The sequence below is a fragment of the Alexandromys fortis genome, unplaced genomic scaffold, assembly GCF_014885135.2.
Source record: "Alexandromys fortis isolate MF-2015 unplaced genomic scaffold, M_Fortis_MF-2015_v1.1 scaffold_87, whole genome shotgun sequence".
Lineage (NCBI taxonomy): Eukaryota > Metazoa > Chordata > Mammalia > Rodentia > Cricetidae > Alexandromys > Alexandromys fortis.
This window is the reverse complement of record NW_026067971.1, coordinates 5,211,066-5,355,244: the sequence shown is the minus strand read 5'-3', so window position 1 is coordinate 5,355,244 and position 144,179 is coordinate 5,211,066. Positions and strand designations below refer to the sequence as shown.

Here is a 144,179-nt window from a genome sequence, read left to right as displayed (position 1 = left end):
GAGAATCAGATGTTAGGGGAAGTGTGAGCAGCACACATATTTGAAGGAGGCTTGAGAGACGACCCCTTCGTCTGCTTCTCTGATCTTTATGCTAATTCTAACCCGAAGGGTTTATCTGAGCTGGGAGAGCTCTTGGGAGATGTGTGGTAACCAGTGTTTCATGTCTTCCAGAGAGGACAAGATCTAAAGTCCTGCAATCCAGGTGTGGTGACGGGCACCTGTAACCCTAACACTGGACAGGTGGAGGGAAGGGGATTGGGCATGCAAGTGCAGTCGTGAGTTAGCACAACCTGGGCTACACGCGATTGTCTCAAAACCAAAAGTCTCAACAAGACAAAACATAAAACCAACTAAATATGCGATTGCCTGGGAATAAAGGTGTGGAAATAAATGTGTCCAGCCTTCATGACTGGGATTTGTTTTATAACTGGAAACTGGAACAGATTCAGACAGATGTTTAAGAATTTCTTACCACAACAAACTCTGCTTAGGTGATTTTGTTTTTGAGGTAGTGTCTAAGTAGCTAAGGCTGGACTCTAGCTAGCTATACAGTCAAGGGTGACCTTGAACTTCTGACCTTCCTGTGCCCACCACCAGAGTACTGATACTTCAGGTGCGCGGGCTGCATCCAGTTTACGCTTACGCAGGGCTGGGGACTGATCTAAGCGCTTGTCCACCTGAGGCTGCACTCTCTCAGCTGAGCTACACCCCAGCCCTTGGGAAACTCCTGCAACTCGCTATCCAAGTCCTGAGAACTAGACAGACGTGGAGGAGAGATGCCTCGATATGCTTCTGAATATTCAATACTTCTTTCCATCGTTACTTAAACTTGCATTTTTTCTGATGAGAAGGTCTTTCTTCTAGTTAGCAATGAGATGTGTACTACCCTAAATATTTAACCACTATACCAGCAGGGACCCACCTGATGGCGGCAGGAAGGGAAGCAGAAGGGTAGGAGCTGCAGGAGTTGAACTAGAACAACACCCCCCCCCCCCGTGAGTGAAGGGAGTCAGCACGGGGTGCAGCAGCCCACAGGCCTCAACTTCAAAGAGAAAATGAAGTCATTTTGGTTGCCCCGGTAACACCAAGATAAAATGTGGAAATGAAAATGCAGGCTATAACGTTAACAAAATCTTCCTCGGCAGGAAGGTCTCTGACACGCGGAATGAGGTTTACCATAGCAACATGCAAAAACCCCACATAAACCGATCAAACAGAGAATTCCCAAGGGGGAGAAGCCTGGCAATGAAGACCAGACGGATCCACTGCCAATTCCGTCCCTCACAAGGGCTTGCTGGGATCAAGGGAGACTTCCTTTAAAACCTTAACCAGTTTTAAATGCTAAGTGTTGTTTCTACCAACTCCTGTTTCTTCAAATCTTCACTCTTTCTAAAGCACTGGTTTATTGGGGGGGGGGGGGAACGTAAGTAAACAAACATAAAGGCCAGAACCCCAGTGATGGTTTAAATAAGAAATGTCCTGCATGGTCTCGGTATCTGAACACTTGATCTCCTGTTAGTGGCGTTGTGTGGGAAGGTTCTGGAGGTGTAGCGTTTCAGGAGGAAGTATGTCACTGTCACCAGGGCTGGGCACCCTGCTTGCAGTTTGCTTTCTCTGTGGCCACATTACCCACCATCCATAACACGTCCCTCAAAAACCTTTTCCCCCTAAGTTGCCTTGGCCGTGGTGTCTTACCCCAGCAACAGAAAGACCGATACTGCCGCCATTCTGGGTTCTATTTTCCACGTCTCATCTATACCAAGGTCCTCAGCTACTAAGGCCGTAGGTAGACCTCCCTGGCAATCAGTTGTAGTGGGAATTCTAATTGATTTAATGATAAAAACCTGGAGTCAGATATTAGGGCGTGAAAGCAAAAGATCAGAGAAGCTGAGCAGCCACACTAGAGTTCTTACCTCTACGAAATCCTCAGAACCAGGGGGCGAGATCCTGTCTCTACGAATCTTCAGACTGAATGCCAAGAGCTTCTGTCTTCTCCAGTTTATATTCCTCTCTCTGCCCAGCCATATCCCTTCCTGTCTCCACCTCTAGTGCGTGACTCCCAAGTACTGGGGTTAATGGTGTGAGCACCGCTGCCTGGTTCTGTTTCTCTATTAGACTGGATCAATCTCAAGTAAATCAGGGTGGCCTTGAACTCTGCTACCTGAGTGCTGGGATTAAAGGTGTGTGCCACCTCTGCCTGGCCTCTAAGGTTAACTGGTGGATCATTCACACTCTGATCCTCAGGCAAGCTTTATTTGTTAGAGCACAAAGTATCACCACAGTCCGTGTAGTTCCGCAGTATTACTATCGTTATTAACTTTCCTTTGGGTTCTGGCAAAAGAACTCAGGGACTTGGACATGCAGAGAACTTACTCTGACAGAGCAATGCTCTCAGCGCCACTGAGTCAGGTGAGACTCTAGAATTACAGTGGCTTGGCATGATGGCCCTCGTGTGGAAGTACCTGGGTCAGAATCCTGACTCTGCCACGTGTGAACCGGGTGAGTAGACCAATAATCCTTTGGCTTCTTCGCCCTCACAAGGCTGACTGGAACAGTTCTTTTCCTCTGTAAGAGTTAGGAAGTGTGTGAGGGACGATTACGGTAAGCACTAATTGCAGCGAGGCAGGTACTTAGTGCTCAATATTTGGCAGCAGAGGCAACGATTAGATTTGGCAGGTATGTTAGGGAGTTCACAACTGAAAAACTTGTATGTCGTTTAAGTAAGAAAACTTCAGAATAAGATCTACCTTCTCAGCAAGAAATACCACCTATATATACAGTGTGATTTTCGCTAACCACAGTTGTAAAATTCGCAACAGGTTCCAAAATGTGTGTATCTTTCTACTTAAAATGTTATATCTGTTTGTGGTGGTTTTAATGAGAATGGCTCCCATAGGCTCCTATGTCTGAAGCTTCATCCCCAGTTGGTGAGAGTGTTTGGAAAGGGTTAGGCCGTGTAGCTTGTTTTAAGAGGTGTCATGGGGGTGGCCTTTGAGACTTCAGAAGACAGCCATTCCCAGCATGCCTCTTCTTCCTGTGAGCTCGCAACTGTATCTCCAGCATATTGTCCCTGGACTTCCCTTCTGAAACTGTAACCACCAAATACACGGGCTTCTGTCAGTTGCCTTGGTCACGGTGTCCTACCACAACAACAGAAAAGGAACTAAGACACTAAGATCAGTAGCCGCCACTTATCCTTTCTGCTCGAAACCCTCTGATTAGTGTAGATGTGCCAAGCAGGTGGAGAACATAGCATGTCACTGTGTGATTGACCTGTTTCTCTTAACATGGCATTTTCAGGGCTTATCGGGGCCATCACATACTGAAGAACTAACTTTTGGAAGCTGAAAAGCAGTCCATTGCTGGTGGACACTTTTTTTTTTTTAAAAAACAAAAACAAAAACAAAAACAAAAACGATTCTTCAGAGAGAGCTCACAGGGCCCCACCCTTCCCTGAGGATCTAACTGTTTCTGGAGGAGAGAAAGACATTTTCTTCAATGGTGTGGCCACTGGTAAGCTGTCCCTGCTCCCGTAAATTCTGTTTCTCTCAGCCCCATAAGCAGCCTCAATTAAACTAACAGGTTCACACACACACACACACACACACGATATATTCATCTCTCTTTTTTTTTGAGAATAGAGAGTTATTTATATTCATCTCTTGATAGATTATTTCCATATTGTGGCTATTGTAAGAAAGGTTAGTATTAATATAAAGAGGTTATCTAAGAATAAATACAAACAAAACCCTTCGAATAAAATTTCTCGTTTTTGTTAAACAAGAAAAGCAGATCTGACAACTGGTAATGTGCCAGGCACGAACACAGTATCTGCCGAGCATTGTCTTTTTTACTCTACATTAAGTCTGTCAGAGAGCACTGGCTTGCTCTACAGAAGATAAAACCTACACACAAGTTAGTTTCCCCAACGTTAGAAAAGTCTGTGAACGGCAGAGCAAAACCCCCAACTCCAATCTGTCGGAGTCCAACATTCAAGTTCATCACACATCACAAGTAGAATTGTTTCATTCGGGAAGCGAGCTCTCTCGGGATTGTATTCATGGTAATCATGTTTGTGAGCTGAACACAAGGCCCTCGGCTCTGTACACAGAGAGATGCAATCTAAGGGAAGAGCTTGGTGGAGGTTCTGAGGACCCAGCTTCTGTCCACACAGCCACTCATGTGGAACCGACCTGTCAGTCACTGGGAGCTAGAAAAGCGGAGATTTACAGACAGTGCCACAGGACCACTTCCATTAATACATTACACTAAGTTACACTGCTTCTGTTTGAAGCTAAACCCTTGGGTGGAGAATGCGGTTCCCAGACACAGCCTCCTAATAGGGGGATCTGGATGTGACTTCCAGGAACTCGGTGTGGCAAAACAGCAAGAACCTTCCGTACCGAGAACTGAATACTGGGAAACAATAGAAAGACACCAACTACTACTTCCCCTTCATTGTTCTGGTGCAAATTAATTTGCTTTGGCTACTTGTTAACCATCTCTCGCCCCAAGAAAATTACCAGGATCTCGCTTCCTTCATGTTTCTGCTAAGTTTCTGCTTTATTGCAGATACGCTCACAAAAAATGGTTGGTTTTCAAAGACTAGTTTGAAGGTTCAATCTTAAAACAAAATGTAGTGACTATTTTGGCCCCTTTCTGCTCTTCTTAAAATATTTCGAAAGGCAGGAAACACTTTAGGTATATTTTATGTATAATATTCCATGAGTACTAGAAACACTTTAGGTATATTTTATGTACAATATTCCATGAGTACTGAAAACACTTTAGGTATATTTTATGTATAATATTCCATGAGTACTGGAAACACTTTAGGTATATTTTATGTATAATATTCCATGAGTACTGGAAACCTCTTCCTAATGCATGGCCTCCATCCTGCCCTTAATAATGGTGGAGATGCCATAGCAACGCACAGAGCCGACCTCTCTGAGGGTGATGTCACACTCGTAGGAGTCCCAGGCCCACACACCCTTGGCTTTGGCTTCCATTATTTTATTAAACATTTATTTCCCTGCAGGTGCCTCTATCATTGCTCAGATTTCTATCTGAACTCAATTTTTAGATCTAGGTGCTCCAAGTTTCCCTCTTAATTTTGTCCCAATATACAGAACCCGGGCTCTAGTTGAAGGGTTTGACACGGTGTTTGGCAAAGTCAAGACAAGTCCAAGGTTTTTACTCAATTTTGTAAAATTGAAGGGAATAAAGAAGCCTTAGTCTATAGGAAGAGCTCGTGTGCAGAGGAGCACATGGGGACTTGGTTAAGGCAATGCAAGTTAGGTGTCCAAGTGGAGGGGCTTCGTAAACAGTGGATACACCAGACCAGAGTCCAAAAGTCTTGGCTAGCAGAACAAACTCAGGAGTGATTAGGACATATGAACTGTTACCAGGGGACAGGATAAAACCACTTAGGGCATATACAGACAGGAAAGCTGTCTAAGGACTTCCTGAAACAACATTTTGCTCCAGATATGGGTACGAATATTTTCTTTAACTTCCTTCTTGTCTTTGCATGAATGCCACTTTTGGAGATTTTTTTTTTTTAGCCGGCCCTCTTGAAAATATGAACGCTAGAGGCTGGAAGATGGCTCATGCTACACAAGCGTGAGGACCTAAGTTTCAATCCCGAGCAACCACGTGAAAGCCAGGCATAGCTGTACAGGCTGACAACTCCAGCCTGGGGATCTGGGAAACAGACAGACTTTCTGGGGTTTGTGGGCCAGCCAGGGTCGCAGCCTCGGTGAGCTCCATGTTCAGTGAGAGACCCTTTCTCAAAGAAGAAAGAACAGCCGAGAAAGACACCCAAAATCAACCTGTGGTTTCTACGTGCACATGCATGCATACTTCTACATACATATGTACAAACCATAAAAACATATGCCACACATGTGTGCACATTGCATACACACACACTAGTGCTGACCCTTGGACAGCAACATGTGATTCCAATCTTCCAAACCCCCATAAGAACATATGCCACACGTGTGCACACGCACACACACACACACACACACACACACACGCTGACCCTTGGACAGCAGCACATGATTCCGACCCTCCAAACCCTCCCATCGTCACGCTCACTTCACAGCATGATCGTCCCCACCGGTGTTGTGTGTTTGGTCTGTCTCCTCCATGCGAGGTAAACTCCTTAGGGATCAGGGGCCTCCCTCCCTTCTAATGCCCAGCACGGCCTCTGGCACATGCATGCCCTCAGCAGACAACTGCTGAAAGAATTTCAGCTGCTGAAAAATCAGTTTACACACGACTGGAAATTCTCTCGGTGGTCAGAAATGCAGAGCAGAAGAGCTGCAGAGAAGGTCAGTCCTCAGCACCTTGCTGCTCTTGCAGAGGACCCCCCCCCCAACAGTCTCACAACCACCTGCATGTGCGTCCAGATCCAGAGGATCTGATGTCCTCTGTGGACACCAGGAAGTCAAACATAAAATGAAAACAAGTAAATCTCCACAAAACACGAGAAACATTCATTTGACTCCAGAATTTAGTTAGGTGGACCTGGTTTTGAGAAGAGAACCATGAGCTCCTCCGCACTGATCAGCGTTTCTCAGGACGCTGCGCTCTGCCAAGGCGTTGAACGACAGCTCAGGTGTGTAAGAGGCCATCAAGATGTGTGCGTGTGGGTGGAAATCTAAAAACACAAAACCTTTTGTCTTCAAGGAGCCGGGTGGGGGGGAAGGAAGGGGAGGGATAAGGCAAGAGGCGCTCTTGGACTGGGTTATCCTAGGCCACAAGTTCCTAAAGGCACATGGCCAGCAATGAACAGGGACAGCAGAACAGAGTGCGACAGCTTCATGGGGGTGACACAGGAGCAGGCTCACACTGATGATGCTCTTTCAGGAGACAGGTGACACAAAGGCAGCTACTTCTGTAACTAGCAATGGGTGGGTTCCTCACCGGAGTGTGGAAGGCTGCTATCTTAAAGAGGAATGTGCTAAAATAATATATATACACTAACCATTTACATACTACCTTCCCCATCTCCACCTTTGGGAATACATTCCACAGAAGCCCTGAACCCCTGGTCCACACCCTAAGTCTCTGTTTCTGACCAATCTCCACTCATGACAACAGTGTGACTGGATGACCGCAGGAGCCCCTTAATCGATTTCCCTGATTCTACCATAGATTGCTCTCCCCTGAGCAGCCTGAAGGAAACTTTCTGAGTCAGGGTTTCTATTGCTGTGAAGAGACACGGTGACCACGGCAGCTCTTACAAGGGAAACATTTAACTGAGGAAGCAGCTTACAGTTCAGAGGTTCAGTCCATTATGATCATGGTGGGACATGGCAGTGTGCAGGCAGACATGGAGCTGGAGAGGTAGCTGAAAGTTCTACATCTTGCAGGCAACAGGAAGTGGTCTGTCTCATTGGGTGTGGCTTGGGCATATACGAGACCTCGAAGCCTGCCTACCCAGCGACACACTTCTTCCAACAAGACCGCATCCACTTCAGCACAGCCACACCTAATAATGCCACGCCCTTTAGGGACCATTTTCTTTCAAACCACCACACTCTTAAAATACCGGGTTTTTCCTGTGAGCCAAGCCCTCCAACAACTCTCCATCTCTCTCAGGAGAAAGGCCAAAAGCTGCACAAAAATCCTACACTCCTGTCTTCTGCTAGCGAGCTCTGGCCTGCTCATTTTATCTGCTCTAGCCACACTGGCCTTTCTAGACGCCCCTAAACATTCCATACCCGTCCCTGTCTCTGGACCTTCGTACCTGACACACCCCTGCCCAGAATTCCTCTTTCTGGAGTCTGTAATGTTCTGCCTCTCACCTTCTTCAGGGCTTGTTGAATCTGACTCAGATCTCAACCACCTTTTAGGCCGCCCTGTCAGCACCATGGTGGTGTCTGCCATCACTACCTCTTGTTTGGACAATAACACTGCAAAGCTGATTTAACACTAAACCTCACAGTCCACACTTCCTCTCCCCTTCCACAACAGTTATCAAAGCTGAATGCATGTGTGTCATATGTGTGTGTGTGTGTGTGTGTGTGAATATATGTGTTTCCTTTTCTGTCTTCTCTAACTTGAATTCCCACTAAATTAGGGATTTTTTTTAATGCTTAATTTGGAAGTTATTTTTGCGCCAACCATTCAGAACAGCCTCTACCTGAGTCACATGTTGATCAAACAGTTCAAGAAGCAGAAATAGAGTATAGAAATGCCACGGAAGAGAAAGCAAGTAAGGGGATACGGATGGCTAACAGACACATCAAAGGCCTAGTAGTGCGTATGTACACTCCAGCACATGCAAATACAAAGCTTCGGAGCGGTGCATGGCACCAGGATCCCGTCTGTCAAAGGAGAAATTTAGGAAGGACTGGTGGTTAAGCGGCATGCATGACAGATTCTAGAACAAAACTCAGAGACTGTTAGAGGAAAAGTCAGAAAAACACTGCAAGTTACAGGCATAGGCAAGGGCCTCTCAATCGGACTCCAGGTAAATGGGACCTCATCAAACTAAAAGAAACAGTCAATTGAAGAAGTCTATAGAATGAGAGAAAAATCTTTGCTTATACATCTGACAGATTAGTATCTAGAATATACAAAGAACACAAAAAAGCTAAGCAAAAAAATCAAACAACCAGACCAATAAATGGACTAATGAAATGATGAACAGTTTCCAAAAGACAGAACGAACAATAAACCTATGGAAAATGCTCAGTTACTCGGCATCAGAACTGCAGGTCAATACAACAGTGAGAATACACCCTGCCCCAGTTAGAACGGCATCCAGGCGCGGTAGTCCTCCTTTAATCCCAGCACTCAGGAGGTTGAGAGCAGACAAGACTACATTCCAGGACCAAGTACAAATGCTTTCTGAGTTTGAGCCAGGCCAGCCAGGGCTACATAATGAAACACTTTCTCAAGACAAACAATAAAAAGGAATCTACCAAAAGCCTATGGGTTGGCTATCCCATGATAACATGAAAGATGGGTGCTGTATAGAAAGGCCTCTGGTGCCCTGCTAGGGAGTTCGGATCCTTTGGGAGTCACTTCTGAAACACGAACAGTGTTTTATGATTGTGTACATCTGTGTAAGTGTGTGCTGGGCACTGCCCGGGGGAGAACCTATTGCTAATCCTAGCTGCGCTAGCATTTGTAGGATTTACTGCAAAATCCTGGGGGAAATAAAACCCAAACAGGTGTGGGGATCCCTCCACTTTGGCCACACAGCAGGGCCATTCAGAAAGCCTTTAAGACCTCAATTCCTGAACGAGTCAAGACTAGAGTCCCAGGTGTGGGACCCAGGCATGAGACATTTTTATGCGGCCTTAGATTGGGACCTATTTTCCTAGAAACATCTTAAAAAGTAAAGAAACACATCCGATAAGGTCTGGAGACAGAGCTACAGCTGCCCTCACAAAGGTAGTTTTCTTGCTTTAGTACTCGTGATTGATCGATTGCTAGGGAACTGAAGAAGTCCTTGAACATGCTAAACACATGCTATACCTCAGAGTTACAGCCTTAGTCCCTGTATTTTATTCATTTATTTTGAGATAGGTCTCACTGTGTAGCTCTGGTTAGTCTGGAACTTGCCAGGTAAACCAGGTTGGCCTTGAACAAAAGACCCCTTACCTCAGCCTTCCAAGTGCTGGGATTAAAGGCAAATGCCACTATGCCTGGCCAGTTCTTGTGTTTTAATATCCTGTCTTTAGCTCATATTTTCCTTCACACTACATCAGGATGGACAGACTCCCCCACGCACTCAGCCTTGGGGAAAAGCAGGCTGCCTAAGTAATACTGAAGGGAGTTTGGGACAGAGCTTGGGCTATAACCCTACTTTGAAAGTCCACGGCTGAGTGTTTCCGCATACAACCCAAGACCAAGACTTTCCTACCTGCTCTGGTCTCTCCTTCAGTGCTTGGGTTTTTATATCCACATCTACCTCTCCTCCCACACTGTGAACACTAAGGGCAGAGACCGAGTGCTCACTCGGGTACTCCCCGCTAGTTGTCTGGGAATAACGGTTTATATGACAGAACTGTATGTGTGCACCCATGGATTGGCCTTCTCAAATACCTTCTGAATGTGGACAGAGCTCTGAACATAAAAGCTCTAGTACTGATGGGATCTCTGTTTCCTTGATAATTGGAAACTAACAATACTGGTCTTAACAAAGCTCCCTCTATGCATATCGGAGAACTCTGGGACACAAACTACGGCTTCCAGTGCACCATAAAGGAGCAGGCATTTCATGTGGGCTGCATGTTTAACTCCTCACTATCCCAAGGCTCGAGGTCCTACAAGCCTATGTGTTTGGGAGAAATGAAGATTTTAGAGAGTTACCCATTTTGCCTGGATGTGACAGCTAAGTAGGGTCCTGAACGTCACCCAGGGAGCCTGTTTATGGTACCGTGAACGTTATACTCTAAAGATAACACTGTTTTTCTTCCTGATCTCTGGCAGGAATTCATCAACAAGAAAGGCTGTTCTTTCTTCTCCCACTTGTTAATTCTGCCCCACTTCAAAAGGGATGATAAATGAACATTTATTAATTGTACCAAATGAGTTTCACTGTGACATTTTCATATAAGCACAGAGCATAATTTTATCCTATTCACCCGTCATGGTCTTCTATTAGCTCATTGGGTACTGTCTACTAAGATGGATGCTGTAGCTACCTTGCATTTCCTAGGAGCCGACAATGTCAGAGATACTTTGTTTCCCCCCTCACTGGTTTCTCAATCTTGTAGCTCTCTAGCCTCTTGGGTGGTTAATAACATCACAGAATTACAGGTAGACTCCGCTCCACTCAGCAAGTCCATTCTGTGAACAGACAGCCCATATGCATATTTATATTAAATATTTGTCATAACATGTAACACAAGAAGTAGCGACACACAGGTTTAGTTTTCAAATCAACTGTTTCATTTTAGGGAGAAAAATGAGGATTTCCTCGGTGTTGCCCATGGGTGAGCTCAATATTAAACTAGAAGGCACTTGGAAGAATCTTTCTTAGAATAAGGTCATGGATGTATGTTTTTAAGTCATGGTGACCCTGCCACCCTTGCCGCTCCTAAATAAAATGCCACAGAGATTGACACATTGAAAAAGCAGAAAGACTATTTGAAAACCTTCACAAGACAAAGAACTCACTGGTTCTTTTCAGATGACATTCTAAAAACAAAAACGTATTTTAAAACAGGCTCCCTTCCAGGTTTCCAAGCAAACACACCCAAATAGACTAATTAATATATCAGAGCCGTAGAGTGGCCTCAGATACTGTACTTAATCTTCTTATGATTCCACACAAGCGACTCTGATTCAGTGAGAATGTCAACAGGAAGAGGTCTGGCGGAAACATAAAACCTCAGAGCAAACGAATCCCGAGACTCAAAACAAGTCCCTTACCAGAAATGCTGGTTAAGCCAAACGACAGGGTAGCCAAGGCCATCAAGGAAAACCTGTGTTCTCAGGCTTCATGCTCTCCTCATACAAGGTGTCTATTATAGTTCTGCCTGGATGCGGGGTTTTTATGGAAGCATGGTATATTTCAGTTAAAAACCTCTAGCTGAGGGAATATAAAGACAATCACAGATATACACTACATTCCTGAGGGGCCGGCCCTAAAGAGATACTTGCTCCTCGGCACCACTGATATACCTTACTGCCTCCCTCAAAATATTGTTTTGATTTAAAAATATTCTTGAGGGTGTGTCTCAGCTAGTAGAGTGCTTGCCTAGCACGTAGGAAACTCTGGGATCCAGACTAGCACTCCAATCCCAGAGTGTGGGAAGGTGGAGGTAGGAAGATCATAATTTCAAGGTCATCCTTAGCTACACGCTGTGTTCGAGGCCAATACAACTCACTACCACCAAAACCCAAAAAGCTAATAATGGCTTACAATATTACAATATACATTAATAAGCATTGCTCCATTTAGGTCTAATTTTCTTTTCTGATTTTAAAATGGAAACCCATCAGCAAATTTTGAAGAAGCAAACTATGATCATATAAGTACCTTCCCAGACACAATGGTGGTTGATTACTGAAGATATACCTTAAAAGACATGACAGGCTTTAGGGTACCAACCACTACATGAACAACATTGAATCCAGAGGCTCAAAGGCAATGTGTGAAAATTCTGCTCTCTCTGAACTAAGTACAGTTGTTTTGTACATGAAGACTTGTAAGAAGCCCTTCATTTAAACAATCTATGTCAACAGTGAAACTGATAAAAAATATACTCCTGGTATTACCTTATATGTATATGTTACTCCACTGAGCATCCGCAGTTCCAGAATACTAAGTTTAGTCACTAGCAGCCACATTCATCTAAAGAAATAAAAACAAATGTATGTCATCTCTACTCCATTTTGCTCAACACGCTCTGTTCTGTATAGCAGTTACAATGTAAGCCTTATTCAGGAAGATTTAGGCTTGCAGTAGGGCTTTAGTGGGTAGTTTTCAACCTCTTCAAATTGTGCACCACTAGGAAAAAAAAGTGTCCGCAATAAATGTAACAAGTGTCTTTAAATGTAACAGTTACCAATATTGACTTAAGAAAAGCGAAGCCTCTATCTTAGAATCTTCTGGAACACTTACTGTTTGTGCCCCTTTACCAGCTGCTCACGGAAAGTACCTGTAAGAACCACCAATTGGTGGGGTCTTCTTTGAAACATTTACACTGTGGAATTTCCCTCTGCCTCAAGTTGAGTCAAAGTGTTCAAATTATCCACCTCTAATCCATATGTGCCAATCAAACCCCTATGAACATCAGTCTGCCCCCATCCAGAGGCAGCAAATGAGCAGTCTGGGGTCTCTAGTTTCTGTGTCTCCTGGTGCTTACTCAGCATGGGGTACCTCTGGAACATGCCAGGCCCAAAGTTTCCAAGAAGCTTCCATAGCCCAAACCAACAATAATATCAACTGAAGAGTTCCTTAGGAATGAGGTTCCATGCATAGAGAACATATTACCGCCATTTCCCTAAAAGGCCATGCTGTTAAACCGCCTCCTAAATACGTTACATCTATCCCCATAAAGTAACTCATGTGCCCCCTTTTACAGAGGGCGACAGCTAAGGCAGATTGTCTGGGCAAAGTGCTGTTAATTAGAGACTGATGAGTGTTCCTAATAGGACATCTATAGTACTGCCCCTCAAGGCCTAAGAAACATGACAGATGATGGGACAACAGAAGGAATTTAAAAAGTGGAGATGAGCCAGGGTCATGACATGCCGCCTTCTGCATATGACATTGTCACTGCAACCACACACACAGCAGCTACGGACACCTGCATAAGACTATGCCCTCTCTTGTCATCATGGAGGAATGATCCATCCCTTTCCAAGGAGCTGCAGGCAAGACTGTCGTTTTCTCTAGTGGTGAGGCCAATAGAGGAACAGGTAGAAGGAGTTCACAGGCAAAAGAAGGGGGACACAAGCAGGTAGTGGTGTGAACATGTCACACATAATACACTACGCATGTCTGAAACTGTCAGGCAGACAACAAGGGCCAACCCCACTCCATATTTTTCGGGTGGTTAGACCACTTTGAGAACACAATTGGAGAGCGGAGCTGCACCTTTGGGGTCTACGAGGTGTCAGCAGAGCCGGATGGACTCAGCTAACTTTATAGGATTGGTATGTCCCCTGAAGACCACTTTTCTGGAAGCTAAGTCTGTGCTCCCCAGGAGTAGTTGAAGCTGTGGGCTTTCACTCTGCGGATCAGTTCCCAGGGTCCACCCTCTCCTTTCTCTCCGATTGAAGTTAAGGCATGAGGCTCGGTAGCAAGTGCCTTTACCCACTGAGCCATCAGACCGGCTCTACATGCTCCTGAGAGTTAGAATATAAAAGACAGTATATGACATTTGGTCCCTCCAGCTGAATGCTTGGAGCTCTGCTCACAGACTTCCGGAACATGCAGAGTATTTTTCCCATAACAAAGGGGGCACTGATGGACAGAAGCCTGAGGATATTCATTAAAAACTTGACAAGACACCCAAGGCCTAATCCCATCCCACTGATAAAATAGAGCCACGTATGAAAACATCTTAGCGGTATTCTTTCTCCCCTCCCCCCACTCACCCTTTCCAGCTGTGTGAGGATAAGGGTGACTCAGGAGCAGCTTTGGAAGGTGACGCAAGGCGAGGAGTCAGACCCCTCTAGCAATGACATCAAACCGGAGGTCAAATAAGAGAAGGCTGCTTGTGACCCGAGCATGGACTGTGAAGGCCTCCGGTGGACTGCTCCTGCCGTTCACACAGACCTCTCAAACAGCTTCCTCATGCTTGTGTGGCCTGAAGGTGTGTCTGTCTGGCCTTGTGTTGAAATTCAATTGCTCTCAGGGCATTGGTCACAATTTAAAATGGTTTCTGTCATAGGGTTCCTTCTCATAAGCGAAGGGATATCATGTCTGGGGCGAGCCTATGGTCATTTGTATGGGTTCTCCCTCCTACCCCGCCTCGCAGCATGGCCCAGCAAAGAGATCCTTCCGGGATAGCAGTGTCCCGAAAGACTTCACACTCCATACTGTGAGTCAGGGAATTTCTGCTCATTATGAATTCCCCAGATTCTGGTATTTTCTTATAATTGCACCAAATGAAATGAGACCCATTCGAGCATGACTAGATGAAACACAAATATCATAATAATGAGTGCACAGAAAAATGAAGTGTTGGGGAAACATATGAAAGTGGAGAGCAGGGGTAGGGATGTGGCTCAGTTAGTAGCGTGTTTGCTTAGCGTGCACAAAGCACCAGGTTCAATCCCCAGCACCACGTAAACTCACTGTGGGAGCACATGCCTGCAATCCCAGCACCAAGAGGCAGAATGAGGAGGACTGTGTTGGTTTTTGTCAACTTGACAGAAACTAGAGTCTCCTGGGAAGAGGGTGCCTCAATTGAAAGATTGTCTCCATAAGACTGAACTGTGGGCATGTCTTTGGGAGATTTCCTGATGAACAATTGATGGGGGAGGGCTCCAACCTGTAAGTGGTACCAGCCCTGGGTTCTACAGGAAGGCAGCTGATCAAGTCGGGGGCAGCAAGCCAACAGGGAGCACTCCTCACGGCTTCTGCTTTAGTTTCTGATTCCCTCAATACCGGACTACCACCTATAAACTGTCCTTAAGCCCTTCCCTCCCCAAGTTGGTTTTGGCCAGTGTTTTACCACAGCAATGGAGAAGTATGTTGATATACAGATCAATGCAAGTTCAAGGCCAGTATGATTAAGCTACAGTGTAAAACCCTGCCTCAAAACAGTAAGTAGACTATTATACTGCATTGTAGAAGAAAAACCGCCTAAACCTGTGTGCATGATGCTACTTCCAGCCTCCTCCCAGAAGAACTCAGTATCCCTAGCGAAATGCTTCAGTGTTTGATGCTTATGAATATCAACCACGCAAAGACATATTCTGCGCAGGTAGTTACACTCAGAGTTGACCAGCTGACAAGCGAGCTAGTAAGCTTTCTTTCTCTTTCAATGTCAAAGCTAACGGTCTTTCACAACTGTCATTTTCCACAAAATATTCTTACCCAGTCAGACGTCACTCAGGAGGCAGAGGCAGGTGGATCTCTCTGAGTTCGAGGCCAGCCTGGTCTATGGAGTGAGTTCCCGGGCAGCCAAAGATACACAGAGAAACCCTCTCTCGAAAAAACTATATATAGTCTTACCCAAAGCAAGTCTTTGGAGTTGAAATGTTGCTCAGTCAGTGGTTCATTTCTCCAAAGCAATAAATAAATAATAAATAAGCCAACTTTTGAATTCTGAGAGAGCTTTCTCTTTGTAGCAAGTAATAACATTTTGAAAAATATTGCAAAAAAGTTATCCATTTACTTTCTTAAACTCAGAGAACAGGCACTTTTTTCTATAAAGGCAGAGATGGACAGCAAATACTGTGGCCATATGTTCCATTGGTATATACTGCTTTGGAAAATACAAAGCCAGGTCTGAGGTGGACTGTGCAAAAGCAGGCCGCAGACCCAGACCACGTGAGTGTGTGAGCTTTGTCACTGCATCTTGTGGGGTTGCGAGAAGCTCCAGGTGGTCTCGCCTTGACTTAAGTGGAGCCGTGGTTATTAGCCTCAAGGCTGGGATGTTACAGTTTGAACACTGCAGTGTGGAGTCTAAAGGCCATTTGAAAAGTCTCTCATCTACAGGGCTTAAGATGACTTAGTGTGTCAACTGGGAGCAGGCTTAGGAACTGGCTGAGCCCGGGGTTGGGTGGGAGCACTTCCTCATACTGGAATTGCTATAGGATTGTGCCGTGCGAGCAATGTCAGTGTAGAAATGAAGTGACGGACCTTAAATTTCTCTCCCAGGGTTTAAGCCTGAGGACTGCCAAGGCCAGTGTCTCATTTTGACCCAGCATAAATGTCTTTTATATTACAGAGACAACTCTGAATAAAGCATAAGATGAGTAAGTGTGTGCTTTTGAAAATATCAAAATTCAGAATGAAGCAAAGCGTGAACAGAAGAGATCCTTTTAGTGAGCTACCAAAGGGTGATTTAACCGGCCTACTCAGGGTGACTTAAGAAAGTGTGGCTCGTTTTGATTTTCTGATTAGTTCTAGCTAAACTTTACAGGGATACTTGTGTCCAGAAGAAAAACACATAGTAACATTTGTTTCTTTGAAACACACTTCCTAGTCAAAGATCTAACTGGGCAATGTTATTTTAACATTCTTTTTAAACATGATTTGCATATATTTTACTTGTGTTACGTGCGTAAGCTGCCCTCAGAGGGGAGACAAGAGATGTCAGATCCCCTGGAACTGGAGCTACGGGGTTGTAAGCCAACTAATACGGGTGCCGAGAATCAAACTCCAAACCCCTGCAAGAGCAGCGAGTGTTCTTAACAGCTGAGCCATCTCTCCACTCTTAAAAAGAAACTCCTTGAGTCCTCTGGGAAGCAGCTTTGCCATCCTCCTGGCTCCCTCCCACTCAGTAGTTAGGCAAATTGATGGCATGATCACCTCGCAGAAAAGTTTCGTGTTTTGCTTGCTATGGTGCATTGTCATGTGGATTAGCATCTATCAAACAGTTCAGGCTTCACTCAGGAACCTGCTCAGAGGTTGCCCGCACATCCACCTGTTGTTGGTCAGAGGTTCTATCTGGCCAATTAACTCCTGAGACACTCAACAGGTCTACCGCTTCTGATCTGCCCCAACACTAAGAAGGAAGGCTCCGTGCCCACAGGAGTTTGTTTGAGAACACTGACCTGGCTGTACACGCTGGTTACTTTGAAATTTGCAAAGACAGGGAAACCGGAATACCCGCTTTCCCTGGGTGAGAAGACAAAGGGGAAGAGAGATTTCTGCACCTGACAGGGGAATGAAACAGTAACTCCCCAAAGACCCGGACGGAACCTGTGTTTGTAAAGTCAATCCCAGTACAGAAAAGCACGGGGGTCCAGACACACAGCAAGATTAGAAGAGGCTCTGTTGTTCACAGGCTCTGTGTCCTCCTTCCAGACAGAACCTGAACTCTGAGGTCACCTCTCCTAGACAGACACCGACAAGCACTTTATACATGTGGAGCGAGGAATTTGAGAACTTCCACTTTCTTACATGTGACACTAACTGGAGCAGGAACTAGCGGGTAACCTGCAGGTTGTTAAGGACAAGGTACGAGAAATTTGCATGCAACCACCTGGTGAGAATCTTTCAGAACAACCTCTCTGTCTTCCTGTGGTGCAGAGTGAACGTGAGACCAGTGACCTCTGGCTTCGGGTTTGTGAAGCAGGGTCTCACTGTCCAACCGAGGTTGTCTTCCAAACCCTTCTCACTTCTGGATTTCTAAATCAGAATTTGCACCCCAAATGTAGATCCCATGGTGCTTCCGCAATACTTTGCAAACAACAGTGAAAGAGATAAGAAAGCTGGTGTGTATGTATGTATGTGTGTGTGTATGTATGTATGTATGTGTGTATGTGTGTGTACACATATATTATTGAGCTCTACATTTTTCTCTGCTCCCCTCCCTGCCTCTCCCCTCCCCTTCAACCCTCTCCCAAAATCCCCATGCTCCCAATTTACTCAGGAGATCTTGTCTTTTTCTACTTTCCATGTACATTAGATCCATGTATGTCTCTCTTAGGGTCCTCATTGTTGTCTAGGTTCTCTGGGATTGTGAATTACAGGCTGGTTTTCTTTGCTTTGTGTCTAAAAGCCACTTATGAGTGAGTACATGTGATATTTGTCTTTCTGGACCTGGGTTACCTCACTCAATATGATGTTTTCTAGATCTATCCATTTGCCTGCAAATTTCAAAATGTCATTATTTTTTTCCGCTGTGTAGTACTCCACTGTGTAAAAATGTACATTTTCCTTATCCATTTTTTGGTTGAGGGGCATTTAGGTTGTTTCCAGGTTCTGGCTGTGACAAACAAAGCTACTATGAACATAGTTGAGCACATGTCCTTGTGGCACAGTTGAGCATCCTTTGGATATATACCCAAAAGTGGTATTGCTGGGTCTTGAGGAAGGTTGTTTCCTAATTTTCTGAGAAATCACCACACTGACATCCAAAGGGGCTGTACCAGCTTGCATTCCTACCAGCAATGCAGAAGTGTTCCCTTTACCCCACAACCTCTCCAGCATAAGTTGTCATCAGTGTTTTTGATCTTGGCCATTCTTATAGGTGTAAGATGAAATCTCAGAGTTGTTTTGATTTGCATTTCTCTGATGACTAAGGATGCTGAGCACTTCCTTAGGTGTTATGTTATTAGGCTGTAACTCCCATCCTGCTGGTACGTTCCCAGTCCCAGAGGTGCTCTGTGTCTGCTGGAGGAGTAGGAGGCTTACCAATTTGTGAATTACCAGACCAACCTTCCAAGCAAGATGCTCCCACTTGTATAAAGCACTATTATTATGGTTGGATTTGAAGCCTGCTCCACAGGGACAATCCATACCTGCTACAATAAAAATCCTGGCCCAAAACTCATGCCTGCTATGACCTGAAGCTCTGGATATAAGTAAATATCAGCGCCAGCTAAGCTGACACAGCACCAAAATGTCTTTTAATGTATATTTATCTTCATGCATAAATGCTACTCAGTCTCAGTGGAAGAGGCCTCTCATGCCAGTGAGCGGTGGTGAGTGCAGAGACTGGGGGCTACAGCAGGTGCTGAGAATGAATGCCCAGGGAAAACAAGATGTGCACACCCATACCTTCTAATGCTCAGGGGACAGGTAAGAAGAGGGGGTGGATGTTACATCTGTTTACAGTGTGAAGATGTGTCTTTGTCAAGGAGCCTGCCGATGGGTTTAATAAAGAGCTGAATGGCCAACCGCTAGGCAGGAAGGGGTTAGGTGTGACTTTCAGGGACACAGAGAAGACACCGGGAAGAAGAAAGATGGAGATGCTAATGAGGCACAGAGGAAGTAGGACATACAGAATAAAAATGTAAAACACTACATGATAAAACATCGATTAATAGAAGCAGGCTGATTTAAGGCATAAGAGTTAGTGGGACGAGCCTAAGCTAAGGCAAAACTTTCATAATTAATAAGAAGTCTCCACATTGTTATTTGGGGCTGGCGGTAGGAAAAAAGGTCCATCTTCAGATAGAAAGGTTGCAAGAGCCAGAAGATAACCACAAAATGCCATCTGTGGGGAAGACAGTAATTTGTAATCACAGCTAAGGCTGCTTATCCATCGTATCTGCATAAGAACTTGAGGCATGCGGCGTGTGGTAGCATGTAGATTAATAGAAATGGATTAATTTAAGTTATAAAAGGTAGTTAGAAACAAGCCTAGGCTAAGATCACGTTTTCATGATTAAGAAGCAGTCTTGGAATGGCTATTTGGGATAGAGAAAGACTTCCCTCTGTATGCTGTGAATACCATTAATGAATAAAGAAACTGCCCTGGCCTGTTGATATGGCAGAACTTAGTTAGGCGGGGAAAACTGGACTGAATGCTGGGAGAAAGAAGGACGGAGTTAAGAGATGTCATGGATCTGCTACAGGAGATAGACATGCTAAAATTTTGCCGGTAAGCCACTGAAACGTGGCGATACACAGATTAATAGAAATCGGTTAAAATAAGATGTAAGAGTTAGCCAATAAGATGCTAGGGCTAATGGGCCAAACAGTGATTTAATTAATACAGTTTCTATGTGATTATTTCGGGTGTAAGCTAGCGGGGCAGCTGGGAAGAACAAGCAGTCCCTCCCTTCCAACAGATGCACATCCCTCGTAGTGGAACCATAGGCCACGGATAGATCAGGGACAGGGAGGGAATGTTAGCTCCCGCTGTGAGCCCACTGGCGACTCCAATGGAGTCTCAATCCAATGGCCGCATGGACGGCCCTGGATAAACAGAAAAACAAAACTAAAAGTCACAAATCTTGGAAAGGACCAGGTCATGTATGAGCTTGCCAAAGAACAAAATTTATTAATAGAATTTTGACATTCAATTAATATTTCTGATAAGAAATAACTGATCAGAATTATTTTTAATTCCATCAAAATGACAACTAATATTTTAACACCGATTCAGAGAACAAACATTTGACCTACTTATTTTTAAACCATATTTTAAAAATTTAAACTTAATTTTAAATCTGTTTTTCAAGTCACTGATTCTGTTATTATTTTTATTATTTCCTTCTTTAGTTGGGGGACTAACTTACTTTCTCATATGTAAACTAGATAAAACTGAATTTGTGTGCTTTTTTTTATTGTTATTTTGGTTGTTGTTTTTTACTCGTGACAGAATAAACACAGGGCTCATACATAACAGGCAAGCACTGTGCCGCTGAGGTTATCCCCAACCCGAGGATTCTCCTAATATAAACACATTGAGTCCTATAAAGTTTCTTTGCCCACCTGTCCACCTATCTCTCATTTGTTCATCCACCAACCTACCTATGCCTCACCCGAGCTGTATTTCATCATGTTTTCCTAGTAATTTTGACGTTGTATCTTTATCATTCAGTGCTGAGAATGTTTTAACATTTTCTTGAATTTGCTTTTGAAATAAAAGTATATAAAAGTTAACTCATTTTACTTACAAGCATGGATCTTCTTGTACATGTCTTTACAAAAACTGTGTGTGCATGTGTGTGTTCATGCAGAGGCCAGAAGGGGCGTTGGTCTCTGGAACTGGAGATAAGATTGCTGATGTGGGTGCTGGGAAATAAACTTGAGTTCTCTGGAAGAGCATCAAGTGCTCTTACTGATCCATTTCTCCAGCCCCTCCTCTAAGTATCTTATTCTTTCAAAGTGGTCAAAAAATACAAATAAGATTACCCTGTTCTTTCTTGAAATCGCTTATTGGGACTGGACAGATGACCCAACAGTTAAGAGCACTGGCTGTTCTTCCAGAGGACCCACTCAGATTGGGTCTCCGCATGCACAAAGTGGCTAATAATCATAACCCCAGTACTAGGAGATAAGACTCCCTCTTCTGGTGTCTGTGAACACTGCATGCACAATGTGCACAGACACACAGGCAGGTAAAACATTCATACGTGAAAAATAAAAATAAACCAATCTATAAAAATTATGTATCGTGTCTGTGAGTATGGGCTCCCATACACTACAGAGGCAGGCATGTAGAGGGTTGTAGACACCAAATCCAGGCCGTGAGGCTTGCACACAAGCAGCTTTTGCTCCCAGCAACCTTCCCAGCCCCTATTTTTCTGGAGGAAAACTTATCCTTTATTCTGACTGTTTCGGCCTGCAGGGAACATGCTTTGCTTTCTCTGCACACTTTCATAGCTTTCTCTGTCTTTCTTTCCAGACGTCAGTCTACTGTGATGATCAAGGGTTGCCTTCGCTGTGCTGAACCTGCCTGCAGTGTGATGTGAAGATTATGTTTTACTTTTGTCAAATGTGGGCAACTGATAGTCTTTATCTGAAACCGTTTTTTTTTTCTTTCTTATTTTCCCTATTTTTTATCCTTCTTGAACATTTTTTTTCATTATTTCATTATTTCTTTGTGCTAAATTTAGTCCCTTGCCGTAAGTTTTTGTTTGTTTCCTCACTTCTGGGATACTCCTTCTTCTGTGGAATCTGCTCTTCTGTGTTCCTTTCTGTGACCATCATCTCAGTGTGTCAATCTCAGCCAGTCTAATCTGACCACGAGCTCACTGTGTGCCGTGGTGCATCCTGGGAGCTCAGCCATGTCTAATCTGACCACAAGCCACTGTGTGCCGTGGTGCATCCTGGGAGCTCAGCCATGTCTAATCTGACCACAAGCCACTGTGTGCCATGGTGCATCTTGGGAGCTTTGCTCACGTGACTGAGTCCAGTGGTCAGAAAAGTTGCACTGGAACCATTAGGCGCTCCACACTCTCTACACTTTGAAATGTACACAGCAAAATGTAGTGCGGATTCTAATTGGTCTTAATAAGAAGAACCTGGAGTCAGATAAAGGGGTTAATGCTGAAGATCAGAGAAGCAGAGCAGTAAGTGACTAGTTCTTATCTCTACTGAATCCTCAGACCAAAGGGGTGATCCTGTTTCTATGAAACCTCACACTGAGTCCTGCCTGAGCTTCCCCTGCCTTAATTCCTCTTTCTGCCCAGCCCTATCACTTCCTGTCTCTACCTCCTTAGTGCTGGAATTAAAGGTGTGAGCCATTACCACTAGGCTCTGATTCTCTTTTAAAATGATTCGACCTCTTGTAGCCCAGGGTGGCCTCGACCTCACAGAGATTTGACTACCTCTATGAGGGAATAAAAATATGTGCCACCACTGCTTAGCCTCTATGGCTAACAAGTGTGGCTATGTCTGTACTCTGTCTGATCTTTAGGCAAGCTTTATTTGTTAAAGCACAAACAAAATATCACCACAGCAAAAGGTTACCAGCACTTTAGACCACAGACCCTGTGCCCAGTCTATCCACTCCACCATCGTAATGGCAAGATGCTGCAGGCTGCTCCTTTCAACCAACGCTTTTCAGCTACTGGGCTCTGGGGATGCCACGCTTCGATGGCCCGGGCAGCTTCACAAAAGAAGTAAACACAAAGATTTGGACCTCTAGACTGGCAGGATTTTGTGTAGTTTTCTGGGTTAAGAATACCAAACTGCTTTATAAGTCACCCCAGGCTGCTCACAGAGAGATGGCTGCAGTATTGATATTGTCCCATGTGTCACTGTGTGTCAGTTACTTCAGATCTTTACTCTACCCTTTATACTACAAAACTGTGTGTGTGTGTGTGTGTGTGTGTGTGTGTGTGTGTGTTCTCTCCAATGAGTTCTAAAGCTATCTAGGGGCTTTTTCGTTTTAGACTGCATTTTGTTCCAGTTTCTGTTTCTTTGCTGAGTTGCTATCTGCGGAGCCGTCAGGATCACTTTTTCTTCCACACTGCTAACAACAGCAGTTGGAACTTGTTATTGCCTAATTCTATCACTTGGCTCATTCCGAAGTTCATTTCTGATGATAGTCTTTGTCTTATTACGGGTTGTGTTCCTTCCCCTGTGTGTTTCCCTGTCTAATTACTGATGTTTACCCTGGATGCCTCTGGAAAGCGCTGGTTTTAGTTGCAGCAGATCAGCGGTGTGGTCCTCCTCAAACTGTGAACTCTGTGCCGCACAGTGGCAGGGGCTCAAGTGTGGACGGAGGCCAGGAATCTGCCCAGCTATCGATGTCTCTCCTTTGAGATCAGGCAAACATTTGGGAGGAATTTATATGAGGATTTGGGGGTTTCCCTCCACTGCGCTGCCACTGGCAGGCTCTGACTTGACCCTCCGCTTTTCCAAGTCAGCAGGACTGCTGGGCTGCAGCGTTTGGTTTAGGATGGAGCAGCTCCCTGCGGCAGGAAGCACCCAGAGGTTCCAAAAGAGAAGCCCAGCACGACCTCACCCAGTGCAGTTCCCTCTCTTAGGAAGCCCTGCACACCGTACTGGTGTTGACTGCGTGCTCATGCCTTCCTTGTCTAACTTGTTTTCTGAAAGATGTTTGCTAAAGCAAGCCCCTCTTTTTAAAAAAAGTTATTTCTAACCCTTAATCTACAAGTTATTTCAGTGTAGAGTACCTTTGAAAACAAAACAACAGCAAAACCAAACCAAACCCAGAGGAGTTCTATGTAAGCGTCTAAGATAACTGGTGATTCCTGATGCTTCCATCAAAATCCAAATCTCTGTCTCACTGGTACATCACCAATGAATGCCGGGAGAGCCAGAAGCTCTATTTTAGGGGTTGAAGGGTTACCATCCTGGGTCACACCCCACTGCGAGCATTCTAACACCGTGAGAGAAAACACACGGCAAGGAACAGTAACCAGGGAGCCGCCAGCATCACCTGGTGAAGGCGGAGGAGAGCACAGGGGAATCCTGTGAATAACTGCAGTTTCTGAAAGTGAACTGGGAAAAGCACAGGCAGGTTCTGTAAAGGACCATCTGCACAAACTTGATTCTAAGGAGGACAGCAATAGAAGAAAAGCTCACTTGCTGAAAAGCGCATTATTAAGAATGCTACGTCCCCCTGGAAAATAAGACGCAAGTTTCTTCCATTCATAGCGCTGCACGTCATTCCTGTGTGCCCTGAGCCCTTTACTGCTCCTGTCAATGTATCAATATGCAAGTATTTGTTACAATCTGTCCTTCCCAGCAGCTAGTAACTGAGCAAAGCTACTGTGACGTGCTGAGCTGAGAACGTCACGTTTGGAGATGAATTTCTTTAGCATGTTAATCCCACTCCGAAGGCTCTAGGGTTATACTTTCATAAGAGGGACAAGGCCCGCAATAACCTTCCTGAACACACTGCATTATCCTGAGAATGCCAACTGTGTGCCCATGCACAAGTGTGTATGTGGGTGCACAGGTGTTTGCAGGCCAAAGATCAACACTGTCTTCCTCGGTCTCCCTCCACACTGCTTTTTGAGACAGGGTCTCTTGCTGAACCTAGAGGTCATCAACTTGGCGAGGCTGGCTGACCAGTGAACCCCAGGGGTCTGCCTGGATCTGCTCAAAGTGCTGGGGCTACGGATGTGCACTGCCGAGCCTAGTTTTCACATGGTACTGCGGATCCGAATCCAGGTTCTCGATGCATACATGGCAGGAACTTATCAACTGATCTCTTTCCCTCAGCCTCAGAATCTCAACTTTTTAGGAAAGAATATAATTTTTGCTGAGTGTGGTGGTGCCTGTCTTTAATTCCAGTACTGGGAGGCAGAGGCAGGTGTGTGTTCAAGACCAGCCTGGTCTACAAATGGAGTTCAGGAAGCCAGGGCTATCCTGCCTCAAAAAAGATTAAAGTCGTTTTGAAAGACTCAAATATATTTTTTTAAAAAGAATATAACTTATCAGAATAAGTCTTAGGGGCCTCTCAAAAAATAGGGGTCCCACGGGGATTAATAATATAGGCAAAATCATTTCTAGCTTGAAAATGGCACCAAGTGGCCATATGTACTTCTTGATGTTACCTTTTAAAAGACTACATGCTAAATATACAGGACAAACACACAGAGGCCAGGTGCACACACTGTATTAATCAGATCATAGTGAAACAGTATTCATTTAGATTATGTTTTGAAAATATTAAAAATACCAGTGTGTTATCAGTGCTGGCCATTAGAACTCTAAAAACACAATATAGACAAAGAAATCCAGAGTGACAAACTCAAATATCTTAACACAAGAACAGAATGCAATGGATGATATTTCCTTGGCCAAGACAGTCTGTAGAGACTGTCAGGAGTGACATGTTTCATTGTACTGTCTTTGAATAAACAAACACACGTATGCACACACACCAGGACGTAACCCATGACTTTGTATTCCAACTTAAAAATTAATTCAAAATGAAACAAAAGTGATCCGGAAAGTTTCAAACTTGATTTGGGACAGCATCTATTTGCAAGGCATTGCCACGGTCTCCCTCAGCGAGGAAATTAAGACTCTGATAAAAAGAAAATTTAAGCTGGGCGTTGGTGGCGCACACCTTTAATCCCAGCACTCGGGAGGCAGAGGCTGGTGGATCTCTGTGAGTTCGAGACCAGCCTGGTCTACAGAGCGAGTTCCAGGACAGGCTCCAAAGCCACAGAGAAACCCTGTCTTGAAAAAAACAAAACAAAAAAAAATTTAAATGAACATTAATAGAGAGCAGACATGTTCATGCAAAATTGTTTCCTGGACACCTAATTAATGACTAGCTGTCAGTCAAGGGTCTAGTTAGTAACGTAGGCCACTCTTTAGTGTCAGCATTCTTGAGATAGAGGCAGGTGGATCTCCAGAAGGTCAAGTCAGGGCTACACAGCGAGACCTGTCTCAAAACAATAGTTTAGTAATACTCTTCAATCCACGTTTTAAAAACAAGTCCACCACCCACTTCTCACATCAAGTGACGCTCAGAATTCACTTTTAGATGAATCCCTCCATTCCACCCCAACACCACTTTTTTATAAATTATTTATCCAGCAAGTTTTTGTAGCAGCTTGCTAGCTGGCCAGCACCATCTACCTAGGAAGACCTACCTTTATGCTAATGGCGCACAGCCTTTCTCTGTCTTGCATTTCACTCACTCATTCAGTCCTTCTTTTAGCAACAACCAAATCGTGGACAACAACCAAATCGCCACCACGTGTGCTTACACGGCTTCGTTTTCTTCACGAGGCCACCCTGCACGCTCATCCAAACAGTTCCCTTATCACTTGCCTGCTTTTTTTTCTTCATTTCATTCTACCAACCTCGTTCTAAATCCTTGCTTTAGCACTCTGTCATCATGGGCTCACGTGAATGTCAGATGCATGTTTTCTTGCCTGCAGACCGCAGCCTTCACAAAACACCGAAGTTCCTAACTCTTCCTAACTCATGGCCAAACCCCACCCTCTGCAGCAGCCCCCCCACTTCCTCCGATGGCTGGAGGAATGCTCTGCAGAGCTACGCAATCACCAGAAGGTCGAGTGCAATCTGAACAGCATTTCCCAACATCACGGATACACACACTGTACTGGGCTTTGCTGAAGTCCAGGGAGGCAGAGTGATTTATCTTTACAATGCTTTCCCAGTGAAGTCATTCTGTAAGGCTTCAAAACAGAAATGACTGACCAAGCAATCATCTGCCTGTTGTTCCAGGAGGTAGGTACAAGTTACATCTTTCCCATTTACCAAATGCACGGAGATATTTCAAAATGTTTCTAATTTTCATAAACTCGAAGATATTTAAAAGTGAATACTAAGTGATTTTTGACAAGTGCTTAAAATACACAGAAAAAAAGGAAAGCGGAAGGGGACCAGTCGGGAAGAGGAAAGGAACAGGGGATGGGTGGGAGGGGATCAAAAGAGGGTGATGAGGTGAATATTTCCAAAATGTATTATATACATGAATGAAATGTCATAATGCAACACATTATTTTCAATAACTACAGACGCTAGTGAGCCGAGATCCAGGGCAGCCAGGACTACACAGTGAGCCCTTGTCTCAAAACAAAACAAACGGCTGGTGGTGGCACATGCCTTTAATCCCAGCACTTGGGAGGCAGAGGTGATCTCTGTGAATTCAAGGCCACCCTGGTCTACAGAGTGAGTTCCAGGACAGGCTCCAGAGTTACACAGAAACCCTGTCTTGAAAAGAAAATTATTGGGGCTGGTTGAGAACACTGGCTGCTCTTCCAGAGGTCCTGAGTTCAATCCCCAGTAACCACATGGTGACTCAACCATCTGCCCTCTTCTGGCCTGCAGGCACACATGCAGACAGATCACTGTATACATAATAAATAAACATTTGTAAAAAAAATCAGAAGGAAATGATATGCTCCCAGCTAGAAGGTAAGAAGTCTCGCCACTAACATCTATAATATCAATAGTTCTTGAGCAGCTGTGTCCCAGGGACTCCTTGAGCACTGAGGAAAGAACAGGGAAGGAGGCTCTTGCTGTCCTGGGTACTTTCCTGTCACCAAACACCTTTCTGAAGGTTGAGGTGAAAGTTGAAAAGGAAAATATAGTTAAAATGAAAGCTGGGGAATAGGAGGATGCCCTGCTTGTGAAGATGGAGCGTGCCAAAGCATGCCAGTCTCCAGATGTGGCCAACAGCTGGGGAAACAGACCCCTCACAGCTCCAGAAGATGCACCAGAAGCCCAGGCTTTTGTTCCCCAGGGAACTTGTGCAAGAAACCAGGAAGCCAAGAAAGCCCCGGGAGCCCCACCCTCCCGAAATATCTGCACACTAAAATCTTTTTAATAAGGAAGTGTTGTAATTATGAAGAAGTATAAATTCTTTGAGACAGACAAACTCATACTTGATGAATAACGGAGCAGTCCCAAAGAAGCTTGGCTTGTATCAGAGCATCCGCAGGAACAGATGAGGGGTGATGGATATGAGAACTGAGGGGGGCTGCCCATCAAGAGACAAAGGGATGCCTGGTCAAGGAGGCTTTGGGAGACAAATTTAAGGGTATAAGAATTTTGTCAATGTAAAATTTACCTAGGTAGTCAGTTTAATTCTTTACAAATGAATTTCAGCTTAAGACAACAGGGGCTGGAGAAATAGCTGTCAATCATGAGCATCCATTACATCCCCAGCATCCAAGTTCTTCTTAAAAGCCAGTCATTTGTTTTCCTAGCAGTGGAGAGGCAGAAACAAGCAGATCCCTGGGGCTTGCTGGTGAGCCAGCCTAGCTTTATCAGAGAACCGGTCCTAGTGAGACACCTTATCTCAAAAACAAAGTGGATGGCTCATGAGAATGACACAGACCTCACACGCTGCCCCACTGCACAGAGCAAACTGTTTCTTTTTTATTTGTTTGTTCAAACAGAATCTCTCTATGTAGCCGGGGCTATCCTAGAGCTCACTATGTAGACCAGGCTGACTTCCAACTCAAAGAGATTCACCTGTCTCTGCCTCCTCAGTGCTGGGATTAAAGGCTTGTGCTACCACATCCAGCTAAGTGTGTTTCTTATAAATACAAATAAAAAGATAATTGTAGAGGGTTTTAAAAATTAAGACATCATATATATTCACAAAAAATAGTTTGTTATATTGGCTATTCTGTCTGCCTTCAGTTGTATATGGCTCCTCTGTGATTTCTAAATGTAGCATAGAACCCTGTAACCATGTGTTCAACAGGGGTCATCTTGCTGGGAAGCCCTGTAACCATGAGTTCAACAGAGGTCATCTTGCCCTGGCAAAAGGTAAGGCTGGGCAGAAAGTGAGAGATGGGGGAGGCACAAACAACTCTTACTGACTGTGGTCCACCCAAGGCCACAGTCCACAGAAACACAATGGACCTTCGGTATTAAGCTTTCTCACGCTCTGTCCTGTGTTCTGGGGCCTTGCTGCTTTTTTCTGGATTGCTCTAGCTCAAACACTTCATCTGAGACACTTTCTGTGACTTTCTCAAGTTATAAAACATCTTTCTGAGCTGGGCACAGTGGCTGAGTTCAAGGCCAGCCAGGACTACAAAAGAGATCCCATCTTTGCCAGCGATGGTGGTTCACACCTTTAATCCCAGCACTTCTGAGGCAGGGGCAGGCAGACCTTTGGTCTACAGGACGATTTCCAGGACAGTCAGGGCTACACAGAGAAACCCTGTCTTACAAAAACCAAACTAAAACAGAAAAGAAACCCTCTCTCAAACCCCACCCCCAAAATATCTTTCCTGATATTTGATAGCTGATTTCCGAATTTTGCTAAACTTTCCTAAGCCCGCATTGCAATTTTTTAAAATCAACAGCTCTTTGGTAATATACATCACTAACTACAGAATAATATTAAAACAAACAAACAAACAAACAAACAAACAAAAACACCCAAGAGCTGGCACAGACAAAGGGTACAGAGATGGGACTCAGTAGGAGCATGTGATGTATGAAGCCTGTGCAAAGGCCTGAATTGACTCCTGAGTTCATGTTTGCCTGTTTACACACACACACACACACACACACACACACACACACACACACACATGCACACACACACGCACACTGCTTCTACATCAGAAAGTGTTCCTAAATTTCCTTCTACAGTTTGTGATGGGAAAGGACTCCTCTAAGTAAACGGTCCAGCATGTCTCATGACTGACTGCCATTCTCCACCTCAACACTCGGGTCAGTTCCCACAGAGTCCCACCCAACTATCTAAAGAAACCCTCCGGCACTATTGTGCTGGCCAGGGGGCGGTGGTAAGGGGGCCGAGCATTTCCATTTCCGTGTTAGCTGTTCAAGGCCAGGTTAGCTTCTCTGCACTCCTGTTCCACTCAATCCCACAGACTCATTTTCCCAGCCCAGGAACGCCCAGCAGGTAGCAGGCCTCCAGCACACAGCCAAGCCTCCTTTTTCCATTCCTTGCATCAGCAGTAAAATGGACTGGGCTTTACATCTGGGCTAATTCTCTCTTGAAAGTGACTCCTGGCCACAGCCTCCAGCAGTGTCGTGGCCAGTTCTATATCCCACACAAAGGTTTTGCAATCTTCCTTGCTCACTATCTCACACTTCTGAGGCTCGCTTGCCTTGCTCTCCAGTAAAGGCATTACATACACACACACACACACACACACACACACACACACACACACACACCCTGGTTCCTTGCTCCAGGCAATCTGATTCCAATGTGCTCAACAGATTTATAATGCAATGATGTTTATTACATGACTCTAGGAGCAATTTATAAATGAAGCATGGTCTTTCTTTCATGGTGTCTAAAGTTCTTTAAGAACTGTGACCTTCCAGTAAATGTAATACTAGTGAAACACAGTAAGTGAAGAAAGGGGCTGGGGAGGTGTGAGTTTGCCCTGCAAGTGTGAGCCTGGGTTCAGATCCTCGGAATTTATGTGAATGTCAGGTGGAATCAGGGTTCAGAGAGAGGGGAGCTCAGATGAAAACTGGCTAGCTAGACTAGCTATATGGTGCGCTCCTGGATCAAGTAAACAACCCTGCTTCAATAAATAAGACAAAGTGCTCAGGAAAGACTGGTTGATAACCATAAACCTCCATACAAACTCATACACATGTGCAGCTTCATACACATAGAGCCCACATGTGAACACAGACAGCACACACCCTACATACATCCACGTAAAAGAACAAGCACGGAGGTTGAGATGAGTAAGTCTTAAAGGTAAGCAAGGAATGTGGACATCTTTCCTAGATGCCGTGGAAGGATCGCTTACAAATACATGACTTGTCTTTCTTTCAGGACATAAAAAACATCAAGATGCTACCCTCGACAAAGAAAAATAAATAGGAAAAGGTCTACTACGTTCAACGACTTACTGTTGTTTGTAGAATACCTGGGAAAAAACAACGTGAAAAAAAGTGGAAGCATTAGAGCTCCTGTTGGAAGTGCAACTGGACTGAGGGAAGATGCAGAGGGAGGTCAGGGGCTGGAGAGGAGGGAGCATTTAGCTGCACAGTGTTGCAGAGGGGAGTGATGTGGTGGAGGCTGAGGTGTGTGGTGGGGAGATACTGGCATCCTCACGGCGTTTGAGAGATAAGCAAGGCTGCGAGACCCTGAGCGGCAAAAAACAGGAACACTTGTTTGCCAAAGCATACACATTCCAATCCACTGATAACAGTTCTAGTAAGTTCTTTAAAATATGCGGCGCAGAACAAAAGAAACACTAAAAAAGGTGAGATAGCTTCTAACTCAAGACTTCAAGAACGGATGTGATTCAAAGTTAGATATGCTAAAAACGGATTTAGACCAAGCCCGGATAGCTGGAGGTAGAGTGAGTCTATGGCAGATTGACTAATCACCACCTGCAGGTAAAAACACAGAAAGTGATAGCAGAGACCTCCGTGGGCTCTAGACATCTAGACGGTTACAGAGATGGAGTCCTTACTGCTCCTCTGCTAGACAAGGGCGCTGTCTTCACGGGTACTGCTTCATCTAATTCATACACGACACAGTCTCTACACTCCACTACACAGGGAAACGGGGGCTCGGCATGGCTCAATCCCGCCGGCCCTTTGAATACCTATTTTGCACTGCATCCAGAAGTTGACAGCGACTATGCCTACCTGGGGCTAAGCTCTGTACACCGCTCCAATTTAAAATGATGCAGATATTCTACTATGACATATGTTAATGTGTTATTTACTTATTTATTTTTGAGAAAGGGCTTCCCCCTGTAGCCCAGACCAGCCTGGAACTCACAATGCCGAGACCAAGCTCACCTTAAACTTGTAGCAATCCTCATGCCTCTGCCTCCTGAGCGCTGGGATTACAGAATGTCTCACCAGGCGCTGCCATCATTTATATTTTAAAAGAAGTGGCGTCAAAGACACACCCACAGGAATGTCATCCTCATGGGTTGTAACATGCCATCAGGGATAAACTAAAACTAGAGACACAGCCAGCATTCCAGAGAAGAAGTAGGAAACCCTGGCAATGTGTTACAGTCCAGGAGACACTGTTGCCATGTGGACAAGCCCAGCCAATGGGCAGGACAGAATGGTCCACTGGGGTGTTTCAAATTATTCACTTAGTTACAATCAGTCAAAAGAACATAGGCTTTGGAAGTAATTGTCCTCATTCAAAATTCAAATTGTGTTGCATAGCAGAGGCCTCGCAAACCCTAGAGAGGTCACTGTATGTTCTTAATTTCAGTTTTCAAGTGAAGGTGTTACTGTTAGTTAAAAGCATATTTAGGTCGGAGGAAAAAGAGGAGGCCTTAGATAGTGGGGAGAAAGTGTGACATTAAAAATTCAAGAGAACCAGGTATGGAGATTACATCTGCAACCCTATCAATCAAGAGGCTGAGGCAGTAGGATTACCAGGACTGTGAGGCAAGCCTGAGCTGCAGAGTGACGCAGTGCCTAAACTCAAACACTGTCTGCATTCAGCTAGCATTTATTCCAGCTGCACAGCCTTTGGCAAGTCATACACTCTGAGCTCCATTCTATAAAATGGATCCAGCACCATCTCTCTCAGGGTGGACAGAGAGACATCAGGACAGCCAGTTTACATTAAGGAGATGCCGCACACTACTAAATCAGTAAGACAAGTCTCGCCAGGTTAAGTAGAAATTTCACCTCATTTCTCTTTAAACTTGGGTTATATTATAACGACACCAATGACTATAGATTAAAATACTACAAAAGGTTTAAAAGCCATCGATGGGTCTGATGCCTATAATCCCAGCACTCGGGAGACAGAGGCAGGCAGCCCTCTGAGTTTGAGGCCAGCCTGATACAGGGCAAGTTCCAGGAGAGCCAGGAAACACAAAGAAATCCTGTCTCAATCAATAAAACAGCCATAATAATTTTATAAAAACTGGGCCTTCGGAGTTAAGAATATTTCTGGCTCTGTGTTGTTTGAAAAGATAAATTTTACAGTGGGCGGTGGTGGTGCACACCTTTAATCCTAGCACTCAGGAGGCAGAGGCAAGTGGATCCCATGAGTTTGAGGCCAGCCTGGGCTACAGAGTAAGTACCAGGACAGGTTCCAAAGCCACACAGAGAAACCTTATCTCAAAAAAAAAAAAAAAAAAAAGCTCTTCTTTGGTATGTAACTAATTGATAAGATTGGCTAGTACCCATAAAGGCCCAGATTCAGTCACCAGCACAGAATAAACTGGACATGGTAGCATACTCCCCCTAAAGCCAGCGCTTGCGAGATCAAAGCCATCCTCTGGTAAATAGGAAATCTGAGGCCAGTCTGGGCTACGTGAGACCAATAAAACAAAAACTCACAAGATTTGGTTAAATTAAGTACACAATCAGTCTGAGAAACAGATTAATGTCATTAGCAAAGGCTTCCGGTGATTTTATCCATCAAAGAACAGTAAATCATGCTTACTGCCTTTCACAGCCATGGAGATGGTGGCCCTACTTGCTGTCAGTCTAGAATGTTAAAAAAGGGAAATATTTGTGCTTGCAAAACTGCCCTCTACCTCCCAGCTGGCCTTAAGTCATAAGAAATTCTATTATCATACTACTACTACAGAGTTGTGTACTTCTAACCCGATAGCTTTGTCCACAGGTCCAGCATAGATTGCAAATCTGGGTAAGAGTCTAAGAAGTTCCGATTACAGCCAGGTTTCGTAGCTTTGTACAAGTCGTTAGAGAATAAGAGAGGCTTGGCGGTTTGCAGACTGGTGTGAACCAAGAGGTTTAAAATCACTTGTATTCCTCTGTCACCTAGATGGCATCTCAATGTCTGGTCCACTCTGAAGTCCTGTTCCAGCTTCTGAAAGCCACTGCATACCTGGCAGAAACGCGAGCGACCCTCAGTTGGGGCCACACTTCTTAGACTACTGCAGGCTCTAACGGGTCCTGCAAGCCTCCGAGCCAAACTCTCACAATGATCACTTAAGTCTTATTTTTTTCCAGTTTAAGGATAGGATCCCGAAAATGTTTAGCCGATTTGTCGTGAGGGTAAAATGCTTAAGGACTTGGAAACCCAGTGAAGTTTTGCCCTAGCCCTCTAATAAAACATCCGCATAAACTAGGGACCAGGGGTGGGCTGAGCCATTGAAAAGCCAGGTAAACTCGGAGGATTTGAAAATAACTGAAATCTGAAGAACACAGCCGAGTGTGTGGGGTGTGAGAGAGAGAAGAATTGGCTATTGGACAAGAGAAAGGCATTTACAGAGCACACTCTAAGGCTCCTGGGGGACTGGCTCCATCTCGAACACCTCTATTCTGGGAACCACGGAAAACGACGGATCAGCAAGGCTCAGTCTGGGATGAAGGCAGATGTCCTGGCCGCAACTGCGGGCCTAGACACCTGACCTCCGGGCCTTGGGATGCGCAGCCCCCTCCCGCCCCCCGGTCCTGCAGGTGAGCGGGCTGGCGCTCACTCTATCCCCACGGAGACCACGGGTTTCCCCCTCCTTCCTCAAAAAAGTGTAACTTCAGGCATTCCTGGGAGGCGAGAGGGTTGGGGAAAAGAGCAGAAAAAAACAGGCCCCAGCATCTCCGGGATTTTGAAGGTATGGAAAAAGGAGACTCGCCCAGGCCATCCCTGCCGCGACCGCGTTTTCTCCTCGTGCGCCCCTCCCCCAGTCCCCAGAACCTGGTGCGGTGGAGCTGCGCTAGGCGCCAGGCTGTGGGGGTCCCTGACACGTATCCCAGGACCCTTGTGGGTTGGGTGGGGTTGGGATTGGCGGGCTCCCGGGACCGCACGCTGGGCAGACGACCACATTGTGCCTGTCCCAGAGCCCGGTGGGGCCAGGGACACGAATGAGGCGGGGTGGGCGCATCCGGGCTGGGGCGCGCCGGGAGGACTGAGTCGAGTGGCCGTGTGTCGGCCGTCCCTCTCCATCCCTCCGTGAGTCCCCTGTCCTTACCTCTGGGGGCGAGGGTGTTGGCAGGAGAGGGTGCCGGGGCTCGGCGAGCTGTGTCCGGATTGGGCTCAGCGGCGGCCAGCGACCTCTGGGTCGCTGTTCATGGCTTGTCGCGCCCAGAGTGCTGCGGCCGCGGCCACGGCAGCGCCTTGGTCCTCGTCCTCTTCGCGGGCTCCGAGCCGGGACGCAGCTAACGCCCCAGCTCCGCAGCCCCGTTTCTCCTCCCCGGTGCCTCCCCGGCCGCGAGCGGTGCCGCCTCCAGCGCCGCCCCGCGCACAGCCTGGCCCGCGGCAGTCAGCGCCGCCCAGCGCCCGGCCCCGGGGTCGCTGCCGCCTGCCGAGCCGCCGCTGCGGTGCCAGCCCCGCTGTGACGCAGGCAGCGGTGCCCGGGAACTTCCTCCTCTGTAGAGACCACCCGGCGCCCGAGGCGGGCGGGCCTGCGCTGCAGCTGGCTGCTGAGCACGGCGTTTCGCACCGGGAAAGCAAGCCTCTCTGCCGCTGGATGAATGCGCTGCTCGGAACCGCCTACCTGGCGGGCACTGCAGAGGAAACCAGCTGCATCCCCAGCCTCCCATGCGCATCCCTAACAATGCCAGAAAGCGGGTGGCTTCTGTGCGGGCGGCGTCGACTCCCACACCGCAGCTCCTCCTGGAGCTTAGTTGGAGCGAGTGGCCGTTGCTAAAAATAGCCCTCCCGGGAACTGCTGGAGGGTCAGAATGGAGATAACCCTTCCCCGGAGAACCGAAGGTTGAGGAAGTGGGTAGAGAGGGCGGTGGGATACGCTGAGAGGGACAGAGGAGAAAGAAAAAGCCCAATGTCCTTAGTACACGAAGCCTCAAGCCTGGTGTCCCACTGGCAGGAGTCCCCATCTGCCCGACCCTGCCAGATGGGCTTCTGGGCTCTGACCAGCAGGTGCCACTCAGTATGAAAGCTCCGCCTACGATATTGTGTGCGCCAGGGTGGTGTGTGTGTAAGAGTTAACAGCGTACACCAAACCACCTGTTGTTTGTACGATTGTGAGGGAGGGGTGCTATTCTACCCATTGATTTGAACCGTGGGTTTCTCCTTCCAGGCCTCTGCCCAATTATAGGTCGAAAGTGCAAACCGACATCCTGAAAGCTTGTAGCTCCGTACATAGAAAAATTTCCCGATGTGTGTGTGGGGGGGGGGGGGTGCAGACAAGATAACGGTAGCGGAGTCTGCTGGGAGTGAGAGCTTTGTCAGGCCCAGCTGGCTGTCCTCAGTGCACTGATGATGAGGATTACTCTGTCCTGGCAGCCTGGAGGAGACAGGGGAGAGGAAAGAAATGGGCAGCCAACAGCCATTAGTTTGTGTGCTTTTGCACAGTTACGTCTTTAGAGGGCAATCACTTCCAAGGAATGATAAAAAAGAAAGAAAAGCCCCCCCCCCCAGGCTCTTAACTGTTCTTAGGGATCACGAAATAAAATACTACACTGTCTGTAATCCCACTTCCGTTGTTGACTGCGAAGATAGCCTTATACCCCTTCAGGCCTTAGGGGAATCGCTCTAGCATGAGCATCCTTAACCTCGGACAGCCAACAACCTGGGGTGGGGTGTTCTGCGGTGGAAACAGGGGGGTCTCAGGGTCTCTGGGGGAAGGACAGTTTGTTGGAAAGGGGAGGGAGAGAAAGAAGAAAGAAAAAAGGAAGGAAGGGGAGGAGGGAGATAGAGAAAAAGAAAGGAAAGAAGGAAGGAATGAAGGAAGGAAGGGAAGAAGGAAAAAGAAACCCGATTACCCTGTAACCAGGTAGTGTAGGCCCATATTTCTATATGGTGTGGCAGCCAGGCTCTGAAGCCATAGGCCCCACCTGCAGTGGTCACATAGCCTTGCAGACAGGCTGTCACTGCCCTAACAAAAGGTCGGGATGTTGCTCCTTTCTTTGTAATTTGGAGGATGCCTGATAGAGATGCTGATTCAAGCCTACGTGACAGCTAGCACACACAGCAGACAGGTAGTTGTGGACAGATGGAAAGCCATTCACCTGGTTACCTAGGAGACAGAATGCTAAGGTATTTCCCTGAAATTAAGTTTGAAAGGCTGTTTGGAGAATAAATGAGAGGAATTCTTCAGGATGTGAACTCAGCATATCATGAGGGATCTCTGAGAATCTCCCTCCCGATAAAACCATGTGAATCGTGTCTTTATTCCCGTGTGCTCCACGCCGGTCCAGAGAGAGATAGTTTATGTTGGGGTTTGGTAGAGAAATAATTGAGGGTCGTGGCTAGCACCGGACCCCGACAAGGTAGATGCAGAACTGTTCCATGAGGTAGCTCCCAATTCAAACGATTTACTGCAGGGACTGGGATGGGGATGCCGCTCAGTGCTAGTGTCTCCGGTGGCCTTGAGTTTGGATCACAAACACCAAACATGAATCTCAGAAAAGCAATTCCTGAAGCTGAAAACCTCCTGTGCAGTATCTTAGTCTCCAGAAGCTTCCCCAGGTCACACCAGCATGCTGTTGTCCTCAGCATCCCAACTAAGCTGAGGCATGCTAACCCATTACTAAGACACCACCAACCCCTAGCCCAGTAGTCCTCAACTTTCCTGACAGGCAATCCTCTAACACAGCTCCTCATGCTGTGGTGGCCTCCTCCCAACCATAAAATTATTTTCATTGCTACCTCATAACTGTATTTTTTGCTACTGTTATCAATCATAATGTAAATATCTGATATGCAGGATAGCTGGTTGACAACCTCTGTGAAAGGGTTGTTCATACCCCCCCCCCCCGCAAAGGGTCATGACCCACAGGTTGAGAACTGCTACCCTAGATTGTTGGTGAAGGTGAAGTGAATTTGTCTCTGCTCTTTCCTCTTAGAACTGCTCTTTTCCACACACCAATCAGTGATCTAGTTATAGACCACAGGGAGCTGGGAGGATTCCATATAAGCGTAAAGCACCAAGAGAGTGAACCAAGCACTTCCCACTGTAAGCACTCAGTACATTTATTGAGAACAGTTATTGAAATCGTTCCTCTTAGCAGTCTTGAAAAGCACAAGAAGAGGTACGATGTTAATTTTTGGAATGAAGTATGCATCCCTTTGTCAAGACTTCTGTAGAGCTGCTTTCTGCCTGTACCCAAGACCTCATTTGTGATGACCTACCAGACTCCCAGTGTGACCAGGACAGTTCTGCATCTATAGACAGGTGGTTGACAGTGCACATTAAATATGGAGTCTAAAGGCCATGGCGCTATACTGTTTTGGTCATCTTTTCTTATTTGCTAGCTTATGAACATTAAGTCTAGTCTTTTCAGTTAATCCACATGCTTAGCAAGCTCTCTGTAAAAACCCTGGATGAATCAGCAGTCAGTCGGCGTATGTGAGTGCTTGGTCCTCAAGGTCTCGGCAAAGTCCAAAGGCTCATCTGTTGACTTAGGGCTGTTAATGGAGAGGGAATCCGGCAAATGTATGAAATTGTAAGTCTTCATCATCAAACTGTGGTTCAACTTCAGTGAGAGAAGTGATTGTTGTTGGCTGTTTAAACTGGAATTCCATCTTGACTTTGTACGCACGTCTCCAGTCCCTTTCTCCCACTCTGAACTGGGGACAAACTCGCGGCCTCTTTCTGGGCAAGCCCTCTACCCTAGAGCAAGTTGTCTTTCTGTCTGAGCTCCCAGACTCTCAGGTTCCACATCCAGACTCTGCAGATGCCAGGTAAACAGCTAAACACAGACAGTTTGGATAGGGAGCTCAAGTAGGCTCTTCTGGACTGGGCCAGGCTAAAGAGTCGGGGTGAGAACTGTGCACATCTGGGCTCAGATTCCGAACCACCAGCTCTGTCTTTTTTAGCTTCTCCCTTTAAACTTCAGCTCCCTCATCTCCTTCCTAGACCTTCTTTAGGGCTGTGGTGAGCTGGGGCTATCTTGTAAGTGGTGTGGAAATGGTGAGGTGGTTGCTTTGTTTTATTGTTAGCTTCAGGGAGAAAAATTCCCCAAACTGTCACCTCATACTTTGAAGGCACAATTAAAGAATCGGTTTGTCAGGTGCTTGCATCTGGAAAATTTTTTTTTTCTTCTTTGTGTTCTCACAGCGTTTAGTTACATGTCTGCTTCACCATCAAGTCTGGGCGCTTCCCCAGAGCGGCAGCTGTAAAATTATACATCTTCACACCTGCTATCAGTACCTAGCCTAGAGCCTTCTCTTAAATTTTAATATTTTAAAATTTGGCTTATACTGATTCCTTCAGTATAATTCATACTGTAGGCTCTGAAATCTGAATACTCTCGCTAGTAAATAATTTGTACTTAATAATGAACATGTATGAAAGTGCCAGATATTTTGTATGCTAATTTAGTACATTTCAAAACTCTTAATCTCACTTTGAAAGTTATACTAAAATTATGCATTTTATACAGGCATGGGCCATAACACCTGATTTTTCAATGTTGGAGTTATTCTTTAGGGTGAGCGTGCTGTTTTCGTTTTGTCTGGCTTTTTAATGTCAGTTGATCTGTTTGCTAAGAACGAAAGTCAAGTTTAAGTTCTCAGTCAAAACCACCCCCAGGGTTTTACTCTCGAATCCTCTATGCCATCAAGGCATCCACTAACCAGACCTTTTCTGGTGTTGTGGGAAGGAACTGAACGAACAGAAAACATCCTGTTTTAAGTTTCAGCTTTTAACATTGTTGCAACAATTTGAGACAACTTGAGTTACAGCTTTGAAATCCCCACTTGACACCATCACAACCCCTAAAACAGTGCAAAGAATGCCTTTGCCTGGTAACGGCCTCTGCTCAGGCAGTTGGCTGGGTAACGTGGTGATGGCAGCCAAACGGGCACCAGACAAATGACCTAATAATGGGCCCAGTGACCTAAACATAGGAGACTTTAAGTCTTTGGATACAGGGCAGGTGAGAACTCAGCTGGTAAAGGTGCTACCAAGCTTGACAACCTGGGTTTGTGCCCTGGAGCCCACAGTGGAAATAGGAACACACACACACACACACACACACACACACACACACACGGGATGGGGGGTGTAAAAATTAAGAAAAATGCTTCTAGATTAAATTCTTTTAAAGAAGAGAGAAGACTTTGGTTCAGTCTGTTTGTGAAATTTTCTGTGGAAACAGTTTTGAACCAGTGTGTGTGGCGTACATGTTACAGACCAATAGAAGCTTCCTCTGCACGGGCTTATTTACAATCACCATAGCCCCATGAAATGGGCAGCATCAGTGTGCAGATCTGTGGATCTGCTGAGCCAGGCAAATCCCGATACTATTCTGTGTTTTACTGTCTTATTATTTTTTTGTCTTGGTATTCTTTACTAACATTTCTAAAATCCAACGCCCCTACCCTGGCAAGAGGTATTTTTGTCGAGGCTGGCCCCCGACATTCCTCCTGAGTGGCTGGGCAGTGGCAGGGTAACTTGGTATTCCCGTCTTTCCCCTCCTTGGCCATTCCTGTCTATGAATACCCTCTGCTATAAATGCTTTTCTAGGCCAACTACTGCTGCATTTATAGCCCTCCATCCTGTATATATCTAAAAAAATTCTAAATAAAAGTTCTCTTTATTGAGGGCCAATGACAATCTCGGGCTGGTGAACACAGACTCTGTGCTGCTAGGGATACATAAGAACAAGCCACCTTTCCCAGGGTGCATGCAGTGTAGTGAGTACCGGTCAACACTGTTTAATCATTAGTGATGAGCTGCTACTTTAAACAGTCTCTCTTCCTTTATTTCCCCTTGCACATTAGCTAAGATTTTGGGGATGGGTGCTTGGGCTTACTTGCTCATACCTACCAGACTCCTCTTTGTAACTGGAGGTTTCTCTCCCGCCCGTCAGTTCCCAAATCACCACTCCAAAGCTTAATATTAATTGCAAACTGTTTGACCTATTAGTTCAGGTTTATTATTAACTAGCTCTTACAGCTTAAATTAACCCATTTCTAGGAGTCTACATGTTACCACGAGGCTCTCCTTGTCTGTCTCTATTGCTAGTAGAGTGGAATGGAAGTCACATGACTTCCACAGAGGCGGTGGAAGCTATGGCAAAGGAAACTTCAGTGAATTAGCTTTCCTGCTGCTCTGCCTCCCAGAGACTTGATTGACAGTTCTGCTAATGACTACCAGCTAACATTACTGGTAGCTAGTATCACTAGCATTATCGATAGCTCGTATTCTCCGTGTCTTGTTTCCACCCCAACTCTCTCCTGACACAAACTACCCAGAGCTAATACCCACTCTTTGCTGGGATTTGTGTGTATCTTTTCATCATGGGTGGGTGTTGCTCCCCGAGACCCCTGGGGAGACCCCTGGGGTGACGTATGGAGTTTGCTGTCCTCTTGCCTTATATGTCTGTTTGGTTCCTCTTGAAGCGTGTCCTTTAAAAAAGCTTTGGATTGGGTGAATCACCCCAGTGAGTTGCTGAATACAAAGGGGTCATGGTAACCTTGCCAATCCCAGTTGGGCTGAAGTGTGGGTGGCCTGGGGGCCTCAGGCGACTTCCTGTGGTTTTCTTGTGAGAGGAGGACAATCTAATGGTGCTGTTGTCTCTTCATCCCCGGAGGCAGGGGCGTTTGTGCCAACTCCGGGAAGCTAAGTGTCTGAGTCAACTGGAAACGGGACAGAGTCAAGCCTAAGCTCTAATTGCTGGGATCCCTAGAAGGTGACTCTCAGGGACCATGGCGGTGCAACACAGCGGTGACAAAACAACAAAGGGACCTGACTACCCAAGGCCTCTCTGGGACCACAGAATGACGCTGCTGTCTCCTCTAACATGATCACACTGACTCTGTTGCTGTGGCCTCCTGTGAAGACATCCTGCTCGTGAGTCACTGCAGACTAGAGGAGTCAGAATGTTTGGACTAGGCCAGAGCATGGCCTTTCAGTTGCATTGCAATCTATGTTCTCATTTCCATGGAGTCACAGCCATGGTTGATTTTGGCAAAAGACCACACGGGTGACCTTTGCCACACTGTTATCTGAGCATTCTTTCTAGGACAGGCAATGGGCACACTGTGGAGATTTGGAATTGTGGGTTCTGTTTGCAGTGTGTGTGTATGTGTGTGTGTGTGTGTGTGTGTGGCGTGTTTGTAGGTGTGTATGTGTCATGTGCATGTAGGTGTGTGTATGTTATATGGGTAGGTGTGTGTGAGTTGTGTATGTGTGTTTATTTCTTGCTCACTATACTTACTAGACTGCTTCTCATTTGGGTACCAACACACACATACACACACGAGAGAAAGAGAGAGAGCGAGAGAGCCATTTAAGTGCTGGCATTACTCTCTCTTTGCTTCCTAAGCTATGGAGAAATGAGTTCTATCCAGCCCTACCCTGCTGCCTGATGAGCTCTGTCATCATGGACTCTTCTATAATAAACTTCCCCATGAGTAACTTTCCCACCATGATGCGCTCTGCCATCAGCTCCCCTCTGTGATGACAGGCGGCAACCTCTTGAATCTTCACCCTCTTCCCTTAAGTTGCTTCTTGTAGAATTAGGAGTAGCTGGGCTGCGTCCCCGACACCCGGCCGCCCTTATGGCTAGCTTATGCCCGAAATAATTACACGGAAACTGTATTCTTTTAAACACTGCCTGGCCCAGCTAGTTCCAGCCTCTTATTGGTTAGCTCTTACATATTGTTCTAACCCATTTCTAATATTCTGTGTAGCCCACGAGGTGGCTTACCAGGGAGGATCTTAACCTGCGTCTGTCTGGAGTGGGAGAATCATGGCGACTCACTGACTCAGCTTCTTTCTCCCAGCATTCTCTTCTGTTTACTCCACCCACTTATGTTCTAACCAATAAAATGGGCCAAGGCAGTTTCTTTATTATAATTAATCAATGTCCTTCCTCCATCAGCTTCTGTCAGGCATTTGATCATAACAAGAAGAAAAGTAACCATACATTCAACTAAAGCCAGCCCAGAAACAGTCTTCCAGTAGTCCAGCTTTCCACCACCACCACACTGACACCTCTAGCCCTCCTCCTCCCACTATCTCTTCAGGCCTCTTGGTGCTAGTCCTGGGCAGGTGTTAGCAGCCTCACCAGTGCCCTAGAAGCATCCTGGGTACAGTCACCCAGGTCAGATGCCACTGGGTTTTATTAAATGGTCTCCCCACCCCAAACTTAGCTCTGTCTAGTTGCAGATAGCCCAACAAGACACAGAAAGAATCCTAGGGGCATGTCCCGACCCTCCAGATGACGGGTACCATGGCTCGAGCCTGTTGAAGCACACTGGCCAATGAAGGTGCGTTCTGCATCAGTGTGTGTCTTCTAGTTGCTAGGCAGGAACCCCGAACTAGTGTGGTTGGCCAGGGACTTAAAGTGGGGACCCTGGAGTACAGTACTCAGTGTCCTGGGCAGGGGGGCCTACTGACCTCTGAGGTCTCACCTGGCCACCAGCAAGGTGCTATTTCACTTGAGTTGAAACGTTGAGCAGCTGTGGGACCTGCCTGCAGACAGAGTGAAGGCGTTAACCAGAGAACACACTTTCCCTTCGTTTCCCGAGGGTTCGTGGCAGTTGTTCTCCCATGAAAACAAGCAGAAATCTGTTGCAATCATCTGGCGTTTTGGTTTCCTGGTTTGTATGGGAACCTAGAGAGATAGACAGATGGTACTTTCATTATCCAGAAAATTACAGCTGAAAACAAACATGCAAGCCGGTCTTAGGAGGAACGCTCGGGTATATGTCTTCAGACTATGGTCCCTGATCTCAGGACCTGCCAGCAACCCTGCTGGGCTGGCTGTTTCTGCTCCAGCTCAGCACACTCTAGCAGGGTTTTCATCTGGATCATGGAAGGTGATGCCCTGTGACAGACTAGCCTGCCACCTCCTGTCAGATCTCAACTGTCCCTTCCTCCAGCAGTCGGAGATTGGAATGACCAGGACAAAGAAGTCCACAGGTCCATGTTCTAATCCATGGGATTTCTGCATGAACATGGTGCACAGACACACATGCAGGAAAAACCCATGCAGATAAAATAAAAGCAAAAATAAATCCAAGTGGATGAAATGAAATGTTTCCACGCGGGAAGCAGAGGAGGCAAATCCTCTCCTGGTCACCCTGGGACCTGGGGTGTGCGGCATAGAGAGCTGGAACTGTCCTGGAATGAAGGTCCTCTGCAGAGGCCCTGTGGCCTCTCTCTGCCCAGCAGACTATTGCGACAGTGGACCCCTGAAACTGGAATTTCCCTCGAAATCTCATGCTGGGCAAGGAGAAGTCTGGTGCCTGGTGTCAGCCAGGAGGGGAAGCTTGGAAAGAAATTTTATACACTCCTGTCAACTTGTCAGGCCGTGGTACAGGAGGGACTGGGTCTGGGACAGTTCTCAGTCACTGATGAGTGCGACCAAATCTAGACTGGACTGTTAAATTATACACACACCACTTTCCCCCTATTTAAGCCTATTCTGAGGACCCCCAAAGAGGGAGCTATGATGTCACCAAACTCCTTGTCCCTCTCTTCAGCATGGCCGCATTGAATACATCTCTTTCTTCTGATTGTCACTATTATTTATCTCTTGAGTTCTCTTACTGAGGTTGGGGTGGCTAAGCCCAGCTTGCTAGGACCGCCAGGCTCCTGGCTTTGACCCTAATGACGTCAGTAGCAGTGTGGTTGCGTACGAGGGAGGGATGCTAACTCAGTGGGAGAAGGCCCGTCTACCAGCAAAGCTGTCTGCTCATACAGGCTCCTGATGTAGCTTTCACTACCTCTAGGTGTGCGGCAGGATCCTTTCCAGAACCAAGGTATGTGTCCTACAATGAATGCAGGTGGACCAGACTTTTAAGAAATGTCCATTTCTTAAGGGACAAAGGAAGATCAAGGAAAGTCATGGTACTGGCCATACAGTATTAAAACTAGGCATGGTAAATCCCAGCACTCAGGAGGCAGAGGCAGGTGGATCTCTGTGAGGTCAAGGCCAGCCTGCTCTACAGAGTAAGTTCCAGGACAGCCAGGGCTACATGGTGAGGCCTTGTCTCAAAAAATTTTATTGCGTATATATCCGAATGCTATACTATTGTTATTATTGTTATATATTATTATTATAGATAGAAAAGGGGGTACCCTTGACTAATGGCATAGAGAAGACCATGTACTTATATTAGTGTGGGGGACCTTCTGGAACTCCAGTGGAGGAGGTTGTGAAGGCTGGAGGTGAGTTACTTATTAGAACCTGTTGCAGTCTTACAGGCCTGTCCAGGCCCTGGCTCACACAGAGACCTGGTGGAGCTTACCTTACTTTCCTGTATTGCTAGCCTTTATAGTCTCAGTAGCTACATAAGCAACGTAACTGTGACTTGAATGGAGTCATGCTATGTGTGTTTCTAAGGTACTGAAGACTTAAGGAGCTGGTTAAGGTAAGGACAGTCCTCAGCAGCACTGCACAAGGGAACTGTAGCAGGAGCCAGACTGGCCCCAAGTTTTCTGGTGCCTCCATTCTAATGGGCAAAAACTAATGAATAAAATTAATGTTCACAATGTGTGATGCAACCCAATGAAGTAAAAGTATAGAAATGGAGGAGGAGTGGATGGGGGGGGTGGAGGAGAGGTGGGGAGAGAGGCTTGGAGGAGAGGGAGAGAAAATGTAGCCAGGATATAAAAGAAAGAGTGTCCAGGACAGGAAAGCGAAGCTGGGAAGAACACGTGGTTCCAGTGTGAAGAAGAGTCTTAAGGATGCTCTCTCAATTCCTGAGCTGCCCTGGAAGGTATCACTTTATTTTCTGAAGTTAAAATATATCACTTTCCCTTTCCTCCCTTGTCTGTCTTCCATGGGCACACCTCTTGTTCTCTCTCAAACTCTTGATCTTCTTTTCTTCATCTGTTGCAATGTGCAGTGTGTGTGTGTGTGTGTGTATTGTAGATTATTATTTGAAGATGTGTTATATTTGTTTATGCTGTGGAATGCTTGTTTAATGATGCAAAGATGTCTTGCATTCTTTTACATTTGTTTAACTCTGTGAAGCTGTGATACTTTGCCTGTCTAAAACACCTGATGGTCTAATAAAGAGCTGAACAGTCAATAGTGGGGCAGGAGAAAGGACAGGCAGTGTTGGCAGGCAGAGAGAATAAAGACATGGAAAATTCTGGGAGGAAGGAGCTAGATAGAAGAACGAGGAGTACATCAGAGGCCAGCCACCCCACTACGCAGACAGCCAGGGAGGAAGAAGGTAAGAAGGGTATACAAAAATAGAGAAAGATAAAAGCCCAGAGGCAAAAGATGACAGAATAATTTAAGATAAGAAAAACTGGCTAGAAACAAGCCAAGCTAAGGCTGGGCGTTCATAAGTAAGAATAAGTCTCTGAGTGATTTATTTGGGAACTGGGTAGTGGGTCTCCAAAGAGCAAAGGAACATAAGGACCAAAAGAGTAAACAGCCAAAAGAGTGAAAAAAACAACCAACATTTTGGCGTTGAGTAAAAACATGGGGCTTGAGTGAAAGAAAAGATGCACGTGTGTGTGTGTGTGTGTGTGTGTACGTGTGTGTACAACCCGTTCAGTCCTTATATTTGTCACTTGTGTGCGTGTGTTTTCAGGGCTGACCACTTGGTGTTGGGTAACTCATTGGGGGCTATTCCACGGTCTTGCCCTGGGAAAGACGACCTGTCAAATGTTTCTGTGGCTTGCTAAGGATGACACAGCTGGACAATGAGGAGGTAAGATTCACTTAAAGCCTGGCTGGAGACAAGATCTCAAGCTCGTGACTCCACCATGAGGAAAGGGCAGAAGTGACCAAGCAGTAGGAGAGTGGGGTCCTGGTTGAAGGCTTTTGGAAGAGAGGTCAATCAGGAAAACCAGCATTTGTTGGCTCGAATCCAGCTCCAGGAGAGCCACGCTCTGCAGACACATGGGCTTTTGACCACCATGCATTTTAGATGTCTGCAGAGGCTGTCTGGAAGACAAGCTCGCAGTGATGACAGAGTTCCGGGAAGGCAGATGCTCAGCTGGTCCTCAGTCCATCAGTGTGCCCTCCGCTGTGACTGGGTGGAAATTAGTTGCAATCAGTTGAGTTCAACACAACAATTACTGTAAATTAAAATTCTTGAATTAAAAAAAATAGATGTGTTTTTCAGCGAGGATTGTGACTCCATGTCTCAGTCTCTCAGTCAGTTAGGGTTTCGTAACAAGAGATCAGGTGGCTTAGAGAACAGATGTTTGCTTCTGACCACGCCGGAGGCTGGTGGGTGCAGGCTTGAGGGGCCACAGATTGGGTTTCTTCCTTCTAGTGGACAGCTAGCTTCAAAAGAGAGGGCTGTCAGTCACTGCTTACGAGGGCCCTGGTTTCCAGCCATGGGCTCCTCCTCATGACTGTTCCAAGCTTAACTAACCTCCCTCAAAAGCCCTGCCTTCTAGTACCTTAACACTTGAGTTAGAATTTCAACATAGGAATTTCTGGGGGACACTGTAGTGATATTTCATTTGTATTTTAACAAATAAAGCTTTCCTGAAGTTCAGAGAGTAAGACAGCCACACTGATCAGCGTTATAGACCAGGCAGTGGGGACACACACCTTTAATCCCAGTAGCCACACTAGTTTGCCATAGAAACCAGGTGGTAGTGGTGCACGCCTTTAATTCCAGAACTTGAGAGGATTATAAAATGGGAGTAGACAGCTCTCACACGCAGTCTCATTCTGAGATTCCTGGAGGCAGGACAGCCATTTCGGAAGGAGGTAGAGGTAAGAGTCAGTAACTGGCTGTTTTGCTTTTCTGACCTTGAGGTTGAACCCCAATTTCTGTCTCTGGGTTTTTATTAATCGTGTTACAGGACACAAATACATGGATTATAACACAGAGGATAACCGATAATACATCTGTAGAGTTCAAATTGACCAAGGAAATCCCCAGCAACCGCCTTCCTTGAGCCTCATGATGTCATCTGAGACACCTACCTCCGTTTTCCAGCTGAACTGAGAAGCGCGTGTCTCTGCCAGCATCCTACACTAAGTGGCAGCAGTGGGATGCACACTGCAGGGTTCTGATCCCCCAATCCTGTGTTCTCATACCTACACCAGGGACCTGGCCTTGTGCCTCTCATATCAACAGCAGAAACATCAACAGAGGAACAATGAGAACTCAGTGCTGGTTTTCGAGAGAATATTCTCTTAGGGAAGGTGCCGGCATTTTCTCTGCTTTACATATTCAAGAATTATCAGGGTTAAATAACTGTATGATTACACAGATGGCACACGATACACTGAATGTCTGACTAGCGTTTGACTGCTGTGGAGCTCGAGTTCTCATTAAACCACGCTGCCAAAGTGGCCTTTGGGGGTTCTCTTTGGAAAATGATATGCAAGATGAAAAGATCCTGTTTGACATTTATCATGATTTTAGTAAAAAGAAAGAAATTCTTGCTCTTTGCAAGCACTGATGTTCTACACAGCACTCAACAAAAGTCTTGTTTCCCAAGGCCCTGCAGATGGAGGACAGATGTTTCTTTATGCTTGAAGAGGTCCACTCTATGGAGCTGACTCAGAGATTGTATCTTCTTCTGAATGTTGCAGAGAAATGGCCTGCCAAATAAAAATCACATCAAAGGAGTTACTTTTAAAAACCCAAGAAACCAGGATGTTATAGAGCAGCAGGGCTGGGAACCCTGCATCTCAGAGGTCATCCTGGACCTAGTCCTTTTCAGGAGTCTTTTACCCTGAGTTCTAGCTTGAAGCCAGAGAGCATCCCCCATGCGTCTGATTGACAGATGTGTAGGTGGGGCAGGGGCGGGAAGCAATGGTGCAGTCTTGTGCAAGTCTGGTATTTGGTCACACTCAGAACTGCATAAACCACGGGGAGCAAGTGGGAATGTGGTCATCACTCAAGTGTACTATTCAGATGAAAAGAAATTCACAGTGAACTCAGAAACGTTACTCTGGACTGTGAGGGCATGTTTGAAATACTCACTGTTATTCTTTTGGTCCCTGCCCTAGCCATGCCCACTCCTTTTTTTTTTTACCCTGACCTCCGCTGCCATCTCTCTCTCTCCCCCTCTCTCCTGTAATAATTTTAGCTTTATGCCTATTTTTGTATCTATGCGTCTGTTACCCGCGTGGCGCGTGCCCTCCTGCTGGTGGGAAACTGTAGCCGCTTGTCCCATGGCGGGCTCTGCCAGCCCACCTGGGGATCTTGCGGGTACTGACAACCGGCTCTTCTTCGGGGCTAGCAGCTGCGCCGCAAACATCTTAGGAATAAGACTCACTAGGGAAGAATAATCAGACCTGTAAGCATCACACAGCTTTTGGGGTCAGGATGGCAGCCCATGAAAAGGTTCTTCAGGGAAAATGCACACACCCACTGTTATGTGTACATGTGCATGTATGTTATGTGATGTATGTGTAAGCATGCTTACCACAGCTCACATGTGGAGGTTGGAGGACAACTCTATGGATTTGATTCTCTCCTTCCACCTTTACTTGGGTTTCAGATATCAGGGGTTTGCAATCCCCAGGGGGCAGTGCCTTACTCACTGAACTGTCTCCCCAGTTCAGCTGATTCCCATGTTAGGAAACCCGTTTGTACGCTACAGGTAATCACAGCAGTGCAGTGCGGACATAGCCTTAGGGATATGTCGTTCACGTCGCCTTTTATAGAAGAGGAAACCGAGGTCCTGAGAGGGCTAGTGGCATGCAGGAGGATGAACACTTCCTGAGTGTGTAAAGGGCCAGCTGCAGGGTCACTACCTAAGGCAGCCCTGGGGTAGTGGCAGGGACTAGATCATTGTAGAAGGGCATTTATATCTCTAAAAGAGGAACCAAGGCGGAGACAAAGAAACAAGGATAACTGGTGGAAACAGGACTCTCACCCAGCACAGAGACAAGTATCCTCCAGGCTGCCTACCTGAGTTTCTCCCTGAGTTGCTGTGATAATGTTATCCTGACAGAAGCAACTCAAGGAACAAGGGCTTATCTTGGCTCACAGTATCAGGGGCCATTCGTCATGGCAACAGGAGCTTGGAGCAGCTGGTTTACAGTCATGAAGAAAGCGATGGACACTCATGTTCAGTGCATTTTCTCTTTTTATACAGCCAAGGATCTCAGCCCAAGGAATAGTGTCAGCATCCACAGCGGTTATATCTTTATTAACATAATAAAGAGTATTCCCCACAGGCACGCCCAGAGGGCCACCTCCCAGGTCATTCTCAAGGTCATTAAGTTGCCGATGATTTTAACCATTGCTGGACCACAGGACAGCCCAGCCCTACTGAGGACAGAGGTCTTAGCTTCCTCTAGGTGCACTGAAGTCAGCAGTCAGTCCTGGCTTGGGCACTGGAGCACAGAGGTCGTGCACAGTGCCCTCTGCAGGAAGCCCTCTGCATAGCAGAAAGCCTGACAGTGCATAGCTTACAGCTAGGAGCCAGTCTGGGGACAGTATGAACCCCACCCAGTCAGAAGCCAACCCTTTGCAGAGTTCCCAGCCTATAGTTGTTTTGCCATGTGGCCAAGTTGACACCTATGCTTAGAGCTTGAGAACAAAACCCGAGAATCCCAAACTGCCGGGATCTCCTTCGGGGAGGACCCTGGGCTGCATGCCGGACATCTTCCACTTTCCATGGGGAGGGGCAGAGCAGCTCTAAGGTCTCCTGTACCGCCACAAGCTCAGGACTTCCAGAGAAGGGACACTTGAGCGTCGTGCCAGCTGACCCTGCTCCTATCCATTTTAAACAGCTTCTCTTCACTGTGTGCCTGGCTCTCTGGTGGGGCTGCCCCACAGAACAGCCTCTGAAGACCGTCCCACACTCACTTATGATGAAGAGTTCTGTTCACGTGTCAGGAAAATGAATCACTTCAAAGGCCGAGAAAAGAAACGAGTGACATGCGTGCTGAAGAAAATGACTCAGTCCTATCCCTCATTGACATGGCCCACTCACCCGGCACTGTGTGACGACCAAGAGATGAGCTGGTAGCTCAGGCAACAGAGGGCCCACCAGCCCGCGAGGTCACAGAGGTCAGACATGACCCTGGGCGTGCTGCCAGGGACACGCACACTGGAGATGATGGCTCGTGAGCGCTGATACCGTTATCTTCCCTCACACTCCTCAGCACAGTCAGGTTCCCCGCGTCGGTTGCTTTTCTCCAGGCCCACCAGTTGTTGGCTCTCCAGTGCCTATCCTGAGTACCCTACACCAACACCCAAGCAGCCATTGAACTCATTTCCAGCTTTGCATAACCCCTCAACTCTTCTCAGACACTGCCGTTACCAAAGAGGGAGGAAAGGGAAAGGAAGGTCCGGGTTCCTTCTCAAGGAGGAAGGAAACAGTTTGTGTGATTGAGCCACAGGAAGTCATCTTTCCATTAGCAGTTCTCAGTGCATGTGGGTGGGGGCCCCCAAAACGGCAGGCAGTCCGTCAGTGTGAGCGAGCCTTGGAGGCAGCTGAGCTACTTGATTTGTGGAGGTTTCACGTGCATGATGTCTCAGAGGGCGAGCAATCTGAAGAACACAAAGAGAACCGAGAGAGCCAGGCCTGTACGGCAGTGGACGGGAGAGCTTGGGCCTTGCCTTTCTCTGTGCTCAGCCGTGCAGTCAGCCAGGGGCAGAGCTGGGCTTACAGCTCAGACCACAGCTTCTTATCTGGAACAAGGGATGAATTCAATAAGGACAGTGTAGCTCGCCCCTCCTCCTCGTGCTCCAAGGAGCTAAGTCCACAACAGAGGGGCAGTGTAGCAGAACTGTGTGAGGAATTCGTTTTGCAAGTCTGAGATGCCTGCCAGCATTTTCCTATAATAAACCAGAGCTTGCGGGGACTAAATCTGTAACTTTGTCTACAATAAAACCCAAACTGGGAGCTCCCCTCAGCAGCTGGAAGCAAGACCACAGTGGTAACAACTTTTCAATAGATAGGGGCCGTAGGCTACACAGCCCATGGGTCTCCCTTCCCTCTAATGAGAGCAGCTCGTGGGAAGGCGCTGAATTAAAAGCTATGCATGCTTAAATATATGCAGTCTAAAAACAGTCTCTTGGATGGCATATTTCTACTAAGATGTGTTTAGAGCTGGGCGGGTGTACTGGCAGGCACTTGCATCCCATTTAGAGCTGTGTGGGGATACTAGCAGGCACTTGCATCCCCTTTCTCAGAATATTCATTTCAGTCCCTCATATTAGAAAGGGCCGTGTAGTACTCCAAACCCCATACTCCTTAGACACGTGACCTCGGCAGTGTTAGTGTGTGTAACCGGTAGAGATCTGGTGCAAGGTTTGGTCTCTAGCTCAAAACCCAGCGGTGGTACCGACTTTCTGTATAATCTAACATACAGTCTGGTATGGCAGTCAAGTTTCCTGAGCCTATTTTTCACCTATAAAATGGAGTTCCTGCCTACTTAGGCTTTTAGCATCAACCGCATTCCTAAAGCCCATGGGAGGTACTCGGGCCATTTACAGGAATGGTTCCCATTGGAGAGATCTTTGAGAGCTGAGCTGTTTGTGTACCGAATGGGAACAAGAGCCCACAGTCAGCAATGCCCTGTGCGCAGCAAGGGGTTCCCATAAAGGTGGGTTCCCAATGGGAAGGCTGCAGCTTGTTACCTTGGGCTCAGCGAGGCAGCAAATGCGGCTGCTAATCTGAGCTTTTACAGAGCAAGGCCCCCGTGTTTCCCGCAGAGTGGAGCAGCTCTCTCTGGGCCTTGAGGGAGGCGCAGCACTGCTCCTTCAGCGGAGGGAGGGCTGTTTTCCCCCTCCTGCGGGTTGTGACCTTTCCTCAGGAATCTCTCCACGGTGCTTTCTCACCGGTAAGCTCTGTCTGCAGGACTAGATTAGATGATAGCGGAGGCATTGGTGACACCGGCTCAGGAGACAGAATCTAGGACACAGAAATCGGAGAGACCTCTTAGCTTTTCCATCGCACGGAGCAACTGTTCAAGAAAGGCTGTGAACAGGCCAGCTTGATTAACTCAGAATAGGGAGCGGCAGCTGCTGTCTTTCAAAGGGTCTTAGCACTCTGTCCACTACTATGGCCGTAGCAAGGCAGGGCTGTGAAACCAAATCATTTTTCTGGGGGGAAAAGACTCCTTCCATACCGGCAGCGCTTGATCCCCCCTAGTGGTGCGACTGAGCAGCTCCTGGAGGAAAGCCTTTCTGCTTGGCTCTCTCACACCTGCGAGGGATTTTGAGAGCAAAATCGCCTTCTAATTTGTTGATTGCTAACTCCCGCCGAGAATGAAGTAGTCGTGGCCAGGAGTCGGGTACCGTGTGCCAGGTCACGCTGAACTAGACATTAGTACCTTTGGACAGGTGCCTAGAGTTGCTAATGTGCCCGAGGGTGAAATGTCATTAGGATAATTGGGAATATGGGGCCAGTTAGCTCCATCTTCCGACTGCAATCCCATAGGTTACCTGATTATACTGGGTAAATCTTATCCTTTCAGTTATGGAGGAAGAGAGAATGTTGAAAATATTAATGTTGTGGAGTATAAGCCAAAGTATCTTCTTTGGACCAATATCTACTTAGTATTCCTGGTGATGGGATGAAGTGATGAGTAAGGACTTGTGAGCTTGGCACACGGGCCGGATGAGGCTGTGAGGGGAGGGGAGCGGTGTTACTGGAGGGAGTGTGGTCTGGGGAGAGGCACGAGTGGGCCAAGAAGGTGAAGGGGTTGGTGGTATGGCCACAGGCAGTCTACCCACGAGGCCTGGGCTGACTGACGGTTGAGAATGGGTGACAGGAAGGGTGGGATGTCTTTACACCTTCAAGTCCCCAGCAGGATTCTGGTTTCTCCTGCAGATTCATATGAGAGGGCAGGGGACATCATGATTTTTATGAACAGAAAACCAGTTTTTCCATCTTTACCAAGTCTATGTTGGCTATTCAAACCAAGGTTTTTGTTTATGTTTTTAATTGGGTGTTACATTCCCCCCCTGCCCCCCCCCCGACAGGGTTTCTCTGTAGCATTGGCACCTGTCCTGGCACGAGCTCTTGTAGACCAGTCTGGCCTGGGACTCAGAGATCTGCCTTCCTCTGCATCCAATAGCTGGGATTAAAGGCTGTGCCCCCACCACCCTGGCAGGTGTCAAATTCTGAATCACCCACAGCTCTCACACCGGGAGGCCCTGCGTGGAGCCTTTGTGCCAAGTAACTGAGACCCAGTGAGCTTGAGTGAGGCTGAACCTGAGCAGGTAATTGGTTTAAAGGCCACACCAGGCAAGAAATTAGCCTCCAGCATCTGCTCTCTAGCTCGGGCTGCTTCATAACCTCACAGGCGTTTTACACAGGTGGCATTGAGGCCCTTTACCTGATGGGGGAGAAGACTGGCTGAGATAATTGTATAGACTGAGAGATTGTAGGGAAACTTGGGGAATCTGAGATGACATTTAATTGGCAACTTCTAGAAATTACCAGGAGGGTTTAGAGCATGGGACAAGCTTGAGAGAAGAGGGCTTTGAAGTGAAGAGTTAGTGAGGAAATGGGGCTGTCTCTGGAGGTTTGGGGTTCACAGAAAACACGGAGTCTGTTTTCTCTGTGAGGTAAGGACGGCATGAACATGTTCCTCCAATGAAGAACCTGGAGCCACACTGACAACAGAGTTTCTGCGTTACCATTCTCTCAGCAGCAGGGGGAGGTAGAGAGTAAAAAAAAATGCCTGCTGAGCCTTCAATAAGGGGCTCAAGCTTGCTTGAGTATTAATTACTTAGTAAATCTCAGTGCAGGCTTTATAGAATCTGTGACAAAGACAGAAAAGCTGTGCGTTAAGGGTCAAGGACGAGGCAGCACTGAGCAGACGGGAACTGAACTTTAGAAGATTACACATCAAAATGGCTGTTCTGATTCTTTTCAGGGCTGTGGCTACTTGTAGAAGCAGGAGCCACCGAGCCGGTATGGAGTCCAAGGAAGGAAGCAAAAACTGCACAGAAGTTGCAGCCCCAGATACACAAATCCAGCCCCAGAGTAGCCCACACAGCCTTCCCCGGTCAGGACGCTCACCACATTCTCGAGGTGCCATCTTGAAAGGGGGAAGCAGACACTGGAGCAAAGAAGCCCCAGGGAACGCAGGCTCCTGGGGGCTGCTCGCCCTGACTCACCCAAGCACTCCCCAGAAAGCCAGAGAAGCCTGTGGCACCCATGACTGCCGCGGTAAGATGCGTTTCCCATTCCTACACACTTAGGGGAGCCCAAGGCTGGAGGCTGTATATGACCCCGGATACTTTAGTTTGTATTGTGGTTCAGGATTCACTTCTGACAAAGATGAGTTCCTCTGCCAGCTTTCTAAGAGGTGTGAGTGCACTCAGGTAACAAGAGTAAGACCTTATCGCGCGTCTGTGTGCGCATGCGCGTAGGGGCACTCGCACAGGCTAGAGTGTGTGAAGGTCAGAGGTCCTCAGGTTTCCCACGTCCCGCGAACTTCTGGGCATGCTCCTGCTGCCCCTCCCATCTAGCTGTAAGAGCACGGGATTACAGACGTGGCTTTACTTGGATGCTGGGAACCCACACCTAGGTCCTCATGCTCGGATGGCAGGACGTGTTTTACCTGCTCAGCCTTTTCCCAGCCCCGTTAAGAAAGTATTTGATTCCGAACATCAAATTATCACAAGCCTATTTTGTCTCGTACTCAGTTTTCTCTCCCTTCACTAAGCCTGCTGAGAACCGTTTAACAGTTCCTTAAGAGTTCATTTATCGGGTACACTGTTCAGCCCTGGTGTTAGCAGCACACGAAGGAACAGGTACCAGCAGGAAGGGCGGGAGGTAGGGCTGGTTGCTGAGCCCCTGGAACTTCTGGGGGAAGGTGGGGGCGGCATGGTTTGCACAGTCAGCACAGATGGGCTCAGTGCACTTACTCCCATCTCTGCATACACCACTGCTAGCTCACCCCCAGTCCAAGGCTGGCTATTTCGCGCCCATTGCTGCACACTCAGAAAACCCAGCGACTGAGATTTGCCTGAAAATGTGAAATCCACTGTCAGTACTTAACAGCACACCGCATGAGAAGTGAGAGATGAAGGCTGGATGCTGAGCACCAATGGAAAAACAGGCAAAATGGAGGCCGCTTGGTTTCCACTGAATCATTTATTTGCCATTTATTATAAAAATCGAATCTTTTTACACAAAAGATACTTTAAAAACAGCAGATTTTACCCAGATCTACAGAAATGGAGCCAAAAACACTGAACACAATTTTACATTTTCTAGTAATTCATTATAGAAACAAAACCCAGATATACATTTCCGAATATATGGCAAAGATAAAGTAACAAATGGTAGCCTTCACTGGATGCCAACAAAAGAGTCTCCACTTGAGATCAGCCCATTGTTTGTTAGAACGGAGCACAGAATTGTAGGTCTTACCGCGCAGTGGTAAGACTGACACATGGCAGATGCAAGCACAGGCCACGCCCATTCTAACGCTATACCTCTTGTATTTTAAAAACTGCACCAGGTCTGTTGAAATGATGAACATGCAGAAGGCATTCAAAATCGTTTTTCTCAGCTATGGTGTATTTTGTGTTAGATTCAAAACCTGTATGAAATTAAGTTCGACGAGAAGCCATCTCAACTCAGTCCTTTGACTCATATAATCTGTGTTAACACTTTCATGTCGATGAAATTGTGCATACTTTTTTTTTTTTAAAAAAAGCTGAAGAGATTATAGTTATGAAGTCCATAGTCGACTTGTCCCTGGACGTCGAAGCTGTGGGTCAGAGACAGGGAGGGGGCCTTCTGCAGCTTTTCCCTGGCTCAGCACACCGCACAGGTAAAGACAGCCACAGCCACACCCGGAACATTCTGCAGGAGTTGCTTGTTTACACTGTCTAAATTTATGCATTTTCCCCCTCCAGGATGCAAAATAAGTTTTCCTTTCTCTCTATAATTGATCTTTCACTCTCTAGAAACTAATACAGATTCCAATGCAGTATGTCATCAATGAAACAGAAGTGACCAGAAGCTGGATTCTTACAGCAGGAACGAAGGACTGAGCATGCTCGATGTTGCTGCAATTGCTACCGCACAAATACACGGCTTCTATACAGTGAGGTGGTGAAGACAAACCCGTGCACCGTGTGTGGATGGACCAGCGCGAACCAAACATAAAGACGAGAAGGTCATTTTACTGAAAATACAGGGAAATCATGTCAAGTCTACAGAAAAAAGGGTTTGGCTAATTTTAATGAACTCATCAATATTAATGTAATATTTTAATTAAACATGACATCCGAATTATAAAACATGAGCAGAACCATTTCACCATCAAGGAATAACATTATATACATAAGCCGCATTAGCACACTGAAGCAGACCAAGTAGAGCTTGCCACATCACTGAGACCCCAAGGTTTTCATGTACCCTGATTCAACCTGTTTTTCAGTAACAGAGAAATATGGTGACACACAGGAGATTAAATGAAAATGCAGCATCAATATGCCGCAGAGACCCACTCTGCCCTAGGTGACGGAAAAGCTCCAACTTGGGGGAAACACAAGCGCCTTTGCAAACCAAGGTAGTGTTTGGTTTTAAATACCATAATGAAGGAAAGTGAATACCTCATGATTAAAGTAATAATTTTTAAAAAGTCACTATTCTTAGACTAACCTAAGTGAAATTTGCAAACATGAGACGTGTGTCTGTCTGTACTGGTGTGTGGATGCAAGTGACATGAGCCCATACCATCATACTATAAGCCAAAATTTTGCTGTCGATCCTTGATGTTTGGGTTTTGGAAAGTCTCGCGATAATTTGGAGATTTCATTTTCTTCATTTACAATTCTCTTAGGTATGAGGTGACTCTCAACACAGGGCCGCGAAGCCAGAGCTAACACAGATCTCCATCAGTCGGATGGGAGGGTTGTTCATTGCCTTAGTGTGCGCTAGCTTGAAAAGCTACTTCAACGTTGTTGCCTAAGCATCAGATACAAAAGACACCTCAGAATGGTGGTATCAAGAGCCATATGGTTTCCAGCAGTACAGCCTAGTGTGGGGAAAGGACTTGTACCTCATGTTTGATTCTCCCAGGGAATTTCTCTGAGGAGGTAGGCGATGCTTGCACTGGTAAGCAAGGCATGGGGATGTTCTCTCTTGTCAGGTAAAGGTTAGAAAATCTGAACTGTGTTTTGAATTTCTTTTCTACAAAGAGGGTAGGATTTCTTTTTCATATGAAGTATGGTTGACAATATTGAAACCTCCCTCACATTAAACATTTATGTTCAAAACTTCAGAAAATTCCAGCTAACTTTGGAATTGGTCCACGTGGTGATTCTACAGCAGAACATTTATCATCAACTCATTTTTTCAAAAAGTAAAAATAAAAAATCCCTGGCTATACCAGGACCAGTCTGTGGGGTCCTAGAGAGAGCTGCCCTTGTCATGCCCGGTTCCCTGAGACTCTCAGCTTGGCCGTTCTAAAGAAGGCAAGCTTTGTTAAAAATGTCTATTTGTCTATTTTTAGTCTGTTCCTTGCCAACCATAGTGCGTTAGGCAGCTTTTGGGCCTTCTATCTATTCTTTGTATCTAACTCTACTCAAGTTTCCTCTGTGCAATTCTTTTCTCTGAATGTCAGGCATATGTGGTAGCTAAGAGAAGAGGCATTTCAAACAAATCAAGAGGAAAACTACACAGCACAGTTCCGTGTTTAGAAGATTCCTGGCCCAGAGTGTTTCCCAGTTTTGTGTAGATGCAGTTAATGGGTTACTTAGTGAATGTCCAAAGAGAGGTGGGTTCATAATGCCTAGACCCAACAGAGAAAAACACACTGCGGTGTTCATTTCTCCAAAGCAAGCCAGGCCACGTTATTTATTCAGTGATGTGCACGATAATAAAGGGCCAGACACAAAGTTCTCAGTCAGAAGGAGCAAGATTTATCTCAGGAGTTAAGAGGCATGGACGCCAGGTCAGTGAGCTTAGTTAGGCGGAGAATAGACAGCTTCCATCATAGTCACACCGGGAGACCTGCAGCTTTACTCTACAGAGTGCTTTCCAGTCCAGATCCTGCCCTCTCCCCTCCAGCAGTTTGTAAGTAACTGAGACGCCTACCATGGTTGGTTGCACAACACCAAGGAGAGGTAGAAGATGCAGCTGTCCTCTCCCAGGGAAACCCCTCAGAGACTTTAGGAGGGAAAAACAAGGCTTTTGTCATCCAAAAGTAGTTAGTTGCAGGGTACAAAACCTTTGGAGAGCAGAATGCATACAAACATGAGAATTATAATCGGCTCAAATCCAGAATCAGGAAATTCTTATAGAGACGCACGTGCTCACTGTACCTTATAAAATATCCTCAGAGATGGAGATCTGAGATCATACAGTAGAAAATGTTACACTTCATATAAAAAATTCTTAACATATTTTAAGAAGGCTTGGATGACAGACAAGAAGACAATTTCGAGAACCCGTTAATTTCTAGGCTGCTCAGAGGGTCACACGTCCTCAGAACCCTGGCTCCTGTCGTAGGCGAGTGCCAAGGCGAGCATTCTCCCAGGGATTTTCAGGGAAAACCAGAAGATTCCAGCAAATGAGAAAGGAAGTGGGGAGTAAGCCAAGCACACACACTGCTAACAAATGGAAGACTATAAATCAAAGCCAATGGTGAGCATACAGCAAGGACATTGATGCTGATGAGTCTTTATGGGTTTGGAGATAAATAACAAAACTAGAAAGCCAGGAAAACAAGTGTGTGAATAAGAACGGGCTGAAAGGAGAGAAAGGAGATACAGTCCTGAAGACAGACTGGAAAGGAAAAGCTTCCCTAATTGCATGCCTCTCAGTCCACCTCAGTGTATACTTTTTCTTACAATATCTTCAATAATTTAAAGGTCAGTTATTCCCCACACTCCACTGTCGGCATCTTTTCCCCACTTGCTTTAGACACTGGGTAATTTGGTAAGATTTTTGGTTATGGTGTGTCATAACCATCAGCCAATTTCATCTTCATAACTTAGGAGAGATCATTTACCTTTAAGCCCTGGGGCCTCACTTGAAAAGCGCTTTCGCCGTGGGTCTGATCCCTAGGTCAACATTTATCTAAGCACGTCTGCAAACGTTCTGTCACAGGGAGCGGGAGGGTGTTGAGCAAACTGTCCTCGACAATCAGACAGCTCCGCTTCAGGGACTGGCAGCCTTCCAGTTCCGGAGGCAGCGTCTCCAGGTAGTTTCCGATGAGCTCTAGGTGGGTGAGGTTGGACAGCTCGCCCACCAGCGGGGACAGATCTGTCAGGCTGTTTCTCCCCAGAAGCAGACACTGGAGCTTCTTGCACTGGAACAGCCCGTCTGGTAGCATCTCGATCTACAAGGAGAAAGGAAGCAGGTGAAACCGGTTTTGACTGGCTCCGATAGTAATTCATGCACTTCCATTACAGTTACCTTTCTTCAAAAACATGCCTGCAGGCCCACAGGGAAAGATATCACATTGGCTGTAAATCTGAGGGGCAGGCAAAAGAGGAAAGACAGCGTGGGTATGTGTAGCCAAGGCAACTACGGCCCCTGAGCATCTACACTCTCGAGTGTGGGTGGACAACCAACCTGGTTCTGAATGCTCAACGTGATCCTTAAAGAGAAAGTACTTACACATTCAGCGTTTCTCAGATTAAAGAAAACAAGCCAGTAAACCCCAGGAGAACGGTAATTACTCAGTCCTGGATCAGAAATAAATTACTCTCCAGAGCCCTCATAAAGATCATGCCATGCTAATCAGTGAGCAACACCCAAGGGCCTCCTGAGAGCGGCAGGCAAGGCTATTTCCTATACTGCTTTGCTTAGAGAACAAGCCTTCACATTTTATACGCCGTAGTCTACAGGGCAGAGATGGAAACAAATGGGTAATATAAGCACATCCACTTCACACCTCCACAGACACACACTCCTGGGTTCCTGCCCTTCTTCCTACACCCTCACATCCACGAAAGGACACACGTAACACTCAGGTGAGGTTAAATATGGTAAATAGCCCGCAACGGGGTCAACTGGAGAGCAGCTCCAGCTGAGAGCTCAGCTCCCTGCATGATGAACGGGGTCTTTGCATGGGCAATGAAATGGATTCAGCATGAGACCTCCAAGGAAGATGCTGAGCATGTACCATCCCCTCCACCCAGGGGCCTTGGGAGGGAGGGGCACCCATGGACTAGAAAGTTCACCTGTGTTGGGTCTGGATGAAGGGCACTAAGGGGCTGTTATAGCGTTCTCTGATGGCCTAATGCAAACCCACTGAACCAGCTCTCCTCCAAAGGATTCTTTCCATAGAAATCCAAAATTGCAAGTTGCATTAGAAATGCTCAATTGCAACTTCCCTCTTCCACAAGTCTCCTCCCCTTTCAGCCCTGTTTACCCTTGAAAACAGATCTAAAGTTCACCATTTCCATGACCAAAGCTCAGTACTGATCACTCCCACACTAAAACTATAAGCAAAGGAAAATATGCACGCTTATTGCATTTTTTTTTCTCAAGCACAGATGTAAATCATTACCTATGTGGATTCGATATTGAAAAAGGCAGGCGGAATAGAAAGGCACACAGGGAGCTGCTTTGGAAGCCACTCCCCGTCGCCCAGACCTTGGGTCTTACATAGGCATGCTCAGTCGGGATGTGGGAGACATCCGGAGAGAGGGAAGGCATGGCACAGCTCCCTGGCATTCACGAGACTGTTCTGAATGGCTTCCAGGCACTGGGCATGAAGTGCTGAGCATCACACAAGGCCTTAAGCTTTCTGTCAGAGGCAGGCTGCATGAAAACAGCCTCCAAGCTGTAGACATTTTGGGTGGGACGATTTTGGCTGTGGGGCTGTGCTGTACCTTGTAATGTTTAGCGGCCTTCTTCGCCTCCACCCCTAGCTGCCAGTAACACTCTCATTCCTGGTTTTAACAGCCCCGAATTATCTTCAGCCAATGTTTCTTGAGGGGACAAAGTCACCTCCAGTGGGGTAATACTGTCTGGAGAATCATATTGTCTGGTATGATTACTAAACCAAGAATTCATGTATCCCAAGTAGAAAAGACTGCAGTCCAGCCCCTGCCACATCCGGGAACCCCAGAGTCTGCTTCTGCCTCCAACTCCACATGGCCACCAACTATGCAGCTAGGCCACGTTTCCCCTGGGTGCTCTCTGGAAGCAACTGCCCTTACCACTCTCCTGTCTGTGCCACTAGATCCCCACTCTTCCACTCTTCTTCCACAGTTCTGGGTTTGTGTCCTTGGTAGGCGATGGACTGCCCGAGAGGTGGAGAGTCTCTGGGGCTAGGCCCACTCCAGGGGTTACCAGGCCCTCTGATTCTGCACCACTGTGGTTAGAGCTGGTGGTTATCTAAAGGGCTCTCTCTGTCCAGACCAGGGCCTAGCTGAGGTGCCGCCTCCTAACTTAACCTACTTAATCTACTAATTCTATCCCGAACTAAACTATTTACATTTTAAAAATATTTACCTTTCAGTTCATAACACCAAATGCATTTGGAACAGTACACGTTATGGATGATTCTGGGGCTGGGGATGTGATTTGGGTGTTGGGGTGCTTGTCTAGCCTGTATGAAGCCCTCTAGCTGGGCATAAACGGGGTGTGGTAGTGTGTGTCTGTAACCCCAGCACGACACAGAGGCGGGGAGGGCTCATGGTCACTTCATGGTGTAAATCTAGAGCACGTGATATCCTATTTTCAAAAGCAGTTCCTAAAACTATACACAATTCTTTAAAGACACCCCTTTAGGCTGAACCATACATGACTTCTATATTTTTATATTAGTTATTAAGGTGAGTTTCATCTTCCCACAAGTTCCTAAGAGAAAAATATCTTCCTCAAACACATGTCAAATCCAATCTCCTCTTGGAGAAGCAAGTGTGTATTCACACATTAAAGGCATGGAGCAATCTGTGGGTGAAAACACGATTCAAAGAGAAACCATGGATGTTTTCTATGAGAACCCTTTCCTTCTCTCTGGCTACCTCGGCTCTTTTCTTTGACCGCACTCCAGGGAGCGTGCTCCTACTTATTTCTAGGTGTCCTGTTCACTCTGAGATGCTCAGGTGTCCTAGACAAGGCGCACAAGGACATATGATTCTACTTGGCCACGACATGTGTTTGGCCTAAGACTTCCTGATGCTATAACCTATCCTCCTGTACTTATGGTAGCACTTGTCTGACATCAAAAGTCTGACTTCTCTTTCAGATACAGCCATCAAGTCAAAAAAACTTGGCATCAAAGGGACTAAGGATCTTAATTTGCCTAATCATGTCTTGAAAAGCCATATGAAAAGCATAACCAGCTGTTTAAAAGCTGCAACTTTTTTAATTAAAAAAAAATGTGTGGCTTTTTTCTACCCAACTGCCATCTGATTATGTTTAATTAGGCAAAGGTATGTTACATTTGTTTATGCTGCAGTTGTCTAAGTATATAAAGATGTATCACATTTGTTTATGCTGCGTTTGTCTAAGTATATAAAGATGTATCACATTTGTTTACGCTGTATCTGTTTAACTATGTGAAGATGTGTTGCATTTGTTTTACCTTGCCTTTCTAAGGTACCTGATTGGTCTAATAAAAAGCTGAACAACCAATAGCAAGGCAGTAGAGGGATATATGGGGCTGGTGGGCAGAGAGAGAAGAAAGGAGAAAGAGAGGGAGATTGCCAGTAAAGAAGGAAGAAAGGTGAAAAGCCCCGAGACAATGTAGATGAAGGAAAACAGGTTAAAATGAGTTGTAAGAGCTGGTGGGACAAGCCCAAACTAAGGCCTAGCTTTTGTAACTAATAGTAAGACTGTGTCATGATGGGGGCTGGTGGTCCAAGAAAGCCTGCTACAATCCTACCTTCAAAAGAAGCACCAATGGTCTTAAGGTTTCTTTAGGTTTACCTGCCAAACAGTCTCACTTGTTCATCTAAGGCATGGCCAGCTAAACAGTCCCAACACTTGTGTGGTGACATCACCATATCACAAACACAATCAGTGCTTTCCCAAACAATTGTTCACACGTCTTACTCTAGTTGTAACAATGGAAAAATGAAACCCAAACTAGCTTATCATTCAACATCATAGTAAGATGACACTGAAGATAAACCTTTAGATTTGTGATTTTCTATTTGGGTACCAGGTCAGCATCAGCATCCAGAAACTTCAGAGATACCAACTAGGGTGTCTTCCACTGGACCCACTCAGTTCGAAACTTTATGTGCCTGTGTGTGTCTGTGTGCATGTGTGTGTCTGTGTGCATGTGTGTGTGTCTGTGTGTGCGTGTCTGTGTGTGCGTGTCTGTGTGTGTACGCGTTTATGTCTTTGTGTACTTACTGGCAGAGAGCTGTCCTGGAATGTGTATTTTAACAGGCTCTTCAGGCAATTCTCATATATATCACTAGTCCAAATTGGTCCTATTTTGATTTTAAACCCTCAGGTTGAGGGATTTCTCATTTGCCATGGGCCGGGCATACTTCTTTTATGTATGAGTCTCAGCATTCTAAAAAAGTAAGATGAGCTTCCTTCTCATCTCCATTTTCCGGCATCTTTTTAATATTCATGCTGTCCAAATATAAGGTAGGAGAAACGTATTTTGGGACGCGTTGGGAGAGAGAAGCATGGAGAGGCCAGGCTGTTCTCTGGGGAACTGCGCTTTGGCTCTCCTCTCTCTCGTATACATTACCCTCATCCTTTGGCCTATCAGACTAGCAAGAGTTGCTCCCCTTTGTCCTACTTCATATTTTAGCCCAGGAAGCTACTCGCTTTTTTCTTGTTTCTGTGAAGTTCCATTTTCCTTAACTGTTGCAAATGATGGTGCACTGTAAAGCATGGAAGCTAGAAAAAGACTGCAGGAGACCCTAGTGTCGCACTATGGAGCCAGGCCTTCCATTTCAAATTGTCTTTTTAGATGTCCGTGCAGATTGCAAGTATTTTTTTTCTTACAGCATAACGAATATTTATGAATAATTCATAACTCCATCCATTTAAAAAGGCTATTCTTGGTAAAATGAAAAATTTACCAAGCTTTCTAAGTACTCAATACCTCAGCGAACACAAGTCAGCTTTACCATCACTAACCAGTGAGTTTAAGTGCTTTAACTGTGATGTCTGTACAGAGAAGACAGAGAACATTTGTTGAGCAACTATTATGGGTTAGGAACTGTGCCAATGCCTACGTGTTCACAGAATCTCCACGCTAATTTGTGAGATGAGAATCTAATACCCAGGGCTTTGGTAATTTATCAAAACCACAGGCAATGAGGCTGTGTTGGGAGCATGCTTAGTACAGGCCCCAGTCCATTGATTTTTCCCCATGACGGCAAGCTCGGCATAAGCAAGGACAAATTTACTCACGTTGTTGTTGGTCACGGCGAAGTACTGCAGGTTGGTCAGGTACTGGATCTCCTCTGGAATGAAGGTCAGATGGTTATAGCTTAGATCCAAGTAGTGCAGTTTGGTGCATAGGAAGAGCTGCAAGGGCAGGCTCTCGATGTTATTGTGACCCAGGAAGAGCTGCTCGAGGTTGGACAGCGCCCCAATCTGGGCAGGGATGTAAGCGATGTTGTTGTGCCAGAGCTTCAAGCAGGAAAGGCTGGGAAGGTGCTGGAAGCTGATGATCTCCTCCACCGTCTTCAGGTTGTTTTCCTTCAGGTCCAGCTCATGCAGGTTGTTCAGGCTGAAAATGGAGTGTGGAATGCGTTCAAGATCGCAGCTGAGGAGCTCCAGGCTTTTCAGGTGGACCATCTTCTTCAAGTTGTTCAGAACAACCAGTTTGCTTCCGTCGTTATCGAGGGACAGCTTCTGCAAGGAGGGCAGCAGGTCCGTCACCACGTGGGGGATGCGGGACAGGCTGCTCTTCAGGTAGAGGGTCCTCAGGTTCTTCAGGTCCTGAAAGCCCTCCAGCTGCGTGGTGCTCACGTGCTCCGGGAGAACGCAGCCTGACAGGTACAGTTCCTTGAGGTTCTTCAGGTGGAACACCCAGCGGGGGATCTTGCCCATTTCGGTAAATTTCAGGCGGAGGATTTTCAAGTTCTCCTCGAGGAAGGTCAGGGCAGGATGGTCGACGACCAGGGATGAATGGTATATATGAAGTTCCCTGAGATTGACAAGCTGAGAGACGGTGGCCGGCAGCTTGACCTCAGGGATGAGTTCCAGGCTCAGCACCTCCATCTCTGTTAACTCAAAGACGTTATCGGGAAGTCCACCGAGCATGAAGAGATGCAGCTCCACCTTGTCCTGGGAGTTTTTCACGAGCTTGCTTTTCAGTTTCTCCACGGTCCACTCGTTGTTGAGGTTGATCTGCTTCAGCTTGTTCTCGCTGACCTCTGACAGGAAGATGGAGAAGCGTTTCGAGTACAGAGGGTCGTACTGGTCGGCCAGATGCAGGATGAAGGCAAAGTCATTCTTGACGTCAGGGATGTCACTGTAGTTGCTTTTCTCTCTGAGTGCCTCAAAGGAATACTGCTTCAAAGAGCTCCTCAGCATCCACCACAAGCTATAGGAGGAGGTCAGGCCGTAAAGGATCACCAAAACGACGTAAAACGAAGCCAAAACTTTAAAGATTTCCGCCAAGGAGTAGACACACTGGTAGCGCTTATAGCCTGTGAATGCCTGCACATCTATCAAGCAGTCGATTTCAAGAGTTATACAGCTTAAAAAGTATGGAACGTAACTTATAATGAGGACAAACAAGATGACTTTGACGATTATCTGCTTCAGGTACACCCGATAAATGATGTCCCTCTGTTCCACGTGCAGACGGAACCTCTTCACTTTCTCAAAGATGGCTTTGGCCTGTTCACCCTCCTTCTTGTCCAGGACGCTGGAAGTCGGACTTTCTATGCCTGGTGACTCCAAGCCTGGCTGTGGGTGGGGTGATGACTGCTTGCTGGCATCAACGTCAGCAGAACCCCCTGAGGTTGAGAGCAAGGTTTTGGACTTGGAGTGTTTCAGGGGCCTCACTGACTGTTCTGCCACGGTTTCCGACAGGGCACGTGTGGTCCATGGGGAATCGAAGCACTTGTGAAGGATGGCCACGAAGTGCTCCAACCTGGAGCTGGTGCTGGGGTAGTGGAGCCAGAAGTTGCTGCAGGCTGCGAAGATGAGCGTGTGCAGAAGCACCAGGTAGGGGAAGAACTTGGCGAACCAGTGGAGCTGCTTCTCGTAGCAGACGGCGTCGATGTAGGAGTACTGCTGCCGGTGGAGGTCGTTCTGGATGCGCAGCGGCAGCGCCAGCGGCACGCCCGAGTTAGAGGACGCGTTCTCGCTGGCTTTCAGGAGGTCCCAAGGCACGGCACAGTGGTTGTCGAACTCCACCTTGCAGGGAAGACAACACAGGACCCTGCTCTGGGTTAGCTGCAGCGCGCCAGCCAGAACGGCCACCAGCAGCATGATGAGGGTGAGGTAATACCAGAAGACGTCCCACCATGGCTTCAGGATGTGATAGGTTGACTGGGCGTCTGCTAAGTACTTTAGCTCTGTTAGTGTGATCATGACTCCCTTGTTGAGAACAGGAACTGGAGGAGGAAGGAAAGAAACTCTGCTGAAGCCACGTGCCGGCATACCTTTTTGTTTGTCTTTTCAGACAGGGTCTTGTGTAGCCCAGGCTGGCTTCAAACTGACTATATAGCTGAGGCTTTCTCCTTAAGCTCCCAGTCTTCCTGTTTCTACCTTCCAAAGCCTGGCTTACATGTATGCACCACCACATGGGCCACAGTGCGTGCATTTAATCCTAATCTCGTACACTCTATACCTGGCAGGATTTTAGCCGAGGTAAAACTCAGGAGGAAGGACTAATGGGTGTATAAGGTTTCTGGTTACATCCCCACCCTAAATCACACTCAACCATTAAGTTTAGGGACCATTTGGTGACACATCTATAAAGGGTGTTGGGGCAGCTTCAAGGCAGCTCTTTAGTTACCTCTTGGATCTTAACTCCAAGAGCCTTTCTGAGCAAGCTCTGCTTCACAAATGCGACACTTGAGTGCTAACCCTAAACAGGATGCCCATACCAGCCGTCTAACTCTTAGACAGCATGGAAGAGGGGTGGAAAGAGAACAGGAGAAGATGAGAACTACGGCAGAAATGCTATCCTGTGAGCATGACACAGTATAGCATGAATTCCAACTGTTCCTAATAATAAAAACCTGGAGTTAGACATAGGGGTTAATGCTAAGAGATCAGAGAAGCAGAGCAGCCAGCCACTAGTTCTTACCTCTGCTGAATCCTCAGACTGAATGCTATGAGCTCTTTGTCTCTCCCATTTTATATTCCTCTCCACCCAGCCATATCCTTCCTGTCTCCACTTCCCTAGTGCTGGGATTAAAGGCATGAGACTCCCAATTACTAGGATTAAAGGTGTGAGCCACTGCAGCCAGGCACTGGATCAATCTAGTGTAGCCCAGGGTGACCTTGAACTCACAGAGATCTGCCTGCCTTTTGAGTGCTGAGATTAAAGGTGTGTGGCTAGGGGCCTGGTCTCTAAGGCTAACTAGTTCCGGCTAGCTCCACCCTTTGATCCTCAGGCAAGCTTTATTTGTTAGATCACAAATAAAATATCACCACATCCTGGAAGTAACACCAAGGAACTCAAGGGTTCATAAAACAGGACTGAATGGAATTAGTTTCTTTGCTCTGTTGGTACCTCATCTGTGGTAAACAGATATGTTCTGTCTCCTTTAAAAAGTGGAAAAATGTATCTCATAGATGAAAGAATGTGTGGATTTGTTTCATAGGTGGAACGAGATGAGCAGAAGGGAGAGGGTTTCATGTAGCCCAAGTTGGCTTAAATTTGATATGTAGCCAAGGCTGGCCTGGAATTCCTGGTAGAATTATAGGTATGTGCTACCATGTGAGGCCGGTCGTCTGATAAGTGGATGGTTTAGACTGTTCAGCTCTCTGTTTTAGCTGGGTCGACTTGGATAGAATGACTGCCCAGCAGGAACACTACACATTTCTTGTAATGGGAAATAAGAGTGAACCATAGCACTCTAAAGATTTTCCTAACCTGAGTTTATGGACTTATCTCATCCCCTACAGTTCTTGAGAGTCATTTACTATCTCAAACTGATACTGGGGAGAAGCAGCAACTCAAGCCATGACGGAAAGTGTCTGACATGGAGGAGAGACTGCTCACAGACTACAAGCCAGCACGGACCTAAATAACACTGTGTTCATACTCACTGTTATGAAGAAGTGAATCAAATCCAGCACTCTTCAGTCAGGAGGTCTACACCTTTTGAAGTTTCTTAGACACACCATCTCTGAGTTTGTCTTCATTCTATGAAGAAGCAAAACATTAGCTTAGAGATATTTTTTTTTTCAGAGACCGGCTCCACCAAACATCACACAGAGACCTACTTTCATACTAGTTCACTCCCGTCTAAGGCACATCCTGGCCAGGCTCTCTAGGCAGTTCCCACCCGTGTGCCCCACACTATACCCCTCCCTGGATGTCCTTTCGATTTTGTAGAAATTTCTGCAGAAACCTCAGTGTGCTATATTTAAAAATTCTCTAACAGCCCTTCCCAAGCACTTTACATATGTTAGTCTCTCTCCCCCCCCCTCCGCATATGCAATCGGCCTCATTTGCATGTGTCAGGTGGCTGACTGAACCATGAGATTTCTATTCCAACTAAAAACCACGTATCTGCTCAAATAAGAATTCACAGCGTTCCAAAAATTCATCCTGCTAAAGTTCAGTCACAAGGTGAAAGACGTCATTCTTACACGGGGCTTAGAGATACGGCTGTATTTCCCTCAACTGCTATCGTTAGATCCAGACGGCTTTTGTGGTCATGCCGTTTGATCTTGCGGCGGACGAAAGCCATCCTCAGCATCTACTTTAATCACAGATGGTAACGAAACTGCATGTGCACGGATGACCTGGACATGCAACAAGATTTCAGAGTGCTGACATCGTTTTTCCAGTGCTAGGAATTGAGTTTGGGGCCTTGAGGCACATGCTCTGCCACTGAACTACATCCACGACATCCAATAATTTTAACTGAGCATACAAATGATGCTTTAATGTCTGTGGATCCTCCTTGAGAAGGTTGGGAAGATGTGTATTTGCTCTCACGATATCAACCATTAACAAATGATCACATACTTAGGAGCCAGCAAAGGATACGGACATCAAACTATAGTCACCCTTTGTTTTTGCGGTAGTCTTGTGGCATTACTGGGTGTGTTTAGAGTTTCCTTTGGGCTCACACAGCCATGTGTGGCACCTGCTTAGACAAAAAGTCAGATTAATTGTTAAAATTGACATAGAAATCCTAGGCTGTTTTGCAGCCCAGGAAGCAGTTTGAATGTATGACTACATAACTGCATTTACATGCCGTGAGCAGGATAAAAATACCAGGGGAATGAGGAGTAGCTCGATGGTAGAGCATGCATGCTTAGCATGTGTGAGGCCCTGGTCCAACCCCTAGCACGGGACGTAAGATGCCTGAAGCTGGGAGGGAGGGAGGGAAAGAGGGAGGGAGTAAGAGAGAGGAGAGAGAGGGGTAAGGTGGGGAGGGAAGGAGACCCTGTCTCAAAATAAGAAACAAAAACAAACAAGAAAAGTGACCTGATGCATGGAACATAGTCTCCCACCGCACTGCAGAAAAGAATTCACTGGGAAGCCCTACTGTCCTAGGTAACATCATGTTCAGCGTGTTATTACCGTAGTTCTTAGACAAAAGATTCTCTTAAATACTACAAATACATTTTTGGCACCACAGAAAGTTTTATAAACCCACAACTGATGGTGACTGTATAAAATATTCCTAAGGAGAAACGCTGATAAACTTAACTGCACAGAAGTCCCAAGCACACAAACAAGGCTTTACCCTGCTTATTCTACTAGAGATTAACGGTACGCTTTCTCCATTTGCCTCTTAAAACACTACCGGGCACGACTAAGCTGCTGCCATGCATGCCCGTGTGGTGGCTTTTCATTTGTACTTTAATAAATAAAGTTTGCCTGAAGATCGGAGAGTAAAATAGGAACCCTGTTCAGACTTATAGAACAGGCAGTGGTAACACACACCTTTGCCACAGAAACTGGGTGGTGCATGCCTTTAATCCCAGCTCTGGCCTATTCTGGGATTAAAGGTGTGTGTCACCACTGCCTAGTCTGTAAGGCTGGCCAGTGTGACTGGTTTACTTTTCTGATCTTCAGGCAAACTTTATTTATTAAAGTACAGATGAAATGCCACTACCTACCAGGATATGAGAATGTACGATATACAGATGTGGCCCACGCTTGTAGGGGATATCATGTCTCAATGTCTGAGGTCTGGACACTTGCTAGTAGGACTTTTCTCAAATCACCATGTCATCAGATTCCTTTTGATGATGTTCTTATTAATAAGATCAAATAAAAAATAGTTTATAATCAATATCTTAATCGGTTTTCTGTATTCAAAGAACATTTTATTTATAACAAACTGCTTCATACTTAAACAAGCCAGTGAGACAAACACGAGGTCTTCCTGTATTATAAACAAGGAAAACCAAACTGCCCCAAAGAACTCACCTGACGCCCAACGTAACAAAACTGTCGGGGAAAAACAATTACAGCTGGAACTCAGACCAGAAGCCTTGACGGATCACATGATCTCAGTAAATCTAACTAATTATGCCACGTCTCAGTTTTCTCAACAGCTACAGAAAGGGCTATTGAGCTCTATGCCTAGCCCTTTGCCCGGCATCTGCATCAGAACTGAGTTCTATTATAGTCTCGGAAACAAGGGTCCAAGTGTTGTTTTCTCTGACTTTTCCAGTGACACAGTCACATACCATGTCATAGGCATTCATCGCTAAAGATTTACCACTAAACGTTTTCTACTGAACCGACTTAGTCTTTAAATCCTGCATCGCGGTTTACAGACACACGAGGAGTCTGAAGCCCTCCTGTATCTCACGCTGATTCTTCTCATTGACGTGCTTACAGTGAGAGCCACGATGCCAGCGAATGCTGCTTGTGCCCTAAACCTTTTCCAGGCCACATATTAGCAAACAATGGGGAAGATTCAGGCCAAATGAGATCTCCAGTTCTAACACACAAATGCACTAAATCACTTCAAAGAAATGAAATGAAGGAAGAGTAATGGATTTTATGGTCCCAATCCCATTCCTTCAGCTTTTAAATCTCATTAAAAAGTCATCAAAGCTCTTCAAAGCCTATGAATTCACCCGACAGCCCCATCCCGATGTCTCCAGGACTGGAACAACACCACTCAAGTTAGGCATCTACATTTCCCAGCAGGCCTCCTTTTACTTTGAAATCATTTCCAAAATAACTAGCGAAAATAAACAAGTAACAATCAGATGGCATTCAGTCATTATGCGCTGAGAACTTGATGCTACTCCAAAGATCTGTGTTTCTGATCTCAGACACAGCATGGAAAGCTGGGCTTCCTCCACAGAATTCCCCTACCATGGCGTGCTGAGTCATCACCGCCCCAGAGCAGCGGGGGGCCACCGACCACCAGGTCCTGAGACCTCCAGGAACCTGACTCCAGATTTTGCTGATGATTATCCCAAGGATTTCGTCATAGTCACAGAAAGCTAAAGAACACGATCGGTTGAGTTAAAATTAATTACCACCTCGTAAGATCAGACAGCAGGAGTTCAAAAAGAAATGAGTCCAATGAATTTAGAGTTTGATTTTCTGACATTATAGGATCTTACAGCTTTTACACAGTAAGATATGACACATGTGTATGAGACACACTGAACATGCAGAAATGCAAAATGTAGGAAGAACACTGAGGTGTTTGTGTGTGTGTGTGTGGGGGGGCATATTCATTGTGACAGCTGTGAGATGGCCTCAGCAGGACGCAGGGTGAGAACCCGGGAGGGAGCCTGGGAGAAGGGCGTTGGCTACCTGTCTTCTACCCTGTAGCCTGATAGTTCAAACCCCACAAAGGTTTATTTATTGAGATCTTATGGATCTTTTCTGTCACTGTTTGGCCAGCCCAAAATGTCCTCATACACTAGTACGGCAGCTGGTGCTAACACTTGAACCTCTACACTTCTGTCTTCAAACAAACTACGTCTCAAGGAAGCCTCAGGCTAGCCCGGGAGAAGGGGAAAAGCAGGCCGTACTTTTCTGTAACAATAAATCCTCGGCTGTGCTCCAGAAATCTTCTGGTCATAAATGATTTCCATGTTTTCTACATGCAAAGCACACTAACCCTCCAGCAAAAGTTTCACCCCACCATGAAATCGAGTTCCAACTTGAGACCAGGATCCTGCCGTCTTAATCAGGTCCAGGATGCTATGACATCACCTCTGGCTGAGAAGATGGGGAGGGGGGGTGGGGTTGCCTTAATTTGCTTTCAGATTTCTACTGAGGGTCTTACACATGTCCTGACTTATCTTTACTGTGAGTGCCCTGGAGTGTCGTCCTGAGTCTGATGTTTGCAACTGAGGTCATTTTCTTTTTTAAAGCCCTTCTGTGGGGTGCAGAAACAAGGAATAAAAAAAAATCATTTTATGTAGGATCCTAGACAATTTTAGACAGGAAATATTTCCTCTAAATCCTGCTTAAACCCTGAATGTTCCTTAATCCATTTCTCCCAAAACCGGGATCATCGTGGCTAGAAAAGGGGGCCTCCAGTGCTCCGCTAACATCCCACACAGGTGACGGTTGCACACGTTCTGTTCATCCCTGAGGACCGGCTTCCTTACTGGCCCCCGACAACAAGCTTAAGGGTCTTTGCCAGCTGCACACTGTGCCCGTGCTATAGGTTTCATTACAGCAGCGGGAGGCTCACTTCAAGTTATCACTTTCTGCCATTGTCATTTGGTCTGTCAAGAACCACACCAAATCTCACTATCTAAAATAAACATTTCATTATTTCCCATGATTCTGTTGAATGATGAACAGTTCTGTTTCATATGGTGCCTGCTGGGATGCCCGGAACACCCAGTATGCCCCAGTCACAGGGCTGATGCCGGGATGCCTGGAACACCCAGCATGCCCCAGTCACAGGGCTGATGCCGGGATGCCTGGAACACCCAGCATGCCCCAGTCACAGGGCTGCACTTGGGCCACTGCTGTGACCTGGAGTCCACTCTGAGCTTTTGGCTGAGGCCTCCCAATGTCCAAGAGGTTCTTCAGGCTGACTGCCAACGGAGTTGGTTTCCCAGAGGAAACTTCAGGTCACAGGTTCAGAAGGTCTATGTCACTTGAGATTCCTTACCTTAGAGATCACTTTAGCACCAAGACCAGTAATGGGGTCTTAATCTACTGTGGGATACTGTGACCAACCAGGGAGGGAACAGGGCCTCAGGGAAGAATTCTCTGAGGCACCGTTTTATTCTGCTGGGTGTGGAACAGAACTGCTGAGGCGTGGAGGGGGTGGTAAGATTGGAAAAGGCAGTGAAGAAAATATTCTGTGGGCACAGGGATCAGAATTTAAGTCCACAGAAAAATCAAATGCAGATAGGTAATGGTCACCTGGCAATTCCCTAATGAGTTTGTTAAGGAATCATAAATAATGTTCCAGATAAAAATCAGTTTATTCACTGGAAGTCCTAGGGGAAAAGTACTGAACAAATAGATTGAATATGAAAGACATAAGCTAGTTACTGAATGAATACAATCCTGAAATCCCAATGAAACAGAACTGGGTTTTTGTTTGTTTATTTGGTTTTTGTTTTTTTTTGGTAACAGGGTATAAGCAGAGACTGCTTGTTTGTTTCCTGGCCGCCCAGACCTGAATAATCACACAGAAACTATAATAATTACAACACTGTTTGGCCAATAGCTTAGGCATATTCCTAGCTAGCTCTTACATCTAAAATTAACCCATTTGTATTCATCTGTGTATCACCATGAGGCTGGGGCATACCAGTAAGGTTCCCATGGCATCTTTCTCCTTTGGTAGCTGCATGGTGTCTCCTTGACTTCGCCTACTCTCTCTATATACATCTCTGTTCAGATTTCCTGCCTGGCTATATTCTGCCCTGACATAGGCCAAAGCAGTTTCTTTATTAGCCAATGGTAATAAAACATATTCATAGCATACAGAGGGGAATCCCACATCAACAGGGTCTCACTCTGAATCTTTGGTTGGCCTGGACCTCATCAATACTAGGCTGGCCTTGACCTTAGAGATCCACCTGCCACTGCCTCTGGAGTGCTGGGATTAAAGCGCTCCACGGTGTCCAGTTCTATGTTGTTTGAAGGTTAAGGAAAGCTGCTCTACTCTGTTTCTACAAGCTACAGAATATGTCATATATTAGCTTTAGATGATGGTATGTTTTGGAAATATAAATTGGCAATGATTTTAGTAGGCTACTCTATCATCTAAAACAGTACGTTGATTTTTGGCTTTGGAGTTTTTATTGAGACAGGGGCTTATTATGTAGCCCAGGTTAAGCCAGGTCTCATGATCCTCCTGCCTCAGCTTCCTGAATGCTGGGATGATTGTCATGTGCAACCACATGGGCTCTAAAACAACTCTCCCAGAGATGGCCTAAGAAGGCAAGCTCGAATCCTTCGTTAGTTCTCATTATCTTAAAAACTATTTTCCTGGCCAACTCCCCCAGAGTAAGAGAGTCATCGTAAGGTGGGGCCACACTCTTCTGAGTCACACTCTCTCTCTCCTCTCAGGTTACCATGCTGAGAAAGGAGACCATCAGTCAGGAACACGTCACCCTTCTACGTCCTTCACAGAGCAGCCACGTGGAGTACAGAAACCAGAGTCCACTCTTAACTGAATAAGAAACACCTTCAGAGAAGTGAGGTCGTTTCTCCACAGACGGACGGTAACAGAACCTGGGTTACAGCCCAGAGCCGAGCTTGGAAACACTGATAATGGTCTTCCTTAGAAACATGAAGCTGCATATAGACTCAAGAAAACATGTTATAATCCCTCTTAAAGTGTAAAAGAATGAGAGATTTTAGATGTGGGATAAATAAACTAAAATGCTTGAAAAATCCTTAAAGGCATAGTCACTCATTTAAAATCCCTTTTCTGGGTTAGCATTTGTGCACTCAGTTACGGAGCGCAGGCATGCCAGCATGAGGCAGACCAAGAGCAGTCTCATCTGCTCTCCTGAGATGAGTGGGAAGTGGGGCACCATCATCTCCAGACCTGTGGCGACTCCACGAGAGGGACAATGGGGTAAACCTAGCAGAGTCCTTGAGTGGCCCTTACGTAAACAAGATGCACAAAGGGAATGCATGCACGGCACAGAATCCAGAACTGCAGCCCCAGTCAGAGGAAGCTCAGAGCTTAGCTGCTCATGCTCCAAATACTGACAATGCCCGTTCCGTACCAACAGATCTAAGTCTTAGGGATATACAGACATACAGGACGCACGATGAGCTATGAAAGAATCTCAGTGGAAGCATGCACAAGGCCCTGGGTGCAATCCTCAGTTGAGGAGGTCTCTGTCCTTAAGTATTTTACTGAGCAGGAAGAGAAGAAACCACAACCAAACACACAGACACAGGGAGACCGAAAGCACTGTGAAGACTATGGACCCCGAGAAGGATGGCTTGCTTGGACAACCACTAGAACAGTGATTAAGCGAGTAAGCACTCAGCACTCAGCCCACTGAAGATCATTCCAGGCAGAGGGAGCCGCAGGCCTGGGAGGCATGAGGGTCAGACAGGAGTGTATTCTGGCAAGGAGGAGAATGACAGCAAGCCTGCATGCAGCCAAGGCAAAAAGTTTAGATACAAAACAACACAGAAGTGATTGAGAGGCCACTAAGCAGTCAGAAGCAGCAGATCAGCAAAACCTGTTCTAAGCTTTTAAAAGCTCGGGCAGCTCAACAGATCAGCAACATGGCAAATGGGCTGAATGAATTACACTTGGGAGCTGAGTATGGGGTTCACTTGGTAAAGTGTCTACCCGGAACGCATAGGGTTAGGTTCAGTTTCCAACAGGGCATAGAGGCATGGTGGCACGTGTCTGAAATCCCACTACTCAGAAGGTGCAGTCAATAGAGTCAGAAGTTCAAGGCCTTCCCTGGCTACGCAGTGAGTTTGAGATCAGCCTGCCATACAAGAGACAGTCTGAATCAGCCAATGGAACAACAAAAAGGATAACATGCCCAAATAAAATACATAGGCATGAAGTCTAAATCTTTCATAGATTATTATAGTCTTTCGATCTTTAGTGGTTAAAAAAAAAAAGTAACCAATTGAACATACACACATCCTGCTTACAAAACCCACAAAGGCTGGGAAGAGGACATTTTAATTGAAATAACACAGATTTAAATTTCTGCTTAACCAGTTTAAACATATCAAAGCGATTTTACTCAAAACATCTGTAAGTATGGCAATCTTTTTCTGTATTCTATTTTGCCCCAAGCTACCAACTAAATTGTAATAATCGCAGCCATGTGTTCACAACTGGAAATGCTCATCTTACCCTATGAATGCTGGTCAGCCGGAAACTCTGCAATTAGTTTTGATCTGAGGAATTCCTGAAGAGAAATCATAAGCACATTGTTATATTTTATGCATCCTAGGACTGCAAGATCATTTTCTACTTACATGGTTCTCAAATGCAACTTTTTATTTTTTTATTTTTATTTTTTTGAGACAGGGTTTTGCTGATGTTTTGGAGTCTGTCCTGGAACTAGCTCTTGTAGACCAGGCTGACCTCGACCTTAAGAGATCCTCCTGCCTCTGCCTCTGGAGTGCTGGGATTAAAGGCATTCACCACCACCGCCCAGCTCAAAAATGCATCTTTTGAAAAACTTGAGGCAGATATGATGGCCTTTGACCTTTCAGCAGACACTCCAGGTCACTCACAGCAGTAACTCACAAGGCACAAGACGTAGACAGTTCGTTTTAAAAGAGAACGAAGCACATTATTGATCCTTATTTGTCTTTTACAAGTAAAAATATCTTCGTGAGAGTTTCCTCCATGGAGTTTGCTACTTTGTTGCTCCTGGCCTGCAGCTCACAAAGATGCCCCGTGAAGCTCCACGGAATAACGTGCAGGTTTCCTCTGACCCTCACGTGCCTTTTCATGCCGCCAAGTGTCCGGGCACTATTTCTGATAAAGCATTACAAATGTGTCACGGTCTTAAAGCCACTCCTTGTTTATTGCTAATAAGGCTACAGAGGTCTCTGAACTAGGCTTATACGACACGCCCTCTTCCTTCTTCCCCTGTGGGAACTGAACCTAGAACCTTGTCCATGGTAAGCAAGCACTCTACCACGGAGCTACATCCTCTCCTTCACCCTTGTTCATGCGGTTCTTCTGCTGAGAATTCTAAACTGAGAGCACTGGGCCAAAACAAAACGTTTAGTTTCTCATATGTAATGTCAATTGATGCCCCACCCCCTTACAATGTTACACCGATAATTTTTCTGGTCGGCAGGCTATCGGGTGATTTTGGAATAGATTAGGGATTATCACTGAAACCCCGTCAAAAACAAACAAAAGACACCTTCACTAACTCCACACATGAAAAAGAATCTTCCTGCCGCTCCACTTTGCCGACTTGGAAAGGTAGGTTGCACAACCCACTGGGTTTATTAACCGAGTCTCACTTCTCTATTCAAACTCACCAACACCAGAGCCGTCTCTTGTCAAAGAAGCAGATGCAGAGCTCCGGGGAAGCTCCCATAACGACTACCTGTCATCTCAGGGTGAAGCCACCGCTGAAAACTAAAAGCCATGTGCCTCAGTTTCTTTATCCAGGCTAAATAAATCATCCAGACTAATTTTAGAAACCGTAACCACAGTTATCCCCTTTCTTCCTCCTCAGCAGAACACTAAAGTACTGAGCTGGAAGAATGAAATGTGAAAATCCTAAATGGCGATGCTGCTCAGAATAGAATAAATCGTGCACTTTAGGCAGGATAAAATGGGGACAAAGACCGGCACAGCAATTCTGACAGGCCAGCTGCAGAGGCAGGCAACTCTGTTACCCAACTTCACTATGCTAATGGGTATCCAAACAAGCTCCATGTATACCACTCCCGGGCACGGGCAGGACACACGTGTGTACTTTGAACTTGAAAACTCAGCCCCGTGAACAGCCTAAGAATGGACTCTCGCAGCTAGAGAGGCCAGGCTGCTGAGACTTTTCCCTCCCACCTTCCAAAGGTCCCCCACCCAGTTCAGAAATTCCTTCTAAGGGATGTAGAAGAAAATCCTCATTCTCCCAAGTGACCGATAGAGAAACAAAAGGCCCCAAGGTTATGACTGCATGAGGGGAGGAGTCGGGATGTTCTTGCTCTCTGCTGGTCCACAGGGATGGCAGAAACTGACAGCACCCTCCTGCGCAGCAGAGCAAAGGGCAGCCACACAGTCCTGGAATCTTACTTAACACAGCTGTCTTGTGGGGATAGGCGCAAGAAACTCACAAGATGAAAGATGGAGCAAAAATCAAGATAAGGGTGGGAGTCGAACCCAAGGCTTTGACCAGGAGAGTGTTCTACCACTGAGGTACATTCCCAGCCCAGAGCTCACAGTCCTATGACATCCCTGTGCAGACTGCATTCCAGAAAGGCAGGACTCACAGCGCCATACTCTTATCTTGTGCAATCGACATTTTAGGCTCTGATTATGTAAAACCAGAGTCTCACACATCTGATTACATCACTGATTTGAAAGGCTCCAAAGCAAAGAGTTAAAAAGGGACATTTCAGCTGGGCATGGTGACACACTCCTTTAATCCCAGCACTGGGGAAGCAGAAGCAGGTAGATCTGAGTTTGAGGCCTGCCTGTTCTCCATTCCATCACCTGTCCTGCCTCGCACTGTCAGGTGACACGGCCACACCGAACTGACTGGCTAAGTTCCTGGCTCTATTTCCCTCAAACTGCTTTATGGTAAACGTTAAACTAAGATCCCAAGTCCCTTGAGGACTAATGCAGTCTCTTGTTTATCTGTATCCTAGGGACCCATCCCAGAGTATTTTCAATGGCTAGATGGAAGGGTGTTGACAGGACCAGCAAGGAAGATAAGGACATGGCTGTGACTTCCTCCTGGTCAGCAGGGATCCTGAGAGCTGACACAAGGGGAAAGTAAAAGAGGTCCCCCCCCCCCCAGACTGTTCCTATTCAGCTCCTGGCTACTCCTCTAAAAATGTGATGGGGTTGGAGAGAGGATTTCCTGGATAAAAGCACAAATTGCATTTCCAGAGGTCCTGGGTTCAATTCCCAGCACCCACATCGTGATTCATAACTAGTTCTGCTCACATGCGATATAAAGCTAAAAATGCAGGCAAAACTCTCAGATATATAAAATAAAAAAATACTTTTTTCAGATATGATTAGGCTCTGATTATGTAAAATCAAATTTCAAATGTGAAGAAATACAGATGAATGGTCTGAGGAGGCACTGAAGTTAGTCTGCCCTACGGAGAAGGGCTCAGACAAGCTGGTGGGGTCCCATGTCTGCTCTGACGGCATGGGAGTACTTTGAGTGCCATTACTGTGTGACCGCATGACACCAGACCGTAATGGATCTCATTACCCAGTTAGGAACCAGGAGTATATAGATGGCTTGGCTCTCAGCAGAGGCAGGCCACGCATACAGTGGGTGGGGCAGAGAACAGAAGGGGCAGGCCATGGCAGAGCCCGGGGCGTTTTCATCACCCGCAGCAGGTGCAGTCAACAGATGCAGAGTCCACCCCCCAGGAAGCATGCTTGTCAAGCACCCACTGAACAGGACATTTCATTTCTGAAAGCAGAGCTGCCGTGGGACTCAGCATGACTGGCTGCATTATGACGGCTGCAAGTCATTTCGAATGCGATGGACCCCTGGATAACTGCCACAGCACTCCTAAATGACCTTAGCATCTTACAGATTAGGACTGTATAATTATGCTTTCGCTTGAGTGGCCTTAGGCTACAAGAAGGAAAATTCTAAGATGAAATGAGAGCATGTGATTATCAAGTCAGAATATTGCCTGTCCCGCTACACTGTGCTTAATTCTGTCTTCTTCCTCCAAGACCACACCTACTGGGGGACCAGAAACTTTTCTTGTATCTCATGGCCTGCCAAACACGATTTGCTCCTAAACACTGTAATTTCACAACCCTATGAGCTAAGACCGAGCTGACAATGTTGCATGTCCATGGGATAATTTTAGTCTCTTAGAGCAAATCACTTCTGATGGGATCACCATGAGGAAAGCTGTGTCTGCTACAACAGACTCTTGAAACAATACCAAACATCCAATGTCATGAGTTGCAAAAAGCCTAGCATTGAGTTTAAGGTAATAAAACTAAGGCTTAATGTTCGCCTATGGATAAATGGGCACAAAACACTAAAGTTACGCACTTCTTTTTTGGTTGAGACAGGGTCTCATATAGTTCACAATGGCCTCAACCTTAATATAGCCAAGGCTGACCCTGAACACCTGAACTCCCGCCCCCACCTCTGAGGGTTAAGATTATGGATGTGTATCATCTTACCTGACGCTGAGGTGGTGGAGCTGAGGACTCAAGCCAGCACCCTACCACCTGGGCTATTATTTCCGGCCCACATTAGAATGAGCCCTACAGCACAACCTCCCCAGTCAGAAGTCACACCACACTTTGTCCTTCGTTAGCTTTGGGAACACTGATGCTATACTGCTGTTGAACCACATCACAGATATCTGGTGACATGCTCAGCTGCCTCCGCCTGGGAGCTGTTTGCAGGACAAGGCTCCCACCTGCTGAATCTCCCACCTGCTGAATGGAGAGGGCTGTCAGGGTTATCTGGCAGTCACGGTAACCAGTTCCTGTGCACCTGGTCAAGAATGGCATCAATAAATTAGTTATTTTTCTCTTCCTAGACAGCGGCGATTTAAAGAAGAAAAGGTTTATGCCGGGCGGTGGTAGCGCATGTCTTTAATCCCAGCACCCGGGAGGCAGGGGCAGGCAGATCTCTGTGAGTTCGAGGCCATCCTGGTCTACAGAGCTAGTTCTAGGAAAAATCCAATAAATAAATAAAGTTTATTTGGACTCAGGGTTCTAGGTGGCACGGTTAAGATTCCATCGTGGAGGGGGAAGAAGCAGCAGAATAAGACGCTGACTGCTCACGTGCTCTACTGTGCAGGAAGCAGAGAGAGCCAACTCAGCGGCACAGGTGAGGCCTTAAGCTCTCAAAGCCAACTCCCGTGACAAACTTTCTCTAGCAAGGCCATATCTCCTCTGCACCACCTCCTGGGGACCAAGTGTCCAAGTGCTTGAGGCCATAAAGGACATATGCTATTCAAAAACCAGAGTAGAGCTCAGAGAAACTTAGAAACTTGTTCAGTCAAGTTCAAAAGCAAATCCAGAGTTCACACTAGCTCTGAGAGCATCAGCTGCATGCACAGCCTCTGCAAAAGCACTAGAGGGGAGTTCCACAGAGAATGTGACCTCTCTCTCTCTTTCCAAAATCTACAACAAGCCTTTTTGAGAAAAATAAGATCTCCCTGGGTGGGAAGGAGAATAGAAGAGAGTCGACAACCAGGGCGCCTGCATGGGACTGACCTAGGCCCTTTGCAAATGCCTTACAGTTGTGTGGCTTGGTCCTCTGGTGGGACTCTAAGAGTGGGAACAGGGGCTGTCTCCAACTGTTTTACTGGCTTTGTGACCCTACTTCTCATATTGGATTGCTTTACCCAGCCTTAACACCCAGCCTTACTGTAACTTGATATGCTGTGCTTTATTGATACTCATGGGAGACCTGCCCTTTTCCTGGATGGAGATGGAAATGGAGGAGATTGGAGGGGGATAGGGAAGAGGGACTGGGAGGGGAGGATGGGGGTGGGCTGTGGCCAGGAGGGATGTAAAATAAATAGATGAATACACACACACACACACGGAGATGTGCACGGTATCACAGGCCTTCAATCCTAGCATTAGGAAGGCAAAGGCAGGTGGATTTCTGTGAGTCTGAGGTGAAGCCAGCCTGGTCTGTCTATCTCCCTTCCTCATGATAAGTAAAAAGCAGTATTCCACCTGTCTACCCCATGTAGTACTGCCTGTTCATGTTATAAATGCTTGTTCATATACATGGTACAGGGTGGTAAGGAAAATTCCTAGTACTGACTTCTGGCCTTCCATGTATGCACACACACATGCACCTGCACACAAATGCAGACATGAATATGCTTATATACATGAACACACAAAGTAGTGATAAGGATAAAATGAAGTAGTTTTTATATGATGACAAAATGGATCTCACTGAATGGTATATATTATCATTCATAACATAATTCTTAAATATTTAACAACCACCTCACACAAACCTTCAATAAACTAGTTTCCTGCAGAGATAAAACTTTAAAAAAAATTTATTTAAAATGTGCACAGCCATGGAAAATGGGGTGGCTTGATAGGTCACCCGTTTACTAAAACCCTGAGTTCAAGCCACAGCACAAGTGGAAGAAAAGGTATAGATTTGCGTTACTTTTGAAATGATAAAATGTCACAGATACTGCAATCGATAATTGGATGGCACAATTACAGACATGTAACTGGCCTTATGTTACCACTACAGTATCAAACTGAGAAAAAAGCAACACCATCCCTGTGGGTGGAGAAGTGAGGCATTTTTGGACCTTTCCTGCCCATTGGTTTCTTGCCTCCTTTATTCAGTGACCAGTTCTTCCTCTCGGCCCCTACCAGGGTGGGTCAGTGATTCCTCCTCTCCCAGACCAAGGCAGGTCACAGAGACCAGAGTACTTTCTCCCCTCCCCCACAAGGTGGAGCACAGAAATTCCCCGATGGTCACCTTTACTCTGCAGGGCTTCTGCACTGTGACTGGGAGGAAGGAATGCTACACCTGAGATTGAGAATCTGAACAGACAGGTTTCACTGAGCTGCCCTCAGTCTGTTAGCAGAGGTTCCCGTGCTGATTTTGTTCAATCATAATTCTACCCAGCAACCGTCTGTTCTGACAGTTTTGACTGGGCCTCTGGTTGCATTCTGAAAGTTGCCATGTCATCTAAAACTCTGATTACATGAACCAGTTAACTATCACCCTTCTGATGGGTCAGGATCAGTGTCCTACCTGTCTACCCTAAGTTAGCACTGCTTGCTCATGTAATTTCCCCACTTGCTATCTCTGAAGTGATAAGATCCAGCAGTGTCTTCAGTGGTTTAACCTTTGTTAACAAGGTAGGAAGGTGGAAAGGGCACCTCTTGCCTTAAGTCTATGTCTTGCTTTAGTCAAAAAGAGGGAAGGCAGGGAGTTTATTTGCCTCTGTCTCTTCTACCTTAACAATCCTTCGTATGTTGGTTGGGAGAGCATCTTCTGGTGTCCATACCCCAGAGGAACTGTCCCAAAAGAAAGCAAAGCAAGATGAGAGAGCGAGAGAGAGAGAGAGAGAGAGAGAGAGAGAGAGAGAATAAAAGGGGAAAGAGAGAGAGGAGGGAGGGAGGGGGACTTTGTAAATAAAATTTACAGGGTCCTTCCTGGCCCATGACTCGTATTTTATCTAGTAAAGCAAAACAGGCAGGAGCTTCTTCTTCCACCCCGACTGCCTACTAAGTAATTAAGACTGACAACCGGAGCAAAGATGCATCCCTGCTTACACAACTCATGCGGAGAAACACCTACCCGCTACTCTAATAACGACGAGGCGAAAAACCTGCCTTTAATTGCCATTTAAATGATAATTATACACACAGCCTGTTTCCTGGTAAATCTATTAAGATGCAGTTAAGATAACTTCATATCATGCATTTAAATACAGACTTTCCTCCGGAATGGCTTGATAAAGGAGAGGGAACATTTGGGACAGCTGGAAGGGAGGTGGCAGAATGGTTAGGGTGGCCGTCTCACACCCTTCCCCACTGGATGGATCTCTAGTAAGCGAAGTGTCACTGTCAACCTCTAACACAGGCCATTGCTGTTTATATTACATAAACATGGCTTTTTACCTACTGGAACCGACTTCACGGTTAAGGAAGGCAGCCATCGCTCAAATGCTTAGGGCAGGGAGAGACGCAGAGCGCGTTAACGCGCAGCATGGTCATTTATTAGCACAACAGTAGATTTTGTAACAAACCCATCTTTTAAAAGGTTGGCTTCACATCGCGTCTGTCCTGAAAACACATCTGCCTTAGCACTGGGGAATCAGCTTCTCCGGCTAAGTTAGATACTCAAGACATGCGATATGACCCTAGTCATCCAAAACTGAGAACTATAAATACCTTTTCTCAACTACTTACTACACGGACCAGGGGAGACGAGCTGTTGTGGGGCAGAAGCAAACACAATAAACGGTGCTGTAATGCTCAAACTTAACTGGCCCAAGTCACTTAATGCCCATCTTAACAGCCAACATTCTTGATGCTGACAAGCCAGATGTGGTCGGTGTCACCCAGGCAAACAGGGCACATTCAAAGTCTGTCATCAAGAAAAAAACCAACCAAACAAACCAGCAACACTATCATCATGATCTGGGGCAATGGCTCAGTTGGCAAAATGCATGAGGAGCCCCCAAGTTCAGACCGCTAGCACACACCTGAAATCCAGTGTCACGCAGCAGAGACAGGAGGCTGCCTGGGACTTGATGGCTACCCAGGCTCGCCAACTGCTAAGCTCCAGCTTCAACCAGAACCCCTTATCTCAAAAAATATGATACTAATGAGAAAGACTCCAACACATCCCCCGACACACACAAAAGCTCCTCATCATTAGGCATGTTTAATGTCACTGGATTTGACACTTGCAAATGGCTACAGTAAGCTTTACATTTTGTACGTTTTTACCAAAAATAGTCATGCAGAATAAGAAAACAAGAATTGCAGTTAACACAAAAGGATTACACAAATCAAATATAATCAGCCTCAGTGTTCCAGAAAACATAACACGTTAAAATACTATTTCAAATACACCAAACTTGCTTTATCTATGGTGTATACGTTCTATAATAAACAGTGAATTTTCAATCAGTTTATTCATAACCTTTAGTTAAAAGAATTTGGTTAAGCGAGATAATGTGATTCCCTAATGTATACAGAAGACACTTAATATTTCTTTTCTTTCTTAAGTGTATGGGTGCTTTGCCTACATGTCTGTCTGCACACCATGTGGGTGCTAGTGCCTGTGGAGGTCTAAAGCGAGCACCAGATTCCCTAGGACTAGAGCCACACATGGTTGTGAACCACCATACGGGAGCTTGGAACTGAACTGGGCCCTCTAAAAGAGCAGCCAGTGTTCTTAAGCGCTGAGCTGTCTCTCCAGCCCTGCTTCGGGTCCGGAATGGCCAAGCCCATGTCAATACTGGGTTTCTAATGTTCCACACTGACGTCAGCGTCAGGGGACTACAACAAGGCAAGCAGACGATCCCTTTTAATTCTGCAGCTCACACTTCACAGGCTGGTGGGATCTGCTTCCTAGGCAGCCGGGACTCCCCTGAATAGGTCCTCTGGGCCACCAGACCTCCTCACCAGTTAGGCTATGGCTGCCTTCACACACACTGTGAGGGACAGAATGAGAATAGTTAAAACTTGCTGTTTCCAGAGTCTCCAATCACAGGGCTCCCTAACACATGCCCCTTTCCAGCTGGTTATACAGCCATTTCTGGGTAACACAGGAAGGTCACACACCCCTGCCTGGTACATTTTGGAGCTTCCAAAAGCAAAAGCAGATCGCCCAATTTTTATTTACAATTTTCTGTATTTTTTATCCCCAGGTCCTCGGGGCCAACTATCGACTCTGTTGGCTTCCTTCCCATGCCTGGTCCCTCACTGAGGCTAGCTTCGATGGCGGCGGTGTGGAACGTTGGAACGTGTGTACTGGAGCACATCCAGGGCCGCCTCCATGGCCATCTGCATCCGCCCCACTCTGGTCCTCCATCTTTAGCTTCCGTGTCTGCCGTTGGCCTCAGAGCCGATATAAAAGGTAACTCAAATGTAAAAGGATCTCCTGCGTGACCTGCCAGCCCTGGCTGGCGACAATGGATGGAAGCAGCACAGCTCTCCCGCCACAGCTTTATTTACATAGCTCGGTTCCAAGGAAACAAAACAACAAATGTTGCCACTGCCACCATGTAACATTCAAGCCCTCCTACAAAGCGGAAAGGAGCCTTTGAAAAGGGCCGGGAGGCCCAAGATTCCAGGCAGAAGAGTTTTAAAAAAGTGCAGTGTGGTAAAGTAGGAGCCTGAGTAAAGCTCTTTGATACATCTACCTTGAAAGTTCTTTGTGAGATCGACCTTGTAATGGAAATGCGGGTGGCCAGCGGACCACGAGAATGAACACCGGCCACACTCAGCTGCAAGTCCAGCTTGCCTGCCTCCTGAATGAGACAAGACCTTTCACCACAGTGCCTGGAGCCAACACACTGATTTCATCTCCTCTTCTCCCAGGAAGAAAGTGTGGGAAGTGAAACATTGGGCAAGAGCCCCAAGAGAGAAACAGGTCACTTTTGAGAAAGAGCAAGCTGTTATGTCATGGAAGCTTCAAACTCAATGTCCACTTTCTTTCTGTGGCTGAGTCAGTACCTCGTGTTTCCAATTTGGTGAGCAGGGCATCTAGGGGCCAAACCTCTTCTGCTGGTGAAAATGTTTGGTGTGTGTTTACGGCAAACACGACACCCTTCCTCTATGGCAACAATCCAGCTCTACTCTACTCTACAGTAGTCTGTATCCCTGCTACCCAGGTTCATGGCTGCCTTGTCTGACCCCTTCTCAAGTTCAATAATTCTGTAGCATGATTCCCAGAACTCAAGACAATTAAGTTACTAATATTACCTCATTAAAGAGGAGAAAGCCCAGGAGTAGGCACAGTACTCTGTGTGTGTGTGTGTGTGTGTGTTGTGCATGAGTATGTGTGAGTGGGCGTGTGCATGAGTATGAGTGTGTGTGTGTTTGTGTGTGTGAAACTGGAACCAAGACCAAAGACACAGCACAGACTGCATAGGAGTCCTCCCAGAAGGGCCAATACTGCCCCTTCAAACAGTGCCAACAAGTTCTCCTGGAAGGTCAAATTCACCTTCAGAGATCACACATTAAGTCCCCATGCCTGAGTCAACGACTTACAAAATTTTTCCCTTCCTCTTTGACACTCTGACCGCTCTGATGACCACAGGCTCTCGTAGCTCTCTGCCCCTTCCTCTCATAGTCCCTATTATCCTCTAAGTAGTCACTGCATTAACGGATCTCTCCTCCCACCAGCAATAAACTCTGAGGTCTGGTCAGTATATATTATGCTGATTAATGTATCCCAGGCTTACCATACAGAAGCAGCCACTGCATATTAATGTGCAGATAAAGGGTTAAAATTAGACTCCTGACTTGAACAGAAACCACAACTATCTTTCCATCATCTCGCCTTCAATTTACCAAATTCCACGTGACAGCCCAAGGTCCCTGCCTGCAGCAACTAAAGACTCGCTGAACTGCCCATCAGCAGGGAAGGGGGTGGGCGGGCAGGTGGCTCAGCACCATCAGGAAGACTCTGGGGTGCGTGGGAGCACATGGAAGCTTCTCACACAGGACCAGGGGAATCACAAGGTCCAGCTGCAGCCTTCTGCACCAGCCTGCTTTCTGCCCCAGAGCTCCTCAGGACCCTGAGGCTTCACCTGGGAGGAAGCCATGTTCTCTCTGGGATTTTAGCTTATGAGACAGAAGTCATATTCTTCATTTGGAAGTTGAACATGGCTTTTAAATGAGGGTGGGCTTTCTCACGGTCTGGTGCACACTCAGCTAGACTCCCCAGGTCTGCTGCAGTTTCTCCTGTGTACAGTACACGGGTCTCTGCTGAGACGGCCTTTTTCCAGCCAAAGTCAAAAGGTGGGATGAGAAAGTGAAAGCTTTCTTCCCTGCATCCTTCATGAAAAATACCTTTCCTATTTATATTCTACAGTGCCATGTGTCTTTATCGTCGAGCATTAGCCGTTCAGGAAACGCCCCCACAGAGTACTGCTAGCTGGAAGATGGGCAGGTAGAAATAAGGAGTGTCTTATCTGCCATCAACTTGTGTCATGCCCCAAAACTGGCCAAGAGAAACTGAAAGAACGCCACATCTCGCATGGACTCTGACACTGTGTGAGTCTTGTCCCAGGTGATGGGGGAATGGGGTGGCTTAAGCTCAAACCTGGTCTTCAGAAGTGCTTTGGTGGAAGAAGACATAAATCTGAGAAAGTGAAGAATTGGGATGCTAATGTCCTAAGTCCCTCAAGGAAGGGAATAATGATCACTGTAAGGCACAGAGCTGGGGAGGAAGGGGCGAGGAACAGAAGTAGGGGACTCAAAAGTAGGGCACACCATGAAGGACTGGGGGCACACCACGAGTAAGTGGGGCACACCATGAGGAAGTGGGGCACACCACAAAAGATGGGGGTACACCATGAAGGACTGGGGGTACACCAAAGGACTGGGGGACACAACATGAAGAACTGGGGGACACATCATGAATGACCCGGATGTGGGATTCTCTTCTGTATATGTGTTGCTTTTATTGGTTAATAAAATAAGCTACTTGGGTCTATGATAGGGCAGAACAGAGTTAGGTGGGGAAAACTAAACTGAATGCTGGGAGAAGAAGGTGGAGTCAGGGAGACACCATGCAGCTGCCAAAGGAAAAAGATTTAAACTTCCAGCTGGAATCTTGCTGGTAGACCATGAGCCTCATGGTAAAATATAAGATAATAGAAATTGGTTTATTTAAGATGTAAGAGCTAGCTAGCTAGCTAGATAGATAGAATGACAGATATCTCAATACGCTTAAGCTATTGGCCAAACAGTGTTGTAAATAATATAAATAATATAGTTTCTGTGTGCTTACTGCAGGACCGGGAAGGACAGAAACCTCTGCCAACACGACCCAAACAAAATCAGAGTAGAAAGTCAAAGTGAGCGCAGGGGTTAAGAGATTGGGTGCACTGGAATTGTTGAGACAGACATGACAAAGATAATAGAAAAAGAGATTAGAGTCAATATTAAATAAAGTTTCAAGCATCAAGATAATAAATTTTCAGAATGAAATCCAAGCCCCAAGCCTAACAGATATCTGAGTAATTATTGTTTGGAGGAGCAGAAATAACTTTGGGAACTAACAAAGATTTTCACAAGAAAAAAAGAATTTAGACTGGATCTTACATGTAGTAAGATGTCATTGAGCAATGGAACAGTGGGAAACGGGAAACTATCTCAGAGAACATATTACATTTCAGGAATAGTAATTTGAGAGTAGGAAGTCTAAATTTACATTAGAATGTATATCTGATAACCTCAAGAAGTAAAACATAAATAGGCTTCACAATTATAATTCCAAGTAGAAAAATCACAAAATGCTATAAAAAAAATCAAATTTCCAGACTTGCCTGGCATATGATACAACTAGATAAAGCAGTTAGATTTTGGGGAAGCAGGATTTCTTTCAAAGTCTTAACTGGCTTTTTTTTTTTTTTTCCAAAGAGAAATGAATTTGGTAAGTGATATCCTAGACTAGAAGGTACCTGAATATTTCAGTAGATTAAATACTTTACCATACTTTTTAGAACAAATAGTCAAATACTTCACGCAACGCTTTAACATGCATGAACAGTCGTGTAAACACATATACACACACAAAGGACACGAGATTTAGCATGTTATGTAAACTGTATAATAGACAAGTTATCACCTCAATATACGGGGCTGTTGGTCATTGGACAAATCAGGCATCATGTCACTCCCAATCAAATCACACTGACTCTAACGATGGGCCAGCGCTTTGTTTGTTTCACACAGGTGCCTAATCACACACTGTAGAAGGATGACTTCACCACAAGGGCCTGGCTCTGACAGTAAAGGAACCTACCAGGCAAACATGAAGACCATAATTTGGCTCATCAGCATCCACATTTTAAAAAAAAGTCACAGAGTGAGTGGTCTGAATCCCACAGCTGGGACGGTGGACACAGGAGGGTCCTTGGGGCTTTCTGGTCAGTCAGTGTAGCCAACTAGTGAGTTCTAGGCTCAGTAAAGGAGCTTATCTCAAAAGTAAGGTAGGGAGCAAGTGAAGAAAACAGCAGACATTGACTTCTGTAGAAGTGCGCACACAGACACAGGACCGTCAAGGGAGGTGTCACAGAACAGGGCACCATGGGAAGGGAGTGAGCGAGAACCTATAATGGCAAACACATACGGCAATGCTATAATAAACCCTTTACTTTATATGCAAAATTTGGAAGCTATTTTGAATAAAAGAATGACAGTATGAAATGACTAAATCTAAGTCGAACTAAATTTGTCTCTCCACTTGGCAGCAACGTTTTTCTCTCCTAACCACGTGCTTAAATATTTCCCAGGAACAGGCTGAGTGGGCAAAGCAGGAAGTGAAACCGAGTATGATCACCGCGAGAGCTGAGGGCAACGAAAGACACTTTGGAACTAGTTGGCGTGCTATTAAGATTTCATTTAAAAGTCTATTCCCCTGGCAACATCAATGTAATCAGAGCCACGCTAAGAGGGATCTCAAGAGGTAAGTCTTCAATTTGCTGTCCGGCAACTGGTGTAGTCTTTTATGCAAATGCACTTTGCTGCAGTGGGGCTGGCCCACATGACATCTGAGTGACTCACCCTGCCCTGCTGAACAGAGAACAGGGGGAAGCTCTGCTTTCCACTCTAGTAAATGTACTAGGAAAGACAATTCATATTGGCCCACTTCGGGGAACATGTGGCTTTTGCTTCTCAGATAACAGATCCCATTCCTCTGAGTTATTCTGGGATCTATTCTCCTGTAGTCTAAACTTCTGTGCAGTCACCCAGGCACAGTAAGAACTAAAGTACTATGGTTCCATTGTGCAGGGTGTTGCTAAACAAAGCTCTCGGCTGGCTCTCCTGAGATGCATACTATAAAGCTCCGTCATTTCTTCGGCTCTGCAATCATGATACATGTCCTAGGAGATTGGGTGTGGAAGAGGGCCTAGAAAAACCGAAGGAATTCTCACCCACTGATTTATTTTCTTCTGGCTTTAAGCAGGGCTGAGTGAGTTTAAATACATGACGTGCAACACTGAGCATTTCCTAGCAACCTAAGTAAGTTGGAGCCTCAGTGACCTCCAGCCTTAGCCCCTGCCTTCACGGTGAAAAAGCAAAGGTAACATGAGTTCCCTGCCCATGAAGCAAGCCTACTGCCGTTACAAGTTTGAAGAAAATCTAAGAAGGAAGTCTGATTAAAAAATCAGTGGCTACCAAGTCCTTCTGAGTGTCCATGTACATGAGCACACACATGGGAATCGTGCACACCCCATGGCTAGTGAGTGTTTGGTAAACACCTGATGGCCTATTCTGCCAAGGCATGGCCACCCAACCTGTTCTTCTGCCACTGTGTTAAAGAAGACGGATAAGCTGGAGTAAAGCTGTAATTGAAATGAAATCTAAAGACACATGGATAAAGCAGGGTAGTGGTATGTGAGAGGGCTCAGGGTGATAAGGGGCTTGCTGCCAAGCCTGACGGCCTGAGTTCAAGCCCTGGGTCCCACATGATAGAAGGAGAAAAATATTCCTGAAAGTTACCGTCTATCCCCATGTGTACCAAAGCACACACCTACACACATACACATGCAACACGTGTGTGCATGCACACACACACACACGCAGACACACATACATCTTTTTAGAGCAGCAGACCAGCCCATTAGGCTACCTTTCCTCTAGGTACCTTCTCCCCTCTCTGTTGCCCGCCCCCCCATTAGACATCACTTTCATTTTAGAGTTGTTCTGTTTCCATTCTCTTGACGGGAGAATTACAGGCTGAGGGAAAAAGAAGCAAATTGATCTTTTGCCTCCTCTTACGATACACAAAAAGGTCAGGGAAGGTCGGAAACAAACTGAGAAAGGGAAAGAGATGAGGCCCAGAGGCTAACTCTGCACACAGAATTCTGAGTCTGGGGAGCACTGCTTTCTTGAGTGGTTACGTACACCACGCCCTTGACTTGAAGGAAAATGCAGTTTCAGCTGGAGATCGGTGGTGGATGCTCTCCTGACAAGCATAAGGTCCTGCGTTTGATCCCCAAACATGAAGAAGATGGTAAGAGAGACGCGTGGCTGGGGAAGAACATGAGCCTTCTCCAACGTCAAGTACCGAATACAGATTTGTACTGGGTTTTGTTCTGTTTTGGTACAGGGTCTCATGTGGCCCACCTGGCCTGATGCTCACCAGGTTGCCAAAGCTGACCTTGAATTTCTGACCCTCCTGACACCATCTCCCTCCCAAGAGTTGGGATTACAGATTTAAGTCACCATGCCAAATTCGAAGCATGGTGTTTTCCCGACCATCGGAGCTTCTCCTGAAGCTACCAGAGTCCTAGTAAATAATGGGTTTCCTGTCTTTAGGGGTACACAGGGGCTGGAGGGGAAGATGCTCCAGGTGGGTTTTTAGGGGTATACAAAGGCTGGAGGGGAAGAATGACGGGGTGTGGTCTTGAGCGAGGAAATGTGTTCAAGGTCAGCATCTCTGTGAAGACATAGTGAGGACATTTGGTGCTTCAGACTCCCAAATAAAGCCCATGATTGACTTGACTAGGAAAAGATAATCTTAGCATCTGAAGGAATGAAGCAATATTTTAAGTAATGTTGAAAGCACGAAAAATACTTTGGTCAGAGGTGAAGTGAGGGGAACAAGGGGGCCAGGGAACCCTACAGGGACAACTGAACTGACAGGGTATGAGGATCCGGAGCAGGGAACGTGTGAAAGAACAGGAATGATAGGTTTAGGAGGAACATGGGGCTGGGAATGGCTATCCACAGTGGGAGTCTCAGTGGCCAGCTCTTTCATGTCAGATCAAGAGTAGTTAACATAACTGAGGGTTTTGGCTTAGGGTTTGGCATACCTAGCCTTTAGCTGGAAAGTGCTTACAGAATGTTGCTGTCAAGAGGGACCACGTACATAGAAAGGCATAGGGGGAATTACAGGGAACCTGCTATCCACACATTTACACGTTTTCCACAAGTTGTTCCCTGAAGGGAACGGATTCTGCAGCCTTGGCGTCAGACGAGCCACTAAAGGGACAAACAAGCCTGATTTACAGGGCCAGTGTGGAGGAGAGAGGGGGCTATGCTTGCATGAATTGTGAAAGGCCAAGTTTGCACAGCTTGTGGACTTTCAAGAAACAGAGGATTAACAGGCAGATAGAAAAGCCAAACAGAGCCCAGGGCAGGTGTGTGTGTGCACGTGCGTGCATGCGTGCGTGCGTTTGTTAGGCTGTTCATTTCTACTAAAGGCTCTGTGATGTGGGACATAAAATCCTGAACTTGGTAATATGTAAAAAGTACATTAAAAGAACAAAACAGAAACAAATGTAGCCCCTCCACAAAGCAATCCGTTTACAAGACTGCTCTCTCGACAATCCCATTCACAGACAGGAAACTTAATTTATGACAGCTTAGTAGAACAAGGCATAAACCTGGCTTATGGCTTATATAGAGTTGCGGAAATAGATACGGGAAATCATGGGCTCCAGGCTAGTCTGGGTTACATGGTAAGACCTTGTCTGAATGAAAAACAACTCCCACAACTCCAAACATATGTTATAGGATGTGTGTGCACTCGCACTCACTCTCTCTCTCTCCTCTCTCTCTCTCTCTCTCTCTCTCTCACACACACACACACACACACACACAGAGAGAGAGAGAGAGAGAGAGAGAGAGAGAGAGAGAGAGAGAGAGAGAGAGAGACTGCTCTACCAAGCACCTCTAAGAAAAACATCTACTTGCACTTGGCTGGAGGCAAACAGGATGACTGGAAGTAATCAAGACTCATTTCTGAAAGACTCCCAGCACCCTGGACCACTGCAGGTGCTTGTTGCCTTCCTGATTATGAACTGCCATCAAAGCCTGCAAGGCTTTCCTTTTCATTTTTCTTCAGTATATATATAAAACCTGGCTTCTCTCAAAGCACATGGACTAACTTGTGTTCTAAACTACTGGTCACAGAACCAGTGAGCATATTCAGTTCATCAACATCAAGAGTAACAAGAATTTTAGAAGCGGTGTTCTCTTTTTTTTATGAGCATCAATGCCCTTTCTTTGATAGCTCTGAGCTGGAGACTGTATCCTTGGGCAACGTAGTTTAGAAGTGCTTCTTTTCTTTTGCTGCACAGAGTTTATCTGTGATTTGTACACTGATGCTTACTTATTCTGTCTCCATCTGCCAGGGGCTGTGCCCCAGGTGCATGGGTTCTTTGTGGAAATCACTGAGTTTCCCACCAAGCCCAGACAATACAGACAATACTTGGAATACATCAATCCTGTGCCCATTCCACTTTAAGAACCGATCTTGTGTTTTCTTTAGCAATCATGTCACATTCTCCAAGATCCAACTTAATTTGGAACCACGACTTCTATCTATCTACCCTAAAGAAAGTCCTCTGGGAGCTGATCAAGGCTCCCAGGGTCTCCAGGTGCCTTCCCTGCCCACCTGTCTGAGGGAGGCCTTGTTGAGGCTCCTCACCTGCTGCCCTATTCTGGTTTCTGGTTTCCCCTCTCACTTCCTGTTGGTAGCAAGTGCTCTAGTTCACATTTCCTTTTGGTATTTTGACCCCAGGTACCTGAGTTTAACATCTGTTGTTTTCATTGTTTGAGACTTTGTTTTGAAGATTAACCTGGTCAATGATCTAAGCTCATCTTTCTCCAGCTGCATAACTTAACGTTTAGGAGAATTCTAGCCGACTTTTCCCATCAAGGCCATTGTTCTTTAGTCCCACCACGAAGTTCAACCACTACCCTGGTTGATGAGATAATCATAAGGAGCAACTAAGTGTAATCTTTTTCTGGCCAACTAGATTAAGTTGGTATGAATTATTACATAATCAAATCCAGGAAGAAACTATTATTCCAAACTCTTTGAGAATGACATGAAAACTCCAACCTCATGAAGAGATGCCTTTTATTTAAGTGACTGATGTTACAACTTAGATGTCAGAAAACTACTGTGATGCTTGCTTTATGAAATGCAGACCGCACAAAACGCAGGCTGCAACTTTTTAAGCCATTACAAGATGAACATTTTAATTCACAGGCCAGTAATTCCAAACACATCTAGAATCTGAGCAAGGTAGTACTCAGGGTGGTGCAGAAGACTAAGCAGTTTGTGGCTCTCCTTTCATGAGTGATGACTCAAGTCAGCTGGACCAGAAATAAAATCTGAAGGGCACACAGCTGGCACACAGCTGTAAGCCACGTACTGTGAGTGGTAACACGATCCGTTTCCCCTCTTTGTGCGAGTGAGCAAGATTGCGATCCACCGAGAGCATCTCTCCTCTGCAGCCTGAAGCTTTCCATGTGCTGGGGACACCTCTACTGGGTTCCTCTGCTTGCACCACGAACTGCTCAGTGACTTCTCGATTTTACTTGATGAGAAGTTATCTTTAAAGTCAAAGTATGAATTGCTTACGAAATAAGGCTCCAAAACTTGAGAAGACTTTTGCTAAAGGAACTTCGCTCGCAAGATTTAAGGGCCAGACAAGCGCGGGCCCAGAGTTCTGTGCCGACCACGAAGTAAATAAAGGCAGCTTGCTCGCTTTCAGTGTAGAACACCTTAATTCACATTTTAACCTCTGATGACGGGAAATTCCAACCACACACAAAAGCAGAGTGAGCCCACAACAGAGCCCATGTGCCCATCAATGATGCAGTAACCACAACAACCCCCTCTCTGGGTCATCTGAATGACAATCTAGACATGGTTTATATCTCATTTCAACGTACCTTCAGACTCTTAAAAATATAACCAGAATACCATAAACACACCCAGTGGTTTGCTATAGATGTTTAACTAATATTCTGAAACAAACAAAAGGCCCAACTCTGGAATCCTTACTGTGTCACATGGTGTAAAACATTCGCACCAAGGCTAACCTCAAACCACCAATGAGAGTGCACTGAGATGGACATACAGATAAATGTGCCAACCTTATATGATATTTCAACTCTGCAGGAACACGTGTGTCTGTTCATGAGTGCCTGCCTATGTGCACACATGCACCCCATGGAGGCAAGAGGTCCATGTCAGATGTCATCACTTTCCCCCTTAGACAAGCCCTACCACTCATCTGGAACAGTAGCCAGTAAGGCCCTTGGATCCTGTCTCCACCTCCCTGGCGCCGGGATCACAGGCATGCACACTGAGTGCAGTGTTTCCGTGGTGCTGGGATCTGATTCATCTGATAATGCTAAAACTTGACCCAGTGATGTCCTCAGCCCCTGACACAAAGACTCTTGAGAGCATAGGTAGCTGTAAATTATCATAAAACTCAAAAGAGATGGATGTGTACTACTCTTAATACTTCTTAAACTTTATAACTTAGTTTTCCTAAGTTTTTTTTTCTTTATTTTATGTGTATGGGTGTTTTTGCCTGCATATATGCCTGTGCACTGTGTGCCCAAGGTCAGAAGGTGGCTGTGGATCCCCTGGAACTGGAGTTAAGGATGGTTGTGAACCTCCATGTGGGTGCTGGCAATCGAATCTAGGTCCTCGGGAAGATCAGTAAGTGTCCTTAACCACTGAGCCATTTCTCCAGTCCTATAAGTTTTTTTTTTTTTTTTAAATGACTGTTTAAGAAGTGACTTGCAAAATTCCTAAAAACTTAGGAAATAATTTTTTAAAGCCGGTGCATGTTAGCATCAACACACCCAACTCATACTGAACTAACTGGTAATTGTTGTCTAGATTCCTCTGTCGACTCTGTCCTCTCCTCACCTCTGCGGTGGAGGATTTAAGCTTTGGAAAGCTACACCAAGGTTAGGTGTCCGACCTGCCTGGGTGGTGCTTCCTGTTATAACAGCCTGCTCTTTCACACTTCTGGGGGTGAAATGAGATGCCCTCATGAATGTCCACCTTCCTATCACCGGGGAATTACAGCTATGCTTTTATCTTTTGTTGTCCACTCTCAAGTCTCCGAGAGAAAGCAATTGCAAAGGGGTGGGAGCAGGGAGTTGGAAGAGGGAAAAATATATCCATCCCGAGCACATGAGCATAAGCCGTTAATGGATTTGAAGATGAAGACGATGGGCTGTGGTGTGAGTTTGCGAGAATCAGTCACTGTGCTTGCCGTTTGGAACCCACCCCTACGCATCAGGTGCAGTGGACCAAGGCAGGTGGCAAAGCCCAAGTGACCTCCAGCCTGGATGAGGTCACATGACCCCACCTTCAGCTTACTACAACCAAGCAAACTTCCAAGGTCCAACCAAGCAATCTTTTTATTGTAAAATTGAATTTTTTTTCTTTTAAACACTGTACTAGGGCGATTTACAACAATAATATAGTAAACTATGAGGATCCCCCCCCCATGTGCTCTTCACGTAGTTCTGAGAATGATCAGCTCCTGACAACGCCCACACCTACTTGCTTTCCAGCCAGTCCCCCAGCAGGCGACTTCATCCACAACCTCTCTAGCACCGTCTCTCCATCCTTCCAAACCCTACAGCGCTCCCTCCTCAGCAGTCCCAGCAATCGTGTGACAAGGGCTCTTTGGGACATTTACCTTACGCTGGACATTCATGATATCACTGACCTAAAGGGCAGAAAACCTCTTTGGTTATACATGTATTGCAAGATTTAATTACTAGCAGGGAAGAGACTGGTGGGCAATTAGTTTTTACAAAGTTTGCTGACATTTGGCATACTTTTATATGACACGTTGACTGAATTCCTTCTGTGAAAACTGCACTGGGAAACCGTACACCACTTGGGAAGGAAACAGTATGGCAGGGAGGAAAACGGGCACAGAGCTCGGGGGCCTGTGTCTGCTCCTCTCTTCTGCATATGTGCTGTGCAGGAATGGTGGGTCCCCTGAGCCTACCCATAAAAGCAGGACAGCAGTTGCCATTCTCCTTCTGAAGCTGTCATAACCCACTGTGACTGTGTCTCTAAGGGTGGCTTTGACACGGAGGTACACCATTTACAGCAAGTGCGGGAATGACTGGCTGGACCACCACACAACAAAGAAATCTATTGCTCTGGTCCTGAATATGGAAACTCTCCAAAGGAAAAAAAGAGGGAAAGAGAAATGAAGGCAGTCAGATCCAGCAAAACAAAGCTAACGCCATCCTTTCCACCGTGTTAGAACTGGACGAACCGAAGGACGCCCCGGCGGGATTGCTAGCATTGCAAAGGGGCTCTGACAGCCCTGCTGGACTAAATATAAAATTAAAAGACATGATCCAACACGGGGTCTCCTCTTCCGGTAAAGCTTCAGAATAACCTAATGAAACGGTTGTTATTCTGTTTATACCCCGACAGCACTCTCCACGACGCTACCCTCTAACGGTTGTTATTCTGTTTATACCCCGACAGCACTCTCCACGACGCTACCCTCTCGACGCTGCTCTCCGCTTTGCCAAAGCCAATGGATCATTTGATGACCATCACAGATGACAAACGTCTATCCCGTCACAGCCGGCACCACTTCCATCACAAAAGGACAGAGGTCTCTCCGTGCTCCAGGACAAAGGAGGAGAGGTGGATTCACCCAGAAAATATCACACTGTGGACCACACTACTGTTATAGGGGAGAGCAGAAGAGAGGCTTGCCTATGTAACACGTGTTCTTGGACATTATTAACATTATTGAGAGTTTTATTACAAGAAAATGACAATTACAAGGATTGGGGACATGGTTTGTGTGATGGGAAAGCTTAGTTAACCAATTATCTTTAAGAGGTGGGACCTAGTTAGGGTGTGGCTTGCTGGGACAGAGAACAGGTGCATGGCCCAGGTGTGCTCTCTCTGTGTGGTTCCCCCACACAGCTGAGCTTGGACTTCTGTTTCCTGAGTTTTTCCCCTTATAATAAATAAAAATGTAATTGTTTATCTTTTAGCTGGCCTGGTTATTTCCCGAATCGAGTTAGCTTTTACAGTTTGTGTTTTTAAAATCTGAATAATATAGAGTAGCCCTGAGAAGCTTTTTTTTTTTTTTTAAATCAATTTGAGACCTTAATATCATCTTTGCAATAGTGGATGAAAACAACAGCTGTTGAGCCTGGTAAATCCAAATGAGATTATCAGGTCAAAAAAAAAATCACAGAAACACACAGAGAACATTTTGGACCCCTGTATAGGGACAATACAACACCAAAATAAAGATCTTATGAGGGAAAGAAACATTTTGTTTAAAAATATTTTTTTAAGACTTGACCATAATACTTCACAACCCTGAGAATTCACTGGCGAGGGAAGACACAGAAGATGTACCAACACTTCCCTTCCTTTCTCCCACGTTTGCAGCCACCTCCACAGCACACAGTCCCTACATAACGTACATCTTACTCTCCACAAGCACACAGATTTTAAACACCACGACTCGCTCGCTTTCTGCAAAGTAAGGTCATAAGAGAATCAACTTTTTTTTGCACAGAGTGTTAAGTAACGAGACTGGCCAAGTCACAAACTTTGTTACCTCTCAAGGACACCAAAGAAAGGTCACAGTTTAAAACATCTAACAAATAAGATGAATTTTTAAATTTACCCTCCAGGTGTATACTTCTTTGAGCAGACAGTACTGACAGCCTTGGAGAGCAACTAGCACCAAATACGTCTCCAGGTTGTTTACAATGTCCATATTATCAACACATGCACTGATAATAAAAGACCATGTTCTTTTTACCCATCTGCGGAACAACGCTGAAATTCATGGGCTATTCTGCTCTGATCTTACAAGCCAGTAATAAGTTTTCTATGATTGGAGAGATGGCTCAGCAGTTAAGAGCATTTATCATTCTTGCAAATTACCCAGGTTTGGTTCCTGGAACCCACGTGTGGCTCACAACCACCCATAACTCTAGTTCCAGAGGATCCAACAGCTGATTCTGATTTTTGCAGACAGCAGGCATGTATGCGGTGCATTTACACGCAGGAAAAACATATACACCTAAAATAGAATCAATATGTCTTTAAAAATCCCATAAATCCGATGTATTGAGCCTAATTTCACAACAGTAATGTGATTCTACTTTCAGGACAAAGAAAAAAGTCAATGAAAGCCTAGTTACAGAACTGGCACATGTCCATCAAAGGACAAGACAGAGACTCCCTACTAGCTCCTCCCAGGGAGACGGATGAAAGCAGCCCTGTGTGGGGACCCAGCCCTAGGAAGCCAGTGAGCGGAGTCAGAAATCATGGATAAACTTGGTGCAGTCAAAGCGTCAGAGCATTCACAAGATGATAAAATGTGGTAATCCCAGTGTTTCCTACCGATTAATTAAAATTAACGCTGACAACAGCCACATGGGGTTTTCTTACAGATCACGCAAAACATAACGCAACCAGCAAACACGACACTGTATAACAGCCGCGTGACTGCTGAAAAGGGGATCAGTACAAGACACCCCAAGTTCCAGACAGAGGATGGCTTGCAAAGGCACTGTTCTGTAACCCTGAGACTTAAAGGAGCTACAAAGGAGGCAAGAGCTGACCCACTGTGAGGACCATGCCCCAGAGATCACAAGCTTGCCCAAGCAGAAGATTGTTCTCTAGAACCTGACCTAAAGGTGGGCATGGGTTCAAGGACAAAAATCAACCTGGAAGTCATGAAAGCAGGGCTTATTCAAAGCCAGTATCTTCATTCAGTCCCATCCCAGTACTGTACAACAGTGGCTGACTTAACATCCTAGTTTCAAATGCCCCTGCAACGTTAGCCTCTTTTAAAGGCTATGGTTAAAGACCTGCATTCTACAAATTCAGACGATCATCGCTATCAGGAAGGTAGTGACTGAAATTACCCATAGGTAGCATCATTTAAGTGTCCATCCCAGACTGCCTCCGAGTCCCCAAAGAGCTGAAGACAACAACGACTTCTGTGCCCTATCTTCACCTCCAGAGTGGTGGCACACGCCACACCACAGGTAACCAAGTGCGAGAGAGCCAGGGCTCGGTAAAACTGGCCTGCAGGGGCATTTTAACTGTGCTTTTATGACTGCCTGAAGACCTGAGAGTAAAACAGCCCCGCTGGTCAGCCTTACAGGACCAGGTGATGCCAAATGAAGCACAATTAGTAAAAGCTCAGGGTCAGAAGTTGGGGTTCAGCCTGAAGATCTGAAAAGCAAAACAGCCAGTCACTGGCTCTTACCTCTATCTCAGTCTGAAATGGCAATCCTGCCTCCAGGACTCTCAGAATGAGACTGAGTCTGAGGGCTATCTTCCCTGGACCCCCGTCTTATATTCCTTTCTAGAGCTGGGAATAAATACATGCACCACCCGATTTCTATGGCAACTAGTGTGGCTCCTGGGATTAAAGGCGTGTGTTACCATAACCTGGTCTGTAAGGCTGACCAGTAGGACTGCTTCACTCTCAGGTCTTCAGGCAGTCTTTTATTTATTGAAATACAATTGAAAAGGCACTACACTGATTTACAGTCCCAAAACGTTTTTGTTTGAGATGGGGCCTCAAGTAGCCCAGACAGGCCTGGAATTTTGCATGTAGCTGAAGATAACACCTTGGACCCACAATCCTCCTGCCTCTACTTCCCATATGTTGGAATTACAGGCAGGCACTACTATGCCAACTTCAACTTATCAATGAAAGGGTTCTGGTACTGCCAACTCTTTTAATCAAATCAGTACCCAAATCAGGTACTTTAGACACACAGTACAGTAGATGCCCACAAGGAGACTGAAAATGAACTCTTATCTATCCTACCATCATCAACCTTAACATTAGCTAAGATACACAGCCTCTCAGGATGCCAGTTTCATCATTAATCAAAAGAGAAATAATTCCTGCTGGCCTGACTTCTATTTCCACCCTGACGATAACATCAAAGCAATGACATCTCCCTCCACCCACAGGTATCAGGGAATGGCAGCCTATGAAAGAGGAGACTCCTCACAAATACAGCCTCTGTTCGCCTGAGCCACAGAACCTACTAATCTGGCCCACGGTGTCCTAGCTCCCAGAAGACAATGAGCCATCTGGACCACAAGCTTCCTAGTCTCAGCAAACCTCACCCGTGCAGGAGTCTATTCTCCCCACAGAATTGGCTCCACTTCCTTCAGACCTCTCCTCATTGGCTGGACTGCGAGAAGACGGTCTCTTGGAGGATTGCATAACATCTGAGGACCTGGTGGAGAGATAACCTGCTCTGCCTCTGAGAGGTGACAAGATGTGGGACTTGAACTGGCAAATGTCAGTAAGCACGGTTGACAGGAACCACCCTAGGATCCTTCTGATAAAAGAGAACAGCCAATCTGAGTTTGTTTTCCCCAAAATTTCTTTGATATTAGTCTCCTGTAGTAACAGGCTGCTTTTTTGTCCCGGCCGCCCAGAACCGTCTCTCAAGAGGATTTTCCTTAGCCAGGTGTGATGGTGCACACCTTTAATTCCAGCATTAGGAAGGCAGAGGCAGGTGGATCTCTGTGAGTTCAAGGCCAGCCTGTTCTACAGAGTGAGTTCCAGGACAGTCAGGGCTTTAACAGAGAGACCTTATCTCAAAAAACCAACCAACCAACCAACCAACCAGCCAGCCAGCCAGCCAGCCAGCCAAACAAACAAACAAGCAAACAAAAAAGAAGCCTTTCCTTTACCCCCAGCACAGTCGCGTGGCTGCCAGTATCTCTTGTCTAAACAAATTTGGTGTCACCTTCTGCTTCTTTTTGTCCTTGGACCACTCTTTGGAAAGCCACGTGCTAGGCACAGAGTTAAAGGGGTGTTTCCAAGCACAGCTCAGGCTGAGCCTGGGCCAGAGTCGGCATGGACACTCCAGATCATGTTCCAGTGCCTTCCTTCCCTTCAAGCTAAAAGGGGAAACGCTGGCTTGGACAAGTGGATGCACTCACTGTAAGAAGTCATGTTAAAAATGTAGTGAGCCAGGGACTCCACAGACACCTTCAAATCCTTGTCAGAGCCATCACAGCAACAATGAAATGGGCAAATACAGGTCACTGGGTGAAAAGAAAGGAGCCCACACAGGCAAAGAAGCAAGAATGGCAAGGAGTTCTCACGTCACAGAGCGGCAGGCCTTTATGGCAGTTTGTTTATTTAGCTCCAAAGTTTGAGTGCTGGTCCTGAGTAGGTGTGGCTCAAGAGTGACTGTGTTACAGCATCCGAGGTTTAGCGTCCTTAACACTCTTGCTTCTAGCAGCGTTTCTAGTAATTAATTTTTGCTACATATATTTATCTTACCATTGCATTTTTGTGCTCATTTGTAACCAAGCTAATCAAATGCGAATGTGGTTTGCCCTGCAACGGATGAACCATGACTTAACCATCTAAAACACGGCATAGTTATTTCACATTGTACATACCATCTAAGCAGACACAAAATAAGCAATACAAAATTTAAAACAAAGACAAATTTAAAAACTGTTGTTTAGAATTGAGCAGCTGGGTCATTTTGCTTAATATTTGGGTAGTTTGAGTACCTGGGAATACGATGCAATGTAGGTTAAAAACAAAGTGTGGAGAAGCCACTGGGTCTTACAGAAATCACAAACTTTTACAGAATCTAGATACTCTTTCATTGTTATTTTAAAACAAGCATAAAATAAGCATGTATTAATTGACTGTACAAAAAATTCAGGGGTAAGGAGCAAAATAAACTGTTAGTCATCAGGGCTGCCTTTTATGAAGTTAGAAGAAAATTTGATAAAAGTCAAGTACCTTGAAGATTGGGCATCCTAAGCACACAGATCTCCACTCAAAGATTAGGTTGAACGAAGGTAGTTTATGACCGGGAAGCATTAATGATTTCCCCAGAACTCTCTGTTATCAATGAGTTAACAGACGTCTGTACTGAAGACTCTCCACAGACTCCCGTGGGTTATTCTTCACCCTCGTTACTCTTGGGGACAAGACAAAGGACATCAGTCCATACATAGCCCAGCATCTCTTCAGTGGGTTGCTCCAGTTCTGTCACCCGTGACGACGCTTATTATATATGCCATGCTCTCCGTTCTGACCATGTTCATCACCATGGCAACAAGGACGCCCATGGAAGAGTGGGCTAGAAATTCCAGACTCTTGGGTGGAGGTGAAGATGGGAAAGGGCCCGTACTGAGGGGGAAAAGGCAAGAGTGTATTCTATCAGACTGGCCTGTGCGTTAAAGGGTGAGCCTAGTGGGGAAAGTCGGCTTTGTCTGCATAAATGCAGGCCGGTAATGGTGGTACATGCCTTTAGTATTCTGGAGGCAAAGGAAGGTGGATTGCTGAGGTAGCCTGGTCTACTAGTGAGTTCCAAGAAAGCCAGGGCTCTATGTAGTGACCCTGTCAAAAAGAGAGAGAGAAAGGAAAAGAGAAAGAAATAAATTCAGTAAATGCCATTGTTTATATTAGAAAGAATGATAAGCATCTTGGATTATAAAGCCGAGTTTTACTAAAAAACTTGAATGTGCAAATTAAAACCTTAACTTCTACCTGCTTTTGGAAACCACATTGAGCCAAGGGTGGGGTAATGACAGTTGTTAATTTTTGGTCACTTAGAAGCACTGAAAGAGCTAAGGAAGTGTGGCCGAGAAGATAAGACACAGGACGAGTACTTTCTAGACAAGCTTATCTTCCAAGCTCCTCTATGTGCCCAGAGGAAATTCCTGGGTGGGGGTGACTTCTGTGTCAGGGTGAGGAAGGAAGTCCCACTGTCCGCTCAAGGAGGGAGGAGGCTTTCCTCACAGTCAGCTCCTCTCCTGTCCACTCGGTCAGGTCTTCTGACTCAACCTCTCTGCTCCCTAAAGCCTTGAGAAGCCCCGTCTCCATAGACAGCAGGATGGTGGTGGCGCACACCTTTAACCCAGCACTCAGAGGCAGAGGCAGGCAGATCTCTGTCAATTCAAGGCCGGCCTGGGCTCAGAGTGAGTTCCAGGGCAGCCAAGACAACACAGAAAAACTTTCTCTAAAAATCAAAACAAACAAACAAAAGACCACAATACTCTCTCCTCTAGATTTCCATCTCCCTGAGGTGTTTTTTGTTTTGTTTTGTTTTCCTTTCTGAGTTCTTGCCCATCCTTTTCTGGGACATGTGAGTACTTGCGATTTATTTCTATTTCTCCAAGAAAGCACGGGCAAACTGAACCTCTGTCCCCCAAGGCTGGTGCTTCCCTGTAACCTTATACAGTCCTCCGGGTGGATATTCATCTCACCCCATTCATGAGGGCTCCACCCACCCGCATGAACCAATCTTCTCCCAGAGACCTAACCTAAGGGGATTAGATTCTCGCTTGTGAATTCTGGGAGTCATTCACAGATCTCAGATATTTCTAATCCAATCAAGGTGATGCCAAAAAACAAGCCATTACAAGATCACCAGGAGCAGTGTGAATGCAAATGTTGGGAGCCACCTTTTTGAGGTGACTCCTCCCACAATCCTAGCTGCAGCGGTTTTTACATTCCAGGGTAGAGGCATGAGGATTAGAAAAGTTAAGTAGACAGAACAGAGATAAACACAGAGACACAGGATAGGAACAGGAGGGCAACGCATCGAACACTGAATGTTGAATTCTGGCTTCTGAGCTTGCATGTGTTTAATTTTTCATACACCTTTATTCCCCAATACAAAAGGGGGGAACAAGGCAAAAGACAACTTTAACACGACACAAAGACAACCAGAACAGTCATTTGCTCCAATACTTGAGACATTAAGCCAATAATTCCAAAGTAAAGTATTTGATGTTTGGGCAGTAAGCCTAACCTAGACCAAGTATCCGGCAGGCAGACATCCCCTAAGTCAAAATAAGGAACAGAAGTATGTTAGAATGCTCTGAGCTTTGGTTAGGGTGGAGAGGACCTACCTCTAGGGGCCATCTTAAGGTCCAAAACACCAAGTGACCACACCCTAGGTCAGGGTGTGTGGTCATAGTTGCCAGTGACGTGAGAGAGCAAAACAAACTCAAACTCTCCGACAAGGTGGGATAGGCTTGCATGTTTGGGTCTCCACATGCAAATGATTAAAAAAAATATTTTTTTGAGAGGCAGGGTTTCTCTGTACTTTGGCTGTCCCGGAACTGGATCTGTAGACCAGGCTGGCCTGGAAATCACAGGGGTCTACGTACAGTTATTAATGGTGTGCACCACCATGCCCAGGTTGTAAATGACTTAATAAAGGTGACAGAAATATAATCACGGATGCTCCTGAGATTCAGGACAGATTTGCTCTAAGTTTGAGAGAAGGAGATGGGATCAGCTACCAAGTGTCCTCTCCCAGAGGGCTAGAGCATCCAGGAGCCCAGCCAGGCCCAAGAAAGGCCCCACTCACAAACTGCTCAGTGGTAGTTTGAATGTAATTGGTCCCCATAATCTCATAAAATGTGGCACTATTAGGAGGTGTGGCTTTGTTAGAGCCTTGCTGGAGGAAGCGTCACCTTGGAGGCGGGCTTTGAGGTTTCCTATGCTCAGGATACCACTCAGCATGTCAGTTGACTTCCTGTTGCCTGCAAGATGTAGGACTCCCAGCTTGTCAACATCTTGACAAGATGTTGAACATCCCCCTTTTTAATGGGATTAAGATATATTCTTAGAGATGACCCAGGCCTTCAGTCCCAGCACTCAGGAGACAGAGGCAGGCACATCTCTAAGTTCAAGGTTAGCCTGGTCTACATTGTGAGTTCTACACACCAATCCAGCTGACTGCCAGCTAAGTATCTGGTGATTTTTCCCTAAAGTTCTGTTCTGGGAATTTGACCCTATGTTCTTAAATGGGTGTAGCAATACCATGGTATCTAATTCTTAGCTGTAGTGGGGACATTCCAAAGAATGCCAGGCTCACCCACACCCACTGCTATTCAAAGTTTCTGCCCAGAAGAACAAACTTTTAAGCCATCCCTTCAGCCAGAGAACTGATAGCTGATTTGATAAAGAAGATTTCTGTTTTTTAATATCCACACCACTGCTCTTCAAGGCGGGTGTTAAGGTTGGGGAGTCACTTTTGTAGGGAGAGGTATTCTGACAGGGTTCATCTCCAGACAGTTAATCTTCATCCAAAATCATCTCTGTCACTGATGTCTGGTGTGGGGTATCCCCCACCACAAACTATTTTCTTTTTCTTCTCTCTTCAAACCCACCATTTCCCCACTCTGCAAAAGAAGGGCAAGCCTCTGTTCTCAGCAGTCAGCTCACGGGGCCTTGCCTTGGGGGTACAATTACCAGGTGACTGAGCAAAGTGCCATCCTGCGATTCCCTAGGGTTACAGTGCTGAGGAAAGGAAAAGAGACAGTGATTAAGAAGCAAGTCCTCTGACTTGGGGGAAGAGTTGTCATTTCCTGGCTTGGAGCAGGTGTGGAGGAGGACACCTATTATTATTAGCTCAGGAAGACAAGCCTGGAACCCTGCCCTCCCTCCATCAATCACCAGAGTAACTTGTGACAAGCACTCAGTAGTTTAAAAGGGAGTGGACTCTCTCGCTCTGCTCCCTTCTCTCCATTACGTGGCACAATGTCTTAAGCTTTTGACTATGTAGTCTTATTTTGGCAATAATACTTACCCATGTGCAAATAAGCTTTTAAGCCCACATATCTCATGAAGGGACAGTTTTCTAAGAAAAATTTCATCTGTGTTATGTGTATGTATGAGTGAGTGTGTCTGAGAGTGAGTGTGTGTGTTTGTGACCGTGCACCAGGGAAGCTATGTGAAAGTCAAAGAGAACTTAGTAGTCTCTCCTTCCATCATGTCGGCTCCAGGGATCGAATTCAGGTCCTCAGGCTCGGTGACAGATATGTTTATCCAATGAGCCATCCCACCTGCTCCATCATCAAAGTTCTAATAGACTTGATGTCGGACATGAGTAAAATAACTCAACTTTCAAGCGTTTGATAGTATTTAAACCTTAGTTGTGATAAGAACTGTAAAAATACATTAGGTATACTGTGTTTGTATACATGTGTCAAAAGAATATAATATGATAACCAAGATTAAACTTCTTTTTTATTTTGTTTTGTTTTTCGAGACAGGGTTTCTCTGTGTTGCTTTGGAGTCAGACCTGGAGCTAGCTCTTGTAGACCAGGCTGGCCTCCAACTCACAGAGATCCACCTGCCTCTGCCTCCCTAGTTCTGGGATTAATGGTGTGTGCCACCACCGCCTGGCCCAAGGTTAAACTTCTAAGCACATGCATGTTACACCCAGATAATGCTTCGGAGAAAATGAGTTTTATGATTAAAACATCTGTATAAATTTCCTGTCTTTTGTAGCAAATCTTTAAATTACTTTTTAAATAAACAGTGATGGACACCAAGACATTTTTATTTAATTTAGCTTCTACTGGGAATACTTAAGTTAGTCTTTTTTTGGGAGAAAAAATCAATATTTAAGTCATCAGAAATATCATATTTGTACTTATATTGACGAAAAATGTTAACTTCTATCTTTACACATGACAAAGGCGGATACCCACAGACTCTGCTCTAAACACCCGAGCCTCAGAACAGTGAAGACGACCTAAAAAACCGACTTCTGATAGAGAGAAAAAGCCGGATTGTGCCAGAAAATTACGAAAGCTGTCTCCAGTATCCCTGTCACCAAACCTAGAGTTCCGAATTAGGTTTGTACTCAGGACTCTCCAAACCCACACCAGGCTGCCATTTTGGTAACTTGACACAGATTAAAGCCACCTGTGAAGAGGAGGGATCCCTCCATCAACCTGGATGATTGAAGGGGAAGGACCCAGTCTACTGTGGATAATGCCATCCCTGGGCAGGTGGTCCTGGGTGCTATAAGAAAGCAGGTCGGACAAGCTACGAGAGCGAGCCAGCAAGGAGCACCCCTCCGGGGCCTCTGCATCAGCTCCTGCCTCCCGGTTCCTGCCCTGTCTTCTCTCAGACGAACTGTAGCTATAACCCAAACAAATGCTTTTGATCAGTGTTTTATCACAGCAACAGAAACTTAGCTAGGGCATCTATGAATAGTGCTTGTATCGTGTCTTAAATATGCTAACCTTTTCTAACCTTTAAAGAGATTTCTTCCAAAACACCAGTTGAAAGCACACCTGTTGTATCTGTTAATCTCTGGAATTGGGAGTGCGCAAGTCACGCTTCTCTCCTGGCTCTCCCCTGACTATGTTTATTGAACGCCCACAGGACGCCAGGCTGAGGCCTGGTTCAAGAAGCCCAGGAGATGAGAAAACATGCTCATCACCTGGAAGGAACACCAGACAAGAGGCTGTTCTCCGGCATCAGTCCTGAACAAGGACCAGAGGCAGCAAGGAGAAGCGGGTAGGGCAGGGGTGATGGGGGTGATGGAAGAAAGGCCTTCAGGGATGCCAGCTACGGTCTTCAAAAGAACCAGGCTTGAGAGAAAAACATCAGTTTACCGAGAATGCTCAGGGAACAGGAAGAAACATCACCACAGAGTGCGGCCATCTTGTCTCGGCACCCCCCCCCCCCCCCGTGTTACAAATGGCTTAAGATGTGTTTGAGTGCGTGCGAGTGTGCATACCACGTCCACGGAGCAACCACTGGGGACACAGAAACTGTGGAGTGGCAACAGGTGGTACCAAACAGTTGCCAGGACCGGACAGGAGACTTTGTGATTCTGCACACCTGGGCATCGGCACCTGCTCACTTTCACAGAAGGAGCCCGCCACCTGACAGGGTGACATTTGCCTTTTAAGGAGATCCCTGTGGTGTGCACAAGAGATTGGGCACCTCCACTGAAGTGGGGGAAGAGATGGACAGACTCCAAATTAAGTATCAGCCAAAAGATAATCACGGGTGTTCCTAGAACGGACGCACACAGTGAAGAAGCCGAAGGGGAAGGGTGCGGAGGGAGGAAGCGAAGGAAATGGCCTCTGAACAAACTATACCAGCTGCCAACGATACAGGCAGAAGTCTAAGGGGGAAACGGCAAGAGAAATGAACAAATTCCAGTAAATGTCCAGCTATTTTGAAAAACAAAACAAAACAGGAGGAGGGGGCTCCTAAAAGTAAACACATTTTGCGAGGGTAAAATCATTAGTGCGGTAACCGCAGGCCTGCTTATCCTGTGAGGCAGGTCCCGCAGGCTAATTTAATGACCGATGGGATCAAGTCATGTACAGCCACTGGTCCACGTGCCTGTTCTGGGAAGCTCACAGGTTGGCATGCTAGAGAGCCAACCAAGAATAGAGACAAAGTCTGCTTTCACAGAAATTATTACATCCTGCTGTCAGTAGGGGGACAGAACACCAACATCCAACCATAAAGCAAGGGACGAAAGACTGGGAGAGCAGGGTCAGAGGAGGGTCCTGTGAGGTCACTACTGGGACGAGAGGTAGTCATCTCTGACAACCTCATCTAGAGGTTTCCGCAGAACGAAGATCTCTGAGAGCTGCTGAGAGGAATCCAAGGTACCAGAAGAAGCGCATAGCGAGAGGCCCCGGTCACAAGGGTACTTGGGGGATGGTGGCTGAAACTTCTGGCACCTGGGCACAGCAGGGGCACAGCATAAACTGCCTGGGGGTATCCTGGCAACACACACACACACACACACACACACACACACACATAAATCTGGTACTCTGAGAAACTGCATCATGACTCACACAGCTGGGAGACAAGCCATGGCTCGCCCGAGGATGCTGCCCTTCTCGGCACGGAAACTGGGCCAGCTACAAACGTCGAGTTCTGCCTAGAGAGATAACGTTAGAAATCTTCAGATTAATAGAACTCACCTTAAATGCATCCACTCGATCAATCAATAAATAACCTGCGGTCCAGGGGCTTGAGAGGCCCCCTCAGGGATCAGCCACGGTCCTACCATGGTGGGGGGCGCACGGAAAGAGGGCGTCCTGGTTTCAGAGACCTTTTGAAAGAGAAAACAGTTTCCTCGCTGTCCTGCCTTGGCTCTGCTAGACGGGACAAGGACAAATGGCATTCCCTGCCAATGTACCTGCCAACGCATCCCCTGCCAACACAAACCTGAAAGCCACAGAGAGACTGGACATTGGGACAGCCCACTGGCCCTGAGACAGGCCATCCCAGCCAGACCTCTGGAATATTGCCCATGCTTGCTGCTCTATGGTCATTCTTGGCGCAGGTGGAGGAGCTGATTCCTCACAAATGTTTGTCTCCGAACGATCCACTTGCTAAGGATGCTGCAGGCCAGCTCCCAACTCTGAAAAGATCTTTATTACCCTTGTCCTGTCCAGCAGAGTCAAAAAGGGGAACAAACAGACAGGGAAATACTCTCAGTCTCTGCCACCGGCATGGAGGAAGCCCTCATTCTGTGTGTCTCCCATCATGGCAGGAGCAGGAGGGAACTGTTGCCCACTGGCCTGTAGGCTTTTAGGAGTTGATGGTTAAATATGTATCTGCTTGATGTGTCAAAGAAAAAAAAACAACCAAAAAGCCACCAATATTAGAGTTTGCTGGTGCAACACAAAGGAAGAGTAAAAGACTTCAACCATTCCCAAACCGTGTGGTCCCCCCTCTGGAACCGCACAGTGAGGCTGTACAGCTGTACACTAGACACACTCATTTCACACTCTCTCTGTGTGTGAGGGAGGGGATGAGGCGTGGGTATGTGACAGTCAAGTACCGTATCAGCACTGGACCACGTCTCCATCTCCACAGACACCCATTTGAATGACAGTTCCAAACAGAAGGAGCCAAGAAGAATCTGCATGTCCATACCTAGGCTGCTTACATCTGAGCTCATTTCAAGCCACCACCCCGTCCCCCTTTAGTTACTGGAGTTTGTGGGTCAGCTTTTGTCTCTAAAGTCACCATTCAGCCTCCGACCGACCACAGCACATTGTACATGTGTCCACAGCCTTCTCTGTGTCCCTCCTAACAACCATGACCACTATGGAGAGTCTCCCGTGTCTTCAGCAGCTGCCATTCTGACTCCAATAACCACCAGCTCTGTGAACACTGAGACCAGAGGGGGCTTTGCTTAACATCGCTTCCCCACGACCTGGCACAGGACCTGGTGTGCAGCAGGTCACTAATGGTTACTTAAAAACAGCATGAAACTCTATCAAGAGTGGAAAAGCTTAGCAACATCACTCATTCATCAGGGGATCATCCAAAATTATTCACTTCAAGGCTGAGGACTAGAAAGGCTTGGCTGTTTGTTGATCAAATGATACAGGAATAATTGTGTTGCTCTTGGGGTTATAAACTGACTTTGGAGACAATTTTGTTAAGTTTGACTGAGAAGTTAAGGACATTCACTTAGATACAATGATCAGTACAAAAATACTTCTATTTGGCAGGCGGTGGCAAATGCCTTTGATCCCAACACACTGGGAATCAGACAGGTGGATCTCTGAGTTCAGGGCCAGCCTGCTCTACAGAGTGAGTTCTAGGACAGCCAGGGCTACACAGAGAAACCCTGTATTGAAAAAAATGAAACAAAACAAAACAAAAATATAACTTTTAAAATAGAGGGTTCATGAAAAAAGCTAGGTCAAATTAAAATGGGAAAGTTACCACTTCCTTTGCCAGACACAGTATCACACATTTTATATAAAATGTTTCCCCTTGTTCACCATGTGTCCTTAGTACCTCAGTTTACAGATCAGGAAGCTACATGTGAGAGACTGTACATACCCACTGACTGAAAGGCTGTACACACAGGGAGAGACAGGCAGACTGTACATACCCACTGACTGAAAGGCTGTACACACAGGGAGAGACAGGCTGTACACAGAGAGGCTGTACACACAGTGAGAGACAGGCTGTACACACAGGGAGAGAGAAACTGTACACATAGGGAGAGACAGGCTGTACACAAAGGGAGAGAGAGGCTGTACACACAGGGAGAGAGATGTACACACAGGGAGAGAGGCTGTACATACTCACTGAGCAAGAGGCTTTATACTGGGGGAGAGACAGATTCAGAATTCCTGCCAAAGCCATTTGATTTCATGAGTCATTGTTTAATCTATGCTGTTTTTAATCTAAGAAATACATGCTGACAGTGAGTAAATCATACATTGCTAAACCTGGCATAGTGGTGCACGCCTTTAATCCCAGCACTAGAAGACTGAGGCAGGTAGATCTTGAGTTCAAGGCCAGCCTGGTCTAAGGGAGAGTTCCAGGAAATCCAAGGCTACAAATAGAGACCCTGTCTCAACAAATAACAACCATTGCTTCTGCCACTCAAACACACCTATCTCAGTCCCACGACAAGGTATTATCCAACAATATGATAACCACCAACTGGGGCAAATGCTCAAACATTTAAAATAGGATTTGAAACCAATAGAGAAGGAATATTCAGGGCTATAGAGACATTTATTGAAGACATGTTAACACATACATACCATGTTAACATGTTTGGTTTGAGATTGTGTATCTACCCTGATGGGCCTGGAATGCAGATATCCGCATCCTGCTGAGGGCTGGGATTAAGGCATGTGCCATCACATCCAGCAGTTCTTAAAAAGTCTATATTTTTAAGATTGAAAGTATATATTAAACATGTTAGACCAGATATAGTAGCACATGCCTTTTATCCCAGCACTTGGGAGGCAGAGGCAAATCAATCTCTGTGAATTCAAGGCCAGCTTGGTCTACACAGTAATTTCCAGACCAATCGGGGTTACACAGTATGATGTTAAAAAACAAACAAAAAAAACCAACTAAGCATGGCAGTGGTGGCACACGTCTTTAATCCCAGCACTCAGGAGGCAGAGGCAGGTAGATCTTTGTGAGTTTAAAGCCAGCCTGTTCTACAAGAGCTAGTTCCAGGACTAGAACTAGCTAGGACTGAGAAACCTGCCTCAAAAAGCCAAAACCAAACCAAACAAAAACAACAAAAAACTAAGATCCCTAAGACGCTCATATTTAAGAACAAGATGGGAAGTGTGACAGAGGTCAACAGCCTTTGCTGGTGACCTGAGCTTGATTCCTCCTGGACGCAGCCACCTGCCTCGGTGTTCCCCAGCCCAGCTATCCTAAGCAACGGAAGACAAGAGTACCGACCTGCGCAGTAGTCAAAATAATAATAGACTATCTCAAAAACAATATGGAAGAAGAAAGCCTGGCCCTTGGAAGCTGTCATCTAGCCCTTACACACACCCCTCCCCTCACACAAAGAAACAGGGGAAAAATGAAAATTAAAGAATCAGTGTTTGGATACTTGCCATCCTGTCTTTCCTAAGAGTGTGAACCCCTGTACTCTGTGCCTGGGACTAACTATGGCCACAAGTGGCCATCATGAGCACGGCCTTCTAGGCAATGACATGTAGTATTGGAAGCTCCCAACAAGTTTTCTCACAAGACTGCAAGCTGATGCCTTCCCCTCTCCTTCCAGGCCTTCTTTCTGCCAGGTGGAACTAGGCTGTGGTAACTAAAGCTTCCCCCTTGGACTATAAGGGCCTTACAGTATGAATGGTAGAGCCAATAAATGGAAACCGTCTTCCCAGAAGACAATAGAGCCATCATATACCTCTTGCTTGTCCGTGTGTGTGTGTGTGTGTGTGTGTGTGTGTGTGTGTGTGTATGAGCTTGTCTCATCCATGAAACCCCCCCAAACACAACCGGATCAGAATTCACTATGTAGCCCAGGCCGCCTTGGATTTGTGGTAATCCTCCGGTGTTACTGTCCCAAATATTAGGATTACAAGCATTATCACCTTGCCTAGCTGTCAATTAACTCTTTTACTAGCTGAGAAAGGGAAGCAAACATCACTTTGTTTAGGTCATTGCTCTGTGATTGCTGACTGGGAGCTAATCTTAACTAAGCCAGCAACTCATCCAAAGTGACGGCAAAGGTCAGATGCAAGTCCTCCGGCATGCAGGCTTCATGCTCTCAGGCAAAGTTTGAAGAATTCTGATTTGAAGTTTTCAGGATATTTTTTGTGTGGTAAGGGAATGTTGCAAAAAGCTAAAAAAAAGGTTTGAAGAAAGATAATAAAGGAAGGCTCAGACGTGCTCTTAATCCTGCACACTCAGAATTAAGGAAAATGACAAAATGAAGTGTAACACTGAAGACCTGGGTCTCCACCAGAGAGGGGCAAAGCAAAGTCTCAGTCTTTTACCACAGTACTTAGGAGGCTGGGGAGCTGGAAACAACAAAAACAACCAAGCACGGGCATCTCCCGTGTTTGATGGTGGGTAGTACAGAGAGGCCCTGTGTGAAAGGTGGGTCAGACAGACAGACGGACAGGCAGGAAAGAACTGTAAAGTGGTCTGAATTCAAAGAAGCACGTCGTAGTTCAAATAGTCTGGAGAGGGACAAAGAGAGTCACGTGACCCACATCAAAGGCCGCCTGAAGGTCAGCAAGCCAAAGGAAAAGGTCAAGGTTGAAGCTGGGCGCCCAGTCCATCCCCCTTTACTCTTTCCTAAGAGCACTGAAGGAGCAAACTTAACTGTGTTGCAAGTGAGAGCAGAACTAGAGGAAGGGAAATCTCAGGAGAGAAAGTTCACTATCACCTGATTTCTAAACGACTTCATGTCTGGTAAAAGAACTGTTTTGCAGAGAAAAGGAAATCAGTGGAGGTGTGAGGGGAGCTTAGACATGACAGCCGAGGCCGGGGAGACAGCCCAGCAGACAAACACAGCTTCAGAGCCACTGATGCCAGAGTTCATTCCCTGAGACTCACACACTGGTAGAAGGCAGAGTTGTCCTCTGACCTCCACATGTGTGTTGTCGCATGCAAGAGCCGGCACACACGCTTCATACACACGTCACACATGCGGCACATGCATCACACATGCACAAGTCTCTCTTTTCTTTTTTAAGAAAATGCAGTTGAAATATGTAAGTCGAAAGTAGCCAACAGCAATAAGTATGCAAATAAACAGTCACGATGTGGGTTGGGAGAAAATCCACAACTGTTTTGGGAAATTCTAGACGGCACTGGTGTCTTTTAGGGGGCCACAGAACCCAGTTGTTTGCTGCTACATCGGAGCTCTGGGACTAGGCATCGTGGAGAGCAAGGCCTATGACAAGTTCACTAACCATCCACCAGCGTCGAGAAACACAGCATAATGAGAACCCGTTCGTTTCCAATAACATCCGAGAGCAACACAGGGATGCCGGGAGAGAGAAGAAACTGGAAATTCAGCGAGAGATGATGCCGAACAAAAATCAGGCATTGGGTTTTGCATGAACGGTTGAAATAAAAATGAACACAATATACTCCTATATGACAATTTCAAGAAACATTTACAAGTTAAAATTTCTGATGAATAAATAATAAATTAAAAAAAACTTTTCCCTTTCAAATTCAGAAAACAAATGGAAAAGAAGCATCAGGTCACGGAGGGCAAACACCCATGTGGTCATCTAAAACACTCAGGTCACCTGGTGTCCTCTGCAAATTTTATTGCTTAGAGCTATGTTTAATTCATGTTGCTGTTTTCACTCCGAGGATTATGAAAATTAAAACAGTAGTGGGGAACTGTGATGGGGATCGCCAGCAGGCGGAAAACAAATCTCAACACGTCAAAGGCAATCGCTCATAGTGTGAACACGTGTATCTGAGGTTCATGTTGGAACAACCTTCTGATCAGAAAAAAAACCCACTCAGTCTAACTCTAACACAAAGATTACGTCCCCCACTTGGGAAACCAGGCATAAGAGAAGCGGTGTGACTCAAAGTGTCCTCATAGACAACTCTGCTTCCACATGCCTGACGTTTAGCTCCTAGCAGCCTCAGGCATGTTAGGGCTTAAGGTTTTAAATCGCACAGGCCCAGTTACCTGGGGATTAACTGTCATTTCTTAAGCCCTTCAAGAGTGGACCTGCTCACTGGGAAAGCTCGGGGCAAAAGAAAATGACTTTGGCATCCAAGACTCAACATTTTAGGTTCTTAGGCGGCAGACTTTGTGCATGTGATGGTACCAGAACTGTAACATCGCACTTTGCCATACATCTTCCAGACCTAGATTTAGGCTTAGAACATAGCTAATAAAATCACATACTCTCACTGTTACTGAGGGACACTGACCCCCCCAGCCTCGCCCCTGTTAAGCCCGTGGAGCCACACTCCCAGTCTCTAACTTCTTCTTGGTCTACACTGAACAAATTACGTAAACTGGTCTCACACTTTACAATTTTAAAAAGTTTTACTCATATCTTTATATAGCTGATCCCTCTCCTCCCCACCCCCGTTTCTGGTAGGGTAGAATGTACTCAAGGAAACCCACTCATTGGTGTTGACTTTTAATTTAGGTTTGTTCTCTGGGATGGGGGGAGCAAGGGGTTCCCAGTGGTGTTTTTTCCTGACCACACGCTAAAGTCTTCCACAAACATCAGGTGACTACAGGCAACCTATGGACTTTGGGAAGTCAGTCGAGGACATGGATTAAGGAGCCTCTTCCCTTCTGACCTGCCAGCACCTGCAGCCAGGAGGAGGAACCTCCAAGAGTCTTCCAATGGAAATTAGTTGACCCCTTCTAGCTCAGATACTAAAATCACAGTTGTAGGCCGGTAAATACCCAAGAGCATAAAATGTCTATCGACAGGAGGCGCCAGGGCAGGGGGCAAACGTCGGCGACCCAATGTGGACCCCCTTGAGTGGGCCGTGCTCACCAGCGACGTGACCCCGGGTGGAGGAGCAGGGTCCCCTCCCCGCAGTCCCCAGGACACACACAGGTGCGCACTCAGCCGTGGGAGCAGCGGAGGCACCGCCTGGGTGCGGCCGCCCCCTCCCCTCGCCCGCAGTGACCCCCAACATCCCGGAGAGGTGGCGCGTGGGGACCGCGCCCTCCCTCTCGCGGGGGCGTGGGAGCCGCGCGGCCGCCGCTCAGCTGGCGACTGTGCCACCTGCCCGCTGCGGACTCCCAGGTGAGGCGCGGCCAGGTAACCGCACCTGCCCTGCGGCCCCCCACCTGCTGCTGCCGCCGCCGCGTCCCCTTTTTCCCCCCTGGGCCCCGCGGTCCCCACCTACCTTGGCGCCCAGAGCCCCCCGGGGCCCGCGCTGCCCGGCCGGGGCGCGCCGAGCGGCCGGCGCTCGCACTCGGCCGGCGACTGCGCCTCAGCGGGAAGCCCCGGCGCTGCCCGGCTCGCCGCCCCGGAGCGGCTCCATTGTGACGCGGCGCGCGCAGCCGGCCAATGGGCGAGCGGCGGCGCGAACCGCTGACTAAGTTCCCGGGCGGAGGAGGAGCGGAGCGCGCGGCCGGCAGCGCGGGCGAGCGAGCGAGCGGGCGGGCGGGCTGGAGCCGGGGACGCGCAGCGCCGCCTCCGAGCCGCCCCTGTCCGGATCGCTCCGCCGCCGCCGTCGGGCCAGAGTGTCCGCCCGGCCTTGGGACGGACCGCGGGTCCCGGTGACTCACCCTCCTGCTGCAGACAAAGCGCTGCTGCCATCTCCCCGAGCCAGCGCCATGCGGCCACCCGCCCCGGTACTCTCGCCCAGCCTGGCATCCGCGGTGCATGGCAGCCACACGCGTTGCCAGGAGCTGGGGCTGCATTCCAGAAACCCAGGAACCGGGGTTTAAGGCTGTTCCGCCCCAGCAAAGGACCCCGGCCTTCTCACGTGTGCACCGCTGAAAAACTTGTTACCGACAGAACTTGGGCCCCCGGGAAGGGTGGGGTGCGCAATGCAGGGCCTGCCTTGCAGCTGAAATCTTTTAACGCTCTTTACCTGTGTGACTGGAAACGTTACAGGGCTCCTGAAAGGAGGGTTTCCACTAGTGCCAAACTAAGCAGCTCGAGCTGGCTTCTGGGCCTCCAATACCATCCTTTCCAGTGTCCTATCTTTGGCGTGAGGTGACAATAGGGTAGAGAGACTACACCCAGTAATAGTATTTCATTGTTGATGGCCACCTGCCCCACCCACTCGCTTCTTCTGTTCAGTGGCCCTGCTTTTGAAGATTAACCAAGTGACTTACAAGTTAAGCAAACATTTAATCCGAATCCAGAAATTTGGGCGATTTTATTATCTTCCTCGAATCCTTGACTCATCCACACCCTCCCTGTTCTTTAAAACAAAAACAAACAACTCAGTCTTTGTCCAGGTCATTCCTAGCACAACGATTCAATTCAGCAAGATTTGTGTCTCTTAGTTGCTATGGTAATCGCATCCCTATTTTAACAAAAAGGGGTAACAAAACACTCCCAGGGGGCTAAAATAAAGACAGCACTTAGGTCACCTGATCCTTTGGGCACCAACTACCCTGTACACATTTGAGCTACTTAAGACTGGGCTGTGTCCCATAGAGACCCGTCAGATCAGAACCCCAGCCCAAGCCGCTGCTCTGTCCTGTCCTTGTCCAGTCTATTCTGGGTGGCAGCTGTTTGAGTCTGGAAGTAAAAGTTGGAACCGTGAGGGCAGATGGCTCAGCAGTTAAGAGCAGACACTGGTGTGGCTCACAACTGCCTACTACTCCAGTTCCAGGTGATCTGACACCCTCTTCTGGCTCGTGAAGGCAGCCACAGCCACACACGTGGTGCCCATACATGCGGCACCTACACACATGGCACCCACACACGTGTCATGCACATTGTAGCACACACATGAGGCACACACACAAATCTTTTAAAAGTTTCTTTCATTTGAACTCTCAACATATTGTTATTAAATTGTGCGTGTAGCCCTTGTGCACACATCTGTTGTTCTAGACGTATGACCCTCAGACGGCTTGCCACAGGGACAAAGATTTTGAGTATCATTTTGAAAAAAAAAAAAATAAGTGCTGTAAGCGAACCAGGCTCTAAGATCAGAACGTTTCTGTTTGTTTGTTTGTCTGTTTTGGGCCTGCCTTGAACACTTTAAATTTTTTCAAAGTAAACGCTTCGGGCCCCAAGATGAGAACATTTTAAATTGGAAGTTTCTGATTTCACAACCTTGTCTGAATATTTGAGAAGTGATGTTTCCTCTTTCAAGACTGTGAACACAAAATGTCTTTTTGTCACAGCAACATGGTTGCTCGTGTGATTTGGGGCAGTTACTTAACCCCTTAGTGGCCTCATCTCTACAGCCAGAAATTATAGACTTGATGGTCAGTCAGTTCAAATCCCAGCCCAGAGGTGACACATATTAAAACCAACTTTCTTGTCTGTTAACATTAGTAGGAAGCAACAGTGGTCAGGTTCATTAACAACATCTCGATGTTGACAAATACAGATGTTGCTGTTAAATAGGATTGCTGTATTTACATCCTCGTTTTCATCAGCAAAGTCACCTCCTGTGATGGCAGTCATTATTACTGACAGTGGAGGAACCAGATGGATGACGTCATAGGAAGCTTGTGAACCCCGGGGATCGTTTAGGTCTTTCTTCTTCCTCCACCTTATACCCTGTGTGCATTGTGCATTGTGGTGCAGAGAAAGGTCAAAGGCCTTGACTGTTGTTCTCAGAGGAAATTCAAACACTGTGCACGTCCACATCATCTGGGTCCATAATAAGAGCCCATTTGGTGTCTGGAAATCTTTGACACCCTAGGGTAGGTTTGCAACGAGAAGTATAAAAGCTGGTTGGTTTTTGTGCTTTTGATATTAAATCAGCAATCCCTGAAAACAGAACCCTAGGAGCTTGGAATATGTTTAGAGTATTTGTGATTCTCCGATCATTTTATTTCAGTAAGAGAAAAAACTCAAACACCCACCCATGGTTTCCACAGGCAAATATACCCAAGTGTAATAAAAAGGAATAAAAATTGTTTTGTCGATATGAAGCCCTTGCTATGTGAGATATCAAAGAAGCCAAAACCTGGTCTGTGACCATGGCAGGCCACAGTTTAGATGAGCAGTGTGTGGTGGCGCACACCTTTAATCCCAGCACTCGGGAGGCAGAGACAGGTGGATCTCTGTGAGTTCGAGGCCAGCCTGGTCTACAAAATGAATTCCAGGACAGTCAGGGCTACACAGAGAAACCCTGTCTCAAAAAGCAAGACAAAAACAAACAAATACCCTGTGTACACACAGCTGAGAGAAGGTGGGACAGAGACTAAGGCCAGACAAAGCCTCGGGAGAAGAAGCTTAAACTCGGTTCTGAGTGGTGGGCTGGAGGAGGGTTCCAGGCTGTCTTCTTTTTGTCTTATCCACTCCACACACTGTCTTAAAATGGTGGTTTATCTTCAGGCTCTCTCTGGCAAGCTGTAGATTAGAGAAGCCAAAATAAAATTATCTAGCTTTGTACCATGCCCGAGTCCTGCGGGTGGTAGGGTCTTTACATCCATGGGTCAAAGGCAAGAAGTCCCAGGAGTGTGGTCAGTTCCTCTGCACAAATGTCACAAGCAAAGTCACAAATGTTAGAAAATAAGTGCTACAAGTTTGCCATCTCCTAGGCGACCTCTGTGACCCCACGAAGGAATTTCCTAACATGGGATTGGCTGGTCTCTCCCGTGTTGATTTCCTGAAATGAGACAGAGAACTCTTTGAGTGCCATACAGTGCGCTAATGCATGTGGCTGCCTTGATGAGAAGAACTTTCTGTGATCTTAGGAGGCAGAATGACATCCAGCAGTAATAGCTCTTTGTCAAGGGGCTGGAGAGATGGCTCCGTGGTTAAGAGCGTGTCCTGCTCTTCCACAGGATGCTCCCAGCACCCACGTCACTAGACTCCCAACCACCTGTAACTCCAGCGCCAGGGGATCCTTCTCAAACACATGTGCTCATGTGCACCTCCCCCACTTAAATGCACATAATTTAAAAATAAATAAATCTCATTTCAGCAATTCTTCAAATTCTATATTACAATAAGAATTTTTTATTAAATATATATGTGGTAGAGGTGAGGCTAGAATATCAAGACAACTATAGCAATTAATTTTCTTAGAGCTGTCGACTGTCTTCTGAAGAAAGGACACATCGTTTCTCTCTTTCCTCCTCCTCCTCCCTCTTCCTCCTCTTCTTCCTCCTTCTCCTCCTCCTCTCCTCCTCTAGACAGACTCTCATAGTGCAGCCCTGACTCACAGAGCTCCACCTGACTCTGCCTCCTGAGTGCTGGGATTAAAAGCACAACCCTGCCCACTTAGCATATTGCCTCCTAAAATAGACATGAGCTGGATTGCACACACTTTCACACACTTGCACACACACACACACACACACACACACACACACACACACACGCACGCACGCATGTTTGGGTTTCCCTGGAAATCCAGACTGGGGCTGTGCAAGGCCACCTGTGAGCATCCATGTCACAGTCCTCACTGTCTGCCCATCACAACTGGCATGGTAGGGCTCAGCTGGTCTATTACTTGTTTCTCTCACCCCTGTGACCAAGACCAGGTAAGCAATTTAACAGAAGGCGGCTTATTCTGACTTACGGCGGCTCTAGTGTACAGGCAGGGACAGCTTACAAGGCTGTGCAGAGGTGTGTGCAGTTGCTTGTACCCAGGCAGATGAAGAAGGAGAGAAAGAGAAATAGTCGGTTATCAACTGGCTTTTTCCTTTCCCTGTTTTAGCACCACCCTGAAGAAAGGTTCTCATGAGATCCACTGATCCACCCCCACCACCACCACACACACACACACACACACACACCTCCAGGGGGAGCATCTGTGAGTATCTAAACACATACATAGGGTCCTGAGCCAAGATTTAAAAGTAGGGTGTTGTATCAGAGTGCTGTTTTGCTTGAGAACCTTTCTTCAGGGTGGTGTTCAGCAGGCCCCTTGCTATGACATTTCATCTCCATAGTTCACTTGATTAGATAAGAACATATGAGATTAGCTAGGGCATGTGAGGGCCATACCTTTGGGTGTGTCTGTGAGGACTTTTCCAGAGAAGATTAACTAGGGGGGAAAGAACAGTCCAGAAGGTTATACTAACCCCCCATCCCCCTCAGGGTCTTAATTGGCTAAAACAGAATTCTGGGAGGAAGAGGAAGTGAGCTCAGATGCCATGCTCCCCTCTCCCAGGCAGACGTGATGAAGCTCTGATCCAGGATGGATGTAGGCTAGAATCTTCCCAGTAAGCGCACCTTGGGGTGCTACACACATTAATAGAAATGGGCCAAGCAGTGTTTATATGAATACAGTTTGTGTGTTGTTATTTTGGGGCATAAGCTAGCCAGGCGGCCAGGAGCTGGGCTGTGGGAAGAGGCCTGCAGCTCTTACTACAGGTGGCAACAGGGTCAGTCTTTTAAGTTGCAAACTTACATTTCCTCTATAGGGCAGCATGTTGGATCTCACAGTTGGTAGCTATGTCTTCGTGATGTGCTCCATCATGGATCCCCCAGGTTTACTGCATGGGACTGAGGATGTTGTTGCTGTTAAAGGGTTGCTCTGACCTCCTTAGACTCTCAGTGATCCTGGTTTAGAGATGAACTTTGCTTGAGCCTGAAACACATTCCAAGAATGACCTTGAGAGTGAGCTCCCTGGGGAGGACTCCCAGCCAGGCGTGGAGCCTGGGTTAGTGTCTGCGTGCTTGCAATAAGGTAGCCTGACCGAGAAAGGCAGACTGCCATTGGTTGGCTTTGCGCTTCTGCCCATCACTTAGTGTAGTCCCAGCCTAAACTAGTCCCAGCCAGTCTACACCGTGCTCATCGAATCTTGGCGGCTCTCCCCTGAGTCCTTTCCCCTGGAGAAAACACAGTTCCTGCAGGAAGAAGCCTGATGTCCTCTGCTGATCTGTCTTCTGGGAATTTGTCCAAATATTCCTTTGAAAGTTTCCCATGCATCGCATTTAAAGGAAAGACGCTGTCATCTCGGTCACACTTTGAGTCCAGCAGGGCAGCCAGGCCCTTGCTGACTCTTGCCCATAAAAAGGAGGTGATACCTAAGGAAATATGGGTGAGTGGAGCCAGGCAGAAAGCCCACAGGAAGGTCAGTGGCACTCCCCTGCTCCCATGAGTGTGCTGCAAAGCATTTCAATGGGTCCTCTTTATGTGGGAGACAGAGGTTCTTGCTGGGAGCCCTGTGAGAACCAATAACCCCACCCAAGATCGTTGAGATCTGGGCAAGAAGTCTCCTGGTGCTGGGAAAGTGGCTTCCCACCAGACCCTCTGCCTCAGCTGGACTTTGGTATCCCCCTCCACTCAGTAACTGTGTTTTGATTTTATGACCCAATAAAAGACCATTTGTTGTTTTTTATCTATCTATCTATCTATCTATCTATCTATCTATCTATCTATCTATCTATCTATCCATCTACCTATCTATCTTGGAGACAGGGTTTCTCTGTGTAGTTCTGACTGTCCTGGAACTCACTTTTATAACCCAGGCTGGCCTTGAACTCAGAGATCCTGCCTCTGTTTCCTAAGTGCTGCTATCAAAAACGTTTGCCACCTTCGCCAGTTCTATCTGCTGTTTTTAATACATGCTGAATGCTCGCCTTCATTCCCAAATGAAGTGAGTCTTCAAGAGCTCTGGGTTGTTAGACTGGGGACGAGTCTCTGACGTTAAGTGGGCATTTTTCTTTCCCATTGTGTTTCATCTGTCCTGGTCATGCGCCATAGTTTAGAATTATCAGCCATCATATCATTTGACTCACTCATTTATCTTAACAGATGGCTGTTCTGAACCAGGACAAACTCTAAGATTGTCCTGGGCATGCTAGTCCGCGTGGTGAGGGTGACCTTTGCCCACCAGAAGCTCAGTTGCACAGCGTTGTTCCTGAGGGTGCTAGACTGCCATGCCACACTAGTAAGCACTGCAATGAACTAAACTTCTAGACAGTTCCAGGGCCCCCTTCTCATGGGGCCTTGGCTTCTGAATTCTACATAAACTGCAACACACTTTTAATTATGTGCTATCTTTCCATTAATTTGTTCCTGTACACTTTTTATGTCTAATCACCATGCCCACGGACTGACCTTTCATTTCCGGAGAATATGAGAGTATTCTTGATCTTCAAGAAGCTTACCGTGCCGGGGCATAGTGGTACACACACTTAACCCCAGCACTCTGTGGCAGAGGCAGGCAGCTCTCTTTGAGTTTGGGGGCAGGCCTGGTCTACATAGTGAGACCCTGTGCAATAAACAAATGCCACCTTTTAAGAAGGCTCGAAGCTTGCAGAACTTAAAAGCACAGAGGGAATGTGTGAAAGCGCGTGTAAGATGCCGCAGAGTCTCTAACGGGGCACCTGCAAGTCTGGGGTCTTCCACCAACAACACGTTTCAGGAGCGCTCACTGGGACCTGGCTGTGAGAAGGCGGAACAGCAAAGATGCTCTTTGCCTCACTATAAGGTTGAGGAGTAAGGGTAGGTTGGACCTACACCATTAGGTTAAAGAGAAGAAAATGGCCCTGTTTGGTGTCCGTGTCGACTTCAGGCACTCAGGAGCCGAGGCAGGTGGATTGATGCAAGCAGGAGGTCAGTCTGACCTGTGTAACAAGTGTTGAAGACATTATAGAAACAATAGCAATGACAGCAGGTGATGTGGGATTCCCCTCTCTGTGCTGTGATTACCAGTAATGAATAATGAAACTGCTTTGGACCTATAGCAGGGCAGAACTTAGCTAGGCGAGGAAAACTAAGATGAATGTTAGGAGGGAGAAGGGCGGGGTCATGAGAAGCCATGATGTAGCCCTGCTGGAGACAGACACTGAAACTTTGGTGGTTAGCCACGGGCACGTGGCGATGGTGATACACAGATGAATAGAAATGGGTTAAATTAATAGCCAATAAGATACTAGAGCTAATTGGCCAAGCAGTGATCTAGTGAATACAGTTTCTGTGTAATTATTTCGGGGCTAACCGGCCAGGAACCAACACGCGGCCCCTCCTTCCTACAAGAAGGCACAGTGGAAGACATGCAAATACTCTTCAGGGCTAGTGACCATGGAGCGCTGTATGCCTGCCTGACCCGCTTGCAGCTGAGTTGGAGCTGGGGCAGCTGGAAGACTTCCTTGGGAAGCTGACGAACCCTGAGTTTTATCTAGCTGTGAAAAGAGGGAGCATGCCCGGGTTAGCCAGCTGCCAGCCATGCCCCACCACTCCCAGAAGGGGAATCCTCTGAGGAGGACAGGCTGTCACATTAAAAAGCAAAACAAGCCAGGCAGTGGTGGCTCACACCTTTAATCCTAGCACTTGGGAGGCAGAGGCAGGAGGATCTCTGTGAGTTTGAGGCCAGCCTGGTCTATAAGAGCTGGTTCCAGGGCAGCTAGGGCTGTTGTGCAGAGAAATCCTGTCTCAAAAAAAAAATAAAAATAAAAAACAAAACAAAACAAAAGCCAAGTGTCAGTCCCCACACTGAGGACAGCCAGAGAAACTGATCTGGATGAAGGTGATGTGGGCAGTGTGGGAAAAGGGGAGGAGATCGCTACAAATGAAAGGGGCGTCGTGGATGGAATCAACCCTGGCCTGAGCCCTCGGCTCCAGACCCCCAGATTACTGAGGAAGAGGACGTAGAAGAGCTGATGGACCACTGTCTGGAGAGAAGGGGTGGGGCATGGTTTAGGAGTCCCGAGCCGTGGGAGCCGTAAATGGAGGGCTATCAACCTCTGTCCTGCTATCCACACCATGCACACCTTGTTCCCCTGCCCTTCCCTCAGAGGAAGAAAGTCTCAGGTCCTGGGGCTGATGGGACCTGTTCCTTCATAGGCCTTTGAAGCTTAAGGAGCCACGTGAGCCATGAGAGCAGGTTTCCCAGCATAGTGCTTCCTGGATGTGGCGGATGTGAAGATGGGGAAGACTCTGGCTCTGGGTGGAGTAGAAGCCAGATTGTTGGACCAAAGGCAGATACAGGTGTGAGAAGGAACAGAACCCCACATCCGGGACGGTGAGGGGCAGGGGTGGGGCTGGATCCAGAATAGTGAGAAAAACATGCAGTCTGAAGAGAGAGAGAGAGAGAGAGAGAGAGAGAGAGAGAGAGAGAGAGAGAGAGAGAGAGAGAGTTAAAGAGGTAAGCAGAGGTAACTGCTACCCCCAAATGTCCCTGCCCCAGCTCTTACCTGGCCCAACACTTATCTCCTCCTGGGAGTGCTCCCAGCTTGAGCACCCTCAAGGGTTTAAGGCCTTGGCTACGTGGTAAAGCTGGGAAAAGTGCAGGGGTGAAGCAAGACCTTTAATGACGTAACACCTTGTTTAATCCATGACTTGATCTGGGATTCAACCTTCTGAGATGCAGGCTTCAAAGTTGGGTATGAGAGTGGCCCCTTAGGTAGCATGAGGCCATGGACGAACGGACAGATCCAGATCATAGCTGTGCTCTGAAAGATACTGTAAGCCTAAAATAAGCTGTATTTTTTTTTCTGGGGGGGGGTTTGAGAAATTAAAACCTGATGCCCATGAAGGAATTTAGGGGTTCAGCTGGAGTCTGTTCCTTTAGAGAGAAGACAGGTCTTCAAGAGCTGTCGGGGGCTCCAGTGTAGGTGGAGAAATTACAGGCAGCTTGATTACAAGCCAGATGAAGGACATTCATAGGGAGAGATGAAAACAGACACGTGGGTGGCAGAAATTTCACAATTTTTATATTTATTGTTGGGCGAACTTGACTGTGAGATGCGAAAGTCTTGCAGAATTTAGTTTGCTCATCAATGTGGTAGTAAGCAGATATGGCAGTTTGCACTTTGGGTGACGGAGGACAGAAAGGGTAGAGGCCAACAGTTCCTGTTCTGGAATTCCGTAGAGCTCACCCAACCTCCCGAAGGCCATACAGCAGCCTCTCTGGCTGTGTAGCTAAGCGTGCTGGATCCATCAGCAGCCCCCAGCCTAGCTGAGTGACCATCTTCAACCTCCTGCAGCTCCAGGGTCATTCAGAGGCCTGGGAGGTGGGAACGCGAGTGCTTCTTAACCGCAGATTACTGACATCCTCCAGAGCAACGCTGGGCACCTACGTCCAGGAGCCCAAAGCCACCCGAATGGATGCGTATGTCTTGAAGTTAATGTTTTGTTCCCAGTAGGCAGCGAATGAAGGATGAATGAACTGAGATCTGCACTGGGGACTCACACTTCCCTTCTTCTTCGGTCCCCATGAGCTGTCGTAGTTTAACTCGCGAGAGCTAATGAAGAATGTACACACGTTAGGGCTTGCAGGCTGGAGAGATGGCTGAGTAGTTAGAGCTGGTCCTCCTGAGGACTGAGGTTCAGCTCCAGCATCCATGTGTGTGGGGGGGGGGCGTTCACAGCCACCTCTGTACAACCTTAACTCCCAGGATCTGACACAGATACATACATAAAAACAATAAGTGGATCTCAGAAACCAAGGCTAAGGCTTTGAAGGTGAAAGCAGTTGCAGGTTAATGAGCGATGCTAAATAACTATGACGTCGCTGAGAGTGAGCTAAACATCAGACCTACCACAGCATCACGATGTGTGTAATGACTCTGACTGATGTCATCTCTTTTCAAGCTGCCTGTCTCGTGACTTTGAACGTCAGCTTTCCTTGCCTGTTGACGGGACTGGATTTAGAATACCACTCTGGAAGCTGAAGTGTTTAACGTGGGATAAGCCAAGCTAAGACACAAGTCAAAACATCTCATGCCTTTAGGTAACTTGGACTCCGGAGTCAGGTACCAAAGTCTGGGCTTTTGCCCAACGAGCCTTTGTTTGGTCCTAGTCAAGTTACCTTTCCTGTGTCTAAGGTTACTTGGTGAAGAAGGAGTTTTGAGAAGGGTTAAACGAAGGGACTTGTAAGGGAAATTCTCGGTGTGAGGTAAGTGCTGGGTTAGCATCAATTGCGATTGTGTCCCTAAGTCACTCAGCCATTCTGGGCTTGTAAAGCAGAGAGAGCAGCAAGGTTACCCCCAGCCTTTCTCTCCTCCCCACCTAATCCTCTACCTTCAAACAAGGACTTCCTGTTCTTCCTGTATGTGTGAGGCTGGAGACAAGGAGACCTTCGCTCCTGGGTGCCTTCTTTTTCTATCAGGAGATGAGTTAACTATAAAGTCCTCGAGTGTTTCCTTGTCCCCTAATGTGGTATGTGGAAGCGCTGGATGGTCAACACACGGTTAATTACAGTAGGAAACACGCAGCTTTACCAGGTGTGTGGAGAGGGCTCAGCAGCTGTCTTCACTGGGTTCAGTTTTGAAATGCGCAACACACAAACTATGTGAAAGGCATTTGTGCCCTCTGGTGGCGACAGTCAAGTTGGCCAACAGGTGAAAACCTTATCCTCTGATCCTCAAGGCCAAGACAATACGTGCTTCTGAAGCAGAGTTGGTAAACAACTTTGACACAGCTTTAAGTAACTTAAATCAGAAGGAGAGTAAAGATCTCTAGCAGGGAAGAACAGCTGGAGGCCAGGACTCCAAATGGTCCCAACAAGTTACCATGACAGCGACCAAGATTTATATCTATCTGGGTCAGTTCAGGAACCATACATTTTGATTAAGTGTCAAATTTCCTTCTATTTTTGTTTTTTGGTATTGTGGTTTGAATGAGAAATGTCCCTGATGTGAGAGTCCACTCTGGACGCTGTGAATATGTTTTATTACAATTGGTTAATAAGGAAGGTGATTTGGTCAGTAGCAAGGCAGAATAGAACCAGGTGGAAATTCCAACAAAGATACAGGGAAGAAAGGGCAGAGCCTGAAAGATGCAAGGGGTCACCAGGGAAGCAAGATGTGAGGTAACAAGACACAAGTCTTGTGGTAAAATATGGACTAATAGAAATGGTTGTAAGAGGTAGTTAATAATATGCCTGAGCTAACAGGCCAAACAGTTTGTAATTAACATGAAGCTTCAGGGTGGTGATTTGGGAGCTGGTGGGAGGGAGAGAAACCTCCAGCTACCTGTCCCTTGTGGGCTCGTGTTTTTGAAGACTTGTTCCCCATCTGGTGGTTACAGAACTGTCAGGTACCTCACTGACGCAGGCCAGTCACTGTCTTCAGCAGATAGTCCAGTCCTATCTGTTCTCTCCTTCCTGACTGTAGAGACAATATGACTGCCCCTCATTCTCCTGCTCCATGCCTGTCCTGCCATGCTGTCCTTATCTGTGAGCCAAAGCAAACCCTTCCTCCATTATGTTCTTTCTTTTCAGGTATTTGGCCACCACATTGAGAAAAGTTACTCCTATCAGTACCAGACTCAGGACTCTGCATGTTCCCAGCATGTGCTCTGAACACAGGACTCTGCATGTACCCAGCGTGTGCTCTGAACACAGGACTCTGCATGTACCCAGCGTGTGCTCTGAACTCTCGACTTTGCATGTGTAGATGGAGGCTGATTGTTCATTTCCTGGCTGCTCAGACCCAAATAAATCACACAGAAACTGTATTAATTAAAACATTGCTTGACATACATATTAGCTCAGGCTTCTTAATAAATAACTTTTACATCTTAAATTAACCTATTCCTGTTATTTTGTACTTTACCAGGAGGCTCGTGGTTTACTAGTAAGGTTCCTAGGTGGGCGTCTTTCTCCTTCAGCAGCTACAGGGTGGTTCTTCAACTCAGCCTGCTCTCTCTCTCTCTGTCTCTCTCTCCATCTCTGTTCAGATTTCCTGCTTGGCTATATTCTGCTCTGCCATAGGCCTAAAGCAGCTTCTTTATTAACCAATGGTAATAAAACATATTCACAGCATACAGAGGGGACTCCCACAACATGCTCGTCCCCAGCATGTGCCCTAATGCTCCCCTGTGTCTCCCACACATCAAGAGTCTCCTTTAAAAAGCCTGAGAACATTGCTTTTGATTCTCCTGGGGTGTTGAAGGTGAGAAGAAAGCTGGTACAGGTATTAACATTTATCTAATATTTAAATTTCTAGGTATTTTGCTAAGTGTTCTTTCTTAGCATCTCACCTGGCCTCAGCATAAGTCGTGGTTAGTTACAATTGGCTTTGAAAAATCAGGAATAGTGGCTCATAGGAGACCAGGGAAGAGGGCAAAGTCCACATCCGTGGGGCTTCAAGGTTCATACTTTTAATTTATTTTTTAAAAAGTCTGTGCATGTGTGTGTATGTGCATGCACAAGTGTGTGCGTGTGCGTATGTATGTGCATATATGTGTGTGTGCATGTGTGTGTGTGTGCGCATGTGTGTTAGCAGTTGTACCCATACCGTGGAGCCTGGATGGAGGTCAGAGGACTTTCAGGCCTCGTCTCTCTTCTTCCATCTTGTTGATGTGAGCTGCCCGAAGCGACACCATTTTGTTGTAGTTTTAGCCAACTTCATCTCATGTTTCACCCAGCAGCTCTGCAGCTCCCTCGCGCCCTCCCCCTCCCGGCTAACCACTTCCTGATGACAGAACATCCGGATGCTGTCACACCTGCGTGTGACGCCTGCTGGGACACTTTCCCGAGACCCATTGTTTTTACCACACAACACTAAATTGTTTTAATCAGCTGGACCAAAACTTCTGCCCCCTGGCCTGTGACTGGGGTGATGTGGTTGTGGTGTTTGGCATTGTAAGTTCTCCCCTGATTCTCTCTGAGAATCCTTTCTGTCCTGAGCCTGCTCTTGTCAATGACAAACAGAGGACTCTTATCTCACTTTCATTGAGTGACATTCTCCTGGGTCTTGGCGGGCAGAGCAGAGGCTTGGTCTCTGGTCCAGGGGTCCTTCTCTGTTGCTGTCATAAGCAGCAAGATCAGAAGTGAACTGTGGGGAATTTTTATTTCCGCTCATAAGCCACATCTTCTAGGAGGCCAGGGCAGGAACTCAAACAGGAACCTAAAGTTAGAAACAGAAGCAGGAATCACAGAGGGGTGCTGCTTACTGGCTTGCTCCTCATGCCTTGCTCAGCCTGCTTTCTTATACAACCAGGACTAGCTACCTAGGGATGGCTGGGCCCTCCCCTCTCCCACCCACCCTCCCGCATCCACCCTCCCCCATCAATAGTTAGTCAAAAAAAACAAAAGCCTCACCGACACGCTGGCAGGTCAGTCAAATAGTTGCAATTCTTCATTTGTGGTTCCCCTTTCCCAGGTAGCTTCTAGTTTGTGTCAAATCTACAAAAACTGACCAGTGCAGTCTTTTTTTTTGTGATTGTTTTGCACTGTGTAGCATATTCCAGGCTAGCGGCCTCTGATTGTCTAGGCCATCCTCTTTCTCCATCTCCACCTCACTGTGAGAGCCAGCACAAGGTGTCAGGCTCGCGTGGCAAGAACTTCACCCACCGAGCCATCTCCATAGCCATCCCCACATTTCTTATAGTAAAAGACTGATTTGGGGGCAACTTTAAAAATGGAACTAAAAAGTGTGTCATTTTGGAAGAAAGCAAGGAACATTGTTTTGAGAGCAATGGGCTGGCTTGTCACACTGCAGCGGTGTGTGATGAAGTTCTTTCTCCAGTTATCTGGCTTTAAGGGAATGACAAAACAAAACAATTCAGACCGTCTTAAATTACGGATTTAGTCTTTTGGAAAACTAAAAATTTACCGGGCACAAAGAAAATGATTTATCGTTTCAATTATAGCCTACTGGCATATGAAATGCTCTGTTTTTATGAGCAAACCCTGCCAAGTGTCCGGTTATTCAGCCATTGAAGTCTCTCTTTATGGGAATAGATGTCTGTTCCCATATGGTCCCCAGCCATACAGATGGGCCATTCGTCGCTCTGTTCCAGCCTGTAGAAAGATTGGTTTGATGTTTGAGTTGGATCTGGACCAACTAGTATGTGATGGATGCGGGCATCTGTTTGGTCCTCCATGGTGCTCATCCACATTCACTTCGGCTCCCAGCATCAGCCGGCACGCAGGGTTCGTTTCTGAAAGTTCGAGGTTTCCCATCATGGCTGCGGGCGTTTTATTAATTGCAATGTGAGCTGGCATGGTTCACGGCTTTAAAATCCTCCGCAAATGTCATCGGTATAAATAATCTTTTGTCTCTCTTACTTATGAACGGATCACAGAGTTCATTATCAGAGGTCCATTATGATGCAACATTTATGTCATTCTCTGATATGGAGGGAATGCAGCCATTCTCTCAGGATGGGGCCAAGGGATTTTTGGAAACATTTTTCTGAAACGATTCCGTTCTTTGTTAGCTTTCCCTTGCTCTGAGGACTGGACTTTCCTTGCTTCTGTTTCAGTAGTTTGTGTAAAGCGCCCCCTTGTGGTGGTTCGAATGAGACACCCTGCACCCCCTACATTCAGCCCAGGCTCATATGACTCGGTCTCTAGTTGGTGTGAACAACTTTATACTGTGCCATGAGACAGCATCACTAGGATTCATTTGTTTTTTGTTTTCCTTTTTTAAAAAATTACTTATTTTTAATTTATGCCAATAAATGTTCTGCTTGCATCAATTTATGTTCGCACGCGCGCGCGCACACACACACACACACACACACACACACGGTGCGCATAAATGGATGAAAGCAGAACAGATATGGAGAGACCCTGTTCACCCTCCCCCAGGAAAATAAATTAAAGCCTGAGCATCATGACAGTGATCATAAGAGATCAGTTCATTTTCCCTTTGTTTCTGTTCCTTAACACCTCACCGCAATCATATTTTGTATCACTATCTATCCGTCTGTCTGTCTGTCTCTCTCTCTCTCTCTCTCTCTCTCTCTCTCTCTATCATCTATATCTATCTATCTATCATCTATCTATCTATCTATCCATCTGTATCTATCTATCTATCTATCTATCTATCTATCTATCTATCTATCTATCTATCTATCTATCTATCTATCATTATCTATCTATCTATCTATCTATCTATCTATCTATCTATCTATCTATCTATCATCTATCTATCTATTTTCTATCGTCAGGGTGTCTGTAGGTAACCCAGGCTCATCTTCGACTTGTGATCCTCCTGACTCACCTTCCTGAGTGCTGGAATCACTAGTGTGGTCCATTATACTTAGCAAACCATTTTACATTGGAAATTTCTGGATTTGGGCTGGAGAGATGGCTCAGTGGGTGAAGGTCTTGCTGGGAAGCCTGGCAACCTGAGTTGAATCCATGGAACCACACAGGAGGGAGAGAACCAGCAACTCTGAAGTGGGTGGAGAGAACTGACTTCGCCATATTGTTCTCTGATTCCATGCACACTCCGGTGTGCACACAGATGTGCACAGAAGAGTAAAATGCTCACTGGATCTTGATTTTGGAGAATAAGGACACACAGTTTTCTTTGTATTTCTTGTGTCTAGCATAGTGTCCTGAATTCTCTTGCAGTGGAAAAACTGCCAAACTAAATTAAAGACATATAGAGTTCTTGGACTCTGACCGAAAGGGCTTAGGAACATGGCCTGTTTCCTCCCTTGTTATTACTAAAATGATAAAACCTTCACTGCAACTATTTTTAAAAAGACAAGAACTGGTGAACATGATTTTAGAATGACTCCAGAAACAAAGTTGCTGACACATGAGTCACTTATCCTGTCATAGCAGTTTCTGGAAATATTGTCTGATATTAGAGTGACCTATGATCATATTTGTCCCCATGGGGCTCTGGGGCAACACCTGTGCTCCTTTGTAGGACCTACCTACATTATAGCTCTTAAAAGGTCTTCGTTGCCAGACTTGGCGTCTGTGCATGTTCTTAATCCCAGGATTTGGAGGTGGAGGCAGGAGGATTACCAGCTTACAGCCAGCCTGGGACACATAGTAGGGGCCTGACCCAAAAATAACAAAGTACAACATCAGGCTAGGGGAACTAATTTTTTTAAAACATTATTTTCTTACATGTGTGGGTGCTTTGGCTACATGTGTGCCTGGTGCACACGGAAGGCAGAAGACAGCTTTGGATCCCCTGGATCTGGAATTACAGATGGTTGTGAACCACTGTGTGGGTGCTGGGAATTGAACCAGGGTCCTCTGGAAAAGCAGCCAGTGCTCTAGACCACTGAGCCATATCTCTGGCTAAGAAAGCTTTCTAATTATACCATTTGTCGTCTTAAAACGTCCCAGTGTGGCAGAAACACTGTTGGGAAAAACATGTAGTCTGGCCTGTTTCGGTGACAGCTTTTTGTCAAACACCCGAAGAACCGAGAGTGGGGGCCCCCAACTGCTGTTCTGTCATGCGTCCGTAAATGCCCATTTACTTCAGCACACGGCAGCATGCCTCTTGTCTGCGGCTGGTGAGCACACGCCAGTGTGCCTGGCTGGTGAGCACACGCCAGTGTGCCGCTCGACTGCGGATGGTGTGTGAGCATCTCAAGACTTACAGGCTTTCATTGTTTTACATCCTCAGAGGGTCCAGAATCCAGGGAATGCTTAGCGCGGTACCTACGGCTCAAGGTTGCTCTTGTGGCTTCTGTTGAGGTGTCTGACAGGGGTTGGAGTCACCAGAGTGTGGCTGCAGACAAGAGGCTCTGCTTCCTTCTTAGGGCACCGCCTCAGGCTGCTCAGCATATGGCTTTCCCCATGGGCAGGGATCCAGGATGGAGGCAGCATTCACAGGGCAAAGGATTTATGTAGTTTTTCACCTCAGGAGTGAATTCTCTTTTGTTTATTGTATTTAAATCATTAAAGCAGGTTATTAAAAACATACTCACTAGGAGAGGAACTAAGCTTTCCCTGCGGAAGGGAGGAAATGCAAGGACTTGTGGGCATTCTTGCACACTGACCACAGGCACCTGCTGCCTGCAGAAGACAGTTTGCTTTCCAGCTGTGTGTGTGACTTTAAGGAATTTCGGTCTCGTTATCGACAAGTTGTAGACATGTACACTCAGCAATAGATGAAGTAGCTCTGCCCTCTCACAGGGGAAGCCTTAGGTAACCTTAACGACATTTCACAACGGGGCTCCAGTGAGCAGACGGGGAAAGGGGAATATTGCATCGGCAGCTGCGTTACAAATGGACGGTAGCGGTGAGCTTGCCGGTGCATTGCCGGAATTACCGGCGTTACTGGCGTTACCGGTGAAGACAGACATCTCCGCAGACAGTTCACCTTGTGGCTTCTTCAGATTTGTGGTCAAATAATATTTGGTCACAAGGTTTTCGTCACTTATGTTGTTAATTACAAATACTTCCTTTTCATTGACTTCGGTTGATTTTGAGTGGTCCAAGATATTCCAAACTAACTCTTTTCTAGAGAATATTTATGAATTCTAAAGGGATTATATATAATGCTTACAATTAGAAATAATTACCTATATGGTATATAGACACGGTATACATAATTCTTATGGAACCTTGTTATTCTGGCTAATTTTATGTCAACTTGACGCAGGATAGAGTCATCTGAGAGGAGAAAAGTCCCAATTGAAAAGAAAATGCCTCCAAAAGATCGGGGTGCAGGCAGGCCTGCAGAGCATTTTCTTAATTAGTGACTGGCCCACTGTGGGTGAGGTTATGCCTGGGCTGGTGGTCCTGGATTCTACAAGAAAGCAGGCCGAGCAAACCATGGGGAACAATTCATGTAAGCAGCTCCCCTCCATTGCTTCTGCATCAGCTCCTACCTCCAGGTTCCTGCCCAGAGCGAGTTCCTATCCTGATAAATAAAGCTGCTTTGGCCAAAAGCAAGACCGGATAGAGCCAGGTAGGAAACCCAAGCAGAGATACAGGGAGAAAAAGGACGGAGTCAGAGAGAGAGCACCAGCAGCCACTCTAGGAGCATCATGTCAGAGCACCACTCCAAGAACTTTATGGTTAATCCTGGCCAGTCAATTGCAGACTCCATCCTAGATTCAGGTTTCTTTACTGGCACAGTGGAATGGCTGTACAGAAAATTCTCCTGCAACAGGAATCCCTGGAACTGGAGTTATGGATGGTTGTATACCACCCCCTGGGGCTGGCTCTTAACCACTGAGCAATCTCTCCTTCTTCTTCTTCTTCTTCTTCTTCTTCTTCTTCTTCTTCTTCTTCTTCTTCTTCTTCTTCTTCTTCTTCTTCTTCTTCTTCTTCTTCTTCTTCTTCTTCTTCTTCTTCTTCTTCTTCTTCTTCTTCTTCTTCTTCTTCTTCTTCTTCATAACCCAATGAGGCCATGTAGTGTCGCCACGTGCACATGGGTGTAGGGAGGCACCCACCTACCATGACACCACTGAAGAAAACTGACTTCCCTGCCCCAGCAGCCAATGCCATTTCCATTGTTCTTTCTCTGTTCTTTATAGACAGAGTTTCACTATGAAGCCATGTCTAGCCTGGATCTCACTATATAGACCAGGCTGACCTTGAACTAACAAAATCAGCCTGCCTTAGAATCCTGAGTGTTTAAAGGTGTTAAAGGCAATGAATGGGGCTAAAGGCAAGCAGAACCAAGCTTAACCATTTCCTATTTTTTAGAAAATTCCTATTTTTAGCATTACATAAAAAGTCTTTGTGTACTCGAAGAGTTCTTTTACTTCTCCCAGCATATTAAGTATGTTATAAGTAGACTAATCACTCAGATACCTCTAATACATATATATCTATATCATTATGTATGTGTGTGTGTTGAATGCTTACTTTCTGTGTAAAATGAGGACGTGACTGCTCCAAGGTGTGGTTGAGGGGAAGGATTTTATTGTCGGTGTGAGGGAGAGAACAGCCAGGGCCTCTGAGAGACTGCAGAACAGGGAGAGAAAGTGGGAGACGGAACATGGCCAGCGGAGTCAGACCATGAGAGGAGAGAGTTGGGTGAGAGACAGAGACGAGAGAGGGGATGGCTGAGATGGTGTGTGTGCGTGAGAGCTGGGGAAGGGAAGCCCGTGATCTGGAGAAGTTTAGGTAGCAGCAGGGTGAGAAGAGCTGAAAAGAAGTCCAGAGTGAGCCTGGAGGCCAGCAGACACTTTGGTATTCGATCAGGCACCATGCCCGTCTGTATGTTTTGGAGTGGCACTTCCTGTATTCTTTCTTTGATGAACTATTTAAAAAGAAGTTAAGATGTCACGATGCCTCACTCTTAAATCCTTCAACCTGTGTCTCCTCAGAATGAATGCATCCTCCCAGACCAGCACACACTCTTGCATACCAGGAAAGTTAGAGTAATTAATAAATCTGGTAGGAAGTAGGACTCAGTTCGTGGCTTTGGGGCATGCCCATCACCTAGAGCACTACACTCAAAATGAGTGAGCATCTGTCCTTGTCAGAAGAGATAATCCAGTTCCGTTTCCCAGGCCCCAGCTGTTGCTCACACCTTGTCCCTCATCCCCTTCTTGTTCCTGTCCTCTCACCACTGAGTGATGCTGTCAGAGTTGATGGCGGGTTGCAGGACTGGTCACGACTGCCTAGTGTCTTTCCTCCTCTTGCTCAGCCTTCTCTCCAAGCTGTGGACAGCACATCTGCCTTGACTAGCCCAGCCTGTGAGCAAGAGACATTTAAAGCCTCCAGAGGCAGTACTCAGTCCAGAGGACTGTAGGGTCCTGGGGAAACAGTCTCATTTGTTTATTTTTGAGACAGGAACTATCCTGCAGCTCTGACTATGCCTCCAGAGTGTTTGGATTAAAGGTGTGTGCCGACACTCCCAGCTCTACTTACTTTATTCAAAATTGTTTTCTTGATAAATCTGCCCCCCCCATATTAGAAAATACACATTCAAAACACTCAAAGTTCTTCACACACACACAAAAAAAACCATTCAGGCATTTCCACTAAGGAAGGTCTCACTACTGTATTGAGCCACATAATTCTGCTTATGTTTGTGCATGGATTTCTGTTTGTCTTTGAGTCTAGGAAACTCTGGCCAGATTGGGGTGATGTCATGTGGATGAATCTTCAAACCCTTGCTTGACAGGAAAGAAAGGTGTTGGTGGGAGCACATTCCTGGGGTGGAGACTTGGAGTAACTGTGGTTCAGACCTCATCGCTGCTGAGAATTGCCAGTGCTCATTGTTAGCAATATCTTGAGTGGCGTTACTTTCAATTTCAATTTTGTAGCGGTGTGTGGCTTTGAGCCCGGTAGTTTATATAAAGGAGGAGTGAAAAGCAGAAGAGATAAAAACAAGGGGCGAGCGCCAAGCAGGTGGGAACTGCGCTGGGACCTGCAGGAAAGGGATCAGGTGAGTTTACTTTACAAAGCAATTTAGTGTTGACCTTGACTTAATCTAACTCGATGGGGCAACAGAGGTGCAAAGGCAGGCTGCCTGTTGTCTGGTCTTCAGGAGTCTGTAGCGGGCCTTAATTCTGGGGTAGTTTAGCTTATCGCCTTTGGCGGGTGACATACAAGGTGGCAGCCCGATACTCTGAGGTCTCTGGATACAAGGCTCTGGCATTCACAGCTCTGTGCAGCCACAAGTGCAGTGGGAAGATACCCGGGGTGGGAGACTGCCTGCTTCGCCGGGCCCTGCTGTAGCTCCGGCCTCCAGAAAACACCATCCTTATCAAGGAGCTAACAGGCAATTGAACTCCAAAGAGAACAGTTTTGTCTGTCTCTAAATTATACCCTACTCAGAGTAGGGTTGTAAAAATATCTATTCAGAAATAAATTTAGTTCATCTCCCACTGAGTTTCACTAAGCAAAGCACATAGTCAAAATTGACTTTGATGATGTGTAGGGTGTGCTTACACATATGCACTCAGTCACTCAAACACACACACACACACCATGATGTATGCATCTTTTCATACTCTTTATCTTATTCTCATAAATGGGAGTAAGCTGCAGAGAAGTTGATCATCCTCCTCAAAGGAATTTGCCTCTATTTGAATTCTCAGGATTCTGAACAGTCTCCTGCCTTGGCATAATGCGCTCATAAAGGTCATCCCCGTTTCAGCAAGCAGCAAATTCCATCCACGTCTCTGATCGAACTATATTTCATTGTGTGGGCTATCACGTCACGCTGTCATCTATCTATTGGTGGGAGATTGAGCTGTTTGCAGGTTTTGGGTGTTGTGAACACAGCCGCCATGATCATTGGTGTTTAATGTCTGTCCAAGCTCTTGTTTACAATTGTTCAGGTACTACATATAAGCAAAAGTGGAGTTGGATCCCGTGTAATTATGGTTAATGTTATAAAGATAACGATGCTATTTTCCACAGTGCTATAATCACTTCACGCTCCTGTTAGTAATGTGGCAAACATCCACCTTTCCATATCCTGGTTCCCATTCTTTTATTTGTTCTTGGTTTTGCCGTATGTGGTAGCCGTTCTAGTGGAGTTGATGCGATGCCTGTGGTTCCCAGTGTCACTTCCTGAAAGCTGGGCCTAACAGATTATTTAGAAACAAAACCAACTGCGCCTTGAAATAACCTTATTTTGCTTAAACTATGAACACACAAGCCTAAACTCGACTTCAAGCAAATGCTTTGGTTTGACAGAAGCAAGACTTAAGTCCAGATAACCCCGAGTAGTCAACGAACATGAGATTCTGTGAGGACAGACTCTGAAACAAGCACCCTTGCCTTCCCAAAGAGAAATTTTATACCTAAATGGTTTCTTCATTTGGAGCCCTCATCTTCCCAATAGACCCTCGCCCTTGACATTTTCTCATTGGAAAACACTTTACCTTCCAATCTAGTGTTTCACAGCTCACGAACTAAATCATTTCAAAACAAAATCTTCAAAATTTTCATGTGCCTCGGACTTTTCTTGGTGATCATTGACCATGGGTATTGTCTCGTGTGTCTAGGGCTGTTTACAAACCTCTAGAGAGAAAGGTCCAGTGCAGGCCTTTGCCCATTCTTCAGTTGAGTAGTTCATGATGAAGGAGCTCTTTGTTGAGATGTTAATCCATTTAAACAAGGTTGATATTTAATATTCCTCACCCCTTCTTGGGTTGCCATCTTACTCTGGATAGAATCTTTCAATGCACAAACGTTTCTAACTTATATCTTGAGGTTTTCGGTACAAGAGAGCCAAAACGGAGTCCTGGTTAGCCTATTGCAGTTAACGTCTTCCGGGCTCCCTGCAGACCAAGCATGTTCCAGCTTGGGGAGAAGCAGGGAAGGGAAACAAAGATAGCCTGTAATTTCCTACCGTTATTGTGTCATTGTTTCAGTTGGCTATCTATGTAGCTGCTGTGATATGTGGGGTGTTTTCTGAAGTGCCCATAGTACCATTTCCTCATTTTAAAAGTTGGTTTATGGAGAGACCAAGACTTAGAACAAAGGAGTCTGTCATTTTGCTTGTTTGTCATGGTGTTGTTAATAATCTCTATGAGCTGCTTACTTGGGATTTTAGAAGCTTCAGAGTCTCATGTGCACTGTGGGTACTTTTACATTTCTGTGACATCACATTCTTAAGGTATCATTTGTATGGCCCAGCATATCGTACGGCTTCGGTGCAGTTAACAGTCACTGGAAGGATCACTTTCTTCTTACATTGAAGTGAAACTGCTGGCTACAGCAGTGAGCGTCTCAACAAAGTTTCCTTGGAAAAATTGGAGAATGATGGAGAGTCCCTTGTAGGCTGCAGATGCAAGGTTACATGCAGACAATGTAGAGGTTTCCTCAGTCTGGAGTTGCTGGGTCCTTGGGTATCGCTGAGACAGGTAACTGTGATTTCATTTGTGTCAGGAGAATCTCCTAGGTTGGCAAGTTGCTATGGCCAGTGGACCGAAAATGATTGCCCCCATTTGTCTGGTGGAGAACCACAAGGAGCAGCTATCAGTGAACCAGAAAGCCCTGGAGATTCTGGGCAAGATCTCGCAGCCAGTGGTAGTTGTGGCTATTGTTGGATTGTACCGTACAGGCAAGTCCTATCTGATGAACTGCCTGGCAGGACAGAATCACGGTGAGCATTGTTAACGTGTCGGCACCACCTCTGTCTGCTCTACTTCTTGTTCCCCGTCCTAACAAAAAAGCTCAGCTTCTGTCAGTGCAGCTGCCCTTTCCTGCCAGGTTCATCACTAAATTACTATTCTGCAGTATTTGTTCCTACAGCCTTTCCTGACATTGAGAAAATCTCTCCTGCACGTGCTCAAGGCATGCCTCCTCCAATGCTCTGAACTCTGGGATCCTGCGTGTCAGTCCCCTGCCTCATACAACATGTTTTCTTTTATCATTTCTTTAGGAATATAAGACTATTTGGCAAGGTGTGACCTTAAAAATCATTATTGGACTTCACACACTTTTATTTATTTTGAAATCACGTTGGGTTCTTTCAGCTTTATTCATTCATTCTTTTTGTTTGACTTTGGACAGGGTCTCCCTATGTAGCTCTGGCTAGCCTGGATTTTATGATGTAGATCAGGCTATCTCTGGACTCACACAGGTCCAACTGCCTCTACCTCCTGAGGCACATGTTACTCTGTCTTGTTAATTACTTGAATATAAAAGTATTAAGTCATTCTCCTCTCGACTCTCCCCTTCCAAGTAACTCTGACTAGCACATCTTTCTTCCAAAGACTTTTATTTTTAAGAGATTGGATCCTGCTATGTAGCCCTAGTTGGTCTAGTGAGAGCCACGGCGCTCAGACTAGCATTGGACCAGCGGCAATGCTCCTTTCCCAGTCTAACTTACAGTAAGTGACACCTTATTGGCTTGAGACTACTCTGTTACAGTTGCTGGAGTCCTCCATGTTGGCGTATTCTTTGATGCCTCTTTGTTTCCATTCAGAACTTTTATGTTTCATTGTTCTCATGTTAAATGTCCCCTATAGTTTGAAATCAATGACTCATAATCACAGAGTCTGGAGAAAATTGAGAAAGCACTGTCTTAAATGGTAGCAATTTACAGTCCAACGTGCCTGACTTTGCAACACTCCTGCCCAGAGGATCTGCTTCTAGTGTCCGTTTCACATAGTTGTGACCGTAGTTCCGGAGAGAACAGCTTGAGGAGCCAGCGTCTGTCTGGGTTCGCAGTTTCAGAGGCTCACTCCAATGTCCTTTGGTCTGTTCACTCCGGACTCATGCCAAGGGAGAAGGTGATGGCTGCAAGCCTTTGTAGAGGAGGCTCATGGAGGACAAGAGGCAGGGATGAGGAAGGCCCTGGTGACCAACGATAACTTCCAAAGTCAGTGACCTAGTGACCTCCTTCCTTCAACTAGGCCCCAATTCCCAAAGGCTCTAGAACATCTCCAACTAGTGGTACTAGATGGTCATCAAGGACTCTGCACACAAGTCTGTGTGAGATATTCTACCCCATGCAAAACAGAACCCCTTGCCTCTCCCCCCAGGCTTCCCTTTGGGCTCCACTGTGCAGTCTTAAACCAAGGGCATCTGGATGTGGTGTGTGCCCCATCCCACCAAGCCAAAGCACACCCTGGTCCTCCTGGACACCGAGGGCCTGGGCGATGTGGAGAAGGTAGGGCTAAGGTTCATGTCGGCCCCCTTTGCTGTTTGTAATCTGTTGTCATCTGTCTGTGATGTCTGCAGCCTGACCTGTGCTGGCTGAGGGGACAATGGTCTGCTGAATTTCACTGCTAGGAAAGATCAGACCTCATGCTATCAGCTAAAATACACCTTTGTTTCTGTACCTTGGAGTGAGTGATTTGATCCACAACATTACAGGTTAATTGAGCAGGTCAGCATAGTCTCCTGTGATCCTGTCCTTGGGGCAAATTGGCCAGCCAGACTAGTCAAACCAGTGAGCTTGAGGTTCAGTGAGGGACCTTGGCTCAGCGAATACAGTAGAGGCCATCAAGGAACTCACTTTGAACCTTCACATGCATGCTCACACACACGCACACATATTTACACAGACATCGTTCCCCCATGGGAACATGAACACATGCACACACATGCACACACACGCACACATACACACACTCGTGCACACACACACGCATACACACACATGCACACACACACACTCGTGCACAAAGGAATAGCTTTTATAAACATAAGTAAGTAGAAAACAGTAATTCTCTGAAAAACATCTTTGTTAAATTTAATTAGATATAATTAGACTCTCAAATTGCAATTATTGTGATATATTATTCC

General features: G+C 46.3%; 2 protein-coding genes and 1 pseudogene across 9 annotated transcripts in view; 1 reads left to right on the top strand and 2 right to left on the bottom strand.

The window, feature by feature from the left end:
- Positions 1 to 35,379, bottom strand: part of Lrrc8c (leucine rich repeat containing 8 VRAC subunit C) — a 79,973-nt gene extending 44,594 nt beyond the window's left edge. For 2 of the 4 annotated variants that reach the window (XR_007594237.1, XM_050155781.1), the window contains exon 1: positions 35,176 to 35,379. The gene's annotated coding sequence lies outside the window, so the exon portion shown is untranslated. Of the gene's footprint in view, positions 1 to 7,288; positions 7,419 to 12,252; positions 12,329 to 35,175 lie in introns of those variants that run through there. The other 2 variants (XM_050155782.1, XM_050155783.1) reach the window with 2 other exon arrangements.
- Positions 35,380 to 56,102: 20,723 nt separating this feature from the next.
- On the bottom strand, positions 56,103 to 119,397 carry Lrrc8b (leucine rich repeat containing 8 VRAC subunit B). 5 transcript variants are annotated; one of them, XR_007594230.1, is made up of 6 exons: positions 118,604 to 118,763; positions 77,361 to 77,415; positions 69,154 to 69,250; positions 65,326 to 67,487; positions 59,996 to 60,325; positions 56,103 to 57,163 (listed from the first exon to the last, which is right to left on the bottom strand). XR_007594230.1 is itself a non-coding variant. In XM_050155760.1 (5 exons), exons 4-5 carry the CDS (start codon positions 67,462 to 67,464, stop codon positions 60,053 to 60,055), a joined length of 2,412 nt encoding a protein of 803 aa, XP_050011717.1. In that variant the 5' UTR covers positions 67,465 to 67,487; positions 69,154 to 69,250; positions 77,361 to 77,415; positions 119,297 to 119,397; the 3' UTR covers positions 56,103 to 60,052. The 5 variants fall into 5 exon arrangements, 4 of the variants coding, with proteins under 4 accessions (XP_050011717.1, XP_050011716.1, XP_050011719.1 ...); XM_050155760.1 differs by lacking the exon at positions 118,604 to 118,763 and adding an exon at positions 119,297 to 119,397 and having other exon boundaries at positions 56,103 to 60,325; XM_050155759.1 differs by having other exon boundaries at positions 56,103 to 60,325; positions 118,604 to 118,762.
- A 19,853-nt stretch (positions 119,398 to 139,250) lies between these two features.
- The window catches only part of LOC126509730 (guanylate-binding protein 6-like), a 17,861-nt pseudogene continuing 12,932 nt past the window's right edge, over positions 139,251 to 144,179 (top strand).

What these genes read in the sequence shown, in the direction of transcription:
- Lrrc8b (XM_050155760.1), bottom strand. Translation starts at nt 67,464, where the DNA reads ATGATCACACTAACAGAGCTAAAGTACTTAGCAGACGCCCAGTCAACC. An exon ending in TCGCCGTGACCAACAACAAC is followed by an intron (nt 60,326 to 65,325) that starts GTGAGTAAATTT and finishes TTCTCCTTGTAG; the next exon opens with ATCGAGATGCTACCAGACGG.